The sequence below is a fragment of the Ranitomeya imitator genome, chromosome 1, assembly GCF_032444005.1.
Source record: "Ranitomeya imitator isolate aRanImi1 chromosome 1, aRanImi1.pri, whole genome shotgun sequence".
NCBI classification, from domain to species: domain Eukaryota; kingdom Metazoa; phylum Chordata; class Amphibia; order Anura; family Dendrobatidae; genus Ranitomeya; species Ranitomeya imitator.
Window position 1 is genome coordinate 662,827,273 of NC_091282.1, and position 144,179 is coordinate 662,971,451.

Below are 144,179 nucleotides of genomic sequence, written 5' to 3' on the forward strand. Positions count from 1 at the left end.
ATGTGTTTTTTTCGCAGAAAAAAAAAACGCATTATGTGCACAAAACATGCGGAATTCATTCAAAATGATGGGATGCATATTGTATGCTGTTTTTTTGCGTTTTTTATCGCGAAAAATCAGCAACGTATGCACACAGCCTAAAAGCAGAGGCCAGTAACTACCAGGTATGATTACTTACTAATTACACAGCTTCAAAAAAATATGCCATCACTTAAGGCCCCTTCACATTAAGCGACGCTGCAGCGATACCGACAACGATCCGGATCGCTGCAGCGTCGCTGTTTGGTCGCTGGAGAGCTGTCACACAGACCGCTCTCCAGCGACCAACGATGCCGGTAACCAGGGTAAACATCGGGTAACTAAGCGCAGGGCCGCGCTTAGTAACCCGATGTTTACCCTGGTTACCATGCTAAAAGTAAAAAAAAACAAACACTAGATACTTACCTACAGCCGTCTGTCCTCCAGCGCTGCGCTCTGCTTCTCTGCTCTCCTCCTGTACTGTCTGTGAGCCGGAAAGCAGAGCGGTGACGTCACCGCTCTGCTTTCCGGCTCACAGCCAGTACAGGAGGAGAGCAGAGCACAGCGCTGGAGGACAGACGGCTGTAGGTAAGTATGTAGTGTTTTTTTTTTTTTTTTTACTTTTGGCATGGTAACCAGGGTAAACATCGGGTTACTAAGCGCGGCCCTGCGCTTAGTTACCCGATGTTTACCCTGGTTACCAGTGAAGACATCGCTGGATCGGTGTCACACACGCCGATCCAGCGATGTCTCCAGGGAGTCCAGCGACGAAATAAAGTTCTGGACTTTGTTCAGCGACCAACGATCTCCCAGCAGGGGCCTGATCGTTGGTCGCTGTCACACAGAACGATTTCATTAACGATATCGTTGCTACGTCACAAATAGCAACGATATCGTTAACGATATCGTTATGTGTGAAGGTACCTTTAAAGTGAGTTGTCCCAAGAATAAAGTAGATTTAGTCAATAGATTTTGGAATAATAATGAGTGTTCACAATTGGATGTGTTAAAAAATGTTCCTGTGTTGAGATAATGAACACAAACAATCAGCTGCAACCCCCTGCGGCCCTGTCTGTGTACTGTCTTACGTTTCTCCCTTGCTGCCCTGTGTACTGTGTTGCTGTTCCCTCCCCCGCCGCCCTGTCTGTGTACTGTCTTGCGATTCCATCCCCCGCCGCCCTGTCTGTGTACTGTTGCGGTTCCCTCTCCCGCCGCCCTGTCTGTGTACTGTCTTTCGGCTCCCTCCCCCGCCGCCCAGTCTGTGTACTGTCTTTCGGCTCCCTCCCCCGCCACCCTGTCTGTGTACTGTCTTTCGGCTCCCTCCCCCGCCACCCTGTCTGTGTACTGTCTTTCGGCTCCCTCCCCCGCCACCCTGTCTGTGTACTGTCTTGCGGTTCCCTCTCCCGCCGCCCTGTCTGTGTACTGTCTTGCGGTTCCCTCTCCCGCCGCCCTGTCTGTGTACTGTCTTTCGGCTCCCTCCCCCGCCACACTGTCTGTGTACTGTCTTTCGGCTCCCTCCCCCGCCGCCCTGTCTGTGTACTGTCTTGCGGTTCCCTCCCCTGCCCAGGAGCCTTGGTATGATCAGACCATGTTTCTGTACAGTCAGACACAGTAGAGACACAATTATAAGATTATCTCGGCACAGGAACAATTTTTTCACACATTCAATTGTGGAAATTATTTTTATTTCAAGATCTGTTGATTAAAATGTCCTTTGTTCTTGGTAAAACACCTTTAACACACATTAAGCAGTAAGTCATTTACACTTCATAGATCAGCCCAATTTTGATCCAGGAGGGTTTGTGAATCAAAGCTGCCTGCTTCAGTGCAAATGTAAGTGATTCTGGGGACATAGGAGGGGAACAGCTACACAACTTCCCCGACCCTCCCAAAAAATCTTGTTTGTGGCATCTCATTGATTGGCTGCATTGATGCTACACTGAACACTGCTAAACAAACCTAAAAAAAAAACAATGGCAGAAGTTATTTTTTTACCCATTCCTCCCTGTTTTCTAAGTACTTTAGTAAAATGAACGGTGTCAGTCATCGCTGCAGCTGATCCTGTAGAGAGAAAGTACTCAAATGTCTGCTACTGAAGGAAAGTTATGAATTATCGTGGAAGAAAACCAGGAAAACTGTGAGAGCTGCAACGTCAAACATGGGGTTAAATAGACTGTAAAAACAAACCCTGCGCTTCCCCGATTCTGTAAAGTCGAGGATTTTTTTTTCCTGTTTTTAACACAATGTGCAGCAATGGCGCCATCCGACGCCACAACTTGGCCTGCAAAAGACAATTGCTGGGTCGCTGAAGGGTTAAATGGGTCGTAGGACAAGTGGGATTTAGGCCGCGTTCACACACGGTTTTTTTTTTCGGCTGCCAACATCTGCTCTCCTGGCAATAGGAGCTGCGTTCAGTGCGCCAAGTTTTCAGCATTTTTGCTGTGTGTTGGTGCAGATCAGATTATATGTTCAATAAAGGGACGTTTATTATTATTGTACATTTTATAGCCATTTATTCCATGGCGTTTTATATGTGAAAAGGGGGCAAATATAGACAAATACAACTAAGCATGAGCAACAGAAGACAGACACAAGTACAGGAGGAGAGAAGACCCTGCCCCCGAGGGCTCAGTCTACAGGGGACGAGGGAAGATATACTAGGAGAGGGGAGAGCTGGTCAGTAAGTGGAGGATCACTGCAGGCTGTAGGCTTATTCATCCAAAACATCACAAAAATATGTTTGTTGGTCTTTTTCTGCTTTGTTTCGCCATCTGTGCAAAACTGCAAAAACGTGGAACGAAGTGACGCTTCACATTAAGAAATGCAAATCAGTCGGGGGAAAAACAAACAAGTGTGCAGGAGATTGCCGGAGGATCCTAGCTTTTACTGTAGAAAAGCCTTATCCCCCAATAGAGAAAATGGAGTTCAAGTCCATAAATTTAAAAAGGTATACATTTATGACAACAGTAAAGATTTTGTCCACACAAGGTCCATGATAATATAATAACATACAGGTTTCAGCGGATACAACAGGTGGAAAAGAAACGATGGGTATGCCAGAGATTTACCACGTATCTTATGAAATAAAGTGCTGTATTATAGAGGGAAAAGATGAACAAGAGGAAGGGTGATGGATGTAACACCGAGTAGCAGAAGGGTCAGTGCTCTGTCAATATCATGACCCCCCATACCCTGGACATCTTACCCATAATGTGGTATCGTTTGGCTTCCCAGCGTGCAGCCCCAACGCGCGTTTCGTGTTGGCTTCATCAGGGGGTGCGAAACGCGCGTTGGGGCTGCACGCTGGGAAGCCAAACGATACCACATTATGGGTAAGATGTCCAGGGTATGGGGGGTCATGATATTGACAGAGCACTGACCCTTCTGCTACTCGGTGTTACATCCATCACCCTTCCTCTTGTTCATCTTTTCCCTCTATAATACAGCACTTTATTTCATAAGATATGTGGTAAATCTCTGGCATACCCATCGTTTCTTTTCCACCTGTTGTATCCGCTGAAACCTGTATGTTATTATATTATCATGGACCTTGTGTGGACAAAATCTTTACTGTTGTAATAAATGTATACCTTTTTAAATTTATGGACTTGATCTCCATTTTCTTTGTTGGGTGATCAGGCTTCTATGCTGGAGGGTCCTTTGATTTTCATCTCTGTTTTTTGCTCTTCCACGTGGTGTTGAGCATGCATGACGGATGTATATACATGTTTTCCGCCATAGTCTGTATATACCTTTTACGGCTTAAAGCAGCTTTTCATTTGCATAAAAGAAATGCAGCAAAAACGCTGCATGTGAATAATAGCCTAAGTATGGCGTAAATATCTCTAGGGGGTCACGTCGTAGAAGATGCCCCAGCAACCAATGGGAGCTAAGCTTTCATTTTCCCAGAGCAGTTTTAAAAATGAAAGCTGCGCTCTGGTTGGTAGGGGGGCCACAAGGCCAGTTTTGGCAATTGAGGTCCTCCGTTTCCACCATATTTCCGTCAGGGAATATCTGGAGGCAATTTTTGTGATGTATTAGATGATTTGGTTAATGATTTCCATCGTCTATTGAAAAAAAAAAAAGGTCGAGAATGTGAATTCTGAAACGCGTTTGCTAATCTTGATCCTCTGCGGCCACTGTGATTGATCACGTGATTTTCTTCCCCGCACGGTGTTGACGGTAACCTAGCAACAAAGGACGCCTGCAGGAGCTACGGCGATGAAGCGCTGCTGCGGCGGCTGAGCGGGAGGAGGAGGCCGCGCACCGTGTACGTATCACGGCGGCTCTGTGCTCCTCTCGCCGCCATGATTCTTGCATTGCCCCTATACAGCCGCTCATAGAGCTTATTAGCACACCGCCGATACTTAACCCCTTGTTCCCCTCCCCTTCTGCCAGGACCGATACCTTGTACATTTTCCCTTTTTGATTTTTCTCTCTTTCCTACATTTACTGATCCGGTTCCTTCATGTTATATTTTGGTAGATCGGCTTCTGCCTGACGCTGTGACGCCGGATAGGGTTCTATATTCTTTATCCTGCAATATCCTGTACTTAGCAGTGGGGTGATGGGGTGTGGAGAGGCCTGAGGGGCAGAGACCGGCTCTGCCACATTGTACAGTGCTGGCATCAGTCTAGAGATGTTACCGCTGCTGTCAATCTCTGACATGACGTGGTGGTGCTCGGCATTACCGGCTCCCATCGACACCCTATGACGCGATCGCGAGGCAGTGATGGGTTACTAGGAGAGCTGGGGGTCCGGATGAAGGCTCCCGACACTGCCATCATGGTCCTCCTATAGGAGTGTTACCCTATACACTGCTGTACTCCGGTATTGGACGAGCGATTTAATGATCACAACAGGTTCAGGCTCCCTAAAAAATACATTTCTTCCCTCCTAATTCTTCCCCATCATATGAGTCATATTATTAAGAAGTGGAAGGAACCGCAGCAACTCAGCCACGAAGTGGAGACCCCATACCGTTAAAGAGTGAGGGTAGAAAAATCACCAACACCCTTCTGACCCCATAACTGTCCAGACATCCTCTGGTATAACATCAGCACAAACACTGCTCCCTTGAGCAACTTCATGCGGCCGTACATCACCAAGCACAATGCTGAGCGTCGGATGGAGTGGTGTAAAGCCGCCACCACTGGACTCTGGAGGAAACGTGGTCTGTGCAGTGATGGATCTCTCTTCTATCCGATATAGGAGTCTGGGTTTGGTGATTCCAGGAGAACGTTACCCCCTGACTGCATTGCACCCTCTGTACAGATGGCGGAGGAGGGTAATGTCATGGGGTGTTACCAGGGGGCGACCTCGGCCCCTTAGTTCCAGTGAAGGGAAATCTTAATTCTTCAGCACAAGACATTGTGGAAAATTGTGGCTTCCAACCTTATAGGGACAGTTTGGGGAAGACCCTTTTCTGTCCTCCATGACTGTGCCCAGTGCACAAGGTCCATACAGACACGGAGGGGGAGTTTGGTGGAAGAACATGACCGGCTGTAGGTATTAGAGGGTAGCCGTTCTTACATATCTTAAGGTCGGGTCTTGTACTTTATCGGACGATTTTAACGTTTCAGGTCAGAGCTCTTAGTTCTGCTACTAGTCAAGATGGATATCATGAAGGGAAGCTTGGAGGACATTTCCAGACCTGCCACCGCATCTCGTTCCCGTCCTGGAAGTCGCTTGTTCCAAGTGGATAAACAGAAAGTGAACTCGTCTCTGTGCTTGGAAGTGTTAACCCCAGAACCAGGGGGAACATCGCAGGTAAGAGGTCATGGTTCACAGGGAGCATTTCACTTTGTGCACGTGGCACTCCCGAGTCTTCTTTTATTTTCAAAAACACCAACGCGTTTCAGAGTCCAATCTCATTCATCAATCTGTTTTTTAACTATTGCCACCAGTCCGTGTTGTCACCTTTAAGGTTAAGGTGGTCACATTTGTCAGTTTTATCAGGAGGTATAGTAATAGGATAGTCCCATGTCTCCTGATCAGCAGTGGGACTTTACGCCAACTTCAGATGATGAAGAAGAGTCTTCTCCTGCACCATCTCCTGAAGACCCGGGTGATCAGAAGACCTCAAGGAGCTCTACAAGGACCAGTGTGCAAGATAGGATGAGCGGCACACGAGAGGATCCAGGTAGACGCTTAGGGGGGGTAATATATAAGATCCACACTTCATACTAAAAGGTCCACACCTCTTAAGAAATGTGACGCATTTTGGGCTGTCGGTAACTCATAAACCACAAGATGTAAAATCTGTCCTGGAAGAGGATCGTGGCTGAGATGGTAGAGTGGGGGGAGGGGGCGGGCTGAAATGGTACACTATTCTAATTATCAATCTCTATCATTATTTATCTGCCTGGGTCAATACAAAGGGCCGAGCTTCAAGGTGTAACCCCTGGACATCCAGCTTGGTGTTGGTACAGCTACCTCCCTTTAAGGGCTGGCCGATCCCTTTAAGAGTTTTGTACGTTAAATGTATAATGAACTGTGCTGTTTTTCGCCTTTAGTTCCCAGTTTTGTGAACGAAGAATGTAAAGATGAATTTCACGACAATTCTTCTGCCAAGAAAGCTGGTGATGGATGTGCGGAAGGTAACTAGGAGGGTCTGGTCAGGGGGTCTCTTAGGACATCTGCCTGCGCTGTGTGACCTATTCACCCACATAGCGACGACGGCTTTGATCGCTTTCACCATCGCACTTGATAACAATTCTATGAAAAAGAGTCACTAAACCTTCATCATAATGAGGCATGAATAAAATGGAAATGAAAAAGAAATGCGAACAGTTGTGATCAAATAGCAGATGAGACGTACTGTAATAAGACGCTTGGCGGCCACTTCTCAGAAGTCGGGCTTTGATACTAACGATCTGCAGTCAGGCTGATGCCGAGGGCATATGGGCAGCACATGGCGATATCTTTATATGTGGCACAGAGATGCTTTTTCTGTAGACCACATCAAAATGTCTGAGATCCGAAGGAAAAGGAATTGTTTAAACCACCGGGACTGAACTAATTATGTATGGAGATCACTGTCGGCTCCAGGAGCTACATGGGCTTCATTGAATGATCATTGGGCCAACTGTTATTTCCCCCCAAACTGCCATAAAATGACACCCCCACTGGGACGGGGGACTAAGAACCGCCTCTTATGTGATGGTGATGGCATCCCTGACTCTTTTTGTGATTAGCTGGCCTTACAACGTCATCATTGCAGCATGGCGGATCAAAAGAAGAGATACCTGGATCGATTCCCACCATCTCTACTGCCCATACACCTTCGATAACGGTCAGCTGATCGCTACCTCCCTCATACACCTGAACATTCTGCAGAGTACGCTGCCGCCAGACATTTTCGGCAGGGGCTTATGTTGTTCAAGAATAAAATTATCCTTCCCCGAACAGATGCTGTCAGGAGGCCCCACATTAGCTGGTCAGCCAATCGTTATGAAATTAGTGGCCTACTTTTATATGGAGGGCTTAAAGTGATATTGATCCTTAAAGGCCTCATGGACAAAAGATAGCCTCTGGCTAAGCAATGGTTCAGCTGATCGTTTGGCCCGTAGTTATATTTTTGACTCAGAGGCTCAAAATCATCTGTCGGGGAAGGGTTCTGAGGCCATCGTACACATTGCCAATATCATTCAGCCGATGTTAAGTGTATGAGGACTTTTAGGATAGGTCGTCATCAGATTGATGGGGGTCTGACACCAGATAGCTGTTTTTAGCTTCACACTACATTGCGAATTGCACTGTGCTGGTCAGTGCCATTCCCTGTTTACAGCCGACCACCACCAGAGCTAATAAAAACCAAAGAGGTGGGGGTGTCGGATCTCAGCTGATCTGATATTAGTGACGTCTCCTAAGGATAGGTCCTCGATATCCTTAGCCTGAACAACCCCATTAAGGATTGAGGACACTTGATAGTCCCCTTACACATGAGACTTTGCCTCCTCTGGGTTCAGGAAACTTATATCTCAGCCAGCTGTAGACCCCCACTAGTCTCCAAGATGGCTGTCTTCACACTTATATAGAGTGTGTATTGAGTATCAGTGTGCATGCACAAGCGTTACATGCATGCACAACCCCTGGTCTAGAAATTCGAGATGGTCCCAACCAATTTAATGTTTTTGATCTGTCCATTGGATAGGTAAAAAAGGTTTCTAGTTAAAGTACCCCTTAATGATAAAGTCCCGAATGGGGTGCTGCATAGCATCAGAGACATTGGACTTCAAGATCTTGGATTATTGTGTCACTATCAAAAGTGGGCAACATGGGAACTAGATTTCACTACCTGAACACGGGGGTTTCTATGAGCCTTCGTTTTGACTTTGTCTTGGCAGGTCCCCATCAGCAGTCTCCAAGTACAGAGGACATTGAACCGAAACTGGAAAAAGCCATTAAGAAGATGAAAGTTCTGGATGAAATCTTACTGAAGAAGATGGCGAAGGAAAAGGAGGTTAAAGCTCATGGTCTGGAGATCCGAAAACAACTGTGGGAAGAACTCCAGGTAGTAAAGTGTTCCCCGTACCGATAAAGTAGAGGGCAGACTGGCAAAGTCAGGGGTCTAGAAAGCAAGGAGAGGGGGACACTTCACTCTGATGCCAAGACGCTGCAAGAGCCTTGATTTCGTGGGGTAAGGGCATTTAAAGATGCAGTTGTGCGCCATTACTCAGGATGAGGCCCATAGTGATACTGTTCGGGGGGGCTTTCATTTTTGTACAGGATATTTCCAGCACTACAGTATTATCTCACCACCATTTGCCCTTTATAAATTGTACCCTCAAAGACTTAAAACATCCATGCCATCCGCCTGTTAATCTGCGGTGATGATCTAAAGCTGCATGAGATCATGTGGCTTCAAGAGTGAGGAGCCATTTACCTGACACAGCCGGACTCCCATTGAGAAGGCAGAGACGGTTTATTACAATGTCTGCCCCTATAGAAAGCCCCGAACAAGGGCTGTGTATACAGTATAGTTAGCGCTGCCGACCCTTCCTCATCCGGACCCAGCGGTCATGTGATCGCAGGGTGACTGGAAATAAGCAGGAGACCTCGGGGGGAGGGGGAATATTATACATAGAGACACGCACACGTGCATCTCACAAAATTAGAATATCATCAAAAAGTTAATTTATTTCAGTTCTTCAATACAAAAAGTGAACCTCAAATATTATATAGAGTTATTACAAAGCAGAGAGATCTATTATAAGTGTTTATTTCTGGTAATGTTGATGATTATGGCTTACAGCCAGTGAAAACCCAAAAGTCATTATCTCAGTAAATTAGAATACTTTATAACACCAGCTTGAAAAATTATTTTAAACTCTGAAATGTTGGCCTACTGAGATGTATGTTCAGTAAATGCACTCAATATTTGGTCGGACTCCTTTTCCATCAATTACTGCATCAATGCTTTGTGGCATGGAGGCGATCAGCCTGTGGCACTGCTGAGGGGTTATGGAAGCCCAGGTTGCTTTGATAGTAGCCTTCAGCTCCTCTGCATTGTTGGGTCTGGTGTCTCATCATCCTCTTGACAATACCCCATAGATTGTTTATGGGGTTAAGGTCAGAGGAGTCTGCTGCCAATCAAGCACAGTGATACTGTTGTTTATAAACCAGGTATTGGTGCTTTTGGCAGTGAGGACAGGTGCCAAGTCCTGCTAGAGAATTACATTTCTATCTCCAAAAAGCTTGTCGGCAGAGGGAAGCATGAAGTGCTCTAAAATTTCCTGGTAGACGGCTGCGCTGACTTTGGTCTTGATAAAACACAGTGGACCTACACCAGCAGATGGCATGGCTCCCCAAACCATCACTGATTGTGGATACTTCACACAAGACGTCAAGCAGCTTGGATTGTCTGTCTCTCCACTCTAAAGGTACCGTCACACTCAGCAACGCTGCAGCGATATAGACAACGAGCCGATCGCTGCAGCGTCGCTGTTTGGGTCGCTGTAGAGACGTCAAACACAGCAGCTCCAGAACGATGCAGGAGCGATCCAGTGACGAACTTATCATTCTCGCTGGTTGTTAGCTCCATGAAAAACCATTACAGGCATCGTTGCTTTTGCTGTCAAACATGACGAATCACGCCGACCTGACGACCAAATAAAGTTCCGGACTTTCAGCTACGACCAGCGATGTCACAGCGGGATCCAGATCGCTGCTGCGTGTCAAACACAACGAGATCACTATCCAGGACGCTGCAACGTCACGGATTGTTGTCGTTCTCATTGTAAAGTTTCTCAGTGTGAAGGTACCTTTACTCCAGAATCTGGGACCTTGATTTCCAAGGTCTAGTGTGAAGTTTCCACAATCAGTGATGGTTTGGGGAGCCATGTCATCTGCTGGTGTAGGTCCATTGTGCTGACCAAAGTCAGCGCAGGCGTCTACCAGGAAATTTTAGAGCACTTCATGCTTCCTCCTGCCGACAAGCTTTTTGGAGATGGAAATTTCATTCTCCAGCAGGACTTGGCACCTGTCCACATTGCCAAAAGGACCAATACCTGGTTTATAAACAACAGTATCACTGTGCTTGATTGGCAGCAAACTCGCCTGACCTTAACCCCGTAGAGAATCTATGGGGAATTGTCAAGAGGAAGATGAGACACCAGACCCAACAATGCAGACGAGCTGAAGGCTGCTATCAAAACAACCTGGGCTTCCATAACACCTCAGCAGTGCCACAGGCTGATCGCCTCCATGCCACGCAGCATTGATGCAGTAATTGATGCAAAAGGAGCCCGACCAAGTACTGAGTGCATTTACTGAACATACATTTTAGTAGGCAAACATTTCGGTTTTTAAAATCATTTTTTCACGCTGATGTTATAAAGTATTCTAATTTACTGAGATAATGACTTTTGAGTTTTCATTGGCTGCAAGCCATAATCATCAACAGTAACATAAATAAACACGTGAAATAGATCACTCTGTTTGTAGTGACTCTATGTAATATACGAGTTTCACTTTTTGTATTGAAGAACTGAAATAAATTAACTTTTTGATGATATTCTAATTTTGTGAGATGCACCCGTGTGTGTATATATAAGACTGATCTGGTGCATGGAGGTTATACAACATTTTGACTCGTACAAGAATAAAGCACACTGATATGGGGGGAGATGGCACATCCAGTAAAGAGCATTATAACAAACCTCAAGTTGTGTAATGCCAAGCCACAACAGTTGAATAACCCCTACATGCATATCTGGAGAAACGTGGTTCCTATTCAAGCGATTAGAAACAATAAAAAAAATAATTTAGTCTCAGGCCAGAAAATATGTAAAAAGTAATGAACACAAAGCAAAGCAATAATTCATGGTGAATAAACCCAGTTATACCAAATATAAAAGTATAATTTCAGCAGTGCATTTACGGTACAAGATCTCCACGTGTTTCCCCGGTCTGTCCGCTTCCTCAGGGGCTCAGTTGTTTTTCAATGATCTCCAGAATATAATCACAAGTTTGTAATGTTGGATGTTCATGAAATAAAAGGCGAAACCAAGCATTTTATAGAACAACATGGCCCCTTCATACAGGGCATCAATAGGTGTCCCAAATATGCTATGCACCTTTATGTATACTACTCTGTGAGAGGTTGTTCATGTGTCAGATTTGCATCTTGTAAATTTTACTGAAAGCTGTGTGAAAGAAATCACTTGGATTTTCACTGAAGATGTGCAGTTTGCGGGGCCTCATTGTTGTGAATTCTGTGGCTGAGTTCACTTCTGTGGTCACAAGTGGTATTGCAGTCTCTGGGCTTCCTCCCTCAGGTGTTTTGGTGAGCTCGTTGGCTGCCTTGCTATTTAGCTCCACCTGAGTCTGTCTTCCTTGCTCCTTGTCAATGTTCCAGTGTTGGATCTGAGCTACTGCATCTTTCCTTGGGCCTGCTGCTCTGCTAGATAAGTGCTTCTAGTTTGTTTTCTGTTTTTTCTGTCCAGCTTGTTATTATCTTTTGCTGGAAGCTCTGAGAAGCAAAGGGGTGCACCGCCGTGCTGTTAGTTCGGCACGGTGGGTCTTTTTGCCCCTTTGCGTGGTTTTCGTTTTAGGGTTTTTTGTAGACTGCATAGTTCTCTTTGCTATCCTCGCTCTGTCTAGAATATCGGGCCTCACTTTGCTGAATCTATTTCATTCCTACGTTTGTCTTTTCATCTTGCTAACAGTCATTATATGTGGGGGCTGCCTATTCCTTTGGGGTATTTCTCTGAGGTAAGTCAGGCTTGTATTTCTATCTTCAGGCTAGTCAGCTCCTCAGGCAGTGCCGAGTTGCATAGGTAGTTGATAGGCGCAATCCACTGCTGCTTCCAGTTGTGTGAGGATAGATCAGGTACTGCAGTCTACAGAGATTCCACGTCTCAGAGCTCGTCCTATTGTTTTTGGTTATTGCCAGATCTCTGTATGTGCGCTGATTACTGCACGCTGTGTTGCCTGATTGCCAGCCATAACAGTACAAGGAGCCATTCAATGATTTCCAATAGAGGGAAAAAAGAAATCCTGACATCATTTTTTTTTCTTAGCTCTGTCTTCAGTCTTTTTTTTCCCCTAGACATTAGAGTGCTTCAGGACACAGCTGTGGACATGGATATTCAGGCTCTGTGCTCCTCAATGGATAATCTCGTTGTAAATGTACAAAAGATTCAAGATACTATTGATCAGAAATCGATGCTAGAACCAAGAATTCCGATTCCTGATTTGTTTTTTGGTGACAGAACTAAGTTCCTGAGCTTCAGAAATAATTGTAAGCTATTTTTGGCCTTGAAACCTCATTCTTCTGGTAATCCTATTCAACAGGTTTTGATTATTATTTCTTTTTTGCGCGGCGACCCACAGGACTGGGCGTTTTCTCTTGCACCAGGAGATTCTGCATTGAGTAATGTTGATGCATTTTTCCAGGCGCTGGGATTGCTTTACGATGAGCCTAATTCAGTGGATCAAGCTGAGAAAAATCTGCTGGCTTTATGCCAGGGTCAGGATGATGTAGAAGTATATTGTCAGAAATTTAGAAAATGGTCAGTACTCACTCTGTGGAATGAATCTGCACTAGCGGCTTTGTTCAGAAAGGGTCTCTCTGAAGCTCTTAAGGATGTAATGGTGGGATTTCCTATGCCTGCTGGTTTGAATGAGTCTATGTCCTTGGCCATTCAGATCGGTCGTCGCTTGCGCGAGCGTAAATCTGTGCACCATCTGGCGGTATTGTCTGAGAGTAAGCCTGAGCCTATGCAGTGCGACAGGACTATGACTAAAGTAGAACGGCACGAACACAGACGTCTGAACAGACTGTGTTTCTATTGTGGTGATTCTACTCATGCTATTTCTAATTGTCCTAAACGCACTAGGCGGTTCGATAGCTCTGCCGTTATTGGTACTGTACAGTCCAAATTCCTTTTGTCCATTACCTTAATGTGCTCTTTGTCATCATATTCTGTCATGGCGTTTGTGGATTCAGGCGCTGCCCTGAATCTGATGGATTTGGATTATGCTAAACGTTGTGGATTTTTCTTGGAGCCTTTGCGGTGTCCTATTCCGTTGAGAGGAATTGATGCTACACCTCTGGCCAAGAATAAGCCTCAGTACTGGGCCCAGCTGACCATGTGCATGGCTCCTGCACATCAGGAAGTTATTCGCTTTTTGGTACTGCATAATTTGCATGATGTGGTCGTGTTGGGGTTGCCATGGCTACAAACCCATAATCCAGTATTGGATTGGAACTCTATGTCGGTAACCAGCTGGGGTTGTCAGGGAGTACATGGTGATGTTCCATTTTTGTCTATTTCGTCATCCATCCCTTCTGACATCCCAGAGTTCTTGTCGGACTTTCAGGATGTATTTGAAGAGTCCAAGTCTGATGCCCTTCCTCCGCATAGGAATTGTGATTGTGCTATCGATTTGATTCCTGGTAGTAAATTCCCTAAGGGTCGTTTATTTAATTTGTCCGTACCTGAACACACCGCTATGCGCAGTTATGTGAAGGAGTCCCTGGAGAAGGGACATATTCGCCCATCGTCGTCACCATTGGGAGCAGGGTTCTTTTTTGTAGCCAAGAAGGATGGTTCGCTAAGACCGTGTATTGATTTCCGCCTTCTTAATAAGATCACTGTTAAGTTTCAGTATCCCTTGCCATTGATTTCTGACTTGTTTGCTCGGATTAAGGGGGCTAGTTGGTTTACTAAGATTGATCTTCGTGGTGCGTATAATCTGGTGAGAATCAGGCAGGGAGATGAATGGAAAACGGCATTTAATACGCCCGAGGGTCATTTTGAGTATCTGGTGATGCCGTTCGGACTTGCCAATGCTCCATCTGTTTTTCAGTCTTTTATGCATGACATTTTCCGTGAGTATCTGGATAAATTCTTGATTGTTTACTTGGATGACATTTTGATCTTCTCAGATGATTGGGAGTCTCATGTGAAGCAAGTCAGAATGGTTTTCCAGGTACTGCGTGCTAATTCCTTGTTCGTGAAGGGATCAAAGTGTCTCTTCGGTGTGCAGAAAGTTTCATTTTTGGGGTTCATCTTTTCCCCTTCTACTATCGAGATGGATCCGGTTAAGGTTCAGGCCATCCAGGATTGGACTCAGCCGACATCTCTAAAAAGTTTGCAGAAATTCCTGGGCTTTGCTAATTTTTATCGTCGCTTCATCTGTAATTTTTCTAGCATTGCCAGACCATTGACCGATTTGACCAAGAAGGGTGCTGATTTGGTTAATTGGTCTTCTGCTGCCGTGGAAGCTTTTCAGGAGTTGAAGCGTCGTTTTTGCTGTGCCCCTGTGTTGTGTCAACCTGATGTTTCTCTTCCGTTCCAGGTCGAGGTTGATGCTTCTGAGATTGGTGCAGGGGCGGTTTTGTCACAGAGAGGTTCTGGTTGCTCAGTGTTCAAACCATGTGCTTTCTTTTCCAGGAAATTTTCTGCTGCTGAGCGTAATTATGATGTGGGCAACCGAGAGTTGCTGGCCATGAAGTGGGCATTCGAGGAGTGGCGTCATTGGCTTGAGGGTGCTAAGCATCGCGTGGTGGTTTTGACTGATCATAAGAACCTTACTTATCTTGAGTCTGCCAAGCGCTTGAATCCTAGACAGGCCCGTTGGTCGTTATTTTTTGCTCGTTTTGATTTTGTGATTTCATATCTTCCGGGCTCTAAAAATGTGAAGGCGGATGCTCTGTCTAGGAGTTTTGTGCCCGACTCTCCGGGGTTATCTGAGCCGGCGAGTATCCTCAAGGAAGGAGTCATTGTGTCTGCCATCTCCCCTGATTTGCGGAGAGTGTTGCAGAAATTTCAGGCTAATAAACCTGATCGTTGTCCGGCCGAGAAACTGTTCGTCCCTGATAGGTGGACTAGTAAAGTTATCTCTGAACTTCATTGTTCGGTGTTGGCCGGTCATCCAGGAATCTTTGGTACCAGGGAGTTGGTTGCTAGATCCTTCTGGTGGCCATCTCTGTCACGGGATGTGCGTGCTTTTGTGCAGTCCTGTGGAATTTGTGCTAGGGCTAAGCCCTGCTGTTCACGTGCCAGTGGGTTGCTTTTGCCCTTGCCGGTCCCGAAGAGGCCTTGGACACATATTTCGATGGATTTCATTTCTGACCTTCCCGTTTCTCAAAAGATGTCTGTCATTTGGGTGGTCTGTGATCGCTTTTCTAAAATGGTCCATCTGGTGCCCTTGGTTAAATTGCCTTCCTCCTCTGATTTGGTGCCTTTGTTCTTCCAGCATGTGGTTCGTTTACATGGCATTCCTGAGAATATTGTTTCTGACAGAGGTTCCCAGTTTGTCTCGAGGTTCTGGCGAGCCTTTTGTGGTAGGATGGGCATTGACCTATCTTTTTCCTCGGCCTTCCATCCTCAGACTAATGGCCAGACCGAACGAACCAATCAGACCTTGGAAACATATCTGAGATGTTTTGTTTCCGCTGACCAGGATGATTGGGTGTCATTTTTGCCGTTGGCTGAGTTCGCCCTTAATAATCGGGCCAGCTCGGCTACCTTGGTCTCTCCATTTTTCTGCAATTCTGGGTTCCATCCTCGTTTCTCTTCAGGACAGGTTGAGTCTTCGGACTGTCCTGGTGTGGATTATGTGGTGGACAGGTTGCAGCAGATCTGGACTCAGGTAGTGGACAATTTGACCTTGTCCCAGGAGAAGGCTCAGCTTTTCGCTAATCGCAGACGCCGTGTGGGACCCCGACTTCGTGTTGGGGATCTGGTTTGGTTATCTTCTCGTCATATACCTATGAAGGTTTCCTCTCCTAAATTTAAACCTCGTTTTATTGGTCCGTATAGGATTTCTGAGATTCTCAATCCGGTGTCTTTTCGTCTGACCCTCCCAGACTCCTTTTCCATACATAATGTATTCCATAGGTCGTTGTTGAGGAGATACGTGGCACCTATGGTTCCATCTGTGGAGCCTCCTGCCCCTGTTTTGGTGGAGGGGGAATTGGAGTATATTGTGGAGAAGATTTTGGATTCTCGTGTCTCTAGACGGAAACTCCAGTATCTGGTCAAATGGAAGGGTTATGCTCAGGAAGATAATTCCTGGGTTTTTGCCTCTGATGTCCATGCCCCAGATCTTGTTCGTGCCTTTCATGTGGCTCATCCTGGTCGGCCTGGGGGTTCTGGTGAGGGTTCGGTGACCCCTCCTCAAGGGGGGGGGTACTGTTGTGAATTCTGTGGCTGAGTTCACTTCTGTGGTCACAAGTGGTATTGCACTCTCTGGGCTTCCTCCCTCAGGTGTTTTGGTGAGCTCGTTGGCTGCCTTGCTATTTAGCTCCACCTGAGTCTGTCTTCCTTGCTCCTTGTCAATGTTCCAGTGTTGGATCTGAGCTACTGCATCTTTCCTTGGGCCTGCTGCTCTGCTAGATAAGTGCTTCTAGTTTGTTTTCTGTTTTTTCTGTCCAGCTTGTTATTATCTTTTGCTGGAAGCTCTGAGAAGCAAAGGGGTGCACCGCCGTGCTGTTAGTTCGGCACGGTGGGTCTTTTTGCCCCTTTGCGTGGTTTTCGTTTTAGGGTTTTTTGTAGACTGCATAGTTCTCTTTGCTATCCTCGCTCTGTCTAGAATATCGGGCCTCACTTTGCTGAATCTATTTCATTCCTACGTTTGTCTTTTCATCTTGCTAACAGTCATTATATGTGGGGGCTGCCTATTCCTTTGGGGTATTTCTCTGAGGTAAGTCAGGCTTGTATTTCTATCTTCAGGCTAGTCAGCTCCTCAGGCAGTGCCGAGTTGCATAGGTAGTTGATAGGCGCAATCCACTGCTGCTTCCAGTTGTGTGAGGATAGATCAGGTACTGCAGTCTACAGAGATTCCACGTCTCAGAGCTCGTCCTATTGTTTTGGGTTTTGCCAGATCTCTGTATGTGCGCTGATTACTGCACGCTGTGTTGCCTGATTGCCAGCCATAACACCTCATATCCACACAAGGATTAAACGCATTCAATTGGGCTGATCTGCCCCATTTTCCATACAGAATCCAACTGAGCACCTGAAGAAGCCAAGTGACAGGCGATACGATTTTTTTTTTTAAATTCATATACTGATGTAGTCTGTGAAACCTTAAGTGCTTTTCTCATGTCATATTTCTGCTTGCCCAGCTTGTGTCACAGCAGTCGACAGCACGCAGCCATGAGGAGAGCATAAATACTAACAAATTTCTGGCGCTGACTCCACAGTTGGATGACCCTGAAGGTAAGTCATATCAAACCAAGCTGAATGGAGAAGTCTGAGCGCATGGCTGACCACCGCTTCTTTCAGATAGGCCACTTCAGAGTGCCATTGTTAGATCAGTAGGGATCTCAGTGTTTGGACCCTCTGCGATCAGTATATTTTTTTCCTATCCATGGCTATGGACAGTCAATCCATAATTCCACTGATTAGTCCTGTGCAGCTTAGTATGTCAGTGACACCATTCACAGCATGCACTGTGCCTGCATACTGTGCCCAGATCTCAGATTTTTGGAGACTTAATATGGCTGAATGACAGAAAGTCATAGTCCAATTAAGATGGAGAACATTGTATTTATTTTAACCCCTTGCGGTATGTTTGCCTCTGGTAAAAGATCCCAAAAGTTGTGCTATCTCCCATGAAAGTGTAGTGTGACTGATGGCTGTACTCCTGAGCGGAGTCGTACAGCTGAGCAGAGCTCTACTCCAGAATGGAGCCCTTCTGCAGAGTGGACTCCTCTTTCTGAGGAGAGCCCCTCTCCAGAACGGAGGCCTTCTCCTGAGGGGAGCCCTACTCCTGAGGGGAGCCCTACTCCTGAGGGGAGCTCTGCTCCTGAGGGGAGCCCTACTCCTGAGCGGCGCCCTGCTCTTGAGGGAAGCCCTGCTCTTGAGGGGAGCTCTGCTCCTGAGGGGAGCCCTACTCCTGAGAGGCGCCCTGCTCTTGAGGGAAGCCCTGCTCTTGAGGGGAGCTCTGCTCCTGAGGGGAGCCCTACTCCTGAGCGGCGCCCTGCTCTTGAGGGAAGCCCTGCTCTTGAGGGGAGCTCTGCTGAAGGGAGCCCTACTCCTGAGCTGCGCCCTGCTCTTGAGGGGAGCTCTGCTCCTGAGGGAAGCCCTACTCCTGAACGGTGCCCTGCTCTTGAGGGAAGCCCTGCTCTTGAGGGAAGCCCTGCTCTTGAGGGGAGCCCTACTCCTGAGGGGAGCTCTGCTCCTGAGGGAAGCCCTACTCCTGAGCGGTGCCCTGCTCTTGAGGGAAGCCCTGCTCTTGAGGGAAGCCCTATTCTTGAGGGGAGCCCTACTCCTGAGGGGAGCTCTGCTCCTGAGGGGAGCCCTACTCCTGAGCGGCGCCCTGCTCTTGAGGGGAGCCCTACTCCAGAACGGAGCCCTGCTCTTGAGGGAAGCCCTTCTCCAGAACGGAGCCATTCTCCAGAGCGGAGCCCTTCTCCAGAGCGAAGCCCTGCTCCTGAGGGGAGCCCTGCTCCTGAGGGGAGCCCTATTCCTGAATGAAATAATAAAAAACAGATTTTGGTTTAACCAAACATAAAGAATCTCTGTCCCAAGGGGAATTAGTGCGAATTGATTCACAGTACCTTGTCCAGTGGCCGTTAGATGAGAGTAATGAGAACTGCCTTTTTACCCGACACCATCCGCAGCTCTTCTATTAATGAACTTGCCTGGTGTGACATGATTGTTACATGTGATGTTTCACTACGGCTGGCTAATCAAAGAGCCGTAGATGTAGATGCTGAGTGCAAGGAGGCTTTTCTCAGGGCTTCGGTCCAGCAGCCAGAGATCATTATTCAATTCACACCGATTCTAGTCCACATATTTCACAATATAAATGGCAGACATTATTACTTAGAACTCTTACACCTGATGAAGCTGGGGTCTGTACTGTGTTAACCCATGTAAAAATGTCTCTACAGTCCTCTTTGGCTAGAACTGGACTCATAAATTGCTTTTAAACTCATAAAATGGCCATATTAATATCAGGATTATGCAGCCATTCTGACATGAATTTTCAAAGTAAGTACATCAGCCTCATCCAGTCTCAAATAACTATTTAACAATGTATGCAGAAGGTGTTGTGAAATTTTGCGGCAGATCTGCACAGCGCTGGCCAAGGGAGGGGGTCCTTTTTACACCCCCACATGACTCTGTATGACTTAGCAATATGATTACTGCGATGCTAAATTTGGAGTTTATTTTCGTGCTTTTAAAAAATGTCAGAACTTTGGTGAAAAAAAAGTAATGATAATTGTTTTGTGTTTCTGTTTTTTGTTTTTTTAATTTTCTGTGTATCATGGCTTGTTTTTTCTCTTGCCAAGTCAAAGTTTTTCTTGGTGCTGTTGGTTACATACAACTTTTTGATCAGATTCTAATGCATTTTGCGGAGCGGTGGGCTGACTCAGGAAAGGCATTTCCAGTATTAATGTTTGCATTTTCTGCGTGATAGAGTGGACTTGTGGAGACTAACTATTCTTATTTTTATTTATTAATTTTTATTACTTTATGTTCAGATTGGGAAAAGAGGTGCGGTTTTAATTTTATAATTTATAATATAAATTTATATTTTTAAATACTTCAACTCCTCTTTTCATGTTTGTTATTAGTCCTCAATCATTTAGTCACTTGAAGCATACACTTCACTATTGCAGTTTATAGGAAATTTAAAGCTATCCTATGAAGCAGAGATTGATAGTGGCATCTAAAGGGTTAAGCCTTCAGTGGCTGTTAGGCCTCGTTCAGACGTCCTTTTTAACATGGTTTTCATGGATAGAACATGTACACATTATAGTTTATGGAGCTTTTCAGATTTCAGATTTTTTTTCGGTCTGAGGTCTAAATGAGGTCTTTGAGTCAGGTGTCGGCTGTATAACACAGCCAGCACCCGGGTGTATGGAGCTCCACACACCTGTATCTGACCGGTGACACTATTCAACTTTCATAAATGCATATTGTCAGATAGTGCTTGTGAAAACTAGCACTTTTGCAATGTACTGCTGATTAAAATTTCAAGATAGGAGACCGACAACCCTTGCTGTCTAGTTTGTAAGCGCTGGCTGGGATTAGGAGGTAACTGAGCCCTCCATTGACCCCGACCAGCTTCAGAACAGTACATACAGGCACTTCTCACAAAATTAGAATATCATCAAAAAGTTAATTTATCACAGTTCTTCAATACAAAAAGTGAAACTTGTATATTACATAGAGTCATTACAAACAGAGTGATGTATTAAGTGTTTATTTCTGTTAATGTTGATGATTATGGCTTACAGCCAATGAAAACCCAAAAGTCATTATCTCAGTAAATTAGAATACTTTATAACACCATCTTGAAAATTGATTTTAAAAACCGAAATGTTGACCTACTGAGATGTATGTTCAGTAAATGCACTGAATACTTGGTCGGGGCTCTTTTGCATCAACCACTGCATCAATGCTGCGTGGCATGGAGGCGATCAGCCTGCGGCACTGCTGAGGTGTTATGGAAGCCCAGGTTGCTTTGATAGCAGCCTTCAGCTTGTCTGCGTTGTTGGGTCTGGTGTCTCTCATCTTCCTCTTGACAATATCCCATAGATTCTCTAAGGAGTTAAGGTCAGGCGAGTTTGCTGGTCAATCAAGCACAGTGATACTGTTGTTTATAAACCAAGTATTGGTCCTTTTGGCAATGTGGACAGGTGCCAAGTCCTGCTGGAGAATGAAATTTCAATCTCCAAAAAGCTTGTCGGCAGAGGGAAGCATGAAGTGCTCTAAAATTTCCTGGTAGACGGCTGTGCTGACTTTGGTCTTGATAAAACACAGTGGACCTACATCAGCAGATGGCATGGCTCCGCAAACCATCACTGACTGTGGAAACTTCTATTGGTCATGAGTGGCTTGACACAAGGAATGCGACACTTGTAGCCCATGTCCTGGATACGTCTGTGTGTGGTGGCTCTTGAAGCAATGACCCCAGCAGCAGTCCACTCCTTGTGAATATCCCCCAAATTTTTGAATGGCCTTTCCTTAACAATCCTTTCAAGGCTACTGTTATCCCGGTTGCTTGTGCACCTTTTTCTACCACACTTTTTCCTTCCACTCAACTTTCCATTAATATGCTTGGATATCTGTGAACAGCCGGCTTCTTTAGCAATGACCTTTTGTGGCTTAGGCCTCTTTCACCCTTCTGTCTTTTGTCTCACGTCGAAATCCGTCGATTTTTGAAAATGCAGGATCCTGCATTTTCCCATAGACTTGTATTAGCGACGGATTGTGACAGATGGCCATCCGTTTCATCTGTGGTGCGCTGGATCCGTCGGAAAATAGCGGTCCGTCGTGGAGAGAAAACATTCAGAGGAACGTTTTTTCTGCACGTCATAAAATCGTCCTGCGCTGTCCGTCGTCGGCTATAATGGAAGCCTATGGACGCAGGATCCATCGCTGACCGTCACACACAGGAATCCAGCGACATATCACGTTTTTTCCCCTCTGAGCATGCCCGGAAGGATTTTCAAGGCAGGAGAAAAAAATATCCCTCTCGCTCTAAACCCCCCCCCCCAATATCTACACCGGAAAAGCGTAGCCGACGCATCCGTCATAACACTGGATGCGTTCCCTCCGTTGTATCACTATTTTATCGACATCCGTCGGCACTTCTTCCCGACGCATTAGGACGGGACAGTGTCGACGGAAGTGTGAAAGACGATTTCCGTCTTTTAGCTCCCGTCGAAATCCATCGATTTTTGAAAAAACAGGATCCTTCAAATTTTTCTTCAGGATCCTGTATTTTCCCACAGACTTGTATTAGCGACGGATTGTGATGGATGGCCATCCGTTTCATCCGTCGTGCACTGGATCCGTCGGAAAATTGCTGTTCTCTCTCGCTCTAAATTTTGGACATTCAAATTCAGGCAGCGCCTATTTCGACGCATCCGTCTGGAAACTGGATGCGTTGCATCCGTTTTTTCACTATTTTAAGACATCCGTCGATACGTCACATCGACGCATTCTGACGGCTGCCTGCCAAAGGAAGTGTGAAAGAAGCTTTAGGCCTCTTTCACACTTCAGTCTTTTTGTTTCTGTCAAAATCCGTCATTTTAAAAAAAAAACTGATCCAGCGACTTTGTTTATCCGTCCTCTGGAGAGGACGGACAAAGTAACGTTTTTTGTCTGCGTTGAAAAGTCAGCCAGCAACGGATCCAGCAGCGTCTGTCGTTGGCTAGAATCAATGCCTATGGGCGCAGGATCCGTTTCCGTCCGTCAAATGATGGAATCCGTCGCTGGATTTCGTTTTTTTACACTGAGCATGCTCCAAATCTGTATTTAGTAGCCAATTGGCCAGACAGCCCCAAAACTATATAAACTTGCCATGTGGCTTCATTCCTCAATGTGCCAACAAGAAGCATACAAGCAAGAAGCCTGCCAGCAACCTGCCTGATGGATAGATGCATAGATGGTCACAATATTTGCTATTACTCCTTCCATTTCTGCCACTTGCTCTACAATCTCTCACAGATGGGGTGTTAAAATACTGAATATATAGTACAAAAAGGGAAAAAAAAAAGAGCATTAACCGTACCTCCAAAAATCATACATTGATCTAAAGCCGCTAGGCAAAAATTTATATACTGAGCATGAGGTTTTCAGTTTAACATTCTGATCAGTCTCGCAGCATGGGTGCTGTGGGGCAACAGGCCGTCCGCCCTGCTGGTGCATTGCCGCTGTGGCCCCGTTAGGGCGGTAGGACCCACTACGAGGTTTGCCGTGACGTGGCAGTGGGCTTCATACAGTCTGATCAGAATGTTAAACTGAAAACCTCATATTCAGTTATATAAATTTTTGCCTAGCGGCTTTAGATCAACTTATGATTTTTGGAGGTGCAGTTCATGTCTTTTTTTTTTTCCTTTTTGTGCACTCAATATATAGGTTATAGGTTTCCATTATTTTTCAGTAGCCAATCACTTTTGGGAGCCTCCCATTTGGTGGTATGAAAAAAATGATCCGTCGAAAAAACTGATGAAATCGAAAAAACGGATCCTGTTTTTCAACAGATCCGCTAGACGGATCCGTCAAAAACAGGATCCGTTGCTTCCGTTTTTCACTATTTTTGATGGATCCGTTGCTCTGTCGTGACGACGGATTGTGACTGATGCCAGAAGACGGAAGTGTGAAAGAGCCCTTACCCTCCTTGTGGAGTGTGTCAATGACTGCCTTCTGGACATCTGTCAGGTCAGCAGTCTTCCCCATGATTGTGGAGCCTACAGAAACAGAGTAAACAATTAGGAAGCCTTTGCAGGTGTTTTTTTGTTAATTATTGTAATTTACTGAGATAATGACTTTTGGGGTTTGATTGGCTGTAAGCCATAATCTTCAACATTAACAGAAATAAACACTAGGAATAGATCACACTGTAATGACTCTATATAATATATGAGTTTCACTTTTTGTATTGAAGAACTGAAATAAACTAACTTTTTGATGATATTGTAATTTTGTGAGAAGCACCTGTATAAGCTCAATGTAAAATACCCTGTAAGCAGTGGGCATGTTCTCCTGTCTGGCAGCGGTGGTCTCCAAAAGCTGTTTGCAAAAGTGTTAATATCTCAAGAACGGCAACAAAATTTAATAAGAATTAAATTACAAAATTGCTTGTATGTACAAGGTCTATACGACAATACCCATTTACGAAGATGGAATAAAGTGTTGGGCATTGAATTATTGGTGGTTACTTAAACTGGGCTCACTACAGAGGCCACTGGAGAACCAATATACAGAGTATAATGCTTAGAAAGGACTAGGGTATTTTTGGAGTAGTAGTACATGTTCAGTGAGCCATGGTAGACGGAGGAGTTTGACCACTTTTCTGTAAAAGTGAAGGTGTTTGACAAAATGCAGTGGAAATATTTTACAGCGAGAGCACTCGAGGAAGGTCGGCCCCTCACCCCCTGCAGTGTCCTTTCTTTCTCGCCCTAAAGACCTTTTCTTTCTGAATACTCAGCAATGTTGGGTTCATTTCATGAATGCATTCCCTCTAGGCATGGACACTTGCCAAAAAACGTGGAAAATTTTCTGGCTTTGCCGTGCTGCATGTCATAGATGACAGGCACTTATTTCACAGCTCTTTGTAGACTTCTTTACAGCACCATGGATTTCTGGAACATAAATGCTCCAGGTTTTGGAATGGGGCACTCTTTCTACGGTAAGGCCAATACAGTGGCTTGTGAAGGTATTCACCCCTTGGCTTTTTACCTATTTTGTTACATTACAACCTGTGTTTAATTTTTTTGTAATCAGATGTGTGATGCATCAGCACTAAATAGTCTAAGTTGGCGAAATAAGAAAAATATATTCATAAATTAAATGTATGAGATCAAATAACTATAAATTTTCATGTGCAAATGTGTGCACGTAAAAATTTCGGCTGCAAGCAGTTCCCTTCATAAGTCCCATGCTTAGTGACAGGACGACCCCCTGTGTGTAATCTAAGTGTCACATGTCTGTCAGTATATATATTTTACCTTTCCTGAAAAGGCCACAGAGGCTGCAACACCATTAACAAGAGTTAACCGAACCACACCATGAAGACCAAGGAGATCTCCAAACAACACCATGAAGACCAAAGAGATCTCCAAACACCACGAAGACCAAGGAGATCTCCAAACATGTCAGGGACAAAGTTGTTAAGAAGTACAAGTCATGGTTAGATTATAAAAAAAAAAAGGATCCCAATCTCTGATGATCCCCGAAGCACCATCAAATCCATTATCATCAAATGGAAAGAACATAGTACCACAACAAACCTGCCAAGAGAGCGCCGCCCACCAAAACTGTCAGCCCGGGCAAGGAAGGCATTGATGAGAAAAGCAGCACAAAGATCAAAGTTAACCCTGAAAGAGCTGCAGAGTTCTCAAGCAGAGACTGGAGTATCTGTCCATATGACCACAATAAGCTGTACACTCCATAGAGGTGGCCTTTATGGAAGAGAGGGCAGAAAAAGGCCTTAAATTACACTCAAAAATTGTAAGGCGTGTGAGAGCCACCCCAAATGTATGGAGGAAGGTGCTGTGGTCAGTTGAGACAAAAATTGGACTTTTTTCCCCACAAGGTAAATGCTATGTCTAGTGCCAAACCGACACTGCTCATCACCCCTAGAACACCATCCCCACGGTGAAACGTGGTGGCAGCATCATGCTGTGGGGATGTTTTTCAGGGACAGGGAAAATGGTCCGAGTCGAGGGAAAGATGGATGTTGCGAAATACAGGGATATTCTTGAGCAACCTGTTTTAGTCTGTCAGTGATTTTAGACTGGGACAGAAGTTCAGTTTCCTACAAGACAATGACCCAAAGCATACTGCTAAAGCAACACTCAAGTGGTTTAAGGGGAATCGTTTACATATTTTGGAGGAGATATTATAAAGTGCTTAAAGGGTTATCACCAACATTGAAAGTTATCACAGATATGATGAGTGACAACTTTCTTATCAGAATGGTCTGACCACTGGTTGACCCATCTATTCCTTACATGGGGCTCTGAAGTGCCTTGTTTGAGTCGAGGGGTGACATTCATGTTGAATCTGGTTATCTACAGCAGTCCATAGTGATGGTTTGATATAGTGCAAGCGTAGTCCTTCTTCCGTTTTAAAAATGCAATTCTTTTTCCAAAGATTTTATTTTAAGATAAACAGGCAATTTAGGACTAAGGGCGGGAGGAAAGGAGGGGGGGAGGAGTGATGGGGGTATGGAAGGGAAGGGGGTGGAAGGGACATAGGGGATCAAGTATAGCAAGTTTAGCAAATATTACAGTTAATGCAATATAACTGAAGGAACACATATTAGATTATAAAGTAAAGTATATGTAGTGCCCAGAAACTCTGGGGATAGGTGAAGTACAGAGGTATTGATTGCAAGCCATTTAAGACCAATCATATGTGAACAACACTTTGACATTTAACATTGAACATTTAGGCCATGTTCACACAGTGCGTTTTTTACTGCGGAACCGCAGCGGTATTGCCGCTGCGGTTCCGCAGCTGTTTTCCATGCAGGGTACATAACAATGTAACCCTATGGAAAACAGTCACTGCTGTGCACATGATCCGGAATTTCGTGTAAAAAGCCGCGCAGAATAGCTGCGGCAAAAAAGAAGGAGCATGTCAATTCTTTTTCCTGAACCGCAGCGGTTCTGCACCCATAGACCTCCATTGTGAGGTCAAAATCGCAGTAAAACCCGCAGATCAAAAATATATCTGCGGGTTTTACTGCGATTTGATGTGCAGAACCGCTGCAGCAGGAAGTGCGGGGGAGCGGGCGGAAGTGCGTGGGCGGAGTGTGGCTGCCCCCCCGTGCTCCGATCCCGCCCCCCCGTGCTCCGATGCCCCCCCCCTCGTGCTCCGATGCCCCCCCCCCCCCCCAGTGCTCCGATGCCCCCCCCGTGCCCTAATCTCCCCCCCTTATACTTACCCGGCGTCCCGGTGTCCGTCCGGCCGTCTTCTCCCTGGGCGCCGCCATCTTGCAAAATGGCGGGCGCATGCGCAGTGCGCCCGCCGAATCTGCCTGCCGGCAGATTCGCTCCAAAGTGCATTTTGATCACTGAGATATAACCTATCTCAGTGATCAAAATAAAAAAAATAGTAAATGACACCCCCCCCACTTTGTCACCCCCATTGGTAGGGACAATAAAAAAATTAAGAATTTTTTTTTTTTTTTTCACTAAGGTTAGAATAGGGTTAGGGGTAGGTTTAGGGTTAGGGGTAGGGTTAGGGGTAGGGTTAGGGTTAGGGTTAGGGGTAGGGTTAGGGTTAGGGTTAGGGTTAGGGTTAGGGGTAGGGTTAGGGTTAGGGGTAGGGTTAGGGGTAGGGGTAGGGTTAGGGTTAGGGGTAGGGTTAGGGGTAGGGTTAGGGTTAGGGGTAGGGTTAGGGGTAGGGTTAGGGGTAGGGTTAGGGGTAGGGTTAGGGTATTTTCAGCCATTTTAGCCCTAAAAAGCTTCCCAGGAAACACACAGTCTCTGCATAGAAAACTGCATAAAAAAAGGATCAAAAAACGCCTCAAAAAACGCATCAAAAAACGCATCAAAAACGCATCAAAAAAGGACCAAAAAAAGGACCTGCGTTTTCTGCCAAGAGCTGCAGTTTTTAAAAAAACTGTCCTGAAAAAAAAAGGATGGAAATCCTGAACGTGTGAACATACCCTAAGTTAATGAGCAGAAATATGCAATTAAATGCAACTGTGTATCCTATAACAAACAATTACAATTATAGAAAATGCTCAAATGCTTGAATGCAATCGGTGAGAGTCAGCAAGAGTCGACCTGTGAAAAGAGACAGAGTAAAAACAATGAACAATAAACATAGGCAAATCACTGAATAGTGAATCGCTACTAAGCATTCGGGTTATTACTCGTGGACGGGTAATAGTGAAACCCAGTGTGAACATGGAAGGAACCTAGTAGTCAGTAAAGTTACTTGTCACTTTCCATTACTTTGTCTTGGTCTTGAGATGGACTTTAGAAAATTGGAACCTTCCTCTGGGGTGAAGATTGGAATAGTTTTGCCTTGGTAGCGAATTAGGAGTTTGAGGGGGAAACCTCAATTGTACGAAATTTCTCTGTCCCTGAGAGCAGATAAAGGAGCGTCTAGCGTTCAATGTAAATTTTGACAAATCTGGGAAGACTTTCAGGCTACTGTATGGGTCAGGAAATACTTTTTGTTCTTTTAGGTATTTTAGGGTTTTTTCCTTCGTCTGGAAAAAGTGTACCCTCAGGATTGTGTCCCTGGGAACGTCAGCTGCTAATTTTGGGGGACGTGGAAGTCTGTGGGCCCTGTCTATCTCAAGATCAGATGAAGGAAGATTTGGGATGGCTGACTTAAAGATATCTTTGATATGATCGGAAAGTTGTTCTGGTGGGACGCTTTCCGGGATGCCGCATATCTTTAAATTGTTATGGCGACTTCTGTCTTCCACGTCTGAGAGTTTGAGTTTAAGTTTATGGACCTCTGCAGAGAGTTCTTGTATGTTGAAGGACGAATCGGCAGATTTACGTTCGAGTCTCTGTAGTCTCTCTTCATGGTTGGCAATTTTTTCGGAGAACTTTTCGAACATGTTGTCCAATTTGCGGTCAAACTGTTGTCTTTGATCTTTGAAATTTTTGTCCATATCTCTTCTCATTTTTTCAATATTCTCAAATAGGTTGACCAAACAGGATAGTACGTCGCCCTGTAGCGATTCGGGACCTGCTTTGGATCTCGCTAAAGATGGAAAGTCTATTTCGTAGTTGTAATTTGAGGGTTTTTTCTTAGCTTTGGTTTTGGCAGGGAAGGAATTCGGAGAAATGTCCTCTGACTCTACTTCCGAGTCAGATTGTTCATGTGAGGAGGTGCAAATATTTCCCCATTCTCCTGGGGCGCTTCTTTTGAGGCTTTGAGATGTGTCCATCTCCGCGAGGGCCTGATTATTTTTTCCTGTATTATCGGGTAGACTTTGGTAATAAGAAGATTGTTTTATAGGAGAATTGAGTCTGCATGGCGAGCGAGATCTGTCTCTATTTGTAGTGTCAGCTCTATCTCTGTTGGCCTGTCGTTGTGGATATGCTTTACTACTTTTTGGTGGGTTAGGAATTTTTGAGGCAGGAGAAGACCCTTTGTTTTTGGTGGTACTCATTTTGGAGAAAGGGTGAAATTTGGTAAACCAATAAGGCAAGATCAGTTCCCCCCCCCCCTTTTTTTATCCTTTTTTCTCACTCAGTTGGGTTATAATGGCAGATACGTACTCTCAGGGAAGAGAGGATAGTGGACTTCTCCTTTAAGAGATAGATGTAGTGAACCGTTAGGCTAATACAGCAAGGCTGGTTGGTTAGTATAGTAACGCTGGTTATGTCTAGCTTGGGCGGTGCTATTAGGGCTGCCGACTTAGAGATGACGTTGCACTGAGTCTGAGGACTTGTGAAATGGTCTCAGCAACCAGTCCCCTGTGACCTGTTCTCCTCCTCCTACCAATAGGTGTCCCGCCCCTCAGCCGTTCTGTTATTATATGAGGGTGGAACAGTGCACCGGATCTTCAGCGGGCCACCGCTGTGACCGCAGCTTTCAGGCGCCGCCGCCCGCCCCCTCCTCCGTGTTGCTGTGTGAGTGGAGGCGCGCCGCTTATCAAAGCGCTTTGATTCTCACAGCAGGGGGGAATGGCAGCGGCGTCGGGACTTCAGAGGACGCCGCGCTTCTAGCCGGGTATGGCTGCTGATGCAAGCCGCGCCTGGAGGTTCTGAGCCGGAGAGCGCGGGGGGGCTACTGGCGGCGATGTAAAGAGCACCGACCACATGGGACAGATAAATGACCTGTAAAGATCACGGACCACACGGGACAGATAAATGACCTGTAAAGAGCACCTACCACACGGGTCAGATAAATGACCTGTAAAGTGCACCTACCACACGGGACAGATAAATGACCTGTAAAGATCACCTACCACATGGGACAGATAAATGACCTGTAAAGATCACCTACCACATGGGACAGATAAATGACCTGTAAAGAGTACCGACCACACGGGACAGATAAATGACCTGTAAAGAGCACCTACCACACGGGTCAGATAAATGACCTGTAAAGAGCACCTACCACACGGGACAGATAAATGACCTGTAAAGATCACCTACCACATGGGACAGATAAATGACCTGTAAAGATCACCTACCACATGGGACAGATAAATGACCTGTAAAGAGTACCGACCACACGGGACAGATAAATGACCTGTAAAGAGCACCTACCACACGGGACAGATAAATGACCTGTAAAGATCACCTACCACACGGGACAGATAAATGACCTGTAAAGATCACCTACCACATGGGACAGATAAATGACCTGTAAAGATCACCTACCACATGGGACAGATAAATGACCTGTAAAGAGTACCGACCACACGGGACAGATAAATGAACTGTAAAGAGTACAGATCCCACTGATCAGATAAACTCTCTATAAAGAGCGCAGATCGCGCATCCTGACCAAGTGTCTTTCTGGGAGGCTCGATTACGATGTTAGCAGTGACATTGGCTCCAATCACTTACAGCGCGGTCATCCTACATTGTGATGAGCTGCACTAGACATAGTTGTCTATTTGGGATTACAATTTTTGCAGCCTATACAGCGATCCCGTCACATGCACATACTCAGGTTACATATAATAGTTCCACATTAAGCCCAGGAGATGGCAGCCTCAGCTTACATAGTGATGAGACACCAGGAACGCTGAGCACTCACTGATGGATCTTACTGGAATTGTTCTTTTTTCCCCCAAAGAATTTTCCTGTGTAAATGTAGTAGTGGCACCATGAGCCTGTGCACAGCCAGAAGCTGCTTTTTCCCTTGCAAGTTCTATAAAGATAATTGGCACACAATGTACCCGGACTTATGGCCTCACACCTGATTACTGCATTTTTTACATACCTGTTTTATGCGTTCCTTGTACAAGTCACAAATTCCTGTAAAATGAGCAAATTTCATATTCACGGTAACGTCTTGCATCACAATTTTGCCCAGGTTGTCTGTGCAGGCCATGTATGGTGTTTTCTAGGTTGACACCACACTATCCCCACATACTGTATCAAAAAAGATGAAAGGATTTGAGGACCAGCATGGACCTGTCATCGTTAAAGAATGCTTCCCATTGGCCCATGTGCCAAAAATCAAGGAGGGCAGATCGATCTGCAGAGGGTCGAAATAATGCCACCAAACATCAGCTACGTAGTGCCAAGATAATAGTTCCATACAGTGCCCCCAGGGCTTTTAAAATGTCTAGATACTGTCAGGTCACGAGTCACAGATTATACAATGCACAAATGATGCCGCCAAATAATACAGCTACACAGTCTTAATAATGCCATACAGTGCGCTAGTAATAGCACTGACTATAGAACAATCCTTATGCAATGGCCAGATGTTCCATGGTCGCAAAGTATCAGAGGTCTATAGATATTAAGAAACTCCCCCTGTCCTGCATTATGTCTTTCCTCTTGACTAGTCCTGTCCACCATGACCTTTGTCACATCAACTAAAAAAGCTTTGTAAGGATTCCACTCTGGCAGCAGTTGAGATAGGCAAATCAGCAAAGTTCTCAGTCAAATAGAAAGCTTTATTTCACTTCATAAATCTTCAAATGAAAACAAGAAACCTGCAAAAAACGAGGCAGCTGAGCTGCATTAAAGGGTGTCTGTCACCCCAATAATCGTATATGAGATAAGGCCACCGGCATCAGGGGCTTATCTACAGCATTCTGTAATGCTGTAGATAAGCCCCCGATGTTACCTGAAAGATGAGAAAAACAGGTTATATTATACTCACCAAGGGGCGGTCCCGCTGCGGTCCGGGTCCGATGGGCGTTGCGGTCCAGGTCCCGCGCCTCCTCTCTTCATACGATGTCGTCCTCTTCTTGTCTTCTTGCAGCGGCTCCGGCACAGGCATACTTTGTCCTCAACAGGGCAGACAAAGTATGCCGGAGCCGCGGCAGGAAGACAAGTAGAGCACGTCATTGCATGAAGATAGGAGGCTCTGGACCTGGATCACGACGCCCATCGGACCGGACCGCAGCGCGACCGCCCCTGGGTGAGTATAATATAACCTGTTTTTCTTACCTTTCAGGTTACATCGGGGGCTTATCTACAGCATTACAGAATGCTGTAGATAAGCCCCTGATGCTGGTGGCCGCAGCTCACATACGATTTTTGGGGTGACAGATTCCCTTTAAATAGGCCATTCAAAGCCTGGAACGGGGATATGGGCACAGCCAGTCCCACCAAGCTCTTTTGGTCGCTCCTAAACCTGGACCCAAAACCTGGGTCCATTAAAAACCCTCTCGGCACTATCTGTGCTGGGGCCTGCTTTTACGGGCGCACACATCACACGAATCTCCCATCCAGGACCTGTCCAGCTGCCACCTTACAGCTTATACACATAATTTACTCATTTGTGATATACAGTTGAGGGTTTGTATGGGTCCTGGTCTTTTCAGGAACAACGAACGATTCTTACATCATTTTTGTTCTCCACTTCCATTCATAATGCTCCCTGCTGCTATCCGCTACACCCCCTCTACCTTTCTATAGGGAAGCATTGTGGATGTCAGTGAGGTCATAACAAATGGCAGAGGTATGCCCTCATTGCCACTCATAATGCCTCCGCTGCCCTTCACAGTATCCTCCACTAACATTATCTATGCAACCATAGGGACCAGATGTCTCCTTACCATATGCTATACCAACCTACCATCGATTATGCTCCCTCACTGCCATCCACAGTGCTTCCTTCTGCCATCCACTATGTCCCCACACTGACATCCACAATGTCTCCCCCTGCCGTCCACTGTCCCCCACACACTGCCATCCACAATGTCTCCCCCTGCCATCCACTATGCCCCCACACTGCTATCCACAATGTCTCCCCCTGCCATCCTCTGTGCCCCACACACTGCCATCCACAATGTCTCCCTCTGCCATCCACTGTGCCCCACACACTGCCATCCACAATGTCTCCCTCTGCCATCCACTATGCCCCCACACTGCCATCCACAATGTCTCCCTCTGCCATCCACTATGCCCCCACACTGCCATCCGCAATGTCTCCCCCTGCCATCCACTATGCCCCCACACTGCCATCCACAATGTCTCCCTCTGCCATCCACTATGCCCCCACACTGCCATCCACAATGTCTCCCCCTGCCATCCACTGTTCCCCCACACTACCATCCGCAATTGCTCCCTTTGCCATCCGCTGTGTTCCACACTGTCCCCACATTGCATCCCTTTGCTATCCTTTATGCTGGCTTACGCAATGCATCCACCATCCACTATGCCCCTCACATCTCAGACTTTCATGGTGCTGTCCATTGATGTGTACTACATGTACCATAATGCCTTCCTTACTGTAAATGATAAGATTAGACTTCACTTGTGAGCGCTGGCTGAGCGCATTATTACAGATGACAGGACTCCCGGGCGACTTATCGCATATTCCTGGGGAACATGATCCCGTATAGAACATTTTCCATTTTAACATTTTCAAGTTGGATGGAATAATTTGGGGACAGTGGATGAATGTGAAGTAGAGAAGACATTTTATCTGGTTTCGGGAAAATTATTAACCCGTTAATTGCAACAAAGTTTCCCCTACCTTATTGCACGTGGCTGGATCACCTGAAAGGGTTAACTGCAGTTTAATTAATCTGCAACCCTATATTCCAGTTTCGGATGAGCAGTCCAACTTTTTCCTCAGCTCCTGGCAGACTGGTAGAGCAGATAACATGTAAGCAGGATTTTCTGTAGTGGAGCCAGTCTTGGCGTACTACCAGGCGGGAGCAAGGCTGTCGGTCTCGTATGGGAATTCATTTTTCTGACATTGTGGATTTTGCTTTGTGAAATCTTTTTTTTTGGTTTGCATTTCCTTTTTTTTTTTCTTTTATACAAGATTCCTTGTAAAGACCTTTAAGCTGCCAGATTTGACTTTATCCTTATAGAAAAACCTTTAAAATGAGTTTGGGTCCTGAAAATTGGAGTCAGGTGACTGAAATGAGTGCTCCATTGTGCTCCCTTAATGTCGATCGTTATCAGTACACCAAAGCAACATTCCATACGTTCCTGACTGAGGCCGGTGTACAGTATGTTACCTGCAGATGCTGCGGGAATGCAGGTCTCCTAAAACCTGAATATAACATATATATACCCTAATATTTCATTTTTTTTTATATTTAAAGGAGACCCGACACTTGCCATAAATATGTAATTTTTCTTAACTGGTCTAAGAGGCACTGTTCTCCAGAATCCGGCCTGTTTTTTTTCTTTTGTTCCTGCCACTCTCCATTCCTGAGATCTGGCCCCCTCTTCTCTGTATGTAACTCTACTCTTGTTAGCCATGTGGGCATCTTTATGAAGACCAAACCCACTTGGATTACAAGGGTAGATTTATATGCAAAGAAAGACAGGCCAAATCTCAGGAACAGAGAGGCGCTGTTAAAGAAAGCGGGCACATTAGGTGAGGTGGATCTTCTAAGTACGACGTTTGTGTGGGCACACGGGTCTTGGTGCAGCAGGAGGGTGTTGCATGTGGGAAACCGAGTTTCTGGAGGCAAACTAAAAGTCTTAAAGGCTTCCTGGAAGACGCAAGCGGAAAGGAGATGTCCTGGAGTTCACAGGTGGACATGTAGAGGCAAACTGAAAGTCTTAAAGAGGTAGTGATGACGACAGACAGATAGCAGAAAATACCATGAAAGCTGCAGTCTGCTCGGAAGCGTCCTGAAAACTCGCCGATATGCAGCAGAGGTCCTAGAAGACTGGGAACATATAGCAGACAGATCTCAGGAGTGACTAGATAGTGTTAGTCTTAATACCATGGAGGCCGTGGGCAAACAAGTGAGGTCATGAAGACCACTGACAAGCACCAGGGTTACTGAAAACCGCAGACAAGCAGATGAGGTACTCCATCTGCGCCTTTGGGATCCTTCGTGTTGTTATTGTACTACAGAAAGTGGGCACACTAGGTGAGGTAGATCCTCTAAGCCCAAGGTCTGGGAGGGCACATGGCTCACGAGCATCAGTGCAGCAGGCGGGTGTTGCATGCAGGAAACAGTTACTGGAGGCAAACTAAAGACTTACAGGGTTACTGGATTCCGCAAGCAGACAGAAGACATCCTGGAAGTTGCAGGCGGACATGTAAAGCCAAACTGAAAGTCTTATAGGGATTGTCCACTACTAGGACAACCCCTTCTTGATCTAAATGTCTGGCCCTGATATAATAAAGCCTATAATCACCTCCCGTGCCAGCGCTGTTTCAGCGGTGTCGGCACTCTTAGTCCCAGGCACATGAGCCTGGCACCCATTCGGCGTTGGCGTAACTGTCTCCGCCTTTGTACAAATTGACCATGAAGAGGAAGTCAGGGATCAGCTGCATTCCTGATTTCTTCTTCATGTTCAATTCATTCAAAGGTGGAGACAGTGACACCAGCGCTGATTGGGTCCCAGGTTCACGTGTCACGACAACCGCACGAGAGCCCTGGAACAGCACCGGCATGGGAGGTAAGTATAGGTTTTTAATTTTATCAGGGCCAAACATTTAGAACAAGAAGGGATTGTCCTAGTAATGGACAATCCTTTTAAAGGGGTCCTGGAGACTGCAGACATTTAGCACACAAATCTCCGGAATAACAAGAAAGTCTAAATACAATGGAAGCCACAGGCTGCTAGGAGACATCCTGAAACTGCAGGACACACAGCAGTGGTCCTAGAAGACCTGGAACAGATAGACAGATCTTCAGAGTGTCTAGATAGTCTGAATACCATGGAACGTGGAAACTACAGGCAAGCAAGTGAAGTCCCGAAGAGCACTGACAGGTAACATGGTTACTGGAGGCTGCAGACAAACAGGTGAAGTCCAGAAGACCACTGACAAGCATCAGAGCTATTGGAAGCTGCAGACAAGTAACTCAGGGACTAGAAGCCACAGGGGACCAGGAGATGGCTTGGAGCCTAAGGACAGAAACTGCACAGGCAAACTGAAAGAGTTACTTAAAACAATACCACGACACATGTTTGTGTCTTGGGAGGTGTCACGATATGGTATGAAATATCATAAGTAGTTTTCTTGCTAGCCTGCGTGGGCTAAGCCCCCCTTCTTGGAGTGATGCTGCAGCAGTTTGTAGCTTCAAATTCCTTCCCTTTCACTCAGCCAAGAGCTGCTTTGCCAATGTATGGGGGAAGAGAAGTTTTATGGCCGAACGGTATTTACGACCAGGTTAGAATCTTCCACTAGCTGGAACTGGAAAAATGGCTCCAAAATTCATGAAAGATTCTTTGTTTGGGTTTTGTACGATAGTATGCACCAGGTTTACGTTAAGACCACGAAAATATATATTCGTATTCTCACTCGGTGTATCGACCCATCCCCTGAAACACGGGCTTCTAACTCCATCTGGTAAAGAAGTAGGGTTTTCTTGGTAAATATGTATCCCAGATAGGACATATTTGATCTAATTAGAATGCTCACGTTAATCCGAGATGAATTATGGGTTCGTTATGACTATGACATGTTTTGTAGCGAAGTTATAGCAAGTAGATAAATTTAAGATTGAAGTACTCAGAATGTAGAGAGAGGAGGGTCTGGATAAGACAGCCTTTCTGTGATGTCACAGCCTTCAGGTTTTAAGTGTCTGGCAGGCATCCCTAGTTTTTTTCTTGTCCTATTTTTCCTGGAAGAGCTGAGTACATCCTATGAGCTGGGACGTATGGAAAACTGCCCTAGCCTGGGTGCCTGCCATGCTTTGAACATGTGAGTGTTATCTTTTCTCCTTTATTCCCTTTATGTTATAATTACCCGTGTACATATTTGCAATTGTCTCATTTGTAACATCTTTATAAAATATTTTTGATAAAGCACTGCCTAATTTTTATGGAATATAATATTTAATATTAGTTCGTTCTCCTGTTCTAAACCGTACCCTAAGTCTTCTGAAGGGAAATACGCTACTGTTGTGTTGGGTTAGCTTCGGACCCGTTTAATCGAAGCTGGTGGCGGCGATACCGTGTGCAGGCTTTTGGGGTGCTGCTGTAGCGACTGCGGCGTTGATAATTATTGTTCCTGCCTAAGTGGGAGTAGTTTATCGCGTCGCTGCAGCGTGCCCAATAGCGAGTGCATAGCAGGCAGCCTGTCTGGCGACTAATTACCCTAGGTGCAGTACCTAATCTGACCTGAGAGTAAGGGGGGCGCCAGAGAGCTGTAAGTGTTAAGTGGAACTGTAAGCGGGATATACATAAATCCCTGCAGTTCGTGGTATATAGAAAAGCAGTGGGATATCTAAAATAAGCCCCTGCTGTAAACTAAGAGGTCAATAGCCTTGTGTGTGGCTTTTTCATAACATCGTGGAGTGGAGGGATAACTAAGATAAGCCCCCCCTGCACATGTGATAGCCGTCTGTTGGCCTAAAGTCACCTCAATCCATGACGTAGGGGTGACGGTCACGGTGTGAATCCTGACCAATTGGTGACAGCGGTCAGGGGAATCGTGACAATTGGTGGCAAGGTCGTGGGATATCTTAGAGCATTAGTGATTTGGTTTGAGTAATCATTCCTCTCACTAAAAACTTGCAGAAAGTTCTTGCGAGGACTCTGCGCAAATAAGTTTGGAGAACGAACTCAGTGTTTTATTAGTCTTGAGACAATTGCGTACTGGTAATTATCCCCTCCCTTCCACTTCGTTTTTCTATCCTATCTTTAATTTGGCAACCATGGCTGCGAAAGGGGAAGCCTGGTACAACCAGCAGAAGAAGGACATTCTTGCTGGGATATGCATGTACCATGGCCTGAACCCCCAGGACAAGTCCAAGGCTCAAATGGTCGCTGACCTGGTGGAATTCGAAGCAGACCAAGCCAGGTCACAGAGCCCAGAGGCCGCAGAAGCCAGCACCAGCGAACATGGTGCTGCAGCAGAGGTCCAACCACTGAATGCCGGCCCTGTTAGCAATCCGGGCGAATTGGACCCCCACCTGCAGGCGGCCTTGAAAGAATTCCCCACTGATGACCATGAGGGACGCCGGCAGCTGATTCAGCAATACCGGCAGGAGGCCCAGGCCCAGCAAGCCGAGAGAGAGGCCCGAGCTGAGAGAGAGGTCCGAGCCGAGCGGGAGGCTGAGAGAGCCGAGCGGGAGGCTGAGAGAGCCGAGCGCCAAGCCCAGCGAGAACATGAACTGGAGATGCTCCGGCAGGGGGGGATGCCCTCCACCGCCCAGAGACGTGAGCCCAGCAGCGCTCAGATACCTAAGCCCCGGCCCGATCACTTTCCTGTTATGGAGAAGGACGGGGACTTGGACACTTTTCTGCGGGCCTTTGAGAAAGCCTGCAGACAGTACCGGCTGCCTACAGATGAATGGGCCCGATACCTGACACCAGGGCTGAGAGGCAAAGCTCTGGAGGCGTTTGCTGCCCTCCCTCAAGAACAAGATGGAGACTATGAGGCCATCAAGCAGGCCCTGATAGCAAAGTACCAGCTTATTCCCGAGGTGTACCGTAGAAAGTTCCGGACCCTCCAACGTGGCCCACACGACAGTTACAGTGATGTGGTGCATGGACTGGGGACCCACTTTGACCAGTGGACCCAAGGACTGTCAGTGACCACCTTTGCACAGCTGCGAGACCTGATGATCCAAGACCAGTTCTTTCATCTTTGCCCAGCTGAGGTGCGACAGTTCGTGATGGACAGAGAACCCAAAGACGTGACGAAAGCAGCGCAGATTGCCGATGCCTATGAGGCCAACCGTAGATCGGAAGTGCGGAATCCAGTCACCACCAGCTGGAGAGGGGGTAAGCCTGCAACCAACGCCAGTATCCCTGCCAGCCAGCACTCCAGAGGTCCTGTTCCCGTGGCCAACAGCACCAGACCTACCACTGAACCTCGCAAGTGTTTCACCTGCCATCAGACTGGTCATATCAGTCCCTCCTGCCCAACCAAGCAGAAGAACACCCCAGCCAAGGCCCCAGGGCCTAATGCAGCAGTTCTTTTGGTGGGTGGTGTGGTTGGGAGGGTGTGTGACAACGTACAGCACGTCACTGTGGGAGGCCATGTTGCTACAGGCCTCAAGGACACCGGGGCTGAACGAACCCTCATCCGACCCAAACTGGCGGCCCCTGAAGAAATCATTCCAGGGAAAACCCTAACTGTCACTGGGATTGGGGGCATCAGCTGTCCCTTACCGATGGCCCGGGTTTTTATTGATTGGGGTGCCGGGAGCGGGGTGAAGGAAGTGGGGCTGTCTGATAATTTGCCCACTGATGTTTTGTTGGGGACTGATTTGGGGAGGATGGTTGCATACTACGTCCCTGACACCCCTGTTATGACCTGGTGGTCAGGTCAATAATGGACCTGGTGGTTAAGAGCACACTGAATGACCTGATAGTTACTGATAATAAAGGACGAGCTCTGGGACGTGGGAACTCTGCTGACCGCAATCCCTAATCCTATCAAACACACTAGAAATAGCCGTGGATTGCGCCTAACGCTCCCTATGCAACTCGGCACAGCCTAAGGAACTAGCTAGCCCTGAAGATAGAAAAATAAAACCTACCTTGCCTCAGAGAAATTCTCCAAAGGAAAAGGCAGCCCCCCACATATAATGACTGTGAGTAAAGATGAAAATGCAAACACAGAGATGAAATAGATTTAGCAAAGTGAGGCCCGATTTACTGAACAGACCGAGGATAGGAAAGGTTACTTTGCGGTCAGCACAAAAACCTACAAAAAGACCACGCAGAGGGCGCAAAAAGACCCTCCGCACCGACTCACGGTGCGGAGGCGCTCCCTCTGCGTCCCAGAGCTTCCAGCAAGCAAGACAACAATAAAAATAGCAAGCTGGACAGAAAAATAGCAAACAAAAGAAATACAAGCTGGAACTTAGCTTCTGCTGGGAAGACAGGTCACAAGAACGATCCAGGAGAGAACTAGACCAATACTGGAACATTGACAGGTGGCATGGAGCAAAGATCTAAGTGGAGTTAAATAGAGCAGCCAGCTAACGAATTAACCTCGTCACCTGTGGAAGGAAACTCAGAAACACCCACCAGAGGAAGTCCATGGACAGAACCAGCCGAAGTACCATTCATGACCACAGGAGGAAGCCCGACAACAGAATTCACAACAGTACCCCCCCCCCCCCCCCTTGAGGAGGGGTCACCGAACCCTCACCAGAGCCCCCAGGCCGACCAGGATGAGCCAAATGAAATGCACGAACCAGATCGGCAGCATGAACATCAGAGGCAAAAACCCAGGAATTATCTTCCTGACCATAACCCTTCCACTTGACCAGATACTGGAGTTTCCGTCTCGAAACACGAGAATCCAAAATCTTCTCCACCACATACTCCAACTCCCCCTCAACCAACACCGGGGCAGGAGGATCAACGGATGGAACCACAGGCGTCACGTATCTCCGCAATAACGACCTATGGAACACATTATGGATGGCAAAAGAAGCAGGAAGGGCCAAACGAAATGACACAGGATTGATAACCTCAGAAATCTTATACGGACCAATGAAACGAGGCTTAAACTTAGGAGAGGAAACCTTCATAGGAACATAACGAGACGACAACCAAACCAAATCCCCAACACGAAGTCGGGGACCCACCCAGCGCCGGCGGTTAGCGAAACGTTGAGCCTTCTCCTGGGACAATGTCAAATTGTCCACCACATGAGTCCAAATCTGCTGCAACCTATCCACCACAGTATCTACACCAGGACAGTCTGAAGACTCAACCTGCCCTGAAGAGAAACGAGGATGGAAACCAGAATTGCAGAAAAACGGCGAAACCAAAGTAGCCGAGCTGGCCCGATTATTAAGGGCGAACTCAGCCAACGGCAAAAAGGACACCCAATCATCCTGATCAGCAAAAACAAAGCATCTCAGATATGTTTCCAAAGTTTGATTAGTTCGTTCGGTTTGGCCATTTGTCTGAGGATGGAAAGCCGAGGAAAAAGACAAATCAATGCCCATCCTAGCACAAAAGGATCGCCAAAACCTCGAAACAAACTGGGAACCTCTGTCAGAGACGATGTTCTCCAGGATACCATGTAAACGAACCACATGCTGGAAAAATAATGGCACCAAATCAGAGGAGGAAGGCAATTTAGACAAAGGTACCAAATGGACCATCTTAGAAAAGCGATCACAAACCACCCAAATGACCGACATCTTTTGAGAGACGGGGAGATCCGAAATAAAATCCATAGAAATATGCGTCCAGGGCCTCTTCGGGACCGGCAAGGGCAAAAGCAACCCACTGGCACGAGAACAGCAGGGCTTAGCCCGAGCACAAGTCCCACAGGACTGCACAAAATAACGCACATCCCGTGACAAAGACGGCCACCAGAAGGATCTAGCCACCAAATCTCTGGTACCAAAGATTCCAGGATGCCCAGCCAACACTGAACAATGAATCTCAGAGATAACTCTACTAGTCCATCTATCAGGGACAAACAGTTTCTCCGCTGGGCAACGGTCAGGTCTATCAGCCTGAAATTTTTGCAGCACCAGCCGCAAATCAGGGGAGATGGCAGACAAAATTACCCCCTCTTTGAGAATACCCGCCGGCTCAGGAACACCCGGAGAGTCAGGCACAAAACTCCTTGACAGGGCATCAGCCTTCACATTCTTAGAGCCCGGAAGGTACGAAACCACAAAATCAAAACGGGAGAAAAATAACGACCATCGAGCCTGTCTCGGATTCAACCGTTTGGCAGACTCAAGATAAGTCAAATTCTTGTGATCTGTCAAGACCACCACGCGATGCTTGGCTCCTTCAAGCCAATGACGCCACTCCTCGAATGCCCACTTCATGGCCAACAACTCACGATTACCAACATCATAATTACGCTCAGCAGGCGAAAACTTTCTAGAAAAGAAAGCACATGGCTTCATCACCGAGCCATCAGAACTTCTTTGCGACAAAACAGCCCCTGCTCCAATCTCAGAAGCATCAACCTCAACCTGAAACGGGAGCGAAACATCTGGCTGGCACAACACAGGGGCAGAAGAAAAACGACGCTTCAACTCCTGAAAAGCCTCTACAGCTGCAGAAGACCAATTGACCACATCAGCACCCTTCTTGGTCAAATCAGTCAATGGTTTAGCAACAGTAGAAAAATTAGTGATGAAGCGCCGATAAAAATTAGCAAAGCCCAGGAACTTTTGCAGGCTCTTCTCAGATGTCGGCTGAGTCCAATCGTAAATGGCCTGGACTTTAACAGGGTCCATCTCGATAGTAGAAGGGGAAAAAATGAACCCCAAAAATGAAACCTTCTGAACTCCAAAGAGACATTTTGACCCCTTCACAAACAAGGAATTCGCACGAAGGACCTGGAACACCATTCTGACCTGCTTCACATGAGACTCCCAATCATCCGAAAAGACCAAAATATCATCCAAATACATAATCAGGAATTTATCCAGGTACTCTCGGAAGATGTCATGCATAAAGGACTGAAATACTGATGGAGCATTGGAAAGCCCGAATGGCATAACCAGGCACTCAAAATGGCCCTCGGGCGTATTAAATGCTGTTTTCCATTCATCGCCTTGTTTAATACGCACAAGATTATACGCCCCTCGAAGATCTATCTTGGTGAACCAACTAGCCCCTTTAATACGAGCAAACAAATCAGACAGCAACGGCAAAGGATACTGAAATTTGACTGTAATTTTATTAAGAAGGCGGTAATCAATACAAGGTCTCAAAGAACCATCCTTCTTGGCCACAAAAAAGAACCCTGCTCCTAACGGTGATGACGACGGGCGAATATGGCCTTTCTCCAAGGATTCCTTTATATAACTCCGCATAGCGGCGTGTTCTGGCACAGATAAATTGAACAAACGGCCCTTAGGAAACTTACTACCAGGAATCAAATTAATTGCACAATCGCAATCCCTATGAGGAGGTAGGGCACTGGCTTTGGGCTCATCAAATACATCCCGATAATCCGACAAAAACTCTGAAACTTCAGAAGGAGTGGAAGACGAAATAGACAAAAATGGAACATCACCATGTACCCCCTGGCAACCCCAGCTGGACACAGACATAGATTTCCAGTCCAATACTGGATTATGAACCTGTAGCCATGGCAACCCCAAAACGACCACATCATGCAGATTATGCAACACCAGAAAGCGGATATCCTCCTGATGTGCAGGAGCCATGCACATGGTCAATTGGGTCCAGTACTGAGGCTTATTCTTGGCCAAAGGCGTAGCATCAATTCCTCTCAATGGAATAGGATACTGCAAGGGCTCCAAGAAAAAACCACAGCGCCTAGCATACTCCAAGTCCATCAAATTCAGGGCAGCGCCTGAATCCACAAATGCCATAACAGAATAGGATGACAAACAGCAAATCAGAGTAACAGACAATAGAAATTTAGACTGTACCGTACCAATGGAGGCAGACCTAGCGAACCGCTTAGTGCGCTTAGGACAATCGGAGATAGCATGAGTGGAATCACCACAGTAAAAACATAGCCCATTCCGACGTCTGTGTTCTTGCCGTTCAGCTCTGGTCAAAGTCCTATCACATTGCATAGGCTCAGGCCCATGCTCAGATAGTACCGCCAAATGGTGCACAGCTTTACGCTCACGCAAGCGTCGATCGATCTGAATGGCTAAGGACATAGACTCATTCAGACCAGCAGGCATGGGAAATCCCACCATGACATCCTTAAGGGCTTCAGAGAGACCCTTTCTGAAGATTGCTGCCAGGGCACATTCATTCCACTGAGTGAGCACAGACCACTTTCTAAACTTCTGAAAATATATCTCCGCTTCATCCTGACCCTGACACAGAGCCAGCAAGATTTTCTCTGCCTGATCCACTGAATTAGGTTCGTCATAAAGCAATCCAAGCGCCAGGAAAAACGCATCAACATCACGCAATGCCGGATCTCCTGGCGCAAGGGAAAATGCCCAGTCTTGAGGGTCACCACGTAACAAAGAAATAATGATCTTTACTTGTTGAACAGGGTCACCTGAGGAGCGAGGTTTCAAGGCAAGAAACAATTTACAATTATTTTTGAAATTCAAGAACTTAGATCTATCACCAAAAAACAAATCAGGAATTGGAATCCTAGGCTCTGACATCGGATTCTGAACCACAAAATCTTGAATGTTTTGTACCCTTGTAGTGAGATTATCCATCCAAGAGGACAGACCTTGAATGTCCATGTTTACACCTGTGTCCTGAACCACCCAGAGGTAAAGGGGAAAAGAGAGACAAAACACACTGCAAAGAAAAAAAAATGGTCTCAGAACTTCTCTTATCCCTCTATTGAGATGCATTAGTACTTTGGGCCACCTGTACTGTTATGACCTGGTGGTCAGGACAATAATGGACCTGGTGGTTAAGAGCACACGGAATGACCTGATAGTTACTGATAATAAAGGACGAGCTCTGGGACGTGGGAACTCTGCTGACTGCAATCCCTAATCCTATCAAACACACTAGAAATAGCCGTGGATTGCGCCTAACGCTCCCTATGCAACTCGGCACAGCCTAAGGAACTAGCTAGCCCTGAAGATAGAAAAATAAAGCCTACCTTGCCTCAGAGAAATTCTCCAAAGGAAAAGGCAGCCCCCCACATATAATGACTGTGAGTAAAGATGAAAATAAAAACACAGAGATGAAATAGATTTAGCAAAGTGAGGCCCGACTTACTGAACAGACCGAGGATAGGAAAGGTTACTTTGCGGTCAGCACAAAAACCTACAAAAAGACCACGCAGAGGGCGCAAAAAGACCCTCCGCACCGACTCACGGTGCGGAGGCGCTCCCTCTGCGTCCCAGAGCTTCCAGCAAGCAAGACAACAATAAAAATAGCAATCTGGACAGAAAAATAGCAAACAAAAGAAATACAAGCTGGAACTTAGCTTCTGCTGGGAAGACAGGTCACAAGAACGATCCAGGAGAGAACTAGACCAATACTGGAACATTGACAGGTGGCATGGAGCAAAGATCTAAGTGGAGTTAAATAGAGCAGCCAGCTAACGAATTAACCTCGTCACCTGTGGAAGGAACCTCAGAAACACCCACCAGAGGAAGTCCATGGACAGAACCAGCCGAAGTACCATTCATGACCACAGGAGGGAGCCCGACAACAGAATTCACAACACACCCCTCCCCAATCTACTAATGAGGGTAAAGTTAACTCTGATGAAGATGATGATGGGAAATTGCATGTGTTACCTGACCATGCTTTATCTTGTAATGATGCATCTAATAACCATTTTTTCCCTAGGATTGATGGTGAAAATGTTGTACCTGTGCCAGCTGAACCTGATAATGATTTTTCTGTGAAGGTTAATGTGTCCATAGGTACAGGCGTGCCCAGCCACGTCGCTCTGCGGAGTGAGGCGGCTGAGGAACCCCTAACAGGGGCAAGTGTCGGTGCTACAGGAAATGGGGAGATGCATGGGAACCGTGAGGAAGGTGATGCCATGAAAGTGACCAGTGCCACCGAGGAAGGTAACTGGCCCATAAGTAGCACTGCCCCTGGAGTGTTGGGGGTGGATGGGGAGTTAGAGCCCATAGCAGCATCGGCTAATGGGCCTGTAGAAACCCCCGGGGAGACAGCCTACGTAGCTGCTGTCACCCGCAGTCAGAGCGCCCGGAACACAGATAACTGTCTGCCTTCCGAACCCTCCTCAGTCATTACTGTGACTGAACCAGAGGTCGACTCAGAGCAGGTCCAAGAGGGTTCCCGTGGGGAAGGGACCCTGACGTCGCTTTTGGCTTCCCCTAGCCAGGAGTTTCAGGCCACTCTGCACACAGATGCGAGCCTAGAGAGTTTGAGACAACTTGCCGGGACGCTCTTCTCCGAGGCTGATAAGGAGAAGGTGTTCTGGGAACGAGGAAGGTTGTACCGGGAGACAGTACCCGGAGAATCACAAAAGGAGTGGTTGAGGGAAAGACAGCTGGTCGTCCTGCAGCAATTCCGGGGTGAGTTGTTGCGGATTGCCCATGAGATCCCGCTAGCTGGACACTTGGGGATCAGCAAAACTAAGGCCCGGCTGTCTCAACACTTCTATTGGCCTAAGATGGGGACAAATGTGTCAAACTACTGCCGCTCCTGTATCACTTGTCAAAGAGTGGGGAAGGCGGGGCCTGCTATTAAGGCTCCCCTGATCCCTTTGCCAGTGATAGAAGAGCCTTTCCAGAGGATCGCGGTGGACATTGTGGGCCCGCTGGCCGTCCCCAGCAGCTCTGGAAAGCAATACATCCTTACTATGGTAGACTATGCTACCCGGTACCCAGAGGCAGTAGCTCTGTCGTCAACTAGGGCAGATAAGGTGGCGGATGCCCTGTTGGCCATCTTTTCACGTGTAGGGTTTCCCAGGGAAATGGTTACTGATCAAGGGACCCAATTTATGTCTCGCCTAATGGAGGCTCTCTGTAAGAGAATGCAGGTGAAGCACCTGGTATCGAGTGCGTATCACCCACAGACCAATGGCTTGTGTGAACGCTTCAATGGTACCCTCAAACAGATGCTACGCATGCTGGTTGAGACTCAAGGGCGCGACTGGGAGCGGTACCTCCCACACCTGCCGTTCGCTTACCGAGAGGTTCCGCAGGCCTCGACGGGGTTCTCCCCCTTCGAGCTCCTGTACGGCAGGCGAGTCCGGGGACCCCTTGGGTTGGTAAGAGAATCCTGGGAAGAGGAGCCGAACCCTTCTGAAGTGTCCATAGTGGAATATGTCATGCGCTTCCGTGACAAGATGCAGACCTTGACGCAGTTGGTGCATGACGCAGGCTCAGGCTGATCAGAAGCACTGGTACGACCAGAACGCCCGGGAGCGGACCTACCACGTGGGTCAAAAGGTGTGGGTGCTGGTCCCCGTATCAACGGATAAGCTTCAGGCAGCCTGGGAGGGCCCGTACGTCGTCCACCAACAGCTCAACCCGGTCACTTATGTGGTCACGCTTGACCACGCTCGGGGTAGGCGTAAGGCCTTTCATGTCAACATGATGAAGGCTCATCACGAACGTGAACCTTTCGTCCTACCGGTCTGCAGCTTGCCCGAAGACGATGAGGAAGACACCCTCCTGGACATGCTGGCCAAGCTAAGGCCAATGGGTCCATCGAGGACGTGGAGGTAAGCGCCTCGTTAACTGAATCCCAGCGGTTGCAGTTGCAAACCACACTGGAACCCTTCCGGGTCGTGTTCTCCAACCGACCTGGGAGGACTCAGCAGTCCACGAGGTGGACACCGGGAATCACGCCCCACTACGGCGAACACCCTATCGAATCTCTGACCAGGTGCAGCAGATTATGCACCAAGAGATCGATGAGATGTTACAGCTGGGGGTGATTCGACGGTCAAAGAGCGCGTGGGCATCACCTGTAGTTCTCGTGCCAAAGAAGGACCGGACCACCCGGTTCTGCGTGGACTACAGGGGGCTCAACGCCATCACAGCCTCGGATGCGCACCCAATGCCGCGCATCGAGGAGCTGCTTGAGAAGTTAGCTACCTAACAATAATGGACATTATCCAAGCAAAAATGGAGTACAAGTCCATACTAAAATAACAATTTTATTAAATACAGGTTGATAAAAAGGTTCAATCTCGAATGCATTTAAACAAATCATTAAACAAAAAGTAACAAGCAAAAGAAAAAGTGGAGGTAGCACAGATGAAAAACCAGCGCAGAAAAAGACTGATGCCACATATATATATATATATATATATATATATATATATATATAAAGTGCTTAGTGCAACAGATCAAAACAGGGGGAAGGGGTCAGGGGGTATAAAGCCTCATTAGCTATTCAAAGTCTATGTGGACATACACAGAGCCCTGTACACAGGCTCCAAACAATCAAATCAGTCAATGATTATAACATGGCTCCCCTTACATCCTTACCCCTGAAGCTGGCACTCAGAAATGATCCACGCTGTAGCCCCAACACGCGTTTCGCGTCAGCTTCGTCAGGGGGCGGTCAATAATGGATCTGAGTTGAGGATACTGGCAGATTCCCCTGAGCCCTGAGGCACAGGAGAAGTCCGCCTTTATCACACCCTTTGGACTGTACCCTTTGGTCAACCTCCTGCTTCAGGGACTGGAGAAGTACGCTGTGGCGTACTTGGATGACATTGCCATCTTCAGTCCCTCCTGGAAGGAACACCTGCAGCATCTCAAGGAGGTGCTCAGGCGAATTCACCAAGCAGGACTGACTATCAAGCCGGGAAAGTGTCAGATGGGCATGAGGGAGGTTCACTACCTGGGGCACCGGGTAGGCGGGAACACCCTGAAGCCAGAGCCTGACAAAGTGGGAGTGATCGTAAACTGGCCCACTCCCGTGACCAAGAAATAGGTGATGTCCTTCTTGGGCACTGCAGGGTAGTATAGGCGCTTCATACAGCACTATAGTAGCCTGGCAAAACCTTTGACGGACCTCACCAGGAAGAACTACCCCACATCGTCAACTGGACAGATGGCTGTGAGGGGGCCTTCCAGGCGTTGAAAACCGCACCGTGCAACGCCCCTGTGTAGAAAGCAGTCGACAGCAGTCGACCGTACTTGGTGCAGACCGACGGCAGCGAGTTTGGCCTTGGTGCTGTGCTCAGCCAGGTTGACTCGGAGGACCAAGAGCACCCCGTGTTATACCTGAGCCGGAAGCTTTTGCCGAGGGAAGTGGCCTACTCCACCATCGAGAAGGAGTGCCTGGCCATAGTCTGGGCCCTGCAGCGCTTGCAGCCCTACTTGTACGGTCGCCCCTTCACTGTGGTGACCGACCACAACCCTCTGCGCTGGCTAAACGCCATGTGTGGAACCAACGGCAGGTTGCTACGCTGGAGCCTTGCCCTTCAGCAGTTTGACTTCACCATTGAACACAAAACGGGCAAAGAGCATGGGAATGCAGATGGACTCTCCCGCCAGGGTGAACCTACTGAGGTGCCCATGGAGGCATACCGTGGGGTACTGCCTCCCTAGCGCACACCAAAAGGGGGAGGTGTCATGATATGGTATGAAATATCATAAGTAGTTTTCTTGCTAGCCTGCGTGGGCTAAGCCCCCCTTCTTGGAGTGATGCTACAGCAGTTTGTAGCTTCAAATTCCTTCCCTTTCACTCAGCCAAGAGCTGCTTTGTCAATGTATGGGGGAAGAGAAGTTTTATGGCCGAACGGTATTTACGACCAGGTTAGAATCTTCCACTAGCTGGAACTGGAAAAATGGCTCCAAAATTCATGAAAGATTCTTTGTTTGGGTTTTGTACGATAGTATGCACCAGGTTTACGTTAAGACCACGAAAATATATATTCGTATTCTCACTCGGTGTATCGACCCATCCCCCGAAACACGGGCTTCTAACTCCATCTGGTAAAGAAGTAGGGTTTTCTTGGTAAATATGTATCCCAGATAGGACATATTTGATCTCATTAGAATGCTCACGTTAATCCGAGATGAATTATGGGTTCGTTATGACTATGACATGTTTTGTAGCGAAGTTATAGCAAGTAGATAAATTTAAGATTGAAGTACTCAGAATGTAGAGAGAGGAGGGTCTGGATAAGACAGCCTTTCTGTGATGTCACAGCCTTCAGGTTTTAAGTGTCTGGCAGGCATCCCCAGTTTTTTCTTGTCCTATTTTTCCTGGAAGAGCTGAGTACATCCCATGAGCTGGGACGTATGGAAAACTGCCCTAGCCTGGGTGCCTGCCATGCTTTGAAAATGTGAGTGTTATCTTTTCTCCTTTATTCCCTTTATGTTATAATTACCCGTGTACATATTTGCAATTGTCTCATTTGTAACATCTTTATAAAATATTTTTGATAAAGCACTGCCTAATTTTTATGGAATATAATAGTTAATATTAGTTCGTTCTCCTGTTCTAAACCGTACCCTAAGTCTTCTGAAGGGAAATACGCTACTGTTGTGTTGGGTTAGCTTCGGACCCGTTTAATCGAAGCTGGTGGCGGCGATACCGTGTGCAGGCTTTTGGGGTGCTGCTGTAGCGACTGCGGCGTTGATAATTATTGTTCCTGCCTAAGTGGGAGTAGTTTATCGCGTCGCTGCAGCGTGCCCAATAGCGAGTGCATAGCAGGCAGCCTGTCTGGCGACTAATTACCCTAGGTGCAGTACCTAATCTGACCTGAGAGTAAGGGGGGCGCCAGAGAGCTGCAAGTGTTAAGTGGAACTGTAAGCGGGATATACATAAATCCCTGCAGTTCGTGGTATATAGAAAAGCAGTGGGATACCTAAAATAAGCCCCTGCTGTAAACTAAGAGGTCAATAGCCTTGTGTGTGGTTTTTTCATCACATCGTGGAGTGGAGGGATAACTAAGATAAGCCCCCCTGCACATGTGATAGCCGTCTGTTGGCCTAAAGTAATCTCAATCAGTGACGTAGGGGTGACGGTCACGGTGTGAATCCTGACCAACTGGTAACAGCGGTCAGGGGAATCGTGACAGGAGGCCTAGAAAATGCAATACAAGAGAGCACGCCGGGCTACTTGCAAAGCCCGTCCTGGAGCACAAAAAAAGTCTAGCGGACAGGGCAGGTGCAGGAATAAAAGAAAAGCATCTCTAGATTCAGGAGAACAGCAGCATTTATACCAGGTAAAACAATTACATATTTAGGACAAGCGACAATCCAACAACATTACCATCCAGTGATGCCCTAGTATACTTTCTATAGTAGTTTTTCTTCACTGCTGTGAAGTCAGAGAGTTGGATATGTGGTTCATCCACATCGTCCAACCCATAGTAGCCAGATATTACAGCATAGTGGATGGGATTTCAAGAAATCCCTTGTCCACTATGCATGCATCGACGCCCGCAGCTTCCCTGCGGAGACGGACATGCGGCGCGTCTTTCCAGACCGCAGCATGTCTATCTTGTGGAGACGCGCAGTCTCTACAAGATAAATATCACCAGTCCAATGTATTGAATGCGGTGATTCCGCACGGTTCAATGAACACATGCGGAATCACCTGCATTCAAAATCCAGTAGCGCTTTGGATGGAGCGACATGTACTGCGTCAAAAGCGCTGCCGGTTGCTGACCGTGGGGACGTAGTCTTGGAATATGGTGACATAAGCAAACAATTTTCTTTGGCGAATTTCTGCATTTTTTTCACCACTTAAATAAATAAAAAACTACATGTTTGGTATCTGTGTACTCTTACTGACCTGGAGAATCATTTTGGCAGGTCAGTTTTACCATATAGTCAACGTGGTAAATAAAAAATAAAAAAATCATTATGGATATGCACTTTTTTTTGCGATTTTACCAGACTTGGAATTTTTTTCCCCATTTTCCAGTACGCTTTGTGTCATTCAAAAGTACAACTAGTCCCGCAAAAAAACAAGCCCTCATTTGGCTGAAACAATAAATAAGTTTTGGCACTTGGAAGAAGGGGAGGAGAAAATGAAAAATGAAAAATTACCCTGGGGTGAAAGGGTTAAGCATAATCTTATAATGGATGAAATTTTCACCCAGATTGGATTTTCTCCACATGTGTTCGCCACACCTGGAACACTGTTGGAGAAAACGTTTTTGCTGCCTGTGCCAGGGTTGTCATCATCTATGCCAGGTTGTTCTAGGTGTAGGAGGTGCGGTTTCATCCAGGGCACTTTGCAGTGTTTCATTATAGTATTTCAGTGTAGAGTCAGGAGGATATCGGGGCCAATGATGACTGCAAATTCTTTATAAGTTTTTGGGTATTAATGGCACATATATTCCTTTAAGTGGGGGTGTACTGAGTTGGTGATATTTCTTGACAGAGAATGAAAGAAGGTTGTGGTCAGAGAGCAGGAGAGGGGGAGTTAGTAAAGTCATGCACTGGAGAAGATGAGGTCCGGAGTATTCATGTCTTCATGTGTAGGAGTATTAGTAGAAGGCCGAAAGAGGAGGTAAGAGATAAAAGAGCGGCAAATGGGGATTTTCAAGTCCCCCATGATGAGAGTGGTGAGGTCACAGGATACAAAGTGTGGGAGACAGGTTGAAAAGTGATGAAGGAACTAACGGGAGGGGCCCTTAGGTGATACCCAACAGCCATTTGCAGGGAGAAGGGCCGGAAAAATCAAATATTATGGACCTCAAAAAAAGGGAAGATAAGTGAAGGTACTGTGCGGGATGACCTGAAAAGCACATTTTGTTTTTGAAAGGAGCAGACCAACACCCCTCTTGAGGTGTTGTCAGGTCTTGGGGTATGTGAAAAATGTAAGCCAACCATACAAGAGAGCAGCAGCGGTGGTGATGTCAGACTTCTGGATCCAGGTTTCAGTTAGAATCAGAAGGTTAAGGGAGTTTGATAGGAAAAAGTCATGGATATAGGAAAGTTTGTTACATGCTGACCATGAGTTCCAGAGGGCACAGTTAAAGGAGACAGAAGGCATGCAAAGAATATTTATGAGATTTTCATGGTTTGCAGTGGGGCAGGGAACAATTTAAACTTACTATTACCAGAAGAGCTGGGGTTAGGGGAGATATCTCCTGTAACTAGGAGCAAGAAAATTGAGAGTGAGCACATGGTAAAGTAATTTGTGAGAAAATCTCTTGTGATGTATGGTAAGAGTGAATGGATCTGTCCGGTACAAAAGGACTCTGTCAGCAAAGGATGACTATTTAAGCTAAGTCCTGCCACTCGGTGCTTCATGGCAGGGCCAGTCATTTATATGCACCTTCCCACCTGCTTGTTGTCCCTCTATCTCCACCCTACCCCTTATTTGATTGACAGCTCTGGCTTCATAGAGCCAAAGAAGGGCGGAGATGGAGGGAAAACAAGCAGGTGAGAAGATGTACAGTATATAATTGGTTACCCCTGCCATGATGTACAGAGCACCAGTACTTGATTTGAACAGTCATTCTGTGCTGACACAGTCCCTTTAAGATTGTGAAAAGATTATGGGAGCTGTGCATGTACAGTGAAGAGGGCTGAGTTAGCTATTGAACTAACTCAGCCCATTTCATACATGTCACCAAACCTTTGAATAGATTGACTTTCCAGGGCCGGTGCTATTACGGTATATTAAAACCTTAATAAATTATATTTGCTAACCAACTAGTGGGCTCATAAACTGAGCATCATTTTTGCCCCTAGATGAACATTTTAATTATCTCAAATCCATTGCCATTGTAAATGTTTAGTATTGTAATTTAATTTACTTTTGTTTCGGTAGGGACAAGATTGAGACTGGTATCAATTGGACAATTACAAATAGCTTATTGTAAAACTTTTTAATTTTATTCTGCAGATAATATCTTCGAGAAAATGTTTTCTCCTTTGTTTTCCACTCAACCTCCTCCCGAGTACTGTGATGAGGACCCAGAAGACTTTCAAGGTAACCGGGATCATTAACTATGAGTTGTTGAAAGGAGAAAACAAGGGGATCTGCTATCTTGGATCTAATCCTTATAAACAGGGAGGAAATGGTTGAGGAGGTAAGAGTGGCTGGGACCCTAGGAGGTAGCGACCATGCTATTGTAGAATTTTGGATAACTAGAGGAGGAAGACTCCAAAGTTAGATTTTAGAAAGGCAGATTTTAAGGGACTCAGAAAGAGAATCGGAGAGATCTAATGGCTGGATATTCTTAAGGACAAAAATGTCCAGGAAGGATGGGAAATCTTGAAAAATTAAATTCTCAAAGCACAATCGTTAATAATTCCAAAAAGAGGGAAGAATACGAAGCATTTAAGAAAAACAGGATGGATGAACACAGAACTTAAACACATGCTAAAAAGCAAGAAAAAAATGTTTATCAAATGGAAAGAGGGAGGCATATCTACAGAAGAATATAATACTGTCTGCAGAACCTGCAGGGCACGCATCACATTATCTAAAGCTGACAATGAATTAAGGTTTGCAAGAGACTTCAAAAGCAATAAAAAAGGATTTGGGGGATATGTCAAAAGTAAAAGAAAAGTCAAAGATCCTATAGGATTTCACAGGATGAAAATGATGAAATGGTAAGAAAGAATGTTGAGAAGGCCGAACTTTTAAATTCCTATTTTGCATCTGTTTTCTCTCAGAAAGGAATTGTAACATCAACTGATCTTCACTGTCCTATTAAAGGAATAGAAGAATCCAAGATATCCATAGTCAGAAAGATAGTGAGGAAACACTTAGCTAACATAAATGAATTCAAGTCTCCAGGTCCATATAAATTACACCCCAGAGTACTGAAGGAGATAGCAGAAGAAATTTTTGAACCACTCTCCATAATCTTTGAAAATTTTTGGAGAACAGGACGAGAAGTCCCGGAAGACTGGAGAAGAGCAAATGTTGTTCCTATCTTCAAAAAAAGCAAGAAGGTGGACCCAGGGAACTATAGGCCGGTTTATTCTGACTTCTATACTAGGAAAGATCTTTGAACAAATTATTAAACACCATGTATGTAAGTTGCTGGATAAGAATTAAGTGATTAACCAGAGTCAGTATGGGTTTGTAACTAATAAGTCATGTTAAATTAACTTAATTTCCTTCTATAACAGAATCACTGACTGGTGGATCATGGAAATGCTGTAGATAATTATATCTTGACTTCAGCAAAGCATTTGACAAAGTATCTCACACCATCCTTATTGAAAAAATGACTAAGTATGGAATGGACAAGGCAACTGTTAGGTGGATTCATAACTGCATTAGTGATCAGACCCAAAGAGTGGTCGTAAATGGCTGCATATCCAGTTGGAAGAATGTCTCAAGAGGGGTACCACAGGGTTCTGCCCTGGGCCCTGTATTGTTCAATATCTTTATCAATGATTTAGATGAAGGAATTGAGGGTACACTGATTAAATCTGCTGATGACACAAAGCTAGGAGGGATAGCTAATACTGGAGAAGAGAGAGAGATGATTCAACAAGATATAAATAAACTGGAGCAGTGGGCAGCAACTAACAGAATAGTTTTTAACAAGGAAAAATGCAAAGTACTAGATCTGGGCAATAAAAATGAAAAAAGCATATACAGAATAGGAGGAATAGGGCTAAGACTTAGCACATGTGAAAAAGACTTGGGTATACTAATAGATCATAAACTGAACATGAGTCAACAGAGTGATGCAGCATCAAAAAAGGCAAATGCAATTCTGGGATGTATCAACAGAAGCATACAGTCTAGATCACGCAAAGTCATTATTGCCCTCTACTCCTCTTTGGTCAGACCTCATCTGGAATACTGTGTCCAGTTTTGGACATCACATTTTAAAAAAAAATATCAACAAACTGGAGCAAGTTCAGAGAAGAGCGACCAGAATGGTGACCGGTATGCATCCATGTCCTATGAGGAACGGTTACAGGATTTGGAAATATTTAGCTTGCAAAAAGGAAGACTGAGAGGAGACTTAATAGCTGTCTACAAATATCTCAAAGGCTGTCACATTGTAGAAGGATCATCTTTATTCTCATTTGCACAAGGAAAGACTAGAAGCAATGGGATGAAACTGAATGGGAGGAGACACAGATTAGATATTAGAAGAAACTTTTTGACAGTTAGGATGATCAATGAGTGGAACAGGCTGCCACGAGAGGTGGTGAGTTCTCCTTCAACGAAAGTCTTCAAACAGAGGCTGGACAGACACCTGTCTGGGATGATTTAGTGAATCCTGCTTTGAGCAGGGGGTTGGACCAGATGACCCAGGGGGTCCTTTCCAACTCTACCATTCTATGATTCTATTCTATGATTGGATTACTTTGAGTTATTGGATAAGATGTGCCCTTGCAAAGTGTCCCTCCACTTCCAGTGATCGCTCCTGCCTTTGTGTAAGAGCCCTCCGTTGCTCTAGTCCCAGTAATTTTGTCCAACATGGTTTGGATGAAGACTATGAAGAAAATGTACATACGTGTGTAATAACCACATACAATTCATTGCACATTAGTTCTGGGGATATTATTAATAAGCATGTTTAATGTAATTTAAAGGTGACATGTAACTTGCCAAAAATGTCTTTTTTTTTTACCTGGTGTAAAAGCCGCTGCTTTCCTGAATCTGGCATTGTTTTTCTTTTGTTCCTGCGGCTCTCTGATCCTCAAATATGGCCCCCTCTTCCTTGTATGTAAATTTTGCCAAGTTTGTAATGTGGGTGTAGTCTTCAACTCCTCTATGGGTTACGCCCACCTGACTAAATCTATACACAGGGAAGAGATGGCCATATCTTAGGAATGGAAAGGCACAGGAACAAAAGCAAAGCAACGCTGAATTCAGAATTAGTAGCATTTATACCAGGCAAAAAAATATGATATGCAGATTTAATGGCAAAGGACAGGTCTTTCTTGAATAAACTTTGCATTGCTGAAATGTGTTTGCCATTCAGAATGTATTTACATTGTAATTCCAGGCATCTTGGCATCTGTAATTTTAGGTAAGGGTTCTGGCATTGAAACCAGTGACTTATTAAGCTGCAGTGAAACATCAAATCACAGAAAGCGGAAAAACAGAGACCACAAAAGAGTCAATTTCATCCAAAGGAACATTGAGGTATGCGAGCGATGTATTGACTACTTATATGTTGATTGTATTACAGTTAAAAGTAAGTTTTCATTTTACTTGCATATTTTGTCTATTCTGTTCAATATTTTTTTATTCAGAGAAAAATGCAGCACTGTGTAATGATTTATTTCTCCTGTGGGGGGCACTCTTATGTGTGACCTGGTAAGGTACACCCTCGAACCTTTGGTCCGGATGAGCAGTTGTGATGCAGCATGCACATAGGACTTTGGTGAAACAGGAATATCAAGATGGAAAAACGGAAGGTTTGGTGGCAGAATGGCAACAGGAGATGCAAAAGGGAGGCATAAAACTCAATGAAGCCGAGTAGACTCAGTGCTGGGGAGCTGACGGTGTAGTGCCAAGTTGAACAGCTATATATGAAAAGTTGATTTGGCTAAATACCAGAGCAATGTTTGTCACAGTCCAATGCAGAGCTGACAGCATTTTAGCAGAGCTGAGTTTCTCATAGAGTCCAGTGCAGAGCTGGCAACATTTTGCCAGAGCTGAGTTTTTCATAGCGTCCAGTGCAGAGCTGGCAACATTTTGCCAGAGCTGAGTTTGTCATAGAGTCCAGTGCAGAGCTGGCAACATTTTGCCAGAGCTGAGTTTCTCATAGAGTCCAGTGCAGAGCTGGCAACATTTTGCCAGAGCTGAGTTTGTCATAGAGTCCATTGCAGAGCTGGCAGCATTTTAGCAGAGCTGAGTTTGTCATAGAGTCCAGTGCAGAGCTGGCAGCATTTTAGCAGAGCTGAGTTTGTCATAGAGTCCAGTGCAGAGCTGGCAGCATTTTAGCAGAGCTGAGTTTGTCATAGAGTCTAATGCAGAGTTGGTAGTGGTAGCAGAGTGCCCAGCGATGTAGAAAAGCAGGGTTTATTACAGGATCCAAGGCAGACCTGGTCAGTGGAGAATCAAAGAACCTAGGGAAGTAGCAGAGAGTTTGTCACAGGATTTAAGACAAAGTCGACCAGTTGAATAGCATAGTCCTAGTAAAATAGCAAAGCTGGGTTTGTCACAAGGTCCTCAGTAGATGCTTGTGTGCCAACTACCTGAGTACTCAGGCAGCGCCCTGCTATCTGAGCCAGATATGATATCATGGTTAACATGCAGAAGAACAGAGAGAGATGGCCAAGGTAGGAGGAAGACAGACGGGCGCTGTAACAAGAGAGGTGAGTAACACCCCTTTAGTTAGATTTTTGACAATGAATATTATTTTAATTGATTGTTGAGAGATTGCCGGAACATCAGACACAGGGAAAGATGGAAGATCTGCTTACCTGCTATGACAATAATAGCAATGAGTGATAATCCCATCTCTGAGATGTTCACAGGATATGCCATAAATATCTAATAGATGCATGTCCCACCTGTCAGGCCTACCCCTATTTCACTAACATTGCTGGCCCGTGCCATGAGGCCCCCTCTATTCTATGTATGGGAAAAAGACAGTTTTACTATGAATGTGACCCAGTAAGCATTACCTTGTGCAAGCGACACTCTGAAATAGGGGCTAGCTATATTGGCGCACCTTGTATAACTCAGCTCTTTGACCTATGCGCAGAATGTCGTTCTGGTCTATGTGCATCTCTGCAGTGTGAGTCCTCGCAGCTGCACGATGGTCATGCAGCGTTATAGATGCCGCACTCCCCATAGAGAAGAAAAAGATGGTATGATTGGTGTATGCACAGTACATAACCTGGGCTTAGGAAGCCAGATCAGCACGTTCTCCCGTCCCAGCGATCCTGGGATCATGGGACAGAGCATGGGCTGCAGAGTCTTACTGAAGCCATGTCAGCTGAGGCTGAATATGCCCCGATACTGGGGATAACGAGCCGCTCCATTTTCTGGATAGATCCACAATTTCATTAAATGCATTTAAATGTAGAAATGTCCCCTAAGGTCTTTAATGACCATATAAGGGCACACAATGTAAAATAAATGAAAAAAATAATAAAAGGAAAAACAAAATAAAAAGAAAGTCTCTGCCACCCAAATAACTACGATCTCCCCACATGTCCAAAACATAAAAATAGGGAGAGGGAAACACAATTGAAAATGCCTTTTAGTGGCCCTTTGTGGCACTAAAAAAAAAAATTAGATTATTATTATTTCTATTACCTTTTTATCCTTTACATTTTTCCACGGATATCGGAAATAAAAAATATGAATATAAAAACAACAAAAAATGGCCATATTCCTGGAACTCTGTGACTGATTTTAAGATTTTAAGAAAAACAGAAAATGAAATACTTAGTGGAGCAGCAGGAATAAAATAAGAGTCAGTATTACAGGTCCGCCGTACAGCCATATGTAGGAGACAATGAACAGGAAGATGTACGGCAGAGGTGTCAAACTGCATTCCTCGAGGGCCGCAAACAGGTCATGTTTTCAGGACTTCCTTGTATTGCACAAGGTGCTGGAATCCTTCTGTGCAGGTGATTAAATTATCACCTGTGCAGTACAAGGAAATCCTGAAAACATGACCTGTTTGCAGCCCTCGAGGAATGCAGTTTGACACCCCTGATGTACGGGGTCAAGAGGTGCTTAAGTACCTTTTGATGGAGTTATTTATGTCTGGTTGAGATTTCTGCCATTCCTTGGATTTGACTTGTCCTTGTGTCATTGGGAGGAGATATCGTCACTCTAGAAGTTATACATCCATGACAGACGCCCACAGGTATGTACATGCATCAGTAAGTGGCAGGGAAATATGACTTTATTTCCCTTTTCCCAATTCTTAGCTACAGGTCGGGCAGAAGTATCAGTTGCACCTTGACCTATGGGGATCCCAAGTCATGTCTGACCTGAAGGCACCAGTAGCCTAAACTGCAAAAAGTGCACGACCCAGAAACTTGTCTTTCCTCAACTTGTTGTTCCTTTCTTCTACTTTGGCCCATGTGCCATAAGTCATGTTGCATATATCACGTTGGTAATGTGGCCGGAGTCTTCAATAGAAAACAAACTACTCCCTATAATTTGGCTTTCCCCATTGCGGTCATGGAGTTTTCGGAACATGGCCTCTATTATTACCACGAGCCTTAGACTTCTCGGAGAAATGTAAAAGAAAGGCTTCCTGTGTGTCAGAAGTGTTTGTGGAGCGGCTCAGTGATTACATGCCCTGATCCAAGTTGTCGGGAAGATAATCTGGTTAGCCGTGCTGTTAAATGTGATGTAAAAGCTTGTTATGTTTGGCAGCGCCGTGCCTGATCACTCAGATGGAGCCTGGCACTAATGAGATCTGACTGTTTCTATTACAGCTGGCGAAGGACGCAGGGTCACATGTCCTTCTCATAGATGACGAAAAGCTACGATTGGAGCAGCTGTTGGGGGATGTGCAAGATGGCTGCAGTGATGATGATGATGGCATGGTAAGCGCTACGATTTTTATTAAGTGCCAGATTAGGGCTAAAGCAGATCCAAATAATCATAATCACCAAGGATCAATGATTCCGTCATGTATTGAGGGCAGTGGCACCCCTGTTAAGTCATCCACAGCTGTTACGGAGACATTGAGCTATAGGGATGACAGCATAAAGAAGTATAGTAGTTTTTGGATTATAAAACGCACTTTTTAGCCAGAAAAAAATCTTGCTAAGAAAGTGTGTACGTCTTATAGATCAGAGGCAGCTTCCTGTGTTGGAGGAGAACACTTGACATTGCATCCTTCTCAGTCACTAAGAGAACTGCGCTCTTTCCTCCTGCCCCATACTGATCAGTCTGATCTTTGCAGGGCAGGAGAGAAACCTGCACATCACTGAAGCTGCACGGATGCTAGATGAATGACTATCCAGGTGTGTGTATGTTATAGCAGAGCTATGTATGTTTTGATAATATGCCTGAGCCAAGTGTTCCAGCGCTCGGTGTGGATTCACTGCGCCATGGCCTGGGCTTACGCTGGAGGGGCATAACTAGGTGACTACATGGTCTTCCCTAGAGCCTCTAGTGGTATTGATAGGCTTGGGCCATTAGGGTAGTCACCAGGTGCCACTCCTGGGCAGTCCCTGCACCTGCATCAGCTGACCAGCAGGTCAAGGCAGAATATGAGGCAACGAGGGCGAAGACAGAGACATGGTCAGAAAGCCTGAGTTCGGGACAGGCAGTACACATTCAAAATACGAAGTTGGGGTCAGGAGTGGAGAAAACAGACAAAACAAGTAAACAAGTGGGGTCAGTAACATGAGAATCAGGACAATAAAGTACCTTGATGGCGAACTAGTGACGAAGTCCAAACTAAAACCTAAGGTGTGAAGGGAGGCACTGCCTAATATATGGAAGGGGATAGGACAGGGAAGCAAAACTCTGCAGGACACAGTGGTTTTAAATTCCTGCAAAGTCTGGCCGCCCCTCCCTATAGCCGGGTGGAGACTCTACAGCGATAGGAGGATATAGCTGTGCTGAGGCAGCTCAGTGACATGGTTTGGCACTGGGAGGATCAGAGTGGTGCACGCAATGAGTAGGACAGTGGTTACAAACTGTGCGAGTCACCAGCATGACGCTGAGTGTGTTGTAACTAAGCTTTGTATGCATTGATGTAGCAATGTTGTGTGTGTATGTAGCAAAGTTATGTATTTAGCAAGCTATATACTCCTTGGGCTGTGCTATATACTCCGTGGGCTGTGCTATATGCTATGTGGCTGTGTGTCTGTATGTAGCAGTGCTGCATGTATGTGTGTGTGTTTGTGTATGTAGCAGTGCTGCATGTATATGTGTGTGTATGTAGCAGAGCTGTGTGTGAGTATGTAGCAGGGCTGTGTGTGTATGTAGCTGAGCTGTGTGTATGTAGCAGAGCTGCATGGATGTATGTAGCAGAGCTGTGTGTGTATGTAGTAGAGCTGTGTGTCTATGTATGTAACAGAGCTGTGTGTATATTAAAGCTGTGTGTGTGGCATAGCTGTGTGTGTGTGGCATAGCTGTGTGTGTGTTTGATCACATGCAGTCACAGACAGGGACACAGAAGTTTGGTTCAAACAGTGTTTCTCCTGTTCTTTTCTCTAGGCACAAAACAAATTTATCTTTTCTCATCTGAGCACTAAAAAGACACCAGCTTCCCTGACCATACAGGTGGCATAAGACCAGCCACTCGAGAAAGAAACATAACAGGTCATGTGTTGCCTCAAAGAGGAATCTTGGGGAAATATATCAATCCATGACCAATATTACACACCTATTTTTTTTAAAGAAGTGAATAAGATCTCTACCCATGCCCCGAGTGCCACACTCGGCTGCCACCCCTCCTTCACCAGTCCACAAACCCCTCACTACCATGCCCCATACTGAAATAGATGGTGAAGGCACTGAGTGATGCATCAGTTTCATAGGATTGTCATTTAGTTCATGGCACTACACAAAGGAAAAGACAACGGGCTGATTTACTAGTCTACTTTGCGGCAGTACTTTAACCAGGGGCGGTTTCCAGGAGTGAGTAAACTTTCTGTAATTGTTTTATCACCCTTTTAATATTTCTAAATTGTATATATGAATGTTGATGAATATTTGCTTTGTAGGCCAACGTTTCTGTGTGGCTTGTGCCCGGTGAGGGGTATACTCCAGAACCCAAGGACTTAGATAAGCTGGCTGAGATAGAAGCAGAACTTCAAATGTTTCATGGCGGTAAAGACCCTGTTGTGACTATTGATCATGAACCGGAGACGATGGTCCGTGAGGCCAAACAGGTAAACTACGTTCTGTAAAGAAAGCAATGTCAAATTTGGTGATGGTCTTCATAAGCAATAACCAATTTAAGTCAAGGGTATTTTGGGGCTCTACACAATTTAGGCCCCAATTTGGAACGGCGCTCTGCCGGTCGATAGTGCGCATGCGCAACAGCTGCTCCATTCATTGTCTATGGCCGAAGGAAGAGCTTGGTTCTGGTTCCAGAGCTCCATTCTTGCCATCACGGGAAAGCCCCAGAGGTGGGGCCTAGAGCAATCAGTAAGGTATTCCTTATCCTGGGGATAGGAGATCACTTCATATTTAGGAATAATCTATGAAAAGGGTTTTGCACTTTCAGGAAAATATAAGCTGAACCCTCTAAAGCATCTAAAATATCCCTTCCTGGTCCAGCTACGCTCCCTGCTGCTCACTGAGGTTCAGTTTTTTGGCTGCAGCAGTGATGTCACTTCGATAGTGTGCATAACCGCTATTGCGAATTAGTGAGATAACCTAACAAGTTAAGTGGAGCTAGGTCTTATATACACTAGGTCAGTTTTGTTACATTATAGCCACATTGTGCGTTTTACATTTTTGTAATCCTTTTTGTAGCTTGTCTTGTTATTAATTCAATAATAAAATTATTTTAAGGCCGGAGTCACACTCAACATATAAAATAGTGATCCGTGTGTAATCCGTTTGCACTGCGATGATGCGATTTCCTCGTATCTCGTATCCATATGACATCCATATGCAATGCGGTTTTAACACGAGCTTTTACATACAGCAGTTCTCTGTCATTGACACATCATTTTAAAACAAAATATTCTTCAAAACATATATATATATATATCTATAGATATATCTATATATATATCTATATATATAGATATATATCTATATATATACATCTATATATATATAGATATATATATATATATATCTATATATATATAGATATATATATAGATATATATATATATATAGATATATATATATATATATATATCTATATATATAGATATATATACTGTATATAATTGTCTAAGGGTCATTTCTGTCTTTCTGTCTGTCCTTCTGTCTGTCACGGATATTCATTGGTCTCGGCCTCTGTCATGGAAATCAAAGTCGCTGATTGGTCGTGGCAAAACAGCCACGACCAATCAGCGACGGCACAGTCCAGAGGCAACATGGCCGCTCCTTCCTTCCCGCAGTCGGTGCCCGCTCCGTACTCCCCTCCAGTCAGCGCTAACACAGGGTTAATGGCAGCGTTGACCGCGGTGTAACACACTCTGTTAATGCTGCTATTAACCCTGTGTAACTAACTTTTTACTATTCATGCTGCCTATGCAGCATCAATAGTAAAAAGATCTAATGCTAAAATTAATTTTAAAAAAATAAAAAATCATTATATACTCACCGTCCGTCGGCCCCCCGGATCAGGAACTGGCCTTCCCGCTCCTCGCGACGCCCCGGTGACCGCTCCATGCTTTGCGGTCTCGCGAGATGATGACGTAGCGGTCTTGCGAGACCGCTTCGTCATCATCTCGCGAGACCGCAATGCACTCTTCAGGCCGGAGCGCGCAAGGAGCGTCGGTAACCGCTTCGATCCGGGGGCCAACGGAGGGTGAGTAACTATTTTTTATTTTAATTCTTTTTTTTTTTAACAGGGATATGGTGCCCACATTGGTATATACTGCGTGGGCTGTGCAATATATTATGTGGGCTGGGCAATATAGTACATGGGCTGGGCAGTATACTATGTGGGCTGTGCAATATACGCTATGCAATGTACTTCGTGGGCTGTGCAATATAGTGCGCGGGCTGTGCAATATAGTATGCGAGCTGTGTCATATAGTACGCGGTGTGACAAAACACTCTGGGATCGCCTTTGCTGGGGTCAAAGGACACGTGGTTTGTGCATTGAATCTGAGGCATACAGCAGGTTTCTGAGCAGGCTGACCTCAGGTCAGGTTTATTAACGTGAAAGCAACACAAAAACAAAACATAAAAATAAATCCTAGCCTGTCCGGCACTAACTAAACAAATACGTTGCTATCTCAACAACTGGGGGGGCTTCTCCCACCCAGCTAACATCACACAGATCTTGAGCAGAGCTCTTCAGTCACGTTTGTCTCACACAGGCAGGCAATCTGTGTGCCCCAGGCAGACACTGGAAACACCCAGCTGGTCATCTTTTATTCCTGCAATCATTAACCCATTAGCACCCTGAAGATACTGAGTGGCCTAATTCACATAGGACAAACACCTGGGCGAGATATACCTGCCTCCATCTACCACACCAGCATGAGTCTTACATATCCCCCCCCCCTTGCTCAGACCACTCCGGTCGAGCAAGAACACTTTTGAAACAGTGCACTCGGGATAGGGCATCGGCGTTCCCCATCTGCACCCCAGGTCGGTGCTCCACCGTAAAACAGTAAGCCTGCAGGGCAAGGAACCACTGGGTTACCCGACTATTACGGTCCTCGTGGAGGTGCATCCACTTGAGAGGGGCATGGTCTGTGACCAGCCTAAACTTCCTACCAGCCAGGTAATACTTGAGGGAGTCGAGAGCCCATTTAATGGCTAGGCACTCTTTTTCAACCAACGCATACCTCTGCTCATGTACATTCAGTTTCCGACTGAGATAGAGGACCGGGTGTTCGACTCCGTCCCTCACCTGGGAAAGTACAGCTCCGACACCAGTATCAGAGGCATCAGTTTGTACCACAAACTCGCTGCTGAAATCAGGAGTCACTAGTACGGGCTGAGAGCACAAAGCCCGTTTCAGGCTGTGGAAGGCCTCTTCAGCAGCTGAGGTCCATTTTACCATGACGGAACCCTTCCCCTTGGTAAGATCCGTCAAGGGAGTAGCCATGGCTGCAAAATTGGGTATGAACAGGCGATAATAGCCGGCAATCCCCAGGAAAGCCTGCACTTGTTTCTTGTTCACTGGTTGTGGCCAGCCCTGAATTGCCTGTATTTTGTCGATCTGGGGTTTAACCACTCCTCGGCCAATCACGTAGCCCAAGTATCGGGCTTCTTCAAGCCCGATGTGGCATTTCTTGGGGTTTGCCGTTAAACCTGCATCTCGCAGGTCATCAATCACCGCTTGTACCTTCTGGAGATGAGTTTCCCAGTCCATGCTGTAAATTACGATGTCATCCAGGTAGGCAGAAGCGTACTGTCTGTGAGGCCTCAAGACTCGATCCATCAATCTCTGGAACGTTGCGGGAGCTCCGTGAAGTCCAAACGGCATATAGACATACTGGAACAGACCTTCCGGTGTAGCAAATGCCGTCTTCTCTCTGGCCGCCTCAGCCAGAGGAATCTGCCAGTACCCCTTTGTTAAATCCAGGGTCGTAATGTATCGGGCTTTACCAAGCCGGTCGATCAATTCATCGACCCGGGGCATAGGGTACGCATCAAATTTAGAAACTGCATTCAGTTTCCTAAAGTCATTACAAAACCGGATGGAGCCATCCGGTTTAGGTATCAACACAATTGGACTGGACCAGGCGCTGTGTGACTCCTCAATGACTCCTAAGTCCAACATTGCCATCACTTCCCGGGAGACGGCTTCACGGCGGGCTTCCGGAATCCGGTAGGGCTTCACATGAACAGTGACGCCAGGCTCTGTGACAATCTCATGTTTCACAAACTTAGTCCGGCCAGGTTTTTCGGAGAAAAACTGTCGGTTCTGTAACAAAAATTGCTTAACCTCAGATTTTTGTCGTTCTGAGAGAGTCTCAGCAACCTGCACCTCTGGTACAGTAGGTGAACAAACCGGACGGGGCAGATCCGCCGTTAGGGCAGAGCGGTCTTTCCAGGATTTTATCAGATTCACATGATAAATCTGTTCCGGTTTTCTCTTACCCGGCTGGTACACTTTATAGTTCACTTCACCAACTCTTTCTCGGACCTCAAATGGGCCCTGCCATTTCGCCAGGAATTTACTATCCACCGTAGGGATTAGGACCAACACCCTATCGCCGGGTGCAAATGTACGGACCTTAGCGCCTCTATCATAACTTTGCCTCTGGGCTCCCTGGGCCTGTAACATATGGTCCCTAACAATGGGCATGACAGCGGCAATACGATCCTGCATTTGTGTTACATGGTCGATCACCGTTTTAAAGGGAGTGACTTGACCTTCCCAGGTTTCTTTTGCGACGTCCAGCAGTCCCCGGGGACGACGGGCGTACAACAGTTCGAAAGGCGAAAACCCTGTGGAAGACTGGGGAACTTCCCTAATGGCAAACAGCAAATAGGGTAACAAGTAATCCCAGTTCTTCCCATCTTTGTCTATCGCCTTCCGGAGCATCTGTTTTAAGGTTTTGTTGAAGCGCTCAACCAGGCCATCTGTTTGAGGGTGATAGACAGACGTACGCAACGGGTCTATTTGTAAGAGCCTGCAGAGCTCCTTCATTACCCTCGACATAAAGGGAGTCCCCTGGTCGGTGAGTATCTGTTTTGGAATTCCCACCCGACTAAACACTTGTACCAATTCCTTGGCGATCGTCTTGGTAGCTGTGTTACGCAAAGGGACGGCTTCCGGGTAACGAGTGGCATAGTCCACGATGACGAGGATATGTTGGTGCCCACGTGCGGATCGGGGAAAGGGCCCAACCAAATCCATCCCAATTCTCTCAAAAGGGACCCCGATGATAGGAAGGGGTACCAAAGGGCTACGGAACTGAGATTTAGGGGCCGCGATTTGGCACTCTGGACAGGACTCACAATAGTTACGCACATCACAATGTATTCCAGGCCACACAAAACAATGCAATATCCTTTCTGTGGTTTTCTGTACCCCCAGATGTCCCCCCATTATATGTCCGTGGGCCAAATCCAGTACCTTCCGCCGATAAGGTTTGGGTACCACTAACCGTTGCACTGTGTCTTCCCCTTTTTTTTCTACCTGGTAGAGCAAATCATTTTCAAGAACCATATATGGGTACGCTAGCCTAGTGTCAGGTTCTACGGGTACCCCATCTATCATTTTTACATTTTTCCTAGCCGGAGTCAGGGTAGGATCTTTCATTTGCTCGCTGTGGAAGTCATCCACCTGGACTCCCAAATCTGGCAGGCAGGGTGCCGGATGGCTGTCTGCCTCCGCCTCTCGCTGAGGTTCCTCAGTTTCCTCTGTTTCCCCCGCCATGACGGAGAAGGGGTACTGAAGGTTAGATTCACTAACCTCCCCAGCAACATCTTCCTGTGGGGTCTCCTCTAGGGACTCGGGACCTCCAGATGGCATGGGAGAAGATTCACAGGTACAGCTACCGTGAAGGAGCAACTGATTCTCCCACAACTGCCAGAAATAGGGAAAATCCCTGCCCAGGATTACATCCTGTAACAATGCGGGAACGAGTCCCACTTTGTGCTGCACTGACCCATAGGGAGTAGAAATCCATATGACCGTTGTTAAGTACGAGCGGGTGTCACCATGCACACACGTCACAGAAAACTTGTCAGACGGACCAGACGGAAGTGCCACCAGACTAGCTTTCACCAGAGTCACCACACTTCCAGAGTCTAGTAATGCCACAACATTTTTCCCATCAACAGATAATTCACACAGGTGTTTCACTGTATCATTTTGACCCGCATTCACACTCACTAGCTGTGTAACCAAAGACATGCGTTTTCTAGAGTCTATAACGTCGCACTGCACGGGTTCAGCGGTAACAGGACAGTTCGCAGAAACATGACCCTTCTCATGGCAGCGGAAACACCTAACAGGTCCCCTACTGAGACCACCGTCCAATACTCTTGGTCTCGGAGTGCGAGCAGTCCCGGACTCCTCCCCCACAATTTTAAGCGATTTTCCTTCACCCGTGGTCCCTGGAACAGTCTTACCGGTTCCACGAGGAGGAGGCACAGACCGGGGGTTGGCGGTGTCGTCGGGAAGTCCTTCTGCCACGGAATAACGCTCGACCAACTCCACAAGTTGATCCGCTGTCGTGGGATTTCCTTGGCTTACCCACCTTTTCAGCGCTGGGGGTAGTACTCTCAGGTACTTGTCCAGGACAACCCGCTGGATTATTTCGGGTATTGTCAGTACCTCAGGTTGCAGCCATTTCTTTGTTAAGTAGATCAGGTCGAACATCTGAGACCGCGCCGGTTTATCTTGCTGGTATGTCCACTGATGTACCCTCTGTGCCCGGACAGCCGTCGTCACACCCAGCCGGGCCAGGATCTCAGCTTTCAGTTTCTCAAAGTCCTGAGCGACCTCCGGGTCCAAATCATGGTAAGCTTTTTGGGCCTCGCCGGAGAGAAACGGGGCAATCAAGTCGGCCCATCGTGCCTTCGGCCACTTCTCTCTCAACGCCGTCCGCTCAAACGTTGTCAGGTATGCCTCGACGTCATCTTCTGCAGTCAGCTTTTGCCAGTATCGACTCACATGGATCCTTCTGGACTCTGCTTCCGGGTCAGCGTCAGGCATGCTCACCAGGCGCTGCGCCACCTGTTGGAGAAGTTGGCGGTCTGCAACCGTCATGTCCAGTAACTCCTTCAGCTGTGCGGCCATCAAGCGATTAGCTTCGTGCTGTGCGGCAGTGGCCTGCTGCTGTACGGCAGTGGACTGTACTAAGGCTTTCACCACGTCTTCCATGCTGTCGCCTGTGCCACGGTATGCCCGCGTTCTCCACCACAATGTGACAAAACACTCTGGGATCGCCTTTGCTGGGGTCAAAGGACACGTGGTTTGTGCATTGAATCTGAGGCGTACAGCAGGTTTCTGAGCAGGCTGACCTCAGGTCAGGTTTATTAACGTGAAAGCAACACAAAAACAAAACATAAAAATAAATCCTAGCCTGTCCGGCACTAACTAAACAAATACGTTGCTATCTCAACAACTGGGGGGGCTTCTCCCACCCAGCTAACATCACACAGATCTTGAGCAGAGCTCTTCACTCACGTTTGTCTCACATAGGCAGGCAATCTGTGTGCCCCAGGCAGACACTGGAAACACCCAGCTGGTCATCTTTTATTCCTGCAATCATTAACCCATTAGCACCCTGAAGATACTGAGTGGCCTAATTCACATAGGACAAACACCCGGGCGAGATATACCTGCCTCCATCTACCACACCAGCATGAGTCTTACAGCGGGCTGTGCAATATACTGCGCGGGCTGTGCAATATACTGCGTGGGCTCTGCTATACCCTACGTAGCCTGTGTTATACACTACGTGGCTTGTGTTATACATTATGTGGCCTGTGTTATATACTGCATGCGTGGTACTGCGCAGGCTGTGCAATATACTACGCGGGCTGTGCAATATACTACGCGGGCTGTGCAATATACTACACGGGCTGTGCAATATACTACGCGGGCTGTGCAATATACTACGCGGGCTGTGCAATATACTACGCGGGCTGTGCAATATACTACGCGGGCTGTGCTATATACTCTGTGGGCTGTGCTATATATTCTGTGGGCTGTGCTATATACTCTGTGGGCTGTGCTATATACTCTGTGGGCTGTGCTATATACTCTGTGGGCTGTGCTATATACTCTGTGGGTTGTGCTATATACTCTGTGGGCTGTGCTATATACTCCGTGGGCTGTGCTATATACTCCGTGGCTGTGCTATATACTATGTGGACGTGCTATATACTACGTGGCCGGCCGCGAACAATCAGCGACAGGCGCAGGATTTGAACCACGCTTCGCTAATTGGTCGCGGCCGGCCGAATCCTGTGTATTCAATGTATTATTCTAAAATCTTCATAAATAAACTACATTCATATTCTAGAATACCCGATGCGTTAGAATTGGGCTACCATCTAGTATATAAAACACCTATATGTATCCTATATATATGCACCATGAAGGGAATAAACAACTATAAAACACCAAGAAAATCATCCTTCACACAATATCAAATAAAAACTTTATTGAAAATTTCTTAAAAAGTAAACAGTGATAGATAAAATCCACAGCACAGGAAAAGAAGGTGGGCTGTCCAGGAAGCACACTCCGAGTATAATAATAACTAAATCCTAATACATGACATATGTGCCAAGTGACCATGTACATACATGCAGAGGAAAATAGGTAAAAGAAAACACAGTATAAAGTGAATACAAAGTGTATATGATATAATAATTACCTATGGAGCGCTCCTGGAGACCCACCACACCCGACGCGCGTTTCGCAATGAAATGCTTCGTCCAGGGGTGGTTGGGTACTAGCCAGAGAAGGTATATATGTCCCTAAGGACCAATAGAAATGGTGCTAGAATTAATTGCAAAATGACATACTCCTGTGTGCACACATGCGCAAAGGAACCTTTAATGCAGCCAACACAAAAGCAGCTGACCGATGGACAGCAGGAGAACAAGGTACAGCGCATGCGTCAGAAACAAAACGCCGTGGCAACAGTAACAACACCTTATCCGGTAATTAGGATCCACTGGCCCAAAACAATGCCTACCTTCCATATCGCGGCTATAAGCCACACACAGACACAGCCGACATCATATCCGGTGCGACACACGTAACCATGGTCACTAGATACATATCATCGGCGCGCATATTGAGTGCACCGCACCTCCCAGCGCGCACAGACCGGTGACCATTTCCGGTGCACAGAAAATGCACCTTCCATATCGCGGCTATACACCACACACAGACACAGCCGACATCATATCCGGTGCGACACACGTAACCATGGTCACCAGATACATATCATCGGCGCGCATATTGAGTGCGCCGCACCTTCCAGCGCGCACAGACCGGCGACCATTTCCGGTGCACAGGTCAGGCATGTCGCCTGCTTCATTACGGAGAAGCGTTGTGTACCGCCGACGTAACTTCCGGTGTATGAAGGCACGTTGCCATAGACACCACTACGCCAAGATAGAAACACAAAACCATCTAAAAACACACCCGCGCATGCGCCGAATGGTTAAGATAGATCATAGAAAAAGTGATCGCAACCAAAAATCTTTAAGAAATTGGCTCACAGTAGTATTACTGGAGTCAAAAAGTGCAAAAAGTGCGTAGGTGAATAAGGTGTGCAAAAGACAAAAAACTGCAAAGAAAACAAATTAGAACAATAATACAACAAGGAGCAAATAAAGCCCCAATATTAAGACAATAGATCATGTGCTAACACTAAGATAAAATACCAATTATTTACTATATGTGTATGTATAAAAAAGACGAGAACACCGATACAGATTAGCGGTATCCATAAATAGGGTGCAAAAAGTGAAAAAATACAAAAGTTTAATAAGGGTTGCATAGTAAGTACATGGGCACAGACACACCACAACATATATATATAAGTAACCCTAAACATCAACAATTAAAAAACGATATATAGGCAGAAAATCCAATATATAGCGGGGATACATCCAACGCCGAAAATACTCCGTTCCAGTTCTCCAATTGACACATAAATCAACACCAAGGTCCTACAAAAAGACAAGAATAATATAAATAACAATTAAAAATTGATAAAACCAGCTAAAAACCATAGTCCAAAGATTGCTTCCCTAATAATAACAACCTATATAAATCTAGATATACACACCAAAACAAACCAAACCAGATTATACCGGTAGGAAGGGAGCATAACTATTATGATCGTTAAGACCCAGGGGCATGATGGTATCCAGTTTGTAAATCCATCTAGCCTCCCTCTGGGCCAACATCCTCTTCCAATTTCCCCCTCTCTGCCCAATAAAAACCCGATCAATACCCTTGATCCGCAACCCACTCGGGTCGCACCCATGTAGGGCCCTAAAGTGTCTTGGGATGGGTTTTAGTCTTAAAGGGTCCTCCGCCGTCCGTGCCCCCTCAATATCAAGAACGTGTTCACGTACCCTCCTGCGAAATTCACGTGTCGTCATCCCAACATAAATGAGACCGCACGGACAGGTAGCATGATAGATCACAGCTCTGGTCGTACATGTAATGGTATGGGTGATTTGGTAGCTCTTGTTGCCCTTTGAATTAGAAAAATCAGAGGCTGTATCAATGTTGGAACAAGCTAAGCACTTGCCGCAGCTGGTGCATCCCCATTTAGGGCCCTGAGCACCAAAAATAAATTTTTGGTCCGGACCCTTATGGTAACTATGCATCAACTGATCCTTTAAACTAGGAGAACGCCTAAAGGTGATAAGGGGACGTGGTCCCATACACTTAGCCAAGACCCTATCGGTCATAAGGACCGACCAATACTTGTTGATAGCCCTCCTTACGTCTTCGCTCCTGGAGTGGAAATCCAACATGCAACGTACCTGATCAAGGTTTTTGTCCTTCTTATGTTTCTGCAATAAGGTGATCCTTTGACTACAATGTGCCCTTTGGTAGGAGCGACAAATAGTCTTCTTCCCGTACCCGCGATCTTTGAACCGTACACACAAGTCCTGGGCTTGTTTTTCAAATAATTCATTACTAGAACAAATTCTTCTGGCACGTAGGAACTGGCCAGTAGGGATGTTTTTAATTAAATGGTAGGGGTGCTGTGAAGACGAATGTAGAAGGGAATTAACAGACGTTTCCTTACGGAATAAGTCTGTATAAACAGTACCATCATTTCCTACCATAATAGAGATATCCAAGAAATCTATTTTTCGTCTCTCACACTTGTATGTCAGCTTGATGTTTCTGACATTGGTGTTCAATACATTGATGAATATACCTAGTTCCTCCTGTGTGCCCTGCCATATCATTAGCACATCATCGATGTATCTCCACCATGAGACCACTTTATGGCTTAACGGATGTGAGTTGGTCTGAAAAATTTCCCTCTCCCATAAACCCAAAAACAAATTTGCGTAAGAGGGCGCACAGTACGCCCCCATCGCTGTGCCTTGTAACTGAAGGAAAAAAGAATCTCGAAACATAAAAAAATTGTGTGTCAGAACAAAATCTAAAGCCTTAACCAAAAAACTACACAAATCGTGGTCCAACCCACTACTACCAAGGAAGAAAGTAGTTGCGTCTAGGCCATCCTGGTGTCGAATCGAGGTATATAATGACTCGACATCACAGGTGACCAAAAACATGTTCTTCTCTGTGGGCTGTGCTATATACTCTGTGGGCAGTGCTATATACTCTGTGGGCTGTGCTATATACTCTGTGGGCTGTGCTATATACTCTGTGGGCTGTGCTATATACTCTGTGGGCTGTGCTATATACTCCGTGGGCTGTACTATATACTCCATGGCTGTGCTATATACTATGTGGACGTGCTATATACTACGTGGCCGGCCGCGAACAATCAGCGACAGGCGCAGGATTTGAACCACGCTTCGCTAATTGGTCGCGGCCGGCCGAATTCTGTGTATTCAATGTATTATTCTAAAATCTTCATAAATAAACTACATTCATATTCTAGAATACCGGATGCGTTAGAATTGGGCTACCATCTAGTATATATATATATATATATATATATATATATATATATATATATATATAAAATATATCTATTACTAATCCTATAGTTGTTACAGGGTAAATAAAGACACAGCCAGAATAAAATATTTTAATGAAATAAAACACTACACAGTTTCCCAACTTTATTATACTCCTAATCCATGCGACACCCTCGATCTTCTGTAATAAAAATAAAATAATAAACCAGCAATATACCCATACCTGTGCAGCGTTCAGTCCCATGCCGTAATCCATATCTGGGGGATATACAGTTTACAACAGGGAGCGGTGCTAATGCGACCGGCGGCCCGGCTGTAAAACACTGATGAATGAATGAGAAGCTGCCGGTGAACTCTGGAGCGTAGCACTCGTCCGTATTCCTCGCTAGTGTGACTCCGGCCTAAGGTATACTAGCACTAGGTACTAGTATATACATATCTCTTTTTTTTCTTGTATGCACCCAATTAGTGAGCTCAGAGTCAGTGCCAAGGTAGAGCTTTCATTAACTATAGAGATGCTGTGCACTGTTAGCTGAAGCCAAAATGCAGAGAACAGAGCAGCGTCGGGGAGTAATGGTAATAGCCACAACTCACTATGTACCGAGCGGTGACTGACACTTCTCCAGGCGTGCCTCAATGCCTAATGCTGCTCCAGTCTCGCCTCTATTACTGACGCTGCTAATGCTGCAGGCAGGCCTCTATGACTGACGCTGCTCCTCTATGGCTGACGCTGCTCCTGGTGCTCCTCTATGGCTGACACTGCTCCAGGGTCTCCTCTATGGCTGACGCTGCTCCAGGCGCTCATCTATGGCTGACGCTGCTCCAGGTGCTCCTCTATGGCTGACACTGCTCCTGACGCTCCTCTATGACTGACTCTGCTCCTGGTGCTCCTCTATGACTGACGCTGCTCCTGGCGCTCCTCTATGGCTGACGCTGCTCCTGTCGCTCCTCTATGGCTGATGCTGCTCCTGTCGCTCCTCTATGGCTGATGCTGCTCCAGGTGCTCCTCTATGGCTGACACTGCTCCTGACGCTCCTCTATGACTGACTCTGCTCCTGGTGCTCCTCTATGACTGACGCTGCTCCTGGCGCTCCTCTATGGCTGACGCTGCTCCTGTCGCTCCTCTATGGCTGATGCTGCTCCTGGCGCTCCTCTATGGCTGATGCTGCTCCTGGTGCTCCTCTATGGCTGACACTGCTCCAGGTGCTCCTCTATGGCTGACACTGCTCCTGACGCTCCTCTATGACTGACTCTGCTCCGCTCCTGGTGCTCCTCTATGACTGACGCTGCTCCTGGCGCTCCTCTATGGCTGACGCTGCTCCTGTCGCTCCTCTACGGCTGATGCTGCTCCTGGTGCTCCTCTATGGCTGATGCTGCTCCTGGCGCTCCTCTATGGCTGATGCTGCTCCTGGTGCTCCTCTATGGCTGACGCTGCTCCTGGTGCTCCTCTATGACTGACGCTGCTCCTGGTGCTCCTCTATGACTGACGCTGCTCCTGGTGCTCCTCTATGACTGACGCTGCTCCTGGTGCTCCTCTATGACTGACGCTGCTCCTGGTGCTCCTCTATGACTGACGCTGCTCCTGGTGCTCCTCTATGGCTGACGCTGCTCCTGGTGCTCCTCTATGGCTGACGCTGCTCCAGGTGCTCCTCTGTGACTGACGCTGCTCCTGGTGCTCCTCTATGGCTGACGCTGCTCCTGGTGCTCCTCTATGGCTGACGCTGCTCCAGGTGCTCCTCTGTGACTGACGCTGCTCCTGATGCTCCTCTATGGCTGACGCTGCTCCTGGTGCTCCTCTCCTGACACTCCTCTATGGCTGACGCTGCTCCTGACGCTCCTCTATGGCTGACGCTGCTCCAGATGCTCCGCTATGGCTGACGCTTCTTTAGCATTTATTGTTGGAGAATATTAGTAGTAGTAGTATTAGCATGTATTATATATAATTTTTATTTGTAATTATTTTTTAATATGCATAATGTTGTAGTAAGTAGTATTTATCATTTGTAATGTTTTTGTACATTATTATTATTTGATTCTATATTATAGTTGTAGCCAGATATGGATTCCTAGGAGAATTTTTTTCAGAGGTCTATGGACGTTATAATTTCGTCACTCACGATACATACAAGCAGATTGTCGTGGAAGCGCTAGATATCATACCCGCACATAGTTTCTCTGTGGAGTCATACGTCAGACAGGAGTCGCACAGATCCAGACCTCGTCCTGCATGACGTACAGATGTCTCCCTGGCAGACGCCGGGGCTAATTGACTCGCACAGAAATTATAGGTAATTCTCCCTGCAGGAAGTACACACGCCAGGCTCTGGCCCTCCAAGTTATATTTAAAGCCATAATGTAAGTCTTATGGGTGACATTTTGTGGCAAATACAAGTGTTTCAGAAAAAATGACAAAAACATGCAATTAACCCTCGCTGCACAGTGTGTAATGCGAGATTTTTCCGCATAGCAGAGCTGATTTATGTCTCTGCGGTTCGGACGGTCAGCGCAGTTTACAGCTTTAAATAAAATGCTCATCGGAAGCAGCTTATTATGCTGAGCGGAGAGCGCTGCACATGTATATTATCTCCGCCTCGTATTCCAGCTCATTGTGTCTTTATTACCCTAATCAAAAGGATCGGAACATTTTAACCCCTATGAAGACACTTTTTTTGGTGTTTTCCCCTTTTTCCAAAAAAACATGCATTTTTATTTGTATTTTTCCACTGACTTAAAAAAATAAAATAATGGCTACTCTTTATTTCATATATCAAATAATACATATGAAAATCTGCTTCTTTCCTTTTTTTGGATAGGACTGATCATTCAAAATTCTCAATTCTGGGATAAAATCTGTATTCAGTGAAGACAGACTGTCCCATTACTGAGATAGGAGATGACGGTTGGTGCTGATAAGCTTCTATGTGGAGGAGGAGCTCTGCTGATAACTCCTCCCCTCTACAAAGAGTCTCATGAGCACCAACCGTCATCTCCTATGTCAGTGATGTAACAATCTGTCTTCACTGAATACAGATTTTACCCCAGAATTGTGAGAATGAATGGCCATTCCTGGGAGGAGAAAGGAGCAGATTTCTCAGATATTTTACAAAGTTTATTATTTTCATGTGTGATATTCATTTATGAAATAAAGATTAAAACTCTTTAACCATAGGAGGGCTTGTTTGTCGCCTGACCAGATGTTATGAATGACATGGTAGGGTTACATTTTATTATTTTGTAGATCTGACTTTTATGGACACAACGATACCATATTTTTTTTTTTTTTAAATCGAGGGGAAAAAACAAAATTATATTTTTATATACACTTTTTTACATTTTTTTTATTCATATTTTATTTTATTTTTAAGTCCCCATTAGATACTTAAAGCTGCAATCAAATGTTTGTACTATATACTGCAATTCTTCACTACTGCAGCATACATACTGTAGCGACATGTGGATGTCCTATGAATCCAAGCTTGTGAGTGGGTCCCATGTGAGTATAAAAGGTGGCGGTAACATGGCACTTCAGCAGGCTACCACCCGTCATAGCACTTGATTGATTCACAGGGGTTTATAGGCCATGTGCGCAATTGAACACCACCGTGTTGCCACCGTCAGATTGATGGCAGCATTCAAGCAATTCAACAGCAGCGAATGTAGCTAGCACTTTGAGGCCGGCGTCAGCTGTATGAAACAGCCAGCACCTGTCCTATATACAGCTGGCGCAGATGCTGATCCAGCTTCAGACGCCTGCCCTGACATGTGACCTACATGTGCATCACATGTTGGGAAGGGGTTAAATTCTAGAAGATGGAGGCCCAACTGCTGGCACCTATCAGAAGGGGTTGCGACACATGTACATACATTATGCCGTGCGTTTGAATGGGATTACAAGCGTTCTCTCACACAAGCAAATACAACTGAGCTTGCAGTACCTTTTACTGCCATTATACATAGCACGGCGCTGTGCCACGTCCTGAGCGACCTTTTCAATCAGCTGATCAGTGGGCGTGTCCCTGGAATCGGACCTTCACCGATCTAAATAGAGCATGAAAATTAAAGTCCAGATATAATGAACGGACCTCCATGTGGAAGATCCTCCAAGCCGGTGCTATGATCTGCCATTCATTTTGGCAACCAAAGGATAATATAATATTATTAGTAATAATAGTTAATATACAATATTAATGGATTGGCTGGGAGTCTGACCACAGAGATTCCCCTCGCTCACCAGAACGTGAAGTGTGCGGTGGATAGTTATGTGCACCGCCGCTTCAGTTGAACTGTACGAGACTGTCGGAAACAGTGATGGAGAAGGGTAAAAGCAGCTTGGTACAAGTCACTCTGCCATATTTTATGTATAAACGGAAGAAGCTTGGATTTGCCCTTCTGTGGTAAGTTCTAGCATGCGGTGCACATAATTTGTGTATTTGATATAGCGACACATTTTTTTTAATATTGGCGCCTATCATTTACACGCGGGATAATGAAGAACAGACTGTTGGGTGCTTTTCATTATATTTGCAGTATTAGTGAGGATCAGGTATCATGGTTATGTATGCTGTTAAAACACTGGCAGCTTTATGGATTTGGAGCACAATCTATTATACGTGTCTATCTCTGGGGTAACGGCGAGGTCTTCACCGGGGTTCCCATTTAGTTATCATGAGCAGAGATGGGCAAACCCGAACAGTAATATTCAGGGTCCGTGCTGAACACCAACTGTTCGCGCACTGACCCCAAACAGGGACTTCACCAGGAAGACCATTTTACTGTTCGGATACGGCACCCCACACATCTGCATGACAGTGCAAGAAATACCAGCAGCTCTGATCGGCGGTAAGATTAATACCACAAGTCAGAGAGCTGTGGTTCCCACGCTGTCAGGTGACCGCGTGAGCCCGCAGCTGTGACTGGAGGTAAAAAGTTTACCTCCGGTCACAGCAGTCTGCTGATGGGACTACTACTTTCATCAACCTACACCAGCTGCCGCTAATAACCGAAAGAGCAAGCGGCTGCTGCTAATAACCGCAAGAGCAAGCGGCGACTGATAGGATTATCCATAAGCCTGTGCCTGCACTCTAAATAAATAATAAACAAAAAAGTAGGTTCCCCTTTGATAACCAGCCAGGCAAAACTGACAACTGCGGGCTGCAACCCTCAGCTGTCAGCGTTAGCAAGATAAGTTATCAATAATAGAGGGGTCTTCACCCCATTTTTTTTTTTAATGATTTGAATAAATGATTTAAAAAAGCGGCGTGTTGTCCTCCCCCCCCTGTTTTTGACAACCAGCCAAACTAAAGCACACAGCTTGGGGCTGGTATTCTCAGGCTGGTAAGGGGGCTAAAAATAGCAGCCCGCAGCTTCCCAGAAAAAGCACATCTATTAGATGCGCCAATTTTGTTGCTTTGCCCAGCTCTTCCCACTTGCCCTGTGGTGGTGGCAAGTGGGGTTGATGTCACCTTTGTATTGACTGGTGACATCAAGCCCACGGCCTAATAATGGAGAGGCATCTATATACTGTGAGCCCACACACAGCCCTCTATATAGCATAAAAGCCCACACACAGCTCCTTATATACAGTATGAACCCTCACATAATCTCCTATATACAATTTGAGCCCCAACGTAGCTCCCTGTATACAGTATAAGCCCTCACATAGCCTCCTATATACATTATGAGCCCCCACATAACATCCTATATTCAGTATGAGCCCCCACAAAACCTCCTATATAGTGTGAGCTCCCACATAGCCTCACTATCTACAGCTTGAGCCCCACATAGCCCCCTATATACAGCATGAGCCCCACATAGCCTCCTATATACAGTATGACTCACCAAATAGCCTCCTATATTCACTACCCGACAATTTTATGTTTTTTAATTTTTCCCCTTCTTCCAAGAGAACTTTTGTATTTTTATGGCCATATAACCATATGAGAGCATGTTTTTTTGTACGATGAGTTGTACTTTTGATTAACACCATTCATTTTACCATATAGTGTACTGGAAAATGGTAAAAAATTCCAAGTGCGTTGAAATTGCAATAAATGTACAACTCCACAAATTGTTTTTTTTTTTTTTATCTACCATGTTCATTATATGTAAAACTGACCTGGCAATATGATTCTCCAGTTCAGTACAAGTACACAGATACCAAACATATATAGTTTGTCTTTTATTTAGGTTTTGGAAATGTGAAAAAAAAAATTGTAATTCTTGCCTCTTGATTTTTTCTCTTGCTATGCTGTTTACCAATCAGATTAATTGCTTTTATATTTTGATAGCTCGAATATTTCTGAGCTCGATGATGTCAAATATGTGTATTTTTTATTGTTTAATTTTTAATGGGGCAACAGGGGGATTATTTGAACTAGTGTTTTATTTATTTTTGTAACTGTCTTCAATAGTCCCCTTAGAAGACTTGAAGCTGCAATTGCTCGATCTCTTGTTCTACAAGCACTGCTACGTAAAGCAGAAATCTTAATCTATGAACGGCAGCCACAAGCCGGCGTTCACAGAAGATTCACAATGACAGGCACGTACGTCAGCAGCCGAGCCCTAGCTGACATGACAACCCATCAGCCTTCCTCAATCACTTGACAGTATCACCGATGGGCAGGATGAATGACGCACTTCTGGCCGGCGCATGTGTGGTCCCCCATGCCCTCCAACCCAGCAGTATTCAACTATGTATGAACAAATTCCCTGCCTAGCCATCTGTGTGTAACAGTGAAATCAAGGTATAGGAAAAGCATTTATATTGTCCCCTTTTCCTATGCTGACTAGGGCTTTGACTAGTCTATGGAGCGTTAGTTTCCCCAGACTAGTCAGCTCTCTTTCCATATTATCACGCCCCTATGGGTGTGATAACAATTTTCTGGAGCAGTCGTCATTGCCGACTCCTGCCTAACAAACAGGCAATCCGTGCATGTGTTGTGGTTGTCGAACAGTCGAAAGACATACTGCCGCTGGCACTCGAACATATGTTTCGAGCGCGCCGAAGACACTCGGATAGCCCCCGAGCATGCTCAGATAACACCTTATCACAGCATATGGGCTCATCACTAGTACTGCAGCTAAGCTCCTAATGACGGTCAGCTCCAGATATAAGCTGAGCTTTGGAAGTCTCCCACCTATTTGAGATCTATCCTAAGAAAGGGAGGTCAATATCTTAATCCCATGAACATGAGGCTTGGGCTAGTGAAAGGTGCTCGGGATTTATTTCTATAGTTGTCCCATCGTGTTAGGGTTAGCGTCTAGATCACCCATCGGTGTGGTGGGCCATTCCCTCAAGTAGTGAAATGACCATTATCCTAAAATCTTATAAAGAGAAGCCAAGGCCCAGAGCTGGGGATAAGAATGTGCGTATTGCTTCTGCTTGCTGCTGAATAGAGGTATTGAGCTCTGCAGGAGAATTGTCTGAATGTGATACAAGTCCAGGCTTCAGGTAAAGGGAGACGTCGAGAGGAGGGGGAGGAGGTCTTCTTTCCTACCCTGGAGCTGAATAGCATTATTCGCGAGTATGGTGGAGGAATACACTGCCGTCTCTTCTCTGATCTGAATCTAGCTGTAGACATTCTGCATTGCGGTGGGGTGGGAGTAGGACTAGGAGGCTGTCTGAGTCGTCCTGCCAGAGCCATGGGGTACTCAGTACCGGGTCCGGTGTTCATAGGGGAATGTCATGGTGGCGACCCGGTCCGTGGCCCTGGGCGCCCATGTAAAAGGGAAAGGTCTTTAAGGAATAAAGTTTATGTTCGTGACGCCACCTGTGGTATTCGGTCAGTGGGAACCGACGCTGCTTTAAGGGGTCCTCTGGGGTGATGTTATGGCAGCTAGATGGTATACCTTCCCACAGGTGAAGTATATCCCCAGGGCTCCCGGTGTGTAGATGGAAGATGGTGAGTGGCACAATAAAGAATGAGGACACAGGTTTGCAGTCTCTTTACCTTGTTTACTGAAGTCTTCAGCATCCACAGTCCAGGGCACCAGATCACAGGGCAGGCAGGGTCCGGCCGGCTTGGAGGCAAGTTAGGAGTCCCTTACTGCCTATGGCTTCATATAAGGTCCTCACAGATTTTCTCTCTCTGTCCCCTGTATAAGATAGGACAAAACCCGTATGACTGGTGACTTGAGTCTGTTTATAGGGACTCTAGCACACCCCGAGCTCTATGGTTGTCACCGTGCCTCCTGGGTGTAGGGCGGACAGGTAACTTGGAGTTCAGCTGTACTGCCGATCTCTGATGTAAGTCGTAGAGGCCCTCACAACCTCGGTGTCCCGGCTACCGGTCTCTGCGCCTCAGAAGGAGGCAGCCTGCTCGTGGTTGGTCTCCCACTAATGTTCCTCTCCTGTGCTTCGCTCTCCTACATGCTCACTGCAATATATTCCGCTTTCGTATAATCTCTTTCCAGGAACTGCAGCTACTTAGCTCCGTACACCCTCTTCTGCCTCAGACTGCTCCAGTCTGTTTCCTGGCACAAACTGTCTAACTTTCCCTACAAACTACCATACATATAGGGGGTGTTACCTAGTAAATAGGATCAAAAGCTCCCCCTGGTGGCCTGGAGTGTGAATGTGTTGCATGCTTGTGTTTACCTGGTGACAGTTATCCCTTCTTGCCTCCAAATGTAACATCGCTCTCCCCGTGAGGAAAGCAATGCTACTGTGATGACCAGGACCCTGGGGCGCCACAGCTACAAAATGACTTTTCATTCAGATGCCCCTTTGCCAGTGTGGAAGGTCGGCTCACTTAGCTGCTCCTCGAGGTAGACACAGGCACACGTGTGATTAAAGTCTCTGGGTGGTTTATTGCTTCATAAACCAAACACCCAAACTGGTAACAGAAAACAGCCTGTCCGATTCAACTGAAAATAAGTTCATATACAGTCCTGCACAGTTCATCTGGGACAACACCTATGGCAGCTCTCACAGGAGCTAGCAGTCAGGAGGCTTCCTTTCCTCCATACACACTGACAGAGGAATAAAAACTAGCTGGACATTGAACTCTCTCCAGCCACACCCTGGAGGTGGAGATATGGTGGGTATCTGTGGGTAGGTGTCCCGCCCATCTCTAACCTACCCACCATGAAAACCAGGCCCATATAGCGACTAGATTGCTATCAGCACATATCATGCTGGAGAAAACACTTATGGCTTTCACATCACACAGGAAAGTAACCTTTGTGACACATATCTCCCTTCATGTACGGCAGGGGTAGGGAACCTCCGCTCCGCATGCAGCCCTCGGTGGCTTTTCATGCGGCCAACGGGAAGGTCCCCAGAGTCCGCAATGTCCGGGCGGCAGCCACAACCTGCCGGCTGCCGGCTCTTTAACTCCAAGTGCACGGCACGCAGTGTTCATCACAGAACGCTGCCTGCCCTGCACATGAATGGTGTAATCGGGGTGGGCAGGGTTAGTGACGGGTAGGCGGGGTTAGCTCCAGGGTGGGTGGGGCTAGCACCCGGTGGGCGGGGCCAGCACCAAATGCTCTCCCGTCCTAGCCTCTTACTTTTACATGGCCCTTAGTGACTTCTAATATTCTCATAATTTATGGTACAGGCAGCATTATTTCATATATATGAACCTATTAGTCAGTCATTTCTGATTTATTTTCTTCCCATACGTAAAGAAATTATAAAGTGGAAATAAAAACCATAGGTCCATCCATGAGCAGCTATGAGGTGATGAACAAGAGCCCGTGATGAATGAGGTGATTTATGCAAGTGTACAAAACCTTATGGCAAAACTGCTGCACATTAAAAATGGTCCTTTCCATTCCCAGGAAATACTGGGTAACTACTTACTGCCACAAAGGAATCTCATAAAAGTTGCCTTCTTTATGTAAACCCTGTATTCCCATGTTCCTTACCTAGTACTCTGCCTGTATCTACCATTCTTCACTGTAGCACTGACATCTTTTTCTATGCCAGGCAATAATCAAAATAAGCAGACTGATAAGCGTTGTTTGAACCTGTGCAGCGCTTACAAGCGGTTTGCAATAGAGTTTGTAAATGCTGCTCTGAAGCTTGCTGTTAGTGTCCATTCCAGCTAACTTCCTGCGATGCTGAGGACTTTGCTTGCAACAGCCGTGAATGCATAGATTGGACCAGTGACACAATGATGTCAGTTAAATTGTTAAACAAGCAAGTGTGCGTTGTCCCCCAGGAGGCAGCGGAGCTGTGCGCTCTTGAGAAAGCAAGGCGAGACAGACTCTTTAAGAAATGTATTATTGTGAGTTAGAGTCGGATGGACGGCTTTTGGGAACCAGCTAATTGACAGTTGGAGCCTCATTGATGGACATAGTGCAGTCCCTTAAATTGCAGCAAAAGGAGTCACCCTGCAGATGCAAAGTCCATGCAGTAATGGAAGCAGAACCAGAGACTAGTAAAGTAATAACAGTATAGAATAGCCCACACCGTTGTGTGACCACACAAATGTGCCAGTCTGATACATCATCCACCTTCTCCTTGGAAGTACTGTATACTAAAAGCAAGTCACGTTTCAATAAGCAATCAATGTCCTCCTGAATGTAGCTGACGTAAGGTCTACCGGAAATAGTGTCACTGTAGACTAAGCCAGAGGGTCAGGGCTGGTGAAGCTCCTGTAATGATGGTCAGAATTGTTGTGATGAAGCTCCTGGAATGATGGTCAGAGCTAGTGAAGCTCCTGGAATGATGGTCAGAGCTGGTGAAGCTCCTAAAATGATCGTCAGGTCTGGTGAATCTCTTGCACTGATTGTCAGAGCTGGTGAAGCTCCCGCAATGATGGTCAGAGCTGGGGAAGCTCCCGCAATGATGGTCAAAGCTGGTGAAGCTCCCGCAATGATGGTCAAAGCTGGGGAAGCTTCCGCAATGATGGTCAGAGCTAGTGAAGCTCCCGCAATGATGGTCAGAGCTGGTGAAGCTCCCGCAATGATGATCAGAGATGGTAAAGCTCCCGCAATGATGGTCAGAGCTGGTGAAGCCCCTGCAAGGATGGTCAGAGCTGGTGAAGCTCCCACAATGATTGTCAGAGCTGGTGAAGCTCCCGCAATGATGGTCAGAGCTGGTGAAGCTCCCGCAATGATGGTCAGAGCTGGTGAAGCTCTTGAAATGATTGTCGGAGCTGGGGAATCTCCTGTACTGATTGTTAGAGCTGACGAAGCTCCTGCAATGATTGTCAGGGCAAGCAGCAGATAAGAGATCATAACCAATAGAAATAAAAATTTGGAGAACCTTCTTTGCACTTAAGGGGAACTTTAGAACTTTATTGTTCACGCAATTGGAATTGAGTGGAAGGGCCCTTAAGGAATCTTTGGTTGGCAGGACATTGTTTGAAAATAACATACAGTACAGACCGAAAGTTTGGACACACCTTCTCATTTAAAGATTTTTCTGTATTTTCATGACTATGAAAACTGTACATTCACACTGAAGGCATCAAGCTATGTATTAACACATGTGGAATTATATACTTAACAAAAAAGTGTGAAACAACTGAAAATATGTCTTATATTCTAGATTCTTCAAAGTAGCCACCTTTTGCTTTGATGACTGCTTTGCACACTCTTGGCATTCTCTTGATGAGCTTCAAGAGGTAGTCACCGGGAATGATTTTCACTTCACAGGTGTGCCCTGTCAGGTTTGATAAGTTGGATTTCTTGCCTTATAAATCAGGTTGGGGCCATCAGTTGTGTTGTGCAGAAGTCTGGTGGATACACAGCTGATAGTCCTACTGAATAGACTGTTAGAATTTGTATTATGGCAAGAAAAAAGCAGCTAAGTAAAGAAAAACGAGTAGCCATCATTACTTTAAGAAATGAAGGTCAGTCAGTCTGAAAAATTGGGAAAACTTTGAAAGTGTCCCCAAGTGCAGTGGCAAAAACCATCAAGTGCTACAAAGAAACTGGCTCACAAGTGGACCGCCCCAGGAAATGAAGACCAAGAGTCACCTCTGCTTCTGAGGATAAGTTTATCCGAGTCACTAGCCTCAGAAATCGCAGGTTAACAGCAGCTCAGATTACAGACCAGGTCAATGCCACACAGAGTTCTAGCAGCAGACACATCTCTACAACAACTGTTAAGAGGAGACTTTGTGCAGCAGGCCTTCATGGTAAAATAGCTGCTAGAAAACCACTGCTAAGGACAGGCAACAAGCAGAAGAGACTTGTTTGGGCTAAAGAACACAAGGAATGGACATTAGACCAGTGGAAATCTGTGCTTTGGTCTGATGAGTCCAAATTTGAGATATTTGGTTCCAACCACCGTGTCTTTGTGCAACGCAGAAAAGGTGAACGGATGGACTCTACATGCCTGGTTCCCACCGTGAAGCATGTAGGAGGAGGTGTGATGGTGTGGGGTGCTTTGCTGGTGACACTGTTGGGGATTTATTCAAAATTGAAGGCATACTGAACCAGCATGGCTACCACATCATCTTGCAGCGGCATGCTATTCCATCCGGTTTGCGTTTAGTTGGACCATCACTATTTTTCAACAGGACAATGACCCCAAACACACCTCCAAGCTGTGTAAGGGCTATTTGACCAAGAAGGAGAGTGAAGGGGTGCTACGCCAGACGATGTGGCCTCCACAGTCACCGGACCTGAACCCAATCGAGATGGTTTGGGGTGAGCTGGACCGCTGAGTGAAGGCAAAAGGGCCAACAAGTGCCAAGCATCTCTGGGAACTCCTTCAAGATTGTTGGAAGACCATTCCCGGTGACTACCTCTTGAAGCTTATCAAGAGAATGCCAAGAGTGTTCACAGCAGTCATCAAAGCAAAAGGTGCCTACTCTGAAGAACCTAGAATAAAAGACATATTTTCAGTTGTTTCACACTTTTTTGTTAAGTATCTAATTCCACATGTGTTAATTCATAGTTTTGATGCCTTCAGTGTGAATGTACAATTTTCATAGTCATGAAAATACAGAAAAATCTTTAAATGAGAAGGTGTGTCCAAACTTTTCGTCTGTATTGTATTTGGTGCATTTTTCGTATATGTACACTATAGGCAGCAGCAGATGTACCAGCAGGAGGGCAGTGATGGGGAGCAGAAGTGCAGGCTAGGAATCTGGGAAGACAGGGAAGAGATGGGAAACACTAATGGATAGGGGTAGAGCAGCAGTGGCAGTGGGGGGTAGCTTTCATTTGTTTTGCCAATTTTATCAGGCTGGACTGGAAAAATCTCAGTCTCCACACATAATTGTTTTCATTCAACAACAATGACCTAAGATCCTGAAGGTGGTTACTATATGAGAATGTTATACAGTTTATCTTTTATTATTCACTGGTTAAGGTATAGAGAATAAATGTTAGATCGGAGGGGGTCTATTAGTACCCCCACTGATCGCTAGAGTGGGGTACCCTAGTTTTTGTCCATCCCTGCCATGTCCTTGTTGGGAATCCATTGTATGGAGCGGTGGTAATTATTGCACGCTGTTAAGCCAAAAGCTTGGTGCATCATTATGCATGTTGAGGGCCTTCCCCCGTGTGTGCCTGTGCACTGACACCGTCTGAGTCAAGCCTCTCTGCACATGCCTCTCATTAATCTAAGACACCCAGAAGTATAGTGAATGAGGGGCTTTAGAGATGAACCAAGGAGAAGTACGCGACGGCTCACACTGTGCGCACTAGCACTGACACCTTGTGTACGGCCGGGCTCAAACAGTGTCAGTGCGCATGCACCCACACATGCTTCATTCAGAGAGCACTATCAATGAGACGCAGAGGAAGGCCCTCAACATTCAAAATTGGGCAGCGTAACAGTTCAGCTAGCACTCTGCCACGCCAACGGAGCAGCAAAGCCCGCTTATATTTGTACGCAAATTAAGTATTTTTTGTAGGCACTGTAACACTAATCGGTAATGTGCCAGTATGATATTTTTTATTCCTTGTCCCTTGAATTACTGTATAGATAGTTTAATATTAGATGATGGTCGCTCAAATCCACCAATTTTGTGTATATGGGGGGGGGGGTCCTAACTCTCCCCGCATAGATGTTGTTGGCAGAAACAGGGATCAGGTCAATGAAAAGTCAATGACTCATCTTTTTTGTTTTCAGGGGTGCCTGGCAGTGGCTTTCTCCACATTGAAGTGACATGGCTACTTGGCCAAGTTGATAGTCGGGAGAGATAGACGAGAGACGTTGGTCTGACATAACTTATGCCCTTTAATGGCAGACCACCATACTTGGTAGGAGATATGAAAGCCATTGTCTTGGCCTGCCATGTAATAACGACAAGTTTGCATATTTTAAATGGAATTAAGGGGTCTCTATAGATGTGTTATGTTCTATATAAACATGGCTGCCTTCACTTCCATACACAGCTGTTCTTCTAGGAAGACATCTGGAGAATACTAGCCCACACTTACAGGAAGTATGTGAGATGCTGAAGTGACTCATTACACATCCTCCATTGTACTGTCATCTCTTTACCTCCTTTTCAGGAAGTTTCAGTGCTCAACTTTGGGAACCTGGAGACTGCGCCGGGGGAGAAAGTTTTACGTTACACAAAGGAGCTGCGAGAACAGAAGACTCGTCTGAAGGAAATAGACCAGCAACTTGAAGACATCCAACGGAGCAGCAGCAGCGCTCTAAGATCAGGCACTGGTTGCAGCTCGCTGCCGAGTGAGTCATCTGAGCATATTTCAGAGTATTAACATGGGCCTTATTCTTCACACAATGTCTCTGTGTTTCTCTATGACGAGTATTGGGACTGAAGGACGTGATGTACAAACGAGAAGGAGACAGACTCGTCATTATATAAAAGAGGTGAACTTACTAATTAGTAACAGACCAGTTCATTAAAAGGCCCATGCTGTCAACTTATGCAACTTCTTTAGCAAAGTCTCAAGTCCATTCCAATCGGAACAATTGAGACTTTTCTATGGGTTATGAAAGCCTATTTTTGGAATATACTATTAGGGCGTACTAGTTATTAGTTGGGACTCCCTCTACACCCACTTCCACCATTCTGAACCCTCAGCTTTGACTACAAACGTCTCATTCTGGAGGATCCAGCACGTCTATGCTTTACATGGACAGCTCATTGATTTCAATGGGTGATTTATAATACTTCATTACCCTTGTGGTGGCACTGTAGGGAAACTGAACACTTGCTGCTCGGTTCCACCATCTTATCACTAGGCCCAAATAAAAAGAAAAAGGAATTAATCAAAGCAGGTAAATGATTTAATTAAGGTAAGAAGAGTTTCAGAGCCTCAAAGATTACTGAAGGAAGTATGGGCTCATGGACGGATTCTTGGGATGCTGAATTTAAGGAATTTTTGTCAAGGTTGCAATGAGATAACTAAGAATGTGGGACACAGGCTGCCGGGATAAAAAGAATAAAAAAAAGACTTATGGTGTCCAAACACTTATCAGGAACATCAGCTGAGCGCAGTGATTTCTGGTGGAATTGGCCAACCATCTAGTGATTGTGGGGCTCAGGGAAAAGAAGGACCGGGCATGTTGGATTTGAACCTGCTCAATCCTTTGTTTTCAAGTGACTTAAGCTACATCTGGAGTTGTTTGGCAGCGGATTAAGCCCCCCCAGTCCCCATTGATAACACAATCGAGTTGAGCGCACATGTGTTGGGAATATCGGTATGGCCACTCATGACCATCTGCTATTGGGAAATCTCACCATTACGTTAGTGTAGAGCACAGCCACTAGCGCTTTAACCCAGACAGCGCCAACTACCGGATCGTATTGTAATATTTCTTCCGGAAACTTTTTTTTAAAATAGTGGTTGAGATACAGAAATGCAACATGACACATTTCTTCCACTCCTTAATGCCGTTTTTTGGTTTACTTAGTAGGAACCTATCATCTGATTCACATTGCCCATAACACGGTTGCCTAATATGTTTTTTCCTGAAACGTTCTGGCGTTTCAGAGGGGAAATAGTTTAAAGATCCACGGACAAGATGAGTCCGGCACCACCACTGGCCAGCTCTTCAGAGCGCTGCTATAGGTGATCGATAGGTGTCTCACTTAGCGAGAGACCTTTCAATCATCTGGAGTACGGCTGGAAAAAGCCGGCAAAGGGAAAATAAAAAAGCTTACTAATGCTTGGCTAACACATTCACAGTCTTCCCAAACTGCTTAACAGGGATCTGTCACTAGCTGTCACAATATTAATGTCATACATTATCAAAGTGTCAGACCAGATGAGGCTGGTGTACTTACTTTGAGAATCCATGTGAGAGTGGCCATATAATCCTATTATAAAAGTTTTAATGCTTGATCCTAAAATGAACATTTAATGAGACCAGGTTTCGCTCTATGGTGCTGGTATTTTTAGTATTAGTACATCATTATTGGCTAACAAGGATGAGTGTCAGGACACGTACACAAATATCATTTCATTACTGACCTGACCAATAAAACTATGAAATCGTACATTTTTATCTGATTTTTTGTTTATTTTTTTTTTACAAAAACTTCCTAACACCACTCTTACATGTCGCAGTACATAAGCACACTGGGAGCACAGATTTTTTTTTCATCTGTACTAAACTAATCATCTCCATGTTAAATTTGGTTGAAAATATTGTAAGGAATATTAAAAATTAGGAAGAAAGTTAAGAAAAAAACATAACACCAGTAACACCATTGACCTCGAAACTAGTGACCTAAATCAACAGTATCATTGATTGAAGAAGGCTGCTCATGTGCAACCATCGCTTCTTGAGGTTACTTCAAAAAATTTTTGCAGAACGCCACACTTTGTAAGTGGTCTCTATTACTTTTCCTTAGTCAACCACAAAGTGCTATGTGGTATAATACTGGTTACTATCAATGATTCAGAGGTTGAATTAAAAAAAAAAAGCAGGTTACATTAGGGAGGTAGAATACTTGAGTTATGAAGTCATAGTCTCATGAATGAGTGAATACTGAATTTGATGTTTCAACCAATGTGCTGACCAGGCATAACCTTTCCAAAATTGGGCGTAATAGTACCCCGTTGTCGGACTCCCTTCCTTTGATGTGGGCTCCGGCGTTGAGCCCACATCTTTCTGGCACATGTCAGCTGTTTTGAACAGCTGACATGTGCCTCTAACAGCGGTGGGTGGAATCGCGATCCACCCGCGAATGTTAACTAGTTAAGTGCCGCTGTCAATCTCTGACAGCAGCATTTAACTCGTCCTTCCGGCAAGCGTGCTGAAAATCCCGCCCATCGGTGACACGTTATTGCGGGTCACCGATGGGTTGGCATGACAATCAGGGGTCTCCAGCAGACCTCTATGGTTGTCACTGCCAAATTGCTATGAGCGTCGCCCAGTGGTCGGTGCTCATAGCAAGTGTGCATTTCTGCTACATACAGGCGATCAGATCATTGCCTGTATGTAGTAGAGCCGATCAGACAACTGCAGCTTCTAGTCTCCCATGGAGACTATCGAAGCATGCAAAAAGTAAAAAAGAAAAAAAAAGTTTTTAAACATATAAAAAAATAAATAAAAGTTCAAATCACCCGCCTTTCGGCCCATTCAAAATAAAACAATAAAAAAAATCAAGCATACACATATTTTGTATCGCCACGTCCAGAATTGCCCGATCTATCAATATAAAAAAATTTACCCGATTACTAAACTGCGTAGCGAGAAAAATGGTCAAAACGCCAGAATTACGTTTTTTTGGTCGCCGCAACATTGCATTAAAATGCAATAACGGGTTATCAAAAGATCATATCTGCACCAAAATGGTATCATTAAAAACGACACCTCAGTGCACAAAAAATAAGCCTTCACCTAACCCGAGATCACTAAAAATGGAGACGCTACGAGTATCGGAAAATGGCGCAATTTTTATTTTTTTTAAACAAACTTTGGATATTTTCACCACTTAAATAAAACAGAACGTAGACATGTTTGGTGTCTATGAACTCGTAATTACCTGGAGAAAGGTAATGGCAGGTCACATTTAGCATTTAATGAACATGGTATTAAAAAAAACCTGGGATTGCACTTTTTTTTTGCAATTTCACTGCACTTGGAATTTTTTTCCCATTTTCCAGTACATGACATATTAAAACCAATAGTGTAATTCAAAAGTACAATTCGCCCCTCAAAAAACAAGCCCTCACATGGCCATATTGACGGAAAAATAAAAAAGTTATGGCTCTGGGAAAAAGGGAAGCAAAAAATGAAAATGCAAACCCAAAAATACCTCTGGTAGTTAAGGGGTTAAACAGCTGCCTAATGATGGGCATCTCTGGTTTGGCATATAATCCCAGTCATATTTCAGTCGTATTTTGCCTTCTGAACTGTCTGAAACCTGAAAGAGCCAGGTATGGGAAGAGACTAATCTTTGGCACTTCTCTCAGGCTTCTTCCCACTTGGCTTGATTGACAGGCGCCTACCTAGAAGCAAATATGGGGAGAGCTGTCAGCTAAGCCAAGTTGGGTGATGGGGAGCCTCCCAACAGATTACTCTTCCACTGCCAGTATCCTTATTGAAGCTGTGTTTTCACCAAAATGGCACAATATTTCAAGATAAAAGATAACTATCTATAATGAAGATGGCTGTCTGGATTTCATGCTTTTTCTGTATGCCTCTTCTTAAAAAGGAGACATTGACTTGCAGAGTATAAATCTATTTGGAGCACCAGAAGACCGTTTTCTTTCTTCTGGCGGACAGGTAATTTACATACTTTTTTCCCCAGAGAGCATTGCCTCTAATAAAACCTTCTTCAGCTAGATCTCGGCAAGGAGTATCAATGTGGCTATACTGACGTAATGGTCGTGTTAAGGGCTCACCTGGTGAGGGAGATTCTCTAAGCCATATGTCAAGATGAGAAGCATGGACCACAGGACTGATGATAAAGCAGAATACAGCAGCATGTGAATCACTGAGGACCAGGAAAGCAGGTGGGCAAATGAAGCTGGTCACACTATATGCTGCTGGAGAGCAATCACATGCAGGAACATGCAGTCCAGAACTTGCAGCAGGTTTATAGTTTATGGCAAAGATATATACAGTTAAAAACTTTCAGCAGGGATATAGTTAAAAGCAGAGCAGAGATGTATATTCATTCAGGAGCTTTCAGCAGGGATACAGTTAATAGCAGAGACGTATATGCAGTCCAGAACTTGCAGCAGGTTTATAGTTTATGGCAAAGATATATACAGTTAAAAACTTTCAGCAGGGACATAGTTAAAAGCAGAGCAGAGATGTATATTCATCCAGGAACTTTCAGCAGGGATACAGTTAATAGCAGAGACGTACAGTGGGGCAAAAAAGTATTTAGTCAGTCAGCAATAGTGCAAGTTCCACCACTTAAAAAGATGAGAGGCGTCTGTAATTTACATCATAGGTAGACCTCAACTATGGGAGACAAACTGAGGAAAAAAAATCCAGAAAATCACATTGTCTGTTTTTTTATCATTTTTTTTGCATATTATGGTGGAAAATAAGTATTTGGTCAGAAATAAACAATCAAGATTTCTGGCTCTCACAGACCTGTAACTTCTTCTTTAAGAGTCTCCTCTTTCCTCCACTCATTACCTGTAGTAATGGCACCTGTTTAAACTTGTTATCAGTATAAAAAGACACTTGTGCACACCCTCAAACAGTCTGACTCCAAACTCCACTATGGTGAAGACCAAAGAGCTGTCAAAGGACACCAGAAACAAAATTGTAGCCCTGCACCAGGCTGGGAAGACTGAATCTGCAATAGCCAACCAGCTTGGAGTGAAGAAATCAACAGTGGGAGCAATAATTAGAAAATGGAAGACATACAAGACCACTGATAATCTCCCTCGATCTGGGGCTCCATGCAAAATCCCACCCGTGGGGTCAGAATGATCACAAGAACGGTGAGCAAAAATCCCAGCACCACGCGGGGGGACCTAGTGAATGAACTGCAGAGAGCTGGGACCAATGTAACAAGGCCTACCATAAGTAACACACTACGCCACCCTGGACTCAGATCCTGCAGTGCCAGACGTGTCCCACTGCTTAAGCTAGTACATGTCCGGGCCCATCTGAAGTTTGCTAGAGAGCATTTGGATGATCCAGAGGAGTTTTGGGAGAATGTCCTATGGTCTGATGAAACCAAACTGGAACTGTTTGGTAGAAACACAACTTGTCGTGTTTGGGGGAAAAAGAATACTGAGTTGCATCCATCAAACACCATACCTACTGTAAAGCATGGTGGTGGAAACATCATGCTTTGGGGCTGTTTCTCTGCAAAGGGGCCAGGACGACTGATCCGGGTACATGAAAGAATGAATGGAGCCATGTATCGTGAGATTTTGAGTGCAAACCTCCTTCCATCAGCAAGGGCATTGAAGATGAAACGTGGCTGGGTCTTTCAAAATGACAATGATCCAAAGCACACCGCCAGGGCAACGAAGGAGTGGCTTCGTAAGAAGCATTTCAAGGTCCTGGAGTGGCCTAGCCAGTCTCCAGATCTCAACCCTATAGAAAACCTTTGGAGGGAGTTGAAAGTCCATGTTGCCAAGCAAAAAGCCAAAAACATCACTGCTCTAGAGGAGATCTGCATGGAGGAATGGGCCAACATACCAACAACAGTGTGTGGCAACCTTGTGAAGACTTACAGAAAACGTTTGACCTCTGTCATTGCCAACAAAGGATATATTACAAAGTATTGAGATGAAATTTTGTTTCTGACCAAATACTTATTTTCCACCATAATATGCAAATAAAATGATAAAAAAAACAGACAATGTGAATTTCTGGATTTTTTTTTCTCAGTTTGTCTCCCATGTTGAGGTCTATCTATGATGTAAATTACAGACGCCTCTCATCTTTTTAAGTGGTGGAACTTGCACTATTGCTGACTGACTAAATACTTTTTTGCCCCACTGTATATGCAATCAGGCACCTTGATAGCAGAAATGATCTTGCCATTTGAATCAACAAATCTGAGAGAGGATTCATAGGTCTGAGTCAGGAAATGGGAGTTAGATGCTAAAAAGCGGGTAGGACTTCATGGGAAGATGATTAACCAACTGTCTGGAGCGCTTGTGAGGTTCATGAGACTTACTCCTGCAACAGCACCTTCTAGCTAGCTGCTATACTTTCCTCATCACTTAGGACGAGGTGTTTGCTGGGTTACTAAAGTAACATGGAGCAGACTAGTATGAGGGGAGCAAGATCCGGTGCTGGAGCTAGGACAGACAAGTAACAAGTTGGTTGCTCATCTTCTGTTTGGGGTTTGAAAATGATAATTTCAAGGGAATATATGGGATATGTAATGTGATCACATTTATATAAAAGTATTATAGCTGCCTGAAGTTCTAAAGCGTCAATATGGAGCTTACTGGTCTAATTCTTCCTGTATTCTGCACGTTATTGTCAAATGCTACATTTTCAAAGAAAACACAAGTAGGGGGCTGGAATCCCACTGTTTCCCAAGATGAAGAGCTGCATCTGGTACCTGGTAGTTGGTCAGGTTTCACAGACCCATGAATTTGACCATGTGACTTCATAATTCATCACTATGAATTTAGTACCATCACGGATCTTCTGTGCATGCCCTGAATGGAAGAAGACCGAGCTATAGAAGAGGTCACATGATTACCCAGTTGATCGCTGCCATATTCATTGCAATGAATACCAATTGGCATCTGGTGGTAACACTGTTGACCCAGCAGGAAACCTTAAGATGCAGCAGTTCTATTTCTAATTTCCTACTTAGGTCAGTACAGATCAGTTTAGTGTATTTTGGAAATTTATCCAGAAAGTGGACAATACCTTTAAAAAATTGCAAATTTTTTTCAAGCTATTTCACTTAATGAAAACTATGCATAGTAAGAAGTAGCAGAGATCACTGGTGAGTCTTATGAGAATTATGTGCTCCTACATAGTTGTATTAATGAGCAAATAAATTATGTTTGACCCACTCGCTATGAGTCAGCGGAAGCTCCATGGAATGGTTACAGAACAACACTGTATTTGGCTGTATATAGAATAATGGTGTGGGAAATACTCATACTGAATGACTTCAGATAGCGAGGAGCCAAAATCATATCACCAGACGATGTTACATCATACACATTAATGGAAACATCTGCTGTATAGCAACCAGATGAAGAGATCCAAGTCTCTATAGACTGCATGCGGTTTTAAAAGAAATGGTGATTGTAATAACTCCAGCCCTAAAGTTGGCAGATAGTATTCTCCGAAGCATCTCTCGAGAGAATCAAGCTGTCTTCAAAAAGGAAAAGGCAGAAGTATATTGTTCTTTTATGAATAATTAATAAGGAAACCGGAAATTAAAACCCTTAAATTATTTTTTGTTAATATCTTATTGACTTCATTCTCAACCAACTAAGCGGAAAACAGATGCTGGGTGACAACCACTAGTGGCCGCCATTATAATTCTAGATTATTTTTTTCCCACTACATGCAGTTTTCGGTCTACAATTTGTATGTAAGTTAGAAAAGGGCCAGCAATATAAAAAAGCCCTCATCACTGACCTCCTTTTCCGTTTCTCTTCTTTCGGTTTCAGCAGTCCGCAATTCTGGCCTCTTCCCTATAAGCTAAGACTTCCATCTGTGTCTACACAAGGGGTCCCCAACCTGTAGCTCGGGAGCCACATGTGGCTCGTGGCTGTCTGTTAGCTTGGTGCATTAGCTTCAGTTCTAGCAGACAGGTATGAAGAGCACATCTGAAAATGGTGAATTTTGTAAGCAGCCCTGCACAGAAGAGCAGATCTGGATTTACATATACTGGTCTTAGGGGTTTTGAGATGATTTAAGTATGGTTAACTGGAGACAAGATGACACCATCCAGGCGCGGGCTGGGCCGGGTGGAAAAGGGGCATGTGCCCCCCGGGCCGGTCACCAAGCAGCTGATTCGGGCTGCTGGTGGCCGGCGCTGTGTTCTCTATGTCCTGGCAGCTGCCTCACAGTGGAGCTGCAGACACGCCCCCTGCTCCCTGTGTGCGCCGGCTGCTGAGGTAGAGGAACACTGCTGCATGTAACTGCTGGAGATCTGCATGTGGATGGCCCAGACATCAGTGAGTACCTTCAGCTCTGTGCGGTGAGGATGTGAACGCTGCTGCTCACCTCCTGATAAGTCCAGGGCCGGTCTCTATAGTATCAGTGGCCGCTCTGCTGATGCTCACAGATTTATTGCAGGAGTCTGAACTTTCAACCTGTCAGTGCCAGGTCATCGGCTCCAGGGTCACCAGACTGCAGGAAAGTTCAGCCTCCTGCAATAAATCTCCCTATACCGAGAGTGAGCACAGACTGTCTACAGAATCCAGCACTGGAGTGATCAAGCCTGAACCTGGTGACCAGACATCACATGCTATATACATGGCCCTGTATGTATACAGTGCATGTATGTCCTGGGCCAGGTGCAGGATTGATCCATCCAGTGTATATAACATTGTATATCTGTGCCTATGGTATACCACTATCAGGGGCGTAACTACAGAGGTTGCAGCAGGGCCCGGAGTGTTAAGGGACCCCTAAGCACGCAGAGCTACAAAATGGGCCACCGGCCCTCTAAATCCTCTGCACAGGCCCTGGTGCGTGCTCTTTTGCTGAACGCGCTGACCAAGGCCGTGGCGGCCCACATGAGCACAGCCCTCATTTGTGCTTGCGTACACGGCTGCAGCTTTTGTCAGTGAAGGCAAACAGGAGAGCGCACGCACCAGGGCCTGTGCAAAGGTTTGAAAAGGCCGCCACCACACACAGAGACACCTGAGCCTCACCGTGTCTGACCCTGGCCAGAACCAGCATCAGAGAACAGTGCTCTCCTCACCAATCCCCGGCCGGCATCTGCCCCACGCCCTTAGCACCTCCGATGCCGGCTGGACAGTGGACCCTCCTCATCCTCCACTATCTCAGGTGAGAACCAAGATGAAACCTTTTGTAAGTATATGCAGCATTTGCAGTTTGACCTGTCTAATGTATATTGTATACTGTTGTATATATACATTATATAGGTGAAACTGCGGTACGCACATTATATAGGTGATACCACTGTGTGTAATATACTGCGACCGCTGTGTATAGGCCATATAGGTCAGCCGCAGTGTTTATGTGCGTGTGTGTGTGTATATATATATATATATATACACATACACAGACACACACACACATTTGTACACACACAGCGTCTGGCCTTTATGGGCTATACATAGCGGTCGCAGTATATTACACACAGTGGTATCAGCTATATAATGTACATACCGCAGTCGCGGTTTCACCTATATAATGTATGTGTGAGTGAGTGTGTGTGTCTATGTATGTGTGTGTGTGCGCGCGTGCATGTATGTATGTGTATGCATGTATATATATACCGTGTGTGTGTGTGTGTGTGTGTGTGTCTATGTGTGTGTGTGTGTGCGTGCATGTATGTATGTGTGTCTATGTATGTGTATATGTGTGTGTCTGTGTGTGTGCATGCATGTATGTATGTGTGTCTATGTATGTGTATATATAGATATGTGTGTGAGTGTCTGTATGTGTGTGTATGTGTGTGTGTGTGTGTCTACGTGTGTGCGTGCATGTATGTGTGTGTGTATATATATGTGTGTATATATATATATATATATATATATATATATATATATATATATATATATATATATATATATATAGCGAGTAGAGAAAGGGAACAGCACAGAAATACTTATCTTCAGGTGCAGGGCCCCAAGACAATCAGTCCAGCGATCATCCACAATTGCAAGTATCCAAAAACGAGGCAGCACTCCATGGTTCAATATAAAAACGTGCAGGGTTTAATTTACCCACATATTCTGGCAACGTTTCAGCTCACAATGAGCTTTTCTCAAGCCTTGAGAAAAGCTCATTGTGAGCTGAAACGTTGCTAGAATTTGTGGGTAAATTAAACCCTGCACGTTTTTATATTGAACTATGGAGTGCTGCCTCGTTTTTGGATACATATATATATACACGTAATTGTTGGATTATAAGACGCTCCGGATTATAAGACGCACCCCAAATTTTGAGGAGAAAAATAAGAAAAAAATATTTTTTAATAAAATGGTGGTGCTTCTTATAATCCATGCGTCTTATTGCTTACTGGGTGCAGTGAAGGGGGGTCTCAGGGTCGTTGCTGGAGGAGGCAGGAGTGGGGTGATGCTGCAGGCCAGGATGAGGGGGGCACTGATGTGCGGCGTGATGGTGTGGGGGGTCTTGTGCTGGTGCATGTCTGGTGCTGCTGCTGGGTGTCTCTGGATGCCTGGCGGTTGCTGGCCGGTGCTGCGGGTGTCTCCGGTGCCCAGCAGTGCTGCGTGGGTGTCCGGCGCTGCCATTTTGCGACAGGCCAGAGCCCCAGTAATTCCACGGTTCCCTGTGTGTGTGCGGTGGACTCCGAGAATATGGCCGAGAATATGGGCTAATAAAGAGTCCACTGCTTAAAGGGATTGTCTCCCACTAGGACAACCTCGTCTTAAACTAAATGTTCGGCCGCGATAAATTAATAACACCTATACTCACCTGCCGTGCCAGCGCCGTTCCCACAGAGGCTGTGATGTGGTGTTGTGACACGTGATGCCCGGAACCAATCAGTGCTGGTGTCACTGTCTTCGCCTTCAGACAAACTGAACATGAAGAGGACGTGCAGGGTGAGCTGCTTGATCCCGGACGTCCTCTTCATGTTCAGATTGTGCGAAGATTGAGACAGTGACACCAGCACTGATTGGTGCCGGGCATCACGTGTCACAACACCACATCACAGCCTCTGTGGGAACGGCGCTGGCACAGGAGGTGAGTATAGGCTTTATTAATTTATCGGGGCCGAACATTTAGGGGTTGTCCTAGTAGTGGACAAGCCCTTAAATATTTGGTGCTGCTCAGTTTTATATACTGTATATAGCCTGCGTGGTGTAAATCTAAGTATCTGTGTATGTACACCGCACAGTGCCACTCCTCCTGTATATATACACTGCACAGTACCACTCCTCCTGTCCTGTATATATACACCGCACAGTACCACTCCTCCTGTCCTGTATATATACACCACACAGTGCCACTCCTCCTGTCCTGTATATATACACTGCACAGTACCACTCCTCCTGTCCTGTGTATATACACTGCACAGTACCACTCCTCCTGTCCTGTATATATACACTGCACAGTACCACTCCTCCTGTATATATACACTGCACAGTACCACTCCTCCTGTCCTGTATATATACACCGCACAGTACCACTCCTCCTGTCCTGTATATATACACCACACAGTGCCACTCCTCCTGTCCTGTATATATACACTGCACAGTACCACTCCTCCTGTCCTGTGTATATACACTGCACAGTACCACTCCTCCTGTCCTGTATATATACACTGCACAGTACCACTCCTCCTGTATATATACACTGCACAGTACCACTCCTCCTGTCCTGTATATATACACTGCACAGTACCACTCCTCCTGTCCTGTATATATACACTGCACAGTACCACTCCCCCTGTCCTGTATATATACACAGCACAGTACCACTCCTCCTGTCCTGTATATATACACTGCACAGTACCACTCCTCCTGTCCTGTATATATACACTGCACAGTACCACTCCTCCTGTCCTGTATATATACACCGCACAGTGCCACTCCTCCTGTCCTGTATATATACACTGCACAGTACCACTCCTCCTGTCCTGTATATATACACTGCACAGTACCACTCCTCCTGTCCTGTATATATACACTGCACAGTACCACTCCTCCTGTCCTGTATATATACACTGCACAGTACCACTCCTCCTGTCCTGTATATATACACTGCACAGTACCACTCCTCCTGTCCTGTATATATACACTGCACAGTACCACTCCTCCTGTATATATACACTGCACAGTACCACTCCTCCTGTCCTGTATATATACACTGCACAGTACCACTCCTCCTGTCCTGTATATATACACCACACAGTGCCACTCCTCCTGTCCTGTATATATACACTGCACAGTACCACTCCTGCTGTATATATACACTGCACAGTACCACTTCTGTATATATACACTGCACAGTACCGCTCCTCCTGTCCTGTATATATACACTGCACAGTACCACTCCTCCTGTCCTGTATATATACACTGCACAGTACCGCTCCTCCTGTCCTGTATATATACACTGCACAGTACCACTCCTCCTGTCCTGTATATATACACTGCACAGTACCACTCCTCCTGTATATATACACTGCACAGTACCACTTCTGTATATATACACTGCACAGTACCGCTCCTCCTGTCCTGTATATATACACTGCACAGTACCACTCCTCCTGTCCTGTATATATACACTGCACAGTACCACTCCTCCTGTCCTGTATATATACACTGCACAGTACCACTCCTCCTGTCCTGTATATATACACTGCACAGTACCACTCCTCCTGTATATATACACTGCACAGTACCACTTCTGTATATATACACTGCACAGTACCACTCCTCCTGTCCTGTATATATACACTGCACAGTACCACTCCTCCTGTATATATACACTGCACAGTACCACTCCTCCTGTCCTGTATATATACACTGCACCGTACCACTCCTCCTGTATATATACACTGCACAGTACCACTTCTGTATATATACACTGCACAGTACCGCTCCTCCTGTCCTGTATATATACACTGCACAGTACCACTCCTCCTGTCCTGTATATATACACTGCACAGTACCACTCCTCCTGTCCTGTATATATACAATGCACAGTACCACTCCTCCTGTCCTGTATATATACAATGCACAGTACAACTCCTCCTGTCCTGTATATATACACTGCACAGTACCACTCCTCCTGTCCTGTATATATACACTGCACAGTACCACTCCTCCTGTCCTGTATATATACACTGCACAGTACCACTCCTCCTGTCCTGTATATATACACTGCACAGTACCACTCCTCCTGTATATATACACTGCACAGTACCACTCCTCCTGTCCTGTATATATACACTGCACAGTACCACTCCTCCTGTATATATACACTGCACAGTACCACTTCTGTATATATACACTGCACAGTACCGCTCCTCCTGTCCTGTATATATACACTGCACAGTACCACTCCTCCTGTCCTGTATATATACACTGCACAGTACCACTCCTCCTGTCCTGTATATATACACTGCACAGTACCACTCCTCCTGTCCTGTATATATACACTGCACAGTACCACTCCTCCTGTCCTGTATATATACACTGCACAGTACCACTCCTCCTGTATATATACACTGCACAGTACCACTTCTGTATATATACACTGCACAGTACCGCTCCTCCTGTCCTGTATATATACACTGCACAGTACCACTCCTCCTGTCCTGTATATATACAATGCACAGTACCACTCCTCCTGTCCTGTATATATACAATGCACAGTACCACTCCTCCTGTCCTGTATATATACACTGCACAGTACCACTCCTCCTGTCCTGTATATATACACTGCACAGTACCACTCCTCCTGTCCTGTATATATACACTGCACAGTACCACTCCTCCTGTCCTGTATATATACACTGCACAGTACCACTCCTCGTGTCCTGTATATATACAATGCACAGTACCACTCCTCCTGTCCTGTATATATACACTGCACAGTACCACTTCTCCTGTCCTGTATATATACACTGCACAGTACCACTCCTCCTGTCCTGTATATATACAATGCACAGTACCACTCCTCCTGTCCTGTATATATACACTGCACAGTACCACTTCTGTATATATACACTGCACAGTACCACTCCTCCTGTCCTGTATATATACACTGTACAGTACCACTCCTCCTGTCCTGTATATATACACTGCACAGTACCACTTCTCCTGTCCTGTATATATACACTGCACAGTACCACTCCTCCTGTCCTGTATATATACAATGCACAGTACCACTCCTCCTGTCCTGTATATATACACTGCACAGTACCACTTCTGTATATATACACTGCACAGTACCACTCCTCCTGTCCTGTATATATACAATGCACAGTACCACTCCTCCTGTCCTGTATATATACACTGCACAGTACCACTTCTGTATATATACACTGCACAGTACCACTCCTCCTGTCCTGTATATATACACTGCACAGTACCACTCCTCCTGTCCTGTATATATACACTGCACAGTACCACTCCTCCTGTATATACACACTGCACAGTACCACTCCTCCTGTCCTGTATATATACACTGCACAGTACCACTCCTCCTGTCCTGTATATATACACTGCACAGTACCACTTCTGTATATATACACTGCACAGTACCGCTCCTCCTGTCCTGTATATATACACTGCACAGTACCGCTCCTCCTGTCCTGTATATATACACTGCACAGTACCACTCCTCCTGTCCTGTATATATACAATGCACATACTACTCCTCCTGTCCTGTATATATACACTGCACAGTACCACTTCTGTATATATACACTGCACAGTACCGCTCCTCCTGTCCTGTATATATACACTGCACAGTACCACTCCTCCTGTATATATACACTGCACAGTACCACTCCTCCTGTCCTGTATATATACACTGCACAGTACCACTCCTCCTGTCCTGTATATATACACTGCACAGTACCACTCCTCCTGTCCTGTATATATACACTGCACAGTACCACTCCTCCTGTCCTGTATATATACACTGCACAGTACCACTCCTCCTGTCTTGTATATATACACTGCACAGTACCACTCCTCCTGTCCTGTATATATACACTGCACAGTACCACTCCTCCTGTCCTGTATATATACAATGCACAGTACCACTCCTCCTGTCCTGTATATATACACCGCACAGTACCACTCCTCCTGTCCTGTATATATACACTGCACAGTACCACTCCTCCTGTCTTGTATATATACACTGCACAGTACCACTCCTCCTGTCCTGTATATATACACTGCACAGTACCACTCCTCCTGTCCTGTATATATACACTGCACAGTACCACTCCTCCTGTCCTGTATATATACACTGCACAGTACCACTCCTCCTGTCCTGTATATATACACTGCACAGTACCACTCCTCCTGTCCTGTATATATACACTGCACAGTACCACTCCTCCTGTCCTGTATATATACAATGCACAGTACCACTCCTCCTGTATATATACACTGCACAGTACCACTCCTCCTGTCCTGTATATATACACTGCACAGTACCACTCCTCCTGTCCTGTAGATATACAATGCACAGTACCACTCCTCCTGTCCTGTATATATACACTGCACAGTACCACTCCTCCTGTCCTGTATATATACACTGCACAGTACCACTCCTCCTGTATATATACACTGCACAGTACCACTCCTCCTGTCCTGTATATATACACTGCACAGTACCACTCCTCCTGTCCTGTATATATACACTGCACAGTACCACTCCTCCTGTATATATACACTGCACAGTACCACTCCTCCTGTCCTGTATATATACACTGCACAGTACCACTCCTCCTGTATATATACACTGCACAGTACCACTCCTCCTGTCCTGTATATATACACTGCACAGTACCACTCCTCCTGTCCTGTAGATATACAATGCACAGTACCACTCCTCCTGTCCTGTATATATACACTGCACAGTACCACTCCTCCTGTCCTGTATATATACACTGCACAGTACCACTCCTCCTGTATATATACACTGCACAGTACCACTCCTCCTGTATATACACACTGCACAGTACCACTCCTCCTGTCCTGTATATATATACTGCACAGTACCACTCCTCCTGTCCTGTATATATACACTGCACAGTACCCTCCTCCTGTCCTGTATATATACACTGCACAGTACCACTCCTCCTGTATATATACACTGCACAGTACCACTCCTCCTGTATATACACACTGCACAGTACCACTCCTCCTGTCCTGTATATATACAATGCACAGTACCACTCCTCCTGTCCTGTATATATACACTGCACAGTACCACTCCTCCTGTATATATACACTGCACAGTACCACTCCTCCTGTATATACACACTGCACAGTACCACTTCTCCTGTCCTGTATATATACAATGCACAGTACCACTTCTCCTGTCCTGTATATATACACTGCACAGTACCACTCCTCCTGTATATACACACTGCACAGTACCACTTCTCCTGTCCTGTATATATACAATGCACAGTACCACTTCTCCTGTCCTGTATATATACAATGCACAGTACCACTCACAGTACTGCTGTGTGTGTGGCAGTAGTTTTTCTAATAGTCTTATCACATCTGTCTACCATACTTCCTTGAGGTGAGATGGGAACTAAAGTTGACGTGTTCTAATATTGAGCTCCCATTTCCCAGCTCTGGAAATTCACCACTTACAGTTGGAGGATTGGCAGTGATTACATGGTTTAGAGGAGCACACTTCCATTTATAAGGGGTTGACCCCGTCAGGCTGGGTTTACAGGAGGGATACCCTCCGCGAGGCTGGAGGTTGTGGTGTATATACAGAATGTAAACTTCACTCTTGTGAACCCAGCCTACAACTAATTATGTAATGGTGCATGTATTACTAATGCAGATGACAATTGCGTGTGTCGCCATTTCTAATTCATCTATATATTTTGGCATGGGGGACCCCATTTGACAGTTCGCAGCGGGGCCCATAACTTTTGTAGTTACGCCACTGCTCTGTAGTAAGCTCCGTTCTGCTCCCATATCTCTGGAGTAAGATCAGTTCTGCTCCCATATCTCATAGTAAGCTCTGTTCTGCTCCCATATCTCTGTAGTAAGCTCTGTTCTGCTCCCATATGTCTGTAGTAAGATCAGTTCTGCTTCCATATCTCATAGTAAGCTCTGTTCTGCTCCCATATCTCTGTAGTAAGCTCTGTTCTGCTCCCATATCTCTGTAGTAAGCTCTGTTCTGCTCCCATATGTCTGTAGTAAGATCAGTTCTGCTTCCATATCTCATAGTAAGCTCTGTTCTGCTCCCATATCTCTGTAGTAAGTTCTGTTCTGCTCCCATATCTCTGTAGTAAGCTCTGTTCTGCTCCCATATGTCTGTAGTAAGCTCTGTTCTGCTCCCATATCTCATAGTAAGCTCTGTTCTGCTCCCATATCTCATAGTAAGCTCTGTTCTGCTCCCATATCTCTGTAGTAAGCTCTGTTCTGCTCCCATATCTCATAGTAAGCTCTGTTCTGCTCCCATATCTCATAGTAAGCTCTGTTCTGCTCCCATATCTCTGTAGTAACCTCTGTTCTGCTCCCATATGTCTGTAGTAAGCTCCGTTCTGCTCCAATATCTCTGTAGTAAGCTCTGTTCTGCTCCCTTATCTCTGGAGTAAACTCGGTTCTGCTCCCATATCTCTGTAGTAAGCTCTGTTCTGCTCCCATATGTCTGTAGTAAGCTCCATTCTGCTCCCATATCTCTGTAGTAAGCTCTGTTCTGCTCACTTATCTCTGGAGTAAGATCAGTTCTGCTCCCATATCTCATAGTAAGCTCCGTTCTGCTCCCATATGTCTGTAGTAAGCTCCGTTCTGCTCCCATATCTCTGTAGTAAGTTCTGTTCTGCTCCCTTATCTCTGGAGTAAGATCAGTTCTGCTCCCATATCTCATAGTAAGCTCTGTTCTGCTCCCATATCTCTGTAGTAAGCTCTGTTCTGCTCCCATATCTCTGTAGTAACCTCTGTTCTGCTCCCATATCTCTGTAGTAAGCTCTGTTCTGCTCACTTATCTCTGGAGTAAGATCAGTTCTGCTCCCATATCTCATAGTAAGCTCCGTTCTGCTCCCATATCTCTGTAGTAAGCTCCGTTCTGCTCCCATATCTCTGTAGTAAGCTCTGTTCTGCTCCCATATGTCTGTAGTAAGCTCGGTTCTGCTCCCATATCTCTGTAGTAAGCTCGGTTCTGCTCCCATATCTCTGTAGGAAGCTCTGTTCTGCTCCCATATCTCATAGTAAGCTCTGTTCTGCTCCCATATCTCATAGTAAGCTCTGTTCTGCTCCCATATCTCTGTAGTAAGCTCCGTTCTGCTCCCATATCTCTGTAGTAAGCTCTGTTCTGCTCCCTTATCTCTGGAGTAAGATCAGTTCTGCTCCCATATCTCATAGTAAGCTCCGTTCTGCTCCCATATCTCTGTAGTAAGCTCCGTTCTGCTCCCATATCTCTGTTGTAAGCTCTGTTCTGCTCCCATATGTCTGTAGTAAGCTCCGTTCTGCTCCCATATCTCTGTTGTAATCTCTGTTCTGCTCCCATATGTCTGTGGTAAGCTCTGTTCTGCTCCCATATGTCTGTAGTAAGCTCCGTTCTGCTCCCATATCTCTGTAGTAAGCTCTGTTCTGCTCCCTTATCTCTGGAGAAAGCTCAGTTCTGCTCCCATATCTATGCAGCAAGCTCAGTTCTGTTTCCATATCTCTGTACCAGCATGTTTTTAAAGCCTGTTATGTCTGCTGCTTTAATGCAATGGCCAGAGGTAAGCAGGAAAAAGGAGGGCCACCGCAACTGAAGGGCCACTGCCTTGTGATTGCCCCCCAGGCTGAAAAGTGCCAGCCAGCCCCTGACACCATCTGTCAGAGGAAGTGTTTGAAGCTGGACGTGGCAATGTCTTGGGGGTTCTTTATAGGAGAATACTGAATGTGGGGTATTGTAGGAACCGCTGGATCTTTGTATACTGCTTTGGGGTGATTGATTTTTGTGGAGAAGCTTTGGTTACCATTATGCCTGCAATGGGGGCTTTGGTTGCCATTATTGTGAGGTGGGCGGGAGCTGAATGTGGCTCGCGACCTTCTCTCAGAGCTAAATGTGGCTCTCAAGGTCAGAAACGTTGGGGACCTCTGGTCTACACCTTGGAGGTCACTGCGTGGAGTAAGGTCAAGATTAGTGATGAGCAAATATACTCGTTACTTGAGAATTCCCGAGCATGCTCGGGGGTCCTACGAATATTTTTTAGTTCTCGGAGTTTTAGTTTTTAGCGCTGCAGCTGAATGATTTACATCTATTAGCCAGCATTAGTACATGTGGGGATACCTGTTGTGAATTCTGTGGCAGAGCTCCCTCCTGTGGTCGCAAGTGGTACTTCGGCTGATTCTCTCTATGAGCTTCCGTTGGTGGAGGAGAGTGGTACTGCGGCTTCTGAGTTTCCTTCCTCAGGTGATGTGGTGAAGTCGTTAGGTGCTGCTCTATTTAACTCCACCTAGTGCTTTGATCCTGGCCTCCAGTCAATGTTCTAGTATTGGACTTGCTTCCTCCTGGATCGTTCCTGTGGCCTGCTGCTCTGCATAGCTAAGTTCCGCTTTTGTTATTTTTGTTTGCTGTTTTTTTCTGTCCAGCTTGCTTATTTGGTTTTTCTTGCTAGCTGGAAGCTCTGGGACGCAGAGGGTGTACCTCCGTGCCGTTAGTCGGTACGGAGGGTCTTTTTGCCCCCTTTGCGTGGTTGTTTGTAGCATTTTGTGTTGACCGCAAAGTTACCTTTCCTATCCTCGCTCTGTTCAGAAAGTCGGGCCTCACTTTGCTAAATCTATTTCATCTCTACGTTTGTCTTTTCATCTTAACTCACAGTCATTATATGTGGGGGCTGCCTTTTCCTTTGGGGTATTTCTCTGAGGCAAGGTAGGCTTATTTTCTATCTTCAGGCTAGTTAGTTAGAGAGGATTAGGGATTGCGGTCAGCAGAGTTCCTACGTCTCAGAGCTCGTTCTTTGTTTTTGGGTTATTGTCAGGTCACTGTATGTGCTCTGACTTCTATGTCCATTGTGGTACTGAATTACCTTATCATAACAGTACTGGAGGCCCAAAGTTCTAATGATTCTCAATAGAGGGAAAAAAGAAGTTCTGAGACCATTTTTTTTTCTCTGCACTGTGTTTTGCCTTTTTTTTCCCCTAGACATTTGGGTGGTTCAGGACACAGGTGTAGCGATGCACATTAAAGGTCTGTCTTCATGTGTGGATCAGCTCACGGCAAGAGTACAAAATATTCAAGACTTTGTGGTTCAGAATTCTATGTTAGAACCAAGAATTCCTATTCCTGATTTGTTTTTAGGAGATAGAACTAAATTTCTGAGTTTCAAAAATAATTGTAAACTATTTCTGGCTTTGAAACCTCGCTCCTCTGGTGAACCAGTTCAACAAGTTAGGATCATTATTTCTTTTTTACGTGGCGACCCTCAGGACTGGGCATTTTCTCTTGCGCCAGGAGATCCTGTATTAAATAATATTGATGCGTTTTTCCTGGCGCTCGGATTCCTGTACGATGAACCTAATTCAGTGGATCAGGCAGAGAAAAATTTGCTGGCTCTGTGTCAGGGTCAGGATGAGATTGAGGTATATTGTCAGAAATTTAGAAAGTGGTCCGTACTCACTCAATGGAATGAAGGTGCGCTCGCAGCTATTTTCAGAAAGGGTCTCTCTGAAGCCCTTAAGGATGTCATGGTGGGATTTCCTATGCCTGCTGGTCTGAATAAATCTATGTCTTTGGCTATTCAGATCGGTCGACGCTTGCGTGAGCGTAAATCTGTGCACCATTTGGCGGTATTATCTGAGCATAAACCTGAGCCTATGCAGTGCGATAGGACTTTGACCAGAGTTGAACGGCAAGAACACAGACGTCAGAATGGGCTGTGTTTCTACTGTGGTGATTCCACTCATGCTATCTCTGATTGTCCTAAGCGCACTAAGCGGTTCGCTAGGTCTGCCACCATTGGTACGGTACAGTCAAAATTTCTTTTGTCCGTTACCTTGATCTGCTCTTTGTCATCTTATTCTGTCATGGCATTTGTGGATTCAGGCGCTGTCCTGAATTTGATGGACTTGGAGTATGCTAGGCGTTGTGGGTTTTTCTTGGAGCCCTTGCAGTGTCCTATTCCATTGAGAGGAATTGATGCTATGCCTTTGGCCAAGAATAAACCTCAGTACTGGACCCAGCTGACCATGTGCATGGCTCCTGCACATCAGGAGGTTATTCGCTTTCTGGTGTTGCATAAACTGCATGATGTGGTCGTGTTGGGGTTGCCATGGCTACAAGTCCATAATCCAGTATTAGATTGGAAATCCATGTCTGTGTCCAGCTGGGGTTGTCAGGGGGTACATGGTGATGTCCCATTTCTGTCTATTTCGTCATCCACTCCTTCTGAGGTCCCAGAGTTCTTGTCTGATTACCGGGATGTATTTGATGAGCCCAAGTCCGATACCCTACCTCCACATAGGGATTGTGATTGTGCTATCGATTTGATTCCTGGTAGTAAATTCCCAAAAGGTCGACTGTTTAATTTATCTGTGCCTGAGCACGCCGCTATGCGGAGTTACGTGAAGGAGTCCTTGGAGAAGGGGCATATTCGCCCGTCATCGTCGCCATTAGGAGCGGGGTTCTTTTTTGTGACCAAGAAGGATGGTTCGCTGAGACCTTGTATAGATTACCGCCTTCTTAATAAGATCACGGTTAAATTTCAGTACCCCTTGCCGCTGTTATCTGATTTGTTTGCTCGGATTAAGGGGGCTAGTTGGTTCACCAAGATAGATCTTCGTGGTGCGTATAATCTTGTGCGTATTAAGCGAGGCGATGAATGGAAAACTGCATTTAATACGCCCGAGGGCCATTTTGAGTACCTAGTAATGCCATTCGGACTTGCCAATGCTCCATCAGTGTTTCAGTCCTTTATGCATGACATCTTCCGAGAGTACCTGGATAAATTCCTGATAGTATACTTGGATGATATTTTGATCTTCTCGGATGATTGGGAGTCTCATGTGAAGCAGGTCAGAACGGTGTTTCAGGTCCTGCGTGCTAATTCTTTGTTTGTGAAGGGATCAAAGTGTCTCTTTGGTGTTCAGAAGGTTTCATTTTTGGGGTTCATTTTTTCCCCTTCTACTATCGAGATGGACCCTGTTAAGGTCCAAGCCATCCATGATTGGACTCAGCCGACATCTCTGAAAAGTCTGCAAAAGTTTCTGGGCTTTGCTAATTTTTATCGTCGCTTCATCTGCAATTTTTCTAGTATTGCTAAACCATTGACCGATTTGAGCAAGAAGGGTGCTGATGTGGTCAATTGGTGTTCTGCTGCTTTGGAAGCTTTTCAAGAGTTGAAGCGTCGTTTTTCTTCTGCCCCTGTGTTGTGTCAACCAGATGTTTCGCTTCCATTCCAGGTCGAGGTTGATGCTTCTGAGATTGGAGCAGGGGCTGTTTTGTCGCAGAGAAGTTCTGATTGCTCGGTGATGAAACCTTCTTTTCCAGGAAGTTTTCGCCTGCTGAGCGAAATTATGATGTTGGCAATCGAGAGTTGCTGGCCATGAAGTGGGCATTCGAGGAGTGGCGTCATTGGCTTGAAGGAGCTAAGCATCGTGTGGTGGTCTTGACTGATCATAAGAACTTGACTTATCTCGAGTCTGCCAAGCGGTTGAATCCTAGACAGGCTCGTTAGTCGCTGTTTTTTGCCCGTTTTGACTTTGTGGTTTCGTACCTTCCGGGCTCTAAAAATGTGAAGGCGGATGCCCTGTCTAGGAGTTTTGTGCCCGACTCTCCGGGTTTATCTGAGCCGGCGGGTATTCTCAAAGAGGGAGTAATTGTGTCTGCCATCTCCCCTGATTTGCGGCGGGTGCTGCAAAAATTTCAGGCTAATAAACCTGATCGTTGCCCAGCGGAGAAACTGTTTGTCCCTGATAGGTGGACGAATAAAGTTATCTCTGAGGTTCATTGTTCGGTGTTGGCTGGTCATCCTGGAATCTTTGGTGCCAGAGAGTTAGTGGCTAGATCCTTTTGGTGGCCATCTCTGTCGCGGGATGTGCGTTCTTTTGTGCAGTCCTGTGGGATTTGTGCTAGGGCTAAGCCCTGCTGTTCTCGTGCCAGTGGGTTGCTTTTGCCCTTGCCGGTCCCGAAGAGGCCTTGGACACATATCTCTATGGATTTTATTTCAGATGTTCCCGTCTCTCAAAAGATGTCAGTCATTTGGGTGGTTTGTGATCGCTTCTCTAAGATGGTCCATTTGGTACCCTTGTCTAAATTACCTTCCTCCTCTGATTTGGTGCCATTGTTCTTCCAGCATGTGGTTCGTTTACATGGCATTCCAGAGAATATCGTTTCTGACAGAGGTTCCCAGTTTGTTTCGAGGTTTTGGTGAGCCTTTTGTGCTAGGATGGGCATTGACTTGTCTTTTTCCTCGGCTTTCCATCCTCAGACTAATGGCCAGACCGAACGAACCAATCAGACCTTGGAAACATATCTGAGATGCTTTGTTTCTGCTGATCAGGATGACTGGGTGTCCTTTTTGCCTTTGGCTGAGTTCGCCCTTAATAATCGGGCCAGCTCGGCTACCTTGGTTTTGCCGTTTTTCTGCAACTCTGGATTCCATCCTCGTTTCTCTTCAGGGCAGGTTGAGTCTTCGGACTGTCCTGGTGTGGATACTGTGGTGGACAGGTTGCAGCAGATTTGGACTCATGTAGTAAACAATTTGACCTTGTCCCAGGAGAAGGCTCAACGTTTCGCTAATCGCAGACGCTGTGTGGGTCCCCGACTTTGTGTTGGGGATTTGGTTTGGTTGTCTTCTCGTCATATTCCTATGAAGGTTTCCTCTCCTAAGTTTAAACCTCGTTTCATTGGTCCGTATAGGATTTCTGAGGTTCTTAATCCTGTGTCTTTTCGTTTGACCATTCCAGATTCTTTTTCCATCCATAACGTATTCCATAGGTCATTGTTGCGGAGATATGTGGCACCTATGGTTCCATCTGTTGATCCTCCTGCCCCGGTTTTGGTGGAGGGGGAGTTGGAGTATATTGTGGAGAAGATTTTGGATTCTCGTGTTTCAAGACGGAAACTCCAGTATCTGGTTAAGTGGAAGGGTTATGCTCAGGAAGATAATTCCTGGGTCTTTGCCTCTGATGTCCATGCTCCCGATCTTGTTCGTGCCTTTCATATGGCTCATCCTGGTTGTCCTGGGGGCTCTGGTGAGGGTTCGGTGACCCCTCCTCAAGGGGGGGTACTGTTGTGAATTCTGTGGCAGAGCTCCTTCCTGTGGTCGCAAGTGGTACTTCGGCTGATTCTCTCTATGAGCTTCCGTTGGTGGAGGAGAGTGGTACTGCGGCTTCTGAGTTTCCTTCCTCAGGTGATGTGGTGAAGTCGTTAGGTGCTGCTCTATTTAACTCCACCTAGTGCTTTGATCCTGGCCTCCAGTCAATGTTCTAGTATTGGACTTGCTTCCTCCTGGATCGTTCCTGTGGCCTGCTGCTCTGCATAGCTAAGTTCCGCTTTTGTTATTTTTGTTTGCTGTTTTTTTCTGTCCAGCTTGCTTATTTGGTTTTTCTTGCTAGCTGGACGCTCTGGGACGCAGAGGGTGTACCTCCGTGCCGTTAGTCGGTACGGAGGGTCTTTTTGCCCCCTTTGCGTGGTTGTTTGTAGGGTTTTGTGTTGACCGCAAAGTTACCTTTCCTATCCTCGCTCTGTTCAGAAAGTTGGGCCTCACTTTGCTAAATCTATTTCATCTCTACGTTTGTCTTTTCATCTTAACTCACAGTCATTATATGTGGGGGCTGCCTTTTCCTTTGGGGTATTTCTCTGAGGCAAGGTAGGCTTATTTTCTATCTTCAGGCTAATTAGTTTCTCAGGCTGTGCCGAGTTGCATAGGGAGCGTTAGGCGCAATCCACGGCTGCCTCTAGTGTTGTTGGAGAGGATTAGGGATTACGGTCAGCAGAGTTCCTACGTCTCAGAGCTCGTTCTTTGTTTTTGGGTTATTGTCAGGTCACTGTATGTGCTCTGACTTCTATGTCCATTGTGGTACTGAATTACCTTATCATAACAGATACCATAGCAACCAGGCAAGCCCCACATGTACTTATGATGGCTAACAGATGTAAATCATTCAGCTGCGGCGCTAAAAACTAAAACTTCGAGCACTAAAAAATACTCGGAGGACCCCTGATCATGCTCGAGAAATCTCGAGTAACGAGTATATTCGCTCATCACTAGTCAAGATGTGTGCCACCGCCTTATGATGTGCTATGACCTCCGAGGCCTTAACATGTCTGCAACTCCTGGCCTCTAGTGAAGAGCCAGAGATACAATGTGAAGCAGGATAAAGAAGAGGACCAGATGAAGGCTGGAGAGGTATCAGTTTTATTTATTATTTTAACCCCTCAGTGATAGAGCTAATTTGGTACTTAATGACCGGGCCAATTTTTACAATTCTGACCACTGTCACTTTATCAGGTTATAGCTTTTCAAAGTATCCCACTGATTCTGAGATTGTTTTTTTGTGACATATTGTACTGTTAGTGGTAAAATTTCTTCAATATAACTAGCATTTATTTATGAAAAAAAAAACAGAAATTTGGCAAAAATTTAGAAAATTTTGCAGTTTTCAAACTTTTAATTTTTGTGCCCTAAAATCAGACAGTGATGTCACACAAAATAGTTCATAAATAACATTTCCCACATGTCTACATCAGCACAATTTTGGAAACATTATTTTTTTTTTGTTAGGACGTTACAAGGGTTACAAAACCATTTTTTTAGGGACCATCTCACATTTGAAGTGAGTTTGGGGGTCAATACAGGGTGGGCTATTTATATGGATACACCTAAATAAAATGGAAATGGTTGGTGATTAGTGATGACCGAGTGTACTCTCTGCTCGGGTTTTCCCGAGCACGCTCGGGTGGTCTCCGAGTATTTATGACTGCTCGGAGATTTAGTTTTCATCGCGGCAGCTGAATGATTTACAGATATTAGCCTGGTTGAATACATGTGGGGATTCCCTAGCAACCAGGCAACCCCCACATGTACTTAGTCTGGCTAGTAGCCGTAAATCATTCAGCTGAGGTGACAAAAACTAAATCTCCAAACACTAACAAATACTTGGAGGTCACCCGAGCGTGCTCGGGAAAACCCGAGCAATGAGTACACTCGCTCATCACTATTGGTGATATCAACTTCCTGTTTGTGACACAAACTTTTCAAGATGGGCGGGGACCATGGTGGCCATTTTGAAGTTGGCCATTTTGGATCCAACTTTATTTGTTCCAAAGGGAAGAGGGTCATGTGACACATCAAACTTAGAATTTCACAAGACAAACAATGGTGCACTTGGTTTTAACTTAACTTTATTCTTTCATGAGTTAATACAAGTTTATGACTACTTATAAAATGTATATAAAGGCACAGATGATTGGCCTCGGGGAGACCAAAACATCCAACACTGCGGAGACACCATCACGTGTTTCTCAACGCAGTGATTCCAGAACACTGCCCCCATCCCTTATGGGAAATATGCAGATGCATATTTCCCATAAGGGATGGGGGCAGTGTTCTGGAATCACTGCGTTGAGAAACACGTGATGGTGTCTCCGCAGTGTTGGATGTTTTGGTCTCCCCGAGGCCAATCATCTGTGCCTTTATAGACTTTTTACTAGGCACTGCTCCTAATAGCCAGATTCCTACTCCACACTGATGAGGGGCAAAAACCCCGAAACAGCTGTCTGTGGATGGATACCATGCTTGGCATAGGTGGCTTTCCTTCATAGGATGCTGCCCTTCCCGTGGTTGTTCCTTCCCGGGGAAAGGCCTGGCTATTCACTGCTTGTGTCGAGAAACACGTGATGGTGTCTCCGCAGCTTCTTTACATACTTATAAAATGTGTTCAAAGTGCTGCCCATTGTGTTGGATAGTCAATGCAACCCTCTTCTCCCACTCTTGACACACTGATAGCAACACCGCAGAAGAAATGCTAGCACGCGCTTCCAGTATCCGTTGTTTCAGATGCTGCACATCTCGTACCCTCACAGCATAGACAATTGCCTTCAGATGACCCCAAAGATAAAAGTCTAAGGGGGTCAGATCTGAAGACTTGGTGGCCATTAAACTGGCCCACGACGACCATCATGATGATGTGTTGCCCTCTTTATGCACTGAAGATGGTACGTTACCTGAGGTTTTCCAGCAAGATGGTGCACCACCACATTATGGGTGTCAGGTCCGAGCTTTCCTACATGAACAGTTTCCTGGAAAGTGGATTGGTCGTCATAGACCGATACCCATATGTGAGGGAAAGCCACTGTTTGGGCGCATGGCAGGGCTCAGAAGGGAGGGAGCACTGTTTGACTTTTTGAATGCAAAATTGACTGGAATCATTGGTGGTACATTTCGCGTTTGGAGAAACCCTCATGTACCTAAACAGTGGAACCCCCAATTCTAATTCCAACCCTAACTCCAACACAACCCTAATCCCAACCCTAACCATAACCCTAGCCACAACTCTAACCCCAACACACCCCTAACCCTAATCCCAACCATAACCCTAGCCCAACCCTAACTTTAGCCCAATCCTAACTTTAGCCAAATCCCAATTTTAGCCCAACCCTAACTTTATCCCAACTCTAAGCCTGATGGAAAAAAAGAAATAAATATGTTTTTTTATTGTATTATTTTTACCTAACATAAGGGTAAAAAAGGGGTGATAAAGGGGGGGTTGATTTACTATTTTTTATTTTGATCATTGTGATAGGGTCTATCACAGTGATCAAAATGAACCAATAGGAAAAATTTCCTATTGTTGCCATTTTCTCCTGGAAGAAGACTTCGGTAGCTGGGGGGACTTCACAGGGGGGTTGCAGGGTCTTCGGAGGTACTGGGGGATCGAGGGATTCCATTTCTCCTCTGATGTGCGATCACATCAGAAGAGAGAGAAATTAAATGGGAAATTGGACTTTTTTTTGCGGTCACCGTTATACCGTTAATAACGATGATCGCAACACTGGGGTCGGTGAAACCCAAATCATGTTCTCTGGGGTCTCATCTACCCCCGGTAGCTGAGACGCCCGGAGAAATTCAGACCCTGGGGGGCGCTATTCACTTATTTCTCAGCGCCGTTAAAAAGCAGAGCTGAGGCATAAGTACCCTTAACTGCCGCCTTTAAAAGGCGTATCGGTAGTCGTTAAGTGTTAATCAATGCTCTCCTTTACGGCCATCTTGCTCAATGCAGTCCGGTCACCTTTTCAATATCGAGCGCCACATCTTCCACCTCTTTACTATAGGCCAGGACTTGCAGCTGGGTCCAAGCTTTCTGAGGTCACTGCATGTGATAAGGTCACATCAAGACATGCGGCATGGTCTTATGACGTGGAGTGTCCTCTGAGGCCTAAACGAGTCAGAAGTAATGAAGAGTCCAAAGTTGCAGTGCACAACGATATAAAGACAACGACCTGGAGAAGAGTTATTAGTTTGTTTATACCAATGTTCACTCTTTTTATCATGTCTACAGATGCCTCTCTGGATGCCGTTTTGTCATCCTTGCACCGATGCCGTTTTGTCATCTTTGCACTGCCACCTCTTCACTGTAGGCCAAGACTTCCAGACACAACCAGGCCTCCAAAGCCAATGCTTATCATAATGTCACAGCACACGTCTTGACATCACAACGCACATTGACCTCACAACGCACATTGACCTCAGGGGAGGTTGAAGATGCGGCGAGTGACATTGGAAAGAAGATTAAAGTAGGATAGGAAGAGAGGTGATTGGAAAGATGATCAATTATATATTAGGGTTTTTTTACATCTTACATTTGTGTGCAAGTTGGATATTCATAAGTCGTGGACTGCCTGTACAGTTCTACTTGTGTGATACTCTTGACTGTATTTGTATGATAGTTTTACAACTCCAATACAAATGGATGTAAAAGCAGCACATGCTCAGCCACCTCTGTATTCTCTTTGGCAGGGCAGCTTTCCAGAGATAACTGCAGGTCCTGGTGGTATGGACTGGCATCTACCGGACATTCATAGTACAGTACATCCTGCAAATAAACTAGATAATACGTTTTTGAGAATCTCATTAACCTTGCATGGTAGATTTATCGGTGCGACTTTTTAAAGTGTTGTTGCCTCATAAAAAGTAATACTACAGGAAACTAATATCCGGCATGTTAAAAATGTATCACCCATGATGCACCAGCATTATTTAGAGGACGCCAGATTTTGGGAGCAAAGAAGACTCAAGAAACATTTGGATCTCAATATATCCAATGCTTTGTTTTCACAGGCAGTGATCCAACTAGAGTCCCATGGGCTCCTTGGTATAAATTGGACTTGGGCCCTCCATGTTCATTTACTCAGATCCACTGGCTCCAATGGTGTTGCTAGAGTCTTTAAGTCTAATGTTGAGCCCCCATTAAATAAAATATAAATATAATTTAGAAAATCATACAGAAGACTGAGCAATGGGAGGATTATTTCTAGATAATATAGACATACAGTTACCTAATAAATGTCACAATACTGATATTGATCAAAACCAGTATGAAGAAGACAAATGTTACACATAATACCACTATGGCAGTATCACCACACAATGACAATAGTTTACCAGTATACACAGTGGTGACTGAGTAATATATCTATACAAAGGTAAAATAATGCCTCAACACCATGACCATATATTACCACAACTTAGAGTTTGAACATTACCATCATACTATTCCAGAACAAAACCTGCTATACCAAAGACCAAATTTGCAAATAATGACAATGCCAGCGCTGCAACACCATGACCACAGATTACCAGTACACACAGTGGTGACTAAATAATGCCACTATGGCCAAATATGGAGATAATCTTACTGTGCAACTGATCATAAACTTTTGACAGCAAAGATTAGAGTCAAGCTGTGTAAACATACTAGACAATGGGTTGTTTCCAACTTCGATTCAACCAACTTAGTTGATGTTTTTTGGAATGGTCTGCACAACTGATTTGGATCACTGGACATGGATGAAAGAAATCCTGTGGAATTATGGACACATATAAAGACTATTATTACTGAAGAAGCCAGTAAGACAATAAAAAAGAGGTAGTAGACGCATTCAAGGTAAGACGAATGGCAATAGGTAACTGTCAAGGATACACAACTGAGGGGTCATGCTACCCCCATCACTGTTACCACTTTGTTACTAGAACGCAATTCTGCAGTCTCCAATCATCAGGGCAGTTATGCAATTGGCTGACCAGTGATTGACGAGACCGTGGCTGATTCCACTAATATGCTGATTGGTGGGGGACTGACAATGATCGTATCATATACATGCCTCTGATTCCAACACATGGAATATATGTATTATGAGAATGTCACTGGTAAAATACTGGAGGGGACATATGTGTCACTCAGGATGTTAGTCTCAGTGATAAGAGCCTAGAAAAAATGCTGTTAAAGAGAACCGAACCTTGTTTTTGTTCCCGAGCTAGCGTATGCCTGCAGCCACACCGATTGTACGGTATGCTGTTTTGTTTTTTCCTTCGTGCCAGAAGGGCCATGCTTGTTTACCTAATTTTGGACTGATGTATGCAGTACGTTTTTAATAAACCAGTTGAAAACTTACATGGAAAGTGTTCCTGTGATTACCTCTAGTGATGAGCGAGTGTACTCGTTGCTTGGGTGACCGCCGAGTATTTGTTATTGCTGGGAGATGTTTTCATCGCCTCAGTTGCATGATTTACGGCTTCCAGATAAGCTGAATACATGTGGGAATTCCATAACAAACAGGTATTCCTCACATGTATTCAGCGTATCTGGAAGCCGTAAATCATGCAACTGAGGCGATGAAAACTATATCTCCGAGCAATAACAAATACTCGGAGGTCACCCGAGTGTGCTCGGGAAAACCGAGCAACGAGTTCACTTGCTTATCACTAATTACCTCTTTAAGCAGCCGAGTGAGTCGATCTACCACAAGTGGTGGAAAATGCAGGCAGCTTTACCAGGGAACATGTGTTACTGCTACAGAAGTACTGCCTGTCTTGGGTGAAGATGGCTATAAGCCAGGGAGCAACGTCAGACGGCATGGAGGACCTACTTAAATACCCACCTGGTCCAGGTCCAGCAACAGCTGCAGCAGCAGAGACAGCAGCTCATGGCACAACACAACAAGAGAAAAATAAGCTGTTTATGCAAAAGCAGTAGATTGAATTACAGAAGCGGTTCATGGCACGGCTGCAGGTAAGCTGATTATTTTTGTATCCAGAAAGCGGCGAGGAGAGCCTTGGAGAAAATTATCCCAGGTGACGATATAGAGGTCTTTTAATAGTGATGAGTGTACGTGCTCAGATAAGGTGTTATTTGAGCATGCTCGGGTGTTAACAGAGTGTCTTCGGCTTGCTTGAATAATATGTTAGAGTCCTTGCACCTTCATTTCTCATGGCTGTTTGACAACTGCAACAAAATTATGGATCGCCCTTTTGTTAGACAATCCCTGCATATGTTGGGGCACAGCAGCCGGTGCGTGGACTCGAACATATTATTCGAGCACGCCGAAGACACTAAGTTAGCACCTGAGCCTGTTTGGATCACACTGTATCTGAGCATGTTGGCTCATCACTACTTTTTAACTGTTTTTTAAAGGATCGCTGAAAGGGAAAAACTCCAACCAGAGCAGTGTGTGGAAGTCCTAGCATCATACTTAACGGGGAGCCACAAAACGTCTGCTATGATTTACCCTTACAGCACGCTAAATAATATGCAAAATTGAAAATGGAGATTTTAGCACACTTGGGGCTGACAATGTTTGTCAGGGCACAGCGGGTCCATCTCTGGGTGTATCACCATGACTAACCCCCATGCTCCCAAATGTTTGATCTGCTGCACTTGGTCCAAAAATAGATGCAGCCAAAATCCTCTACCTCTGCACAATTGGTAGAGTGTGTGGTAATGCACAGGTTCGTAACACTCCCAAGGTCAATGCAGACTTGGATGCCCAGGGTGGAATGCCAATGACCTAGTCGGACTGTTCAAAGGTATCGGGGTTGAGGGTTCCTTGGGGAAGCAGCCCACTCCATACTAGGGGTCCCAAAAGTGGGTGGGACATCCAAGGTCCAAAGGGGCAGGGAAGGTAGTTCTGAGGGTTCCAGCTGGCGATATATGCTGGAGATGTCACGACCCAGGCAATATAGCCGCCCATTGTCCCCTGACCTACAAGAAGATGGACTGTAGCCTGGGATGCTGCTGTTCATACTATGCATATCTGGCCTGCAGTGTGAACAGGTAACACCAAGGGAGGGGTCACAACTTGTACTGTAAAGGTGAATGATCTGAAAGTGACTAGACTGCTAGACTCAGGAAGTTTAGTGACCCTCGTGAGGGCCATACTTCCTCTCCAGCTGATCCCTGGGAAGTAGGTGGATGCCTGCTGCTTTCACAGGGATGCTAAAGACTATCCAGTGGCCAGAATGAACATGGAAATGGCCCAAGGTGCTGAGTCCTGGTCCAGGACTTATTGCACCCCAGTATCATAGGCCAGAACTTTTGTATGTTTTAGATCTTGGGGAAGGAGACAAAGCTCGGTTAGTCGGATAAGACATGGGTCGCCCCTAAAGTGTCACCACCCCAGAGTCTGATGGGTTTCCCTTCTGCATGCTTTTTGAGGATGAGGAGGTGGTGTCGCCTGAGGCCAATATTCCTGAGTTAGGGGTGTCTGGTAAAAATGTTGGGACTGCTCAAATGTAGGCCCTTATATTAAAAGAGGCGTTTGATAATGTTACTGTTCTAAATGGGGTCGCTCAAGAGCTGGGGGCTAACATTAGTTTTCCATACATTGAAGTAAATAAGGACTTGCTATACCGAGTTTTTAAACTCCAGGGGGAGTTAATGGAGCAACTGTTAGTTCTAGGACCCTATAGGCATAGGGAGTTAGACGTGGCAACTCATGTCTTGAGTGGGCATCTGGGTGTAGACAAAACCCAAGAGCTGATCCTTCAGAGGTTCTACCGCCTTGATGTCATTGAGAGATTGTTAGCTATTGCCATTCTTGTCCCACCTGTCAGCTAACTGCTCCAGTCTCTTACTTCTGTAGTCTCCTAGTGCCATTACTAATCATACAAAAATAGGGAAAAAGGAAAAAATGGGAAGAAAATAAGTCAGCTCACCAATCCCTCAACAGTGCAATGATGTCCATGCACGGAGCCGCCTTGGTCAAGGGCGTAGTCCAGAGCCAGCAATGAAAAAGAAAAAATAATCTCCAGCATGGATCTTCTAAAAAGTCAATTTATTGAAAACACTTTAAAATGCAAACATTTGCAAAAAAGAGATGGGGGTCCCAGGTGGTCAACGCCGACGCGTTTCGACCATCAGGTCTTAGTCATGGCATGAAAATGGGACCACATATTAACATTTTATACAACACAGAACACTAAAACAACAAGTGCTTAGATTAAAACTCAGGTGGGCAATCAGAACATTCATTAGATTAACCCCCTGTGAACCGCAAAAGAGAAAGACATGTCTATGGAAAAAGAACCACAACGGTGTATCAAAAAATTACATTAGCCGGAGTAATAGAACCAATTCACAGTGTGTGCAATATTAAATATCACCTTCTTATGGAGAGAAAAAAAAAAAAACACGGAAAAAAAAAAAAAATTTGGATTATATGAAATAAATATATGAAATTATTACATTAATCTAACTGCAAAATGAGGTCAAGACGTTTGTTCAGCCCTAAGGGCACCCTTGACTGTAGAGAAAATATCCAAAAGGATTCACGATTTAATATCTTACGTCTATGATCACCGCCTCTAGGGGGTTTATGCACTTTTTCAATAGCAGTCACTTTAATCATGCTGGTATTACCTGCATGGATTGTTTTGCAGTGGTGAGAGACTGCAGAAATGTTATGTGATGTATTATTAAGTGCAGATTCTGAGATATGCTTACAAAACCTTCTTTTTAGAGGGCCCACTGTGCAGCCCACATATTGCAGTTTACATAAGTCGCATTCTATCAAGTAAATGACACCTTCTGAGTTGCAATTCATGTGCGTTCGAATCGGATAGGTAATGCCTGTCACACTAGAGGTGAAACTAGTAGTTTTTCTTACGAAATTACACGTTTTACACGGGTGGTGACCACATTTAAAAAAACCCTTATATGTTAACCAGGCACTATTTCCTGCAGTCATTTACTGTGGAGATAAAGACTCGGAGATAGGATGTCACGTAAGGAAGGTGCTATTTTGGCAAGATATCGTATGTGAGTACGATCTAAAATATGTGCTAGCTTCACATCACTATATAAAATAGGAACATACTTTTTCACAATTTGAATTATTTCTGCATACTGCGGACTATAAACTGTGGAAAAATTTATCGTACTCAGAGAGTGAGAGGCAGACTCTGTGTGTTTATTCTCATTAAGCCTTTTTCTTTTAATTTTTTTCATTTTATTATTATTCTTGTTGGGGTTCCTAGAAAGAGACCCTGAATCCTCATTATCACTCCATAATAAAGACTTCCTATCAATGTCTTTTGTCACTGATTTTGCTCTGTGTAGCATCCAATTAGGATAACCGCGATCTTTAAGTCTGAAAACTGCAGACTCAGTTTCCTGTGTGAATTGTGCAGCTGAACTACAATTTCTTTTAAGCCTGATAAATTCACCCACTGGTATATTCTTAATGACATGTTTTGGGTGACAAGAGTGTGCCTCCAAAATTGAGTTGCTGTCAGTAGATTTTCTATAAGGGGAAACAGCAACTAAGTTAGTATTTTCATTTACTGATAAGGAAATATCCAAATAATTAATAGAAGTCTTGGAGGTATTAAAAGTAAAGGAGAGATTAAAATCGTTATTATTCACGTATTTTATGAAATCCGTAATCAGCATATCATCCCCCTTCCAAATTATAATCAAATCATCGATATAGCGACCAAAAAATACAATGTTATTAGAAAAGGGATTATTCTCATTGAAAATATATTTTTCTTCCCAAACCGCTACTGTAATATTGGCTAATGAAGGGGAACATTTCCCTCCCATACTAACGCCCTTTTTTTGAATAAAAAACAACCTGTCAAATGAAAAATAATTATGGGTCAACAAAAAAGAAACTGAATCTATAATAAAAAAATTGAATCTCCTGTTTGTATGTGCTGTACTTATTGAGAAAATATGACAGGCTGGTTAGAATGATATTATGTGGTATGGAAGGATATAAGCCAACCACATCACAGGTGACCCATGTATAATGTGAAGACCACAAAAAGCCAGGTTGTTTTTTATTCAAAAAAAGGGCGTTAGTATGGGAGGGAAATGTTCCCCTTCATTAGCCAATATTACAGTAGCGGTTTGGGAAGAAAAATATATTTTCAATGAGAATAATCCCTTTTCTAATAACATTGTATTTTTTGGTCGCTATATCGATGATTTGATTATAATTTGGAAGGGGGATGATATGCTGATTACGGATTTCATAAAATACGTGAATAATAACGATTTTAATCTCTCCTTTACTTTTAATACCTCCAAGACTTCTATTAATTATTTGGATATTTCCTTATCAGTAAATGAAAATACTAACTTAGTTGCTGTTTCCCCTTATAGAAAATCTACTGACAGCAACTCAATTTTGGAGGCACACTCTTGTCACCCAAAACATGTCATTAAGAATATACCAGTGGGTGAATTTATCAGGCTTAAAAGAAATTGTAGTTCAGCTGCACAATTCACACAGGAAACTGAGTCTGCAGTTTTCAGACTTAAAGATCGCGGTTATCCTAATTGGATGCTACACAGAGCAAAATCAGTGACAAAAGACATTGATAGGAAGTCTTTATTATGGAGTGATAATGAGGATTCAGGGTCTCTTTCTAGGAACCCCAACAAGAATAATAATAAAATGAAAAAAATTAAAAGAAAAAGGCTTAATGAGAATAAACACACAGAGTCTGCCTCTCACTCTCTGAGTACGATAAATTTTTCCACAGTTTATAGTCCGCAGTATGCAGAAATAATTCAAATTGTGAAAAAGTATGTTCCTATTTTATATAGTGATGTGAAGCTAGCACATATTTTAGATCGTACTCACATACGATATCTTGCCAAAAAAGCACCTTCCTTACGTGACATCCTATCTCCGAGTCTTTATCTCCACAGTAAATGACTGCAGGAAATAGTGCCTGGTTAACATATAAGGGTTTTTTTTAAATGTGGTCACCACCCGTGTAAAACGTGTAATTTCGTAAGAAAAACTACTAGTTTCACCTCTAGTGTGACAGGCATTACTTATCCGATTCGAACGCACATGAATTGCAACTCAGAAGGTGTCATTTACTTGATAGAATGCGACTTATGTAAACTGCAATATGTGGGCTGCACAGTGGGCCCTCTAAAAAGAAGGTTTTGTAAGCATATCTCAGAATCTGCACTTAATAATACATCACATAACATTTCTGCAGTCTCTCACCACTGCAAAACAATCCATGCAGGTAATACCAGCATGATTAAAGTGACTGCTATTGAAAAAGTGCATAAACCCCCTAGAGGCGGTGATCATAGACGTAAGATATTAAATCGTGAATCCCTTTGGATATTTTCTCTACAGTCAAGGGTGCCCTTAGGGCTGAACAAACGTCTTGACCTCATTTTGCAGTTAGATTAATGTAATAATTTCATATATTTATTTCATATAATCCAATTTTTTTTTTTTTTTTCCGTGTTTTTTTTTTTTTCTCTCCATAAGAAGGTGATATTTAATATTGCACACACTGTGAATTGGTTCTATTACTCCGGCTAATGTAATTTTTTGATACACCGTTGTGGTTCTTTTTCCATAGACATGTCTTTCTCTTTTGCGGTTCACAGGGGGTTAATCTAATGAATGTTCTGATTGCCCACCTGAGTTTTAATCTAAGCACTTGTTGTTTTAGTGTTCTGTGTTGTATAAAATGTTAATATGTGGTCCCATTTTCATGCCATGACTAAGACCTGATGGTCGAAACGCGTCAGCGTTGACCACCTGGGACCCCCATCTCTTTTTTGCAAATGTTTGCATTTTAAAGTGTTTTCAATAAATTGCCTTTTTAGAAGATCCATGCTGGAGATTATTTTTTCTTTTTCATTACTAATCATAGAGGTCTTATTTGACCGCACAGCTGTGGATCTTGTCGGACCCCTAGTTAAATCTATCAGAGGTCACCAATATATGCCAGTGGTCATGGACTATGCAACACAGTACCCAGAGGTGGTACAAGTGAGAAACTCTTCTGCTCGGAGTATAGGCAAAGAGCTAGTCCATATGTTTTCCCGGCCTTCCAAAGGAGATCCTGATGGACCAAAAAACTCCTTTAATTTCTAAAGTGATGAGGGAGGCCCTCCAGCTTATGCAACTTAGGACATCGGTCTACCATCTGCTCATGTTAGGCCTAGTGGAGAGGTTAAAAAACCTTGAAATCTATGCTCAAGGAGGTCATGGAGAAGGATAATAATAATAATAATAATTTTTATTTATATAGCGCCAACATATTCCGCAGCGCTTTACAAATTATAGAGGGGACTTGTACAGACAATAGACATTACAGCATAACAGAAATACAGTTCAAAACAGATACCAGGAGGAGTGAGGGCCCTGCTCGCAAGCTTACAAACTATGGGGAAAAGGGGAGACACGAGAGGTGGATGGTAACAATTGCTTTAGTTATTCGGACCAGCTATAGTGTAAAGCTCAGGTGTTCATGTAAAGCTGCATGAACCAGTATGTAGCAGTACAGACACAGAGGGCTAATACTGCATAAAGTGTATGAGAACATGATGCGAGGAACCTTTTTTTTTTTTTTTTTATTATAAATAGGCCACACAGGGATCGTTAGGTTAATGCATTGAGGCGGTAGGCCAGTCTGAACATGTCAGTTTTTAGGGTACGCTTAAAACTGTGGGGATTGGGTATTAATCGTATTAACCTAGGTAGTGCATTCCAAAGAATCGGCGCAGCACGTGTAAAGTCTTGGAGACGGGAGTGGGAGGTTCTGATTATTGAGGATGCTAACCTGAGGTCATTAGCGGAGCTAAGGGCACGGGTAGGGTGGTAGACTGATACCAGGGAGGAGATGTAGGGTGGTGCTGAGCCATGGAGCGCTTTGTGGATGAGGGTAGTAGTTTTGTACTGGATTCTGGAGTGGATGGGTAGCCAGTGTAATGACTGGCACAGGGTAGAGGCATCGGTGTAACGGTTGGTGAGGAATATGATCCTGGCTGCAGCATTCAGGACAGATTGGAGCGGGGAGAGTTTTGCAAGAGGGAGGCCGATTAGTAGAGAGTTACAATAGTCCAGACAAGAATGAATAAGTGAAACAGTCAGAGTTTTTGCAGAGTCGAAAGTAAGAAAAGGGCGAATTCTAGAAATGTTTTTGAGATGCAGGTAAGAAGAGCGAGCCAGTGATCGGATGTAGGGGGTGAATGAAAGGTCAGAATCAAGGATGACCCCAAGGCAGCGGGCATGTTGCTTTGGAGTAATGGTGGAACCGCACACGGAGATGGCAATGTCAGGCAAAGGTAGGTTAGTAGAGGGAGAGAACACGAGGAGTTCAGTTTTTGACAGGTTTAGTTTCAGATAGAGGGATGACTGAGACTGGGATTGTTTACACCCATATCTGCTATTCTCCATTAGAGAAGTTCCACAGGCCTCTACAAGGTTTTTTCCATTCTAGCAATTGTACAGCCGGCACCCTCATGGACTTCTGGATATTGCAAAGGAGACCTGGGAAGCAGAGGTTACACCCAACCGGCGCATCATTGAGCATGTGGCCCAGATGCAGGAAAGGATTGCGAAGGTGATATCGATTTTGGGAGAGCGATTCCTTCAGGCACAAGATGCCCCGGCAAGGGTCTACAATCTGTCGGCAAGGATGAAACAGTTTAGCCCTGAGATTGAGTATTAGTATTATCTCTCACGGTTGAAAGTAAATTTCTTGCCAAGTGGTAGGGGCCATATGATGCGGTTGAAAAGCTGGGCGACGTCAACTACAAGGTCCACCAGCCAGGGAGAAGACCATACCAGGTGTACCACATCAACCTGCTTATGCCATGGCTTGACAGGCAACTGGTGGAACCTATGTGCCTGGGGGCCTATCCTGAAGCCAAGTTTGAGGATGTTACAGTGGCAGAGACACTGTTACTGGCTAAGAAACAACAGTGCCGAGAACTGCTTCTGCCAAACTGAGACCTGTTTTCAGAGTTGCCAGGATATACACAGGTCGATGAGCATGAAATCCTGATGGAAATGCTTGCCAGAGGATGATTTCCAAGGAAGTAAGGAGAATGATGAGCCTGGGCATCATTGAGGAGTCAAAGAGCAGCTGGTCCAGCCCCATTGTCCTTGTGCCGAAGCCCGATGGAGAATGGCGCTTTTGTAATGATTATAGGAAGCAGAATGAGGTGTCCAAGTTTGAAGCATATTCGATGCCCCTGGTCGATGAACTAATTGAGAGGCAGGAGTCAGCCAGATATATCACCACCCTTGACCTAACAAAATGGTACTGGCAAATTATGTCCCAAACGGCCAAGGAGAAGACTGTCTTCTCTATACCTGACGGTTGCTTCCAATACAACAGAATGCCTTTCGGGCTGCAGTGAGCCCCAGCTACCATCCAGAGGGCCATGGACTGGATCTTTGTTCCTCGCCAGAAGTACGCCACAGCTTACCTGGACGATATTGTGATCTCCAGCCCGGATTGGGGAAGTCATCTACAGAAGAGTCAGTTTATTTTTGTAGGATAAACTAAGTAGAAAGAGGTAACTGGAGAAAATAGAGACTTCCTGCTCTTTCCCTACTCTTATTCTCTGCCATCTCAGCATCAGCAACAGCAGCGGTTACTGTTCACAATCAAAGGTAGTGAAGCTTCACTGGCCAGAATATGGATGCTTCTAGCTCCTTCGGTCGGGCACTCGCACAGTCCTGTGCCCACCTCAGCCATGGTGACTGAAAGAGGAGATAGTCCATACGCTGGAATCTGGACGCATAAAGTCCCTTTGGCAGAGCCCTTACAAAGTCCTGGGGCCCGTGTTGCGGTCTTTAAGTCCTGGGCAACAGATTCTATCCCCTCCGGGTCTGGCAATGCCCCGGCTTAGATTTCCCCCAGCCGGGGGAGCTTCCTGCTCCTAATACTTTGCAAGTCCAGCCCACAAAGTTAACCTGTGCTGGCCCTGCCTCTAACACATATAGGAACATTGCAGACACAGCACACTAATACATAGAATACAGTAACATACAGTAAAACATTAATACAAGGGAAGGGATAAGAGGGTATCAAATAAGAGAGAGAGGGGAAGCAATGAGGCTCTTCGCCACCTCCTTACACTGCCACCACCAATCATTTATACAGGCCGATTGGATCTTTATTAAGTTTAATGACTTTTAGTGGCCCCACAGCAATGTAAATGAATACGTCATGTTGGTCCTTTTGCTGCGTCACTGAAAATGTATCTCCCATAATTATTGGAACTATACAAACTCCAATATTCCTATCAGGACACTGGCATCGGTGGGTCTTCGACAGATTCTTTCATGAAAGGAAGCGCATCCTGGGGAACACAATTCTCTTCCTTGGAACAAAAGGTACCGTCACACTTAGCGACGCTGCAGCGATACCGACAACGATCCGGATCGCTGCAGCGTCGCTGTTTGGTCGCTGGAGAGCTGTCACACAGACAGCTCTCCAGCGACCAACGATGCCAGTAACCAGGGTAAACATCGGGTAACTAAGCGCAGGGCCGCGCTTAGTCACCCGATGTTTACCCTGGTTACCATCCTAAAAGTAAAAAAAAACAAACAGTACATACTTACCTACCGCTGTCTGTCCTCGGCGCTCTGCACTCCTCCTGTACTGGCTGTGACCACAGCGGCCAGAAAGCAGAGCGGTGACGTCACCGCTCTGCTTTCCGGCTGACCGACGCTCACAGCCAGTACAGGAGGAGTGCAGAGCACAGCGCTGGAGGATAGAGAGCGGTAGGTAAGTATGTAGTGGTTGTTTTTTTTACTTTTAGGATGGTAACCAGGGTAAACATCGGGTTACTAAGCGCGGCCCTGCGCTTAGTTACCCGATGTTTACCCTGGTTACCAGTGAAGACATCGCTGAATCGGTGTCACACACGCCGATTCAGCGATGTCTGCGGGGAGTCCAGCGACCAAATAAAGTTCTGGACTTTCTTCCCCGACCAGCGACAGCACAGCAGGGGCCTGATCGCTGCTGCCTGTCACACTGGACGATATCGCTAGCAAGGACGCTGCAACGTCACGGATCGCTAGCGATATTGTCTAGTGTGACGGTACCTAAAGGATCCCCTTCTTCTTGAATATACAAATCTTAGACTCTCTGTTTCCCACAATAGACCTCTATGGTAATTACCTGTCCACGACAGTAGGTCTCTGTATCAAAGGTTGCTTTAATTACTTTCTCTGTCCCTTCCCTATATGTTCAATGTGAGGCCTACTTCACAGGAAGTTGAAGTGTCAGCTCTTCTCCAGTTGTAAGTAATTTTATCTTGTGTTAATTAGTATCTCTGTATCTAGGTCTAATTAATCCCACTTCAAAAAGGAGATCTTGTCCAGTTATAAGTAGTTTTTCTTCTTCCCATATGTTCAATATGTTATGAATTTTAATTTTCCTCTATGACAGTAACAAGAAGGTCACAGACAACATCAGTAAAAGACTAAAGAGAGGTATTCGAGCAGACTATGAACTTTGTTACCAAAAGATATGGTAACGAAGGGGCAAGACAAGGAAGGCATACCTAAAGATCAAAGACATACGACAAACGTTTCAATCAAGAGTGGGCATGTTGAAAGATGTCAATGGGAACAAACTAACTGAGTCAAAACAGGTAAAAAAAAGTTGGAAAGAGTACACGGAGCACCTTTACAAATATGACTCAGTTATATGGGAAAAAACAGATTGGAAGTTATAGAGAGACAAACATCCTGAAAGACGAAGCTGTTGCTGCGATAACACTTCTGTCAAACAAAGGGCTTGAATGCGACAATATTCCAATAGAGCTAATAAAGTATTCTGAAGCTGCAGTTGATGTCATCACACGCTTGTGTCAACATACATCTGCATCTCACAAAATTAGAATATCATGAAAAAGTTAATTTATTTCAGTTCAATGCAAAAAGAGTCATTACAAACAGAGTGATCTATTTCACGTGTTTATTTCTGGTAATGTTGATGATTATGGCTTACAGCCAATGAAAACACAAAAGTAATTATCTCAGTAAATTAGAATAATTTATAACACCAGCTTAACAAATTATTTTAAAATCCGAAATGTTGGGCAACTGAAATGTATATTCAGTAAATGCACTCAATACTTGGTCGGGGCTCCTTTTGCATTAATTACTGCATCAATGCAGCATGGCATTGATTCAATCAGCCTGTGGAACTGCTGAGGTGTTATGGAAGCCCAGGTTGCTTTGATAGCAGCCTTCAGCTCGTCTGCATTGTTGGGTCTGATGTTTCTCATCTTCCTCTTGACAATACCCCATAGATTCTCTATGCGGTTAAGGTCAGGCGAGTTTGCTGCCAATCAAGCACAGTGATACTGTTGTTTATAATCCAGGTATTGGTACTTTTGGCATTGTGCACAGGTGCCAAGTCCTGCTGGAGAATGACATTTCCATCTCCAAAAAGCTTGTCGGCAGAGGGAAGCATGAAGTACTCTAAAATTTCTTGGTACACGGCTGCACTGACTTTGGTCTTGATAAAACACAGTGGACCTACACCAGCAGCTGACATGGCACCCCAAACCATCACCAAGCATAGATGGAAGGACTTATTACCGAGTGTCGGGATGGAAAGCTCGAACATGGGACTGCTACTGAACATAAAGAAGACAAAGATATTAATTATTGCCAGGTATGAATGGGACACATTTGATATGGACGGCGACGAACTGGAAGTTGTAAAAGACTTTATCCTACTTGGATTGATGAAAACTGGAGATGCAGCAACTAAACTGGAAGTCAGTAGGAGAATAGCTCACTGGAGAAGGTCTTGCACTGGTGATGAAGACACGGCTCGTACATAGTTTGGTATTTTATGTGGTAACATACAGATGCCAAACCTGGATGATAAAAAAACAAGATAGAAGAAAAAAAATTGATGCCTTCGAAATGTGGTGCTGGAGAAGAATGCTATCAATACCACTGATGACAAAAAGAACAAATAAATACATTTTGGAAAAAATCAAGCCAGATATGTCATTTGAAGCAACAATACCAAGCTACTGCTTGCCTACTTTGGACACATCATACAAAGAGAGCAATTATTGGAGAAGGACATCATGGTCGGAATAATTGAAGAAACAAGGCGAAGAGGAAGACCAGCAACCCGATGGCTTAATACTATTAAGATAATGGTGGAGAAAACCATGGTGGATCTATCTAAGCTTGCACAAGATTGATCCTCCTACAGAGCGTTCATCAATTAATCTACCATGGCCAAAGGCCATTGAACAAATTCAAAGGTAAAATAAAGTGGACCTACTGCGATGATTGTTTAAGATGAACTCAGCTAATGGTAGGGAAGATGAACAATTTCCCTGGTTATCTGACACAAATCACAAAGTATGATCGTAATATTCAGACACTATTACTGTACAAATTCAGCTATACCAAGACCATTATTACCAATAACACCACTTACAAGGGACAAAAACCACCACACCATGATTGGACCACAAATTACCACCACTTAGTAACCAAATAATTCCACCACATTGATCAATAACAAAAAACATGTTACTATGATAAATATCAGCTCATTGTCAAGCCAGTGTTTCTTCTCATATGCATAAATGAACAGTCCACGTTTGGTCATCAATTATCCTGAAAAAAAAAATGATCAAGGTTTCTTAAGCTTCTATCAAAAATTACATGAAAAATAAACAGCACATGGATGGCATCCAAGTGCTAGGCAATTTTTTCACAGATCCACAGACTTGAATTGGCAAGTTTGATCTGACACTTGGATCAATATCCAACAAGTCTCTGTGCCTTTGTGTGGACTATCATAAGTATGTGACCTGTGAAAATTATGGGTGGCTCTCCTTTAAGAAAAATAAGACGTCTGAATGAGACCTTAAACATAGGCGCTCTGTAGACCGTGTAAGTGTAGACAGTACAGGTACTGTAAATGTAGGGATTCACTGTGATGTCTCCAAAGTCATTTTCTCTTCTTCATCCAGTACAGACCTCTGTGACTTCTTCCAGCTATGACTGCTCTCTGCAGAATGTAAAACAAAGACCACTACATCTGAACACTTTTAGAGTACCCTCCCCACTACATAGTGCCCCCTTAGTGCACTACACATTAATGCCCCCTATTGTGGCTCCACACATTATTAATTAATGGGAGACGTCTGCAGTCAACAAGGCTATCACCATTGACCACAGGTGAATATTTTGCCATATAATGTGGAGAAGATTAATAATAATTAAATATATAAGGAAAATAGAAAAAAAGATGGTGAAATTCGTAAGTGGAATTTGAAAAGTAACAAATAAAGATTTTTTTCAAGATGGGTGTGTGGAATTTTTTTCCCATTTTTACTTTTCCATAAAGGTGTCAAAGGGAGGTGGTGAAGAGACTGTGATGAACTGGAAAAGTGGATTTTATTTGAGAGATGTTATGTGTGTGAGCTAAGATTTTAGATATTGTAGGATCTGTGGGGCTACTATTCCTTCTCTTTGTATTCAGGTAGAGGACATTCTGGATCAGTAGAAGACATGAAGGACTCAAAGAGATTGATCTCAGCTCTTTGAGTGACTCTCCCATTCCTGCTTTGATCTCATCTTTGATGCTCCTTCCGTAATGAATATGGCAATTTGGGACATTCTGTCCTCTATGTCTATACCTTCATACACTTTGGTCAGGTATTTTTGATATTTTGACAGAGATTGATAGGATAATGTGTCTCATCTTTGTTCAGTTGTCAAGAAAAATAACATATGGATTTAAGTATACCAGTGTAGACAGCCCAAGGCAGGAGAATTACGTAGAAGTGGCTGATCCATAAATCCTCTTTACAATGTGAGTACTTATTCATGGTATACAAGATTCATATTTTGCCACCCTATAATGAACAGAGTAATCTGGTGCAGGAAAGCAAGAAAAGGGTTAGTGCTTCTTCATGCTATTATGTGCTCAGATCCTAAGAGTTATTACTGGTGATAAACATTCTGTCCAAGTCCTGAACTCTTCACTTTAAAGGGATTGTCTGGTGAAAACAAGTTATCACATATCCACAGGGAAGATGATAACTTTTTGATCGGTGGGGGTCCGACTGCAGGGACATGCACCGATATTCAGAATAGGGAATTTTTAGCCCCTTTGCAAAATGGAGCATCAGTTTAGATGTCTGATCACTGCTCCATTCTTTATCTATGGGAAAGTCTCTACTATATATAATTCTTCCATGATCACCTTATTTAGTTATCCCTTCCTATCTGGAAACTCCAGGCATACTTCTCTTCAGTTAGGCCATGAGATCATATGGTGATCACCCTGGGAATTGCATGAGGTCTGCCTCTATAATGCAATTGCGAGATATGCCCAGTGAAGTTCTCCAGGTGATTGGAGGAGGCAGAAGCTTATATCACAGATAATGATGACTGCACAGTTCTTGTCACCAGGGGTGCCGCTACCATGTGGCAAGTTGAGGACTTTGCCTCAGGTGGCACTGCCTTCAATGAAGAGAGGGGGCAGCAGATTCTGCCAGTGTAGTAACTGAATTTGCGTCGTAGACGTGCAGCGCCCCAGAGTCCTGGTCATTGCAGTAATGTCACTCTGCCACTAAGGGGAGTGATATTATGTCTGATTGCACTAAAGGAGTTCACCTGACCAGGTATCACAGTCACACATTACACTTCACACTCCGGCCACCAGGGGGAGCAAAAGGCACTATGTATTAGGCCACTCCGCACACTCTGGTAAAACTGGGGGTTGGATAGGAAGTTAGACAGAAAGCAGCCTGGGAGAGCTCCAGGGAGGACCTGTCAGGGGTGGGTTCCTGGCAGGTACCTAGCAGCAAGGACAGATCGTTACGGAGCCGCGCCTGCACTACCTTGCGGCGGCATCCTAAGGAAGGACACGAAGCGAAGGATATTATGGAGAAGTGAGAAACGAGATCGCAGCACAAAGGAGATAGAACCAGTAGGAGTCGTGCCCCGAGATCGGCAACATCCTACTGAGGCGCGTAGCCGGTGGCCGGAATGCCGAGGAAGTAACAGTCTTCAAGCACTACTTCAAACAGCAGCAGGACAGTTGATTATAGGTTGGCTGTCTACCTTAAATCACCTAAGCAGACATAGGGGGCAATTGTGGGAGAGGGGCGTATCTAGGGTCCCAGGATAACTCCAGGCCTTCCTGTCATACGGGTGCGTTCTAGCCAGACAAACTGGGGGACGGAGAGAGAGAGAACGAACGAATACGAAAGTTGTGAGGACTATCCCGTGGTGCTCAGCAGGGAAGGACTACAACACATAGGTGCTAGTTGGTAGGCACTGATTTCCACCGGCAAAGGGAACTCTGGATGTGACTTCGGACCGGTCGGACTCAGCCAGCCCTGTGATCTGTGCTCTGGATTGCGGATCCCGAAGTCTTCAGTAAAAAAGGTAAAGAGACTGCAACCTTGTCTCCTCGTTATTAACTGCGCCTCACATCATCGCCACCTACACTACTGGGAAGCCCTGGGGATATACTTCACCTGTGGGAAGGTATTCCATCTAGCTGCCATTACATCACCCCAGTGGACCCCTCAGCAGCGTCGGGCGCCCGGACCGAATACCACAGGTGGCGTCACGAACACTTAACAAACTTCCACCACCTTTTTATTGGACGCCCCTTAGCAGGGTCACGGACCGGGTCTAGCCACCGTGACCACCCCAGCACCGAGACAGAGACGACGGGTACTGAGTACCCCGCGGCCCTGCGTCTGGGGGCGCTCCAGATGCAGGTTCAGTTACTACTGTATTCAAGGCTCCCAACCGTCCCGAATGGCCGAATCCCCTCATCCAGCCCTCCCCAGCTCATGTGACCGGTCACGTGATCGTGACATCATCACAGGTCCTCAACCTGAAGTCACTCCTCTCCTGCATCTGCTGGGGCTGCTCATAGAAGGCTGTTCTGTGCACACAGGACCTGTGACGACGTCACTGGATGGGAGGAGTCAGGCGTCACATGATCAGTGGCCTCAGTGTATGCAGGACTCTGTTGTGCTGGTTGTCATGGTGCTTGAAGAGGGTAAGTTTATGTGTGGGGTCAGGAGGGGTTTACAGTGTGGATGTGGTGGAGCCGTGTGTGTACATGGTGTGTGGAGCTGAGCCGTGTGTGTATGAGGTGTACGGGGTCGGAGCTGAGCCTTGTGTGTAAGAGGTGTGCGGAGCTGAGCCATGTGTGTATGAGGTGTACAGAGCGGAGCTGATCCGCGTGTGTACAAGGTGTGCGGAACTGAGCCATAAGTTACAAGGTGTATGGAGCTGAGCCATGTGTGTACAAGGTGTGCGGAGCTGAGCCGTGTGTACGAGGTGTGCAGAGCTGAGCCGTGTGTGTACAAGGTGTGCGGAGCTGAGCCGCTTGTGTACGAGGCATACGGAGTGGAGCCGTGTGTGTGTACGAGGTGTGTGGAGCTGAGCCGTGCGTGTGTACGAGGTGTGCGGAGCTGAGCCGCGTGTGTGCGAGGTGAGGTGTGCGGAGCTGAGCCACGTGTGTACGGGGTGTACAGAGCGGAGCCCTGTGTGTACAAAGTGTATGAAGCTGACCCGTGTATGTGTACGGAGCGGAGCAGAGCCGTGTGTGCAGGGTGTATGGGGGGGGCGCCATTTTGCAGTTCGCCTCAGGCAGCAGAGAGGCTAGGTTCACCCCTGCTTGTCACACGGTTATAATGTAGAAGATCACAGTTCAGCTTCTCTGACTGTATACTTAGATGTTATAAGCTTATATGAGAGACTATAGACGGAAGGGTAATCTTAGTGACCTCCCAGGAGACAGAGATGGTACTGGCTCTAGCTGGTATAATGACGCTATCTCGTGTAGTAGAGAGGCAGCTTTAGGTGGTCGCTAGCAGGAGAGCAGGGAGAGGGAGGAAGGAGGCACGCAGTGCACACAGGACCTGAGCTAGACAAGTCACGTGATCATCACTGCAGGGACGATGGGGGCGGCGCTACCATGCGAGAACAGAGAGTCTCCAAAAAACGCAGGACACAGAGTACTAAGTCAGAGACGTAGTCAAAGGGACAAAACAGCAGATTAGTCAGAGAGAAGCCAAAGGGTCAGAAAGCCAGGACAGACAGAGAAGTACAAAGCAGAAAACAGGGGCAGTAGTCTGGGGGCAAACCGGGTCATACACAACAAGGCACACGCACAGAGGAACAACGATTACAGACGAATAACCTGGGTCAGCTATCTCAAACCGGGTAGTCGGAAGTATAACCGACTCAGTACCCAGGAACTACCAGCATTAAATAGCCGCCCCAGAACCAAAGAGAGGCGGACTAATTTAACCTAGACCTGACCAGGAAGGAGCCAGAACCAGCCTATCCAGAGTCATGACAGCTGGTCATGCAAGGCTGTGCTAATACGGCATGGGATTTATGTAAAGTTTACAGGAATAACATGCCGGAGGATGAAAGCTAGAAATCAGGCTGAAGGGAAGATAACAGAAGACTAAATTACATGGACATAAATGCATTATATACAAGTGAAGTGCAGTGTGTGATAGACAATCTGCAAGAGATTGGGAGTCCAGTTATAGAAAAATAACGGCTGTGATTCTTTACGCTGCTAAGATGAAAGAATATGAAAAATGCAAATGATGGGCAAATTAGATAGTCTGAAACAGATCTGGTAGGATATCCTCAGGTTTTGATGGGGGAAGCGTTTTGGTCAATCCAAATCTAAATAATTTGGATGGTTAAATAGAACCAACTCAATTACCTATCTGGCCACATCCCACTCTTGGCTGACCTTCTGTTTCATGATCTCATAGATCTTGTTATAGTTAAACCTAATGTATGAATTAAAGTGTAGCCAAATGTCTTATACCGCATCTCTGATCCGACACATGAGGTTTACATGTGTTACAAAACTGTGAGCAATAATGTGCATAGCTAGTTTCTTCATGTACACTTAAAGGGAACCTGTCATCTGAATTTGGCGGGACCGGTTTTCGGTCATATGGGCGGAGTTTTCAGGTGTTTGATTCACCCTTTCCTTACCCGCTGGGTGCATGCTGGCCGCAATATTGGATTGAAGCTCATTCTCTGTCCTCCGTAGTACATGCCTGCGCAAGGCAAGATTGCCAAGATGAGAGACACCAGACCCAACAATGCAGACGAGCTGAAGGCTGCTATCAAAGCAACCTGGCCCTCCATAACCCCTCCGCAGTGCCACAGACTGATCGCCTCCATGCCTCGCAGCATTGATGCAGTAATTGATGCCAAAAGAGCCCCAATCGAGTATTGACTGCATTTACTGAACATACATTTCAGCAGCCCAACATTTCGGATTTTAAAATCATTTTTTCAAGCTGGTGTTATAAATTATTCTAAGTTATATTTATTTATTTTATTTATTTATTTTCTGGTGTTATAAATTATTCTAATTTACTGAGATAATGACTTTTCGGTTTTCATTGGCTGTAAGCCATAATCATCAACATTAACAGAAATAAACACTTGAAATAGATCACTCTGTTTGTAATGACTCTATATAATATATGAGTTTCACTTTTTGCATTGAAGAACTGAAATAATTAAACTTTTTGATGATATTCTAATTTTGTGAGATGCACGTGTATGTATGTTCATGTGGCAATAATGTGTAAAATCTAACACCTTCAGAGATCACACTTGTTCTCCTAAAAGTGAAAAATGGAACAACTGCAGCTAGACATTCCATCTCTGTTGTCCAGATAGGACTATAGGGGTTTGCATTAATCCAATATTTATGAGAGATGTATTTTCATTGTGGCGAAGGAACCAATATGACAAATTCACTCACATCACTTTGAGGCAATTCTAACCCCTCCAACTTAATAACAGTCAGATAAGTGATGTTATCCAGCCCATGTTTTATCGTTATGTAAAGGTAAAATCATAATAAAAAATGACGACAATATCTACCGCCTGGAACCTCTGTGTTAGGACTGGCGGAACGCACCAAATAATAATTAGAGATGATATAAGGTGCGTTCGCAGTCCGGGGTCCATCGTGCAGCTAAGACACCTGCTGCTTGGTAATGACGGACTATATGGTGGTATAATGTAAGTACACACAAGGGTTAGCTTCACCTGGTATGAAGGAAGCGAACCCTGTTGCGTCACAAGGCCGCGATACCGCACAGAGAGCGCAAGCAAGGAGTAACAGAACTCTGCCCCAAGACTCAGGATAAGAGTCCCTCTAGATCTCTTGCGCTCGACACTGCAACTGCGGTGCCAGGGAAACAACTAAAGTAAATATTTACCGCACAGGAGTGCGTGCAGCGCCGCTCTGGCGGACTCCACTAACCATCCTAACTAGGGCCAGGAAAGCACACTATCTGCGCACAGCGCCACTCTTACGATTGCTGCTAACTGGATTCAGCAACTTGTGCAATTGTGCAGGATAGCACTGTCGGGCGCTAGGTAGCTCTACCATTCGCAAGCAGGCAGCATCACTAGGAATGGGTATGATTCGGAATTTTCATCCATTGACAGGCATTCATCCACAGACACAAGATAATAAGTTTACACTAGCGCATGGCCGAGCAGCCATGCAAAATTTTTATTGCAGTAGCGCTGCGGGACCTTCTTGATGGTCCAATAGGAGCCGCAACAGGACCTGAGCATGTGACCCCCGACCTCCAATGGGAGGTCGTCCCGTGGGCATGCTCAGTGTGGGAAAAGCAGAACTTAGTCCCTGAAATGCCTGCTCGCTGCTGAACAGTGCTGGCTACAAAGGCAGAGCCTGAAAAGGTAGCAGTATCCAAGCGCACAGTATCAGCTTGAGCCAGACGCTGGGATCGACGTCTCTGCTGAGCAGGTTCCACTGCGGCTGGAGGAGAATGGAAGACCGCAGCGGACATGGTTTGAGATTCCACCCGGTGCAGCTGTGGGAACCTAAGACTCTGTGGGTGAAAATATCCTGTAAGTTGGGGATCTCAAAATTTTGAAGGGCCCAAGCACAATCCCACAATCAGCCCCCATAAGAGCTCAAAGGGGATGTATATGGACATAACCTTGAGGTAATAAAAGGCAGTATTTGGGTTTTTGTCATTTGACATTTCTAGGAAGGTACAGCTTGCTGTAGGTTCTGTCCATCTATCTACATTTCTGCTAAGCTCTGAGCCATTTCCGTCTTATCATGGTTAGTAATTATTCCTTTTTATTTTATGAAATTGTATATATCGTATTGTTTGCTCCCATTTTGTACCATCTTGTATATTTTTAATCAACACTGCCCATCTTTCTGGATTAGGCTAGTTTCACATTTACGGTAGAATCCGCAGTGTTTAATACGCATCCGTAAGTGCAGGAAAAAACACATAGAAACACGTACAAACGCGGCATTTTTTAGATGCATGCGGGAAACGCATGCGGTTAAAAAACGCCGCGTTTGTACGTGTTTCTATGCGTTTTTTCTGCGTTTGCGTTTTTGGTGCGCAGGGTGAAAGATTTAACAGGAGAAAAATCTAGATAACCAGACAGCGCCAATGGGACTACAGAGGGCGTGTATTATGGGATCCTCCCAACTGCTACACTCAGAAACCCCTCTAACCTTATTAATATTCCCTGCATGCCTTCTGTCTCTTTGAATTGTGCCCTTTGGAATTCTCGCTCTGTGTGTAATAAACTCTCCTTCATTCATGACTTCTTCCTTTCTAATTCTCTTAATCTCCTGGCTCTTACTGAAACCTGGATCCAGCAGTCAGACACCACCGCTGCTGCTGCTGTTTCATATGGTGGACAACACTTTTCTCATACCCCAAGATCAGACAACAGAGCAGGTGGAGGCGTTGGTCTGCTCCTTTCACCCAAATGTACTTTCCAAGTTATCCCCCAAGTACCCTCACTTGTCTTCCCTTCCTTTGAGGTCCATGTGGTCAGACTCTACGTCCCCTTCTCCATGCGAATGGCGGTGGTGTATCGTCCTCCCGGCCCCTCTCATCAGTTCCTGGATCACTTTGCCACCTGGCTTCCACACTTTCTCTCCTGTGACACCCCCACCCTTATCATGGGTGATTTCAACATCCCCATTGCCTCTCCCCTCTCCCCATCTGCTTCTCACCTTTTATCTCTATCCTCCTCTTTCGGCCTCTTGCAGCATACTAACTCTCCAACACATGAAGATGGAAACTCCCTAGACTTGGTCTTCTCCCGCCTTTGCTCAGTGGATGATTTCACAAACTCCCCTCTCCCACTCTCTGACCACAACCTTCTTTCATTCTCTATCAAGAACTGCCATCCCGCTCAAATCACCCCCACTTTCCACACTTATAGAAACATACAGGCCATTAACACCCAGAAACTTATGAAGAGCTTGCAGTCCTCATTGGCCCCAATCTTCTCCATCTCATGTCCTGATTCTGCTCTGAAGCATTACAATGAAACCCTGCAAAGTGCTCTGGATGAAGCTGCTCCTCCTATACATAAAACAACTCGGCACAGATGGCAACAACCGTGGCACACGCTGTAAACACGTTTCCTGCAGCGGTGCTCCAGGTGCGCAGAACGTCTGTGGAGAAAATCTAATCTACCCGAAGATTTCATCCATTATAAGTTCATGCTAAAGACATACAATTCTGCCCTTCACCTCTCCAAACAAACCTACTTCAACACCCTCATCACCTCCCTGTCCAATAACCCTAAACGTCTCTTTGACACGTTCCAGTCCCTACTCAACCCAAGAGAGCAGGCCCCAACCACGGATCTCCATGCTGACGATCTGGCCAATTACTCCAAAGAAAAAATTGACCACATTCGACAGGAAATCATCTTCCAATCTCTTCATACCATGCACTGTCCTCCCTCCCCCACTGCATCTAGTTCACTCTCTGACTTTGAAGCAGTTACAGAAGAAGAAGTAAGCAGGCTCCTTGCATCTTCTCGCCCGACCACTTGCACCAGTGACCCCATTCCGTCACATCTCCTCCAGTCCCTTTCCCCGGCTGTCACCTCTCACCTAACAAAAATATTCAACCTTTCCCTCACTTCCGGTATTTTTCCCTCCTCATTTAAGCATGCCATCATACATCCATTACTTAAAAAACCATCCCTTGATCAAAACTGTGCCGCTAATTATAGACCTGTCTCTAATCTTCCCTTCATCTCTAAACTCCTCGAACGCCTGGTCCACTCCCGTCTTACCCGCTATCTCTCAGATAACTCTCTTCTCGACCCTCTTCAATCTGGCTTCCGCTCTTTACACTCTACTGAAACTGCCCTCACTAAAGTCTCTAATGACCTACTAACAGCTAAAGCTAATGGTCACTACTCCATGCTAATTCTCTTGGATCTCTCTGCAGCATTCGATACTGTGGATCATCAGCTCCTCCTCACTATGCTCCGCTCCATCGGCCTCAAGGACACCGTTCTCTCCTGGTTCTCCTCCTATCTCTCTGACCGATCCTTCACTGTATGTTTTGCTGGTTCCTCCTCCTCTCACCATCCCCTTACTGTTGGGGTTCCTCAAGGATCAGTCCTAGGCCCCCTCCTCTTCTCGTTGTATACTGCCCCTATTGGACAAACAATCAGTAGATTTGGTTTCCAGTACCATCTCTATGCTGACGACACCCAATTATACACCTCTTTTCCTGTTGTCATGCCGACCTTTTTAGAAAACACCAGTGATTGTCTTACCGCTGTCTCTAACATCATGTCCTCCCTCTATCTGAAACTAAACCTGTCAAAAACTGAACTCCTCGTGTTCTCTCCCTCTACTAACCTACCTTTGCCTGACATTGCCATCTCCATGTGCGGTTCCACCATTACTCCAAAGCAACATGCCCGCTGCCTTGGGGTCATCCTTGATTCTGACCTTTCATTCACCCCCCACATTCGATCACTGGCTCGCTCTTCTTACCTGCATCTCAAAAACATTTCTAGAATTCGCCCTTTTCTTACTTTCGACTCTGCAAAAACTCTTATTGTTTCACTTATTCATTCTCGTCTGGACTATTGTAACTCTCTACTAATCGGCCTCCCTCTTACCAAACTTTCCCCACTCCAATCTGTCATGAATGCTGCTGCCAGGATCATATTCCTCACCAACCGTTACACCGATGCCTCTACCTTGTGCCAGTCATTACACTGGCTACCCATCCACTCCAGAATCCAGTACAAAACTACTACCCTCATCCACAAAGCACTCCATGGCTCTGCACCACCCTACATCTCCTCTCTGGTCTCAGTCTACCACCCTTCCCGTGCCCTCCGCTCCGCTAATGACCTCAGGTTAGCATCCTCAATAATCAGAACCTCCCACTCCCGTCTCCAAGACTTTACACGTGCTGCGCCGATTCTTTGGAATGCACTACCTAGGTTAATACGATTAATCCCCAATCCCCACAGTTTTAAGCGTACCCTAAAAACTCACATGTTCAGACTGGCCTACCGCCTCAATGCATTAACCTAACGATCCCTGTGTGGCCTATTTATATATATTAAAAAAATAAATAAAAAAAACCCAGGTTCCTCGCATCATGTTCTCATTCACTTTATGCAGTTAATAGCCCTCTGTGTCTGTACTGCTACATACTTAGGCAGTTAACTGGTTCATGCAGCTTTACATGAACACCCGAGCCTTACACTATGGCCGGTCCGAATAACTAAAGCAATTGTTACCATCCGCCTCTCGTGTCTCCCCTTTTCCCTCATAGTCTGTAAGCTTGCGAGCAGGGCCCTCATTCCTCCTGGTATCTGTTTTGAACTGTATTTCTGTTATCATGAAATGTCTATTGTCTGTACAAGTCCCCTCTATAATTTGTAAAGCGCTGCGGAATATGTTGGCGCTATATAAATAAAAATGATTATTATTATTATCTCAAAATATAGACCCCTGAACAGCTGAAATCTTCAGATTTTGCTCCTGTATGCTGTGTCATAATGGATCTTCGCATGGAGAGCTTTTATTTCAACCTGGATTTAAGCATCTTGCCTGTGCGTTTGCTTGGGAGCAAGACAGAAATCGCAAAAGATTGAGAAGGAGATGGCGTAGGCGTTTTTGGAGACACCCTATTATTGAATTACGTGAGAGACGTGGAGCCTATCACATGCTGTATGGCGAGCTTAATGCCAACCCGGAGAAATTCCAAGAATATACAAGGATGTCGCAAGACTCGTTCCGGGAATTTCTTGCTCGTGTCCAAGGAACCATACGGAGACAGGACACCCAGCTCCGTAGAGCGATTCCACCCGAGGAACGTCTGCTGGTTACATTAAGGTACGTTCCAAATCTAAACCAATGACAGCCCAAATTTTGGGTGTTCAGACATGTATTTTTTGGGTATTTTCCTTTCTGTCTTTAGCATAACCACACCATAAATAGAATAGATTGTACTTTTTTTTTTCTTACAGATTTTTAGCAACCGGAGAGAGTTTATCATCCTTCCACTTCTAAAACCGGCTTGGAATTTCCACCCTGTCTGGAATAGTTGCGGACACCTGTCGGGCTTTGTGGAATGTTCTCCGGGATGAGTTTATACCCCTACCCACCTTGGACATGTGGCTTAAAATTGCGGAAAAATTCTGGAGTGTGTGTGATTTCCCCAACTGTTTGGGAGCGGTTGATGGAAAGCACATCCGCATTATAAAACCAGCCAGAACAGGATCGGAGTACTTCAATTCAAAAAAATATTTTTCTGTTGTGCTCATGGCAATAGCCGATGCGGACTCTCGCTTCATCGCCGTGGACATTGGAGCTTTTGGCCGTTGCAACGATTCCCAGACTTTTAAGAACTCTGATATGGGCCGCCGTGTGTATGGCACAAATTTTAATTTTCCACGGCCACGACCGCTCCC

At 45.3% G+C, this 144,179-nt stretch overlaps 1 protein-coding gene across 2 annotated transcripts; it reads left to right on the top strand.

Moving 5' to 3' along the window:
* Window positions 1-4,202: 4,202 nt before the first annotated feature.
* Window positions 4,203-89,859, top strand: FSIP1 (fibrous sheath interacting protein 1). Of its 2 annotated transcripts, none has more exons than XM_069728978.1 (11): window positions 4,203-4,288; window positions 5,601-5,787; window positions 6,016-6,160; window positions 6,534-6,617; window positions 8,367-8,533; window positions 17,600-17,693; window positions 53,198-53,284; window positions 56,280-56,419; window positions 59,686-59,796; window positions 61,933-62,100; window positions 87,902-89,859. In XM_069728978.1, the coding sequence occupies exons 2-11, from the start codon at window positions 5,632-5,634 to the stop codon at window positions 88,112-88,114; spliced, it is 1,365 nt and encodes a 454-aa protein (XP_069585079.1). In that variant the 5' UTR covers window positions 4,203-4,288; window positions 5,601-5,631; the 3' UTR covers window positions 88,115-89,859. The 2 variants fall into 2 exon arrangements, with proteins under 2 accessions (XP_069585079.1, XP_069585084.1); XM_069728983.1 differs by having other exon boundaries at window positions 56,304-56,419.
* The last annotated feature ends 54,320 nt before the right edge of the window (window positions 89,860-144,179 follow it).

What these genes read in the sequence shown, in the direction of transcription:
- FSIP1 (XM_069728978.1), top strand. Translation starts at nt 5,632, where the DNA reads ATGGATATCATGAAGGGAAGCTTGGAGGACATTTCCAGACCTGCCACC. An exon ending in TGGTGATGGATGTGCGGAAG is followed by an intron (nt 6,618 to 8,366) that starts GTAACTAGGAGG and finishes TTGTCTTGGCAG; the next exon opens with GTCCCCATCAGCAGTCTCCA. An exon ending in TGGTCCGTGAGGCCAAACAG is followed by an intron (nt 62,101 to 87,901) that starts GTAAACTACGTT and finishes CCTCCTTTTCAG; the next exon opens with GAAGTTTCAGTGCTCAACTT.